Genomic DNA, 144,179 nt, shown 5'->3' with positions numbered 1-144,179 from the left:
TCACTGCACTAAATACCAGACTTAAGAAAACTAAAGCAAAAAAAAAACAAAACAAGTAGTTGTCTTTGTCAAAAATAAATCACTGCACTAAATACCAGACGCAAGAAAAATAAAGCAAAAAAACAAACAAAAAACAAGTAGTTGTCTTTGTCAAATATAAATCACTGCACTAAATACCAGACTTATGAAAACTAAAGCAAACAAAAAAACAAAAAAAACAAGCAGTTGTTGTTGTAAAAAAAAATAGTCCCTGCCCTATATTCCAGACTTAAGAAGATGAAAGAAAAAAAAAAACAAAACAAGTCGTCTTTGTCAAGAATAATTCACTGCACTAAATAAGAGACTTACAGAAATGTCCGTTCCTTTACGCCCCCTGTTGTGGGTCCATGAAACTACACTTTCCCAACAAGGAAGTTGTCATTGTCAAAAATAAGTCACTGCACTAAATACCAGACTTAAGAAAACTAAAGCAAAAAACAAACAGGAAGTTGTCTTTGTCAAAAATAAATCACTGCACTAAATACCAGACACAAGAAAAATAAAGCAAAAAAAACCAAACAAAAAAACAAGTAGTTGTCTTTGTCAAATATAAATCACTGCACTAAATACCAGACTTATGAAAACTAAAGCAAAAAAAACAAAAAAAACAAGCAGTTGTTGTTGTAAAAAAAATAATCCCTGCCCTATATTCCAGACTTAAGAAGATGAAAGAAAAAAAAAAAAAAACAAGTCGTCTTTGTCAAGAATAATTCACTGCACTAAATAAGAGACTTACAGAAATGTCCGTTCCTTTACGCCCCCTGTTGTGGGTCCATGAAACTACACTTTCCCAACAAGGAAGTTGTCATTGTCAAAAATAAGTCACTGCACTAAATACCAGACTTAAGAAAAGTAAAGCAAAAAAAAAAAAGTAGTTGCCTTTGTCAAAAATAAATCACTGCAAGGAATACCAGACTTAAGAAAAGTAAAGGAAAAAACAAGTAGTTTTCTTTCTCAAAAATAAATCACTGCACTAAATACCAGACATAAGAAAACTAAAGCAAAAAAAAAAAAGTAGTTGTCTTTGTCAAAAATAAATCACTGCACTTAATACCAGATGTAATAAAAAGAAAACAAAATAAATAAAGAAATAATAAATATATAAATAACAAGTAGTTGTCTGTCAAAAATAAATCACTGCACTAAACACCAGACAAGAAAACTAAAGCAAAAAAACAAGTAGTTGTCTTTGTCAAAAATAAATGACTGCACTAAATATCAGACTTAAGAAAACTAAAGCAAAAAACAAACAGGAAGTTGTCTTTGTCAAAAATAAGTCACTGCACTAAATACCAGACGCAAGAAAACTAAAGCAAAAAAAAAAAAACAAAACAAAAAAAACAACTAGTTGTCTTTGTCAAAAATAAATCACTGCAAGAAATAACATGCTTAAGAAAACGAATAAAAAAAAACAAGTAGTTGACTTTGTCAAAAATAAATCACTGCACAAAATACCAGACTTAAGAAAAGTAAAGGAAAAAACAAGTAGTTATCTTTGTCAAAAATAAATCAATGCACTAAACACCAGACTTAAGAAAACTAAAGCAAAAAAAAAAAACAAGTTGTCGTCTTTGTCAAAAATAAATTACTGCACTAAATAACCAGACTTAAGAAAATAAAAGCAAAACAAACAAACAAACAAAAAACAATTACTTGTCCAAAATAAATCACTGCACTAAATACCAGACTTAAGAAAATGAAAGCAAAAAAGAAGTTGTCGTCTTTGTCAAAAATAAATCACTGCACTCAATACCAGACTTAACAAAAAGGAAAGCAAAAAAAGTAGTTGTCGTTGTCAAAAATAAAACACTGCACTAAATAACAAATTTAAGAAAACTAAAGCAAAAAAGTTTTCGTCTTTGTCAAAAATAAATCACTGCACTAAATACCAGACTTAAGAAAACTACAACAAAAAAGTAGATGTTGTCAAAATAAATCACTGCACTAAATACCAGACTTAAGAAAACTAAAGCTAAAAAAAAAAAAAAACAAGTTGTTGTCTTTGTCAAAAATAAATCACTGCACTAAATACCACACTTAAGCAAAGTAAAGCAAAAAAAAAAAAAAAACACCAACAACAACAAACAAACAAGTAGTTGTCTTTGTCAACTACTAAATACCACTAAATACCAGACTTAAGAAAACTTAAGCATGAAAAAAAACAGAAACCAAACAAAAAAAAAAAAAAGCAGTTGTAAAAAAAAAAATCACTGCCCTATATACCAGACTTAAGAAAATGAAAGAAAAAAAAAAAAACAAGTTGTCTTTGTCAAGAAGCTTATAATTAGGGCTGGATCAGGTGACCCTGAACCATCCCTTAGTTATGCTGCTATAGACTTAGACTGCTGGGGGGTTTCCCATGATGCACCCAGTGTTTCTTTTTAATTCACCTCTTTTTGATCTATATCCACAACTCTGCTTTTAATCATTGGTGACTGATCTAGAAGGAGAGAGCATATCTCACCCATATTGGCCTCTCTTCATTGGCTTCCTGTTGATTCTAGAATAGAATTTAAAATTCTTCTTCTTACTTATAAGGTTTTGAATAATCAGGTCCCATCTTATCTTAGGGACCTCGTAGTACCATATCACTCCAATAGAGCGCTTCGCTCTCAGACTGCAGGCTTACTTGTAGTTCCTAGGGTTTGTAAGAGTAGAATGGGAGGCAGAGCCTTCAGCTTTCAGGCTCCTCTCCTGTGGAACCAGCTCCCAATTCAGATCAGGGAGACAGACACCCTCTCTACTTTTAAGATTAGGCTTAAAACTTTCCTTTTTGCTAAAGCTTATAGTTAGGGCTGGATCAGGTGACCCTGAACCATCCCTTAGTTATGCTGCTATAGACGTAGACTGCTGGGGGGTTCCCATGATGCACTGTTTCTTTCTCTTTTTGCTCTGTATGCACCACTCTGCATTTAATCATTAGTGATTGATCTCTGCTCTCTTCCACAGCATGTCTTTTTCCTGGTTCTCTCCCTCAGCCCCAACCAGTCCCAGCAGAAGACTGCCCCTCCCTGAGCCTGGTTCTGCTGGAGGTTTCTTCCTGTTAAAAGGGAGTTTTTCCTTCCCACTGTAGCCAAGTGCTTGCTCACAGGGGGTCGTTTTGACCGTTGGGGTTTTACATAATTATTATATGGCCTTGCCTTACAATATAAAGCGCCTTGGGGCAACTGTTTGTTGTGATTTGGCGCTATATAAAAAAATTGATTGATTGATTGATCTCTGGTCTCTTCCACAGCATGTCTTTTTCCTGATTCTCTCCCTCAGCACCAACCAGTCCCAGCAGAAGACTGCTCCTCCCTGAGCCTGGTTCTGTTGGAGGTTTCTTCCTGTTAAAAGAGAGTTTTCCTTCCCACTGTCGCCAAGTGCTTGCTCATAGGAGGTTGTTTTGACCGATGGGGTTTTTCTGTAATTATTGTATGAGTTTTGCATTATAAAATAAAGCACCTTGCGGTGAGTGTTGTGATTTGGCGCTATATAAATAAAACTGATTTGATTTGAAGAATAAGTCACTGCACTAAATAAAAGACTTACAGACATGAAAGAAAAAAACAAGTCGTCTTTGTCAAAAATAAATCACTGCACTAAATACCAGACTTAAGAAAACTAATGCAAAAAAAAAAAAAAAAAACAGGAAGTTGTCTTTGTCAAAAATAAGTCACTGCACTTAATACCAGACTTAAGAAAAGTAAAGCAAATAAATAAATAAATTAATTAATTTAAAAAACAAGTAGTTGTCATTGTCAAAAATAAATCACTGCACTAAACACCAGACTGAAGAAAACTAAAGCAAAAAAAAAAAAAAACCAAAACAAGTAGTTGTCTTTGTCAAAAATAAATCACTACACTTAATACCAGACATAAGAAAACTAAAGCAAAAAATAAATAAATAAATAAAAAACAAGTACTTGTCTTTGTCAAAAATAAATCACTGCACTAAACACCAGACTTAAGAAAACTAAAGCAAAAAACAAAACAAAACAAAAAAACAAGTTATACTCTTTGTCAAAAATAAATTACTGCACTAAATACTAGACTTAAGAAAATGAAAGTAAAAAACAAGTAGTTTTCTTTGTCAAAAATAAATCACTGCACTAAATACCAGACTTAATAAAACTACAGCAAAAAAGGTAGTTGTTGTCAAAATAAATCACTGCACTTAATACCAGACGTAAGAAAAAGAAAACAAAATAAATAAAGAAATAATAAATATATAAATAACAAGTAGTTGTCTGTCAAAAATAAATCACTGCACTAAACACCAGACAAGAAAACTAAAGCAAAAAAACAAGTAGTTGTCTTTGTCAAAAATAAATTACTGCACTAAATATCAGACTTAAGAAAACTAAAGCAAAAAACAAACAGGAAGTTGTCTTTGTCAAAAATAAGTCACTGCACTAAATACCAGACGCAAGAAAACTAAAGCAAAAAAAAACAACAACTAGTTGTCTTTGTCAAAAATAAATCACTGCACGAAATAACACGCTTAATAAAACGAAGAAAAAAAAAACACAAGTAGCTGACTTTGTCAAAAATAAATCACTGCACAAAATACCAGACTTACGAAAAGTAAAGGAAAAAACAAGTAGTTATCTTTGTCAAAAATAAATCAATGCACTAAACACCAGACTTAAGAAAACTAAAGCAAAAAAAAAAACAAGTTGTCGTCTTTGTCAAAAATAAATTACTGCACTAAATACCACACTTAAGAAAATGAAAGCAAAAAACAGTTGTCTTTGTCAAAAATAAATAATTGCACTAAATACCAGACTTACGAAAACAAAAGCAAAAAAAACAAGTACTTGTCATTGTCAAAAATAAATCACTGCACTAAATAACACATTTAAGAAAACTAAAGCAAAAAAAAAGTTATCGTCTTTGTCAAAAAAAAAAATCAATGCACTAAATACCAGACTTTAGAAAACTACAGCAAAAAAAGTTGTCTTTGTCAAAAATAAATCACTGCACAAAATACCACACTTAAGAAAAGTAAAGCAAAAAAAAAAACAAAAAACACCAACAACAAACACGTAGTTGTCTTTGTCAACTACTAAATACCACTAAATACGAGACTTAAGAAAAGTAAAGCAAAAAAAAAAAATGTAGTTGTCTTTGTCAAATATAAATCACTGTACTAAATATCAGACTTAAGAAAACTAAAGCAAGAAAAAAAATCAAACCAAAAAAAAAAAACAAGCAGTTGTTGTAAAAAAAAAAATAAAAAAAAAAATACCAGACTTAAGAAAATGAAAGAAAAAAAAACAAGTTGTCTTTGTCAAGAAGTGTATAATTAGGGCTGGATCAGGTGACCCTGAACCATTCCTTAGTTATGCTGCTATAGACCTAGACTGCTTATCTATCAGACAAGAAAACTAAAGCAAAAAAACAAGTAGTTGTCTTTGTCAAAAATAAATTACTGCACTAAATATCAGACTTAAGAAAACTAAAGCAAAAAACAAACAGGAAGTTGTCTTTGTCAAAAATAAGTCACTGCACTAAATACCAGATGCAAGAAAACTAAAGCAAAAAAACAAAAAACAAAAAAAAAACAACTAGTTGTCTTTGTCAAAAATAAATCACTGCACAAAATACCAGACTTATGAAAAGTAAAGGAAAAAACAAGTAGTTATCTTTGTCAAAAATAAATCAATGCACTAAACACCAGTCTTAAGAAAACTAAAGCAAAAAAAAAACAAGTTGTCGTCTTTGTCAAAAATAAATTACTGCACTAAATACCACACTTAAGAAAATGAAAGCAAAAAACAGTTCTTTGTCAAAAATAAATCATTGCACTAAATACCAGACTTACGAAAACAAAAGCAAAAAAAAAAAACAAGTACTTGTCGTTGTCAAAAATAAATCACTGCACTAAATACCAGACTTAACAAAAATGAAAGCAAAAAAAGCCGTCGTCATAAAAAAAAACACTGCACTAAACAACACATTTAAGAAAACTAAAGCAAAAAAAAAGTTATCGTCTTTGTCAAAAAAAAAATCAATGCACTAAATACCAGACTTTAGAAAACTACAGCAAAAAAAAAGTTGTCTTTGTCAAAAATAAATCACTGCACAAAATACCACACTTAAGAAAAGTAAAGCAAAAAACAAACAAACAAACAAACACGTAGTTGTCTTTGTCAACTACTAAATACCACTAAATACGAGACTTAAGAAAAGTAAAGCAAAAAAAAAAAAATGTAGTTGTCTTTGTCAAACATAAATCACTGTACTAAATATCAGACTTAAGAAAACTAAAGCAAGAAAAAAAATCAAACAAAAAAAAACAAGCAGTTGTAAAAAAAAAAAAAAAAAAAATCACTGCCCTAAATACCAGACTTAAGAAAATGAAAGAAAAAAAAACAAGTTGTCTTTGTCAAGAAGCGTATAATTAGGGCTGGATCAGGTGACCCTGAACCATTCCTTAGTTATGCTGCTATAGACCTAGACTGCTGGGGGGTTTCCCATGATGCACCCAGTGTTTCTTTTCAATTCACCTCTTTTTGCTCTGTATGCAATCAATCAATCAATCAATCAATTTTTTTATATAGCGCCAAATCACAACAAACAGTTGCCCCAAGGCGCTTTATATTGTAAGGCAAGGCCATACAATAATTATGTAAAACCCCAACGGTCAAAACGACCCCCTGTGAGCAAGCACTTGGCTACAGTGGGAAGGAAAAACTCCCTTTTAACAGGAAGAAACCTCCAGCACAACTCTGCTTTTAATCATTGGTGATTGATCTCTGCTCTCTTCCACAGCATGTCTTTTTCCTGATTCTCTCCCCTCAGCCCCAACCAGTCCCAGCAGAAGACTTCTCCTCCCTGAGCCTGGTTCTGTTGGAGGTTTCTTCCTGTTAAAAGTGAGTTTTCCTTCCCACTGTCACCAAGTGCTTGCTCATAGGGGGTTGTTTTGACTGTTGGGGTTTTTCTGTAATTATTGTATGGGTTTTGCATTACAATATAAAGAGCCTTGGGGTGACTGTTTGTTGTGATTTGGCGCTATATAAATAAAACTGATTTGATTTGGAGAATAATTCACTGCACTAAATTAAAGACTTACAGAAATGAAAGAAAAAAACAAGTCGTCTTTGTCAAAAATAAGTCACTGCACTAAATAACCAGACTTAAGAAAACAAAAGCAAAAAAAAAACAAAAAAAAACAATTACTTGTCATTGTCCAAAATAAATCACTGCACTAAATACCAGACTTAAGAAAATGAAAGCAAAAAAGAAGTTGTCGTCTTTGTCAAAAATAAATCACTGCACTCAATACCAGACTTAACAAAAAGGAAAGCAAAAAAAGTAGTTGTCGTTGTCAAAAATAAAACACTGCACTAAATAACAAACAAACAAACAAAGAAAACTAAAGCAAAAAAGTAGTAGTTGTCCAAATAAATCACTGCACTAAATACCAGACTTAAGAAAACTAAAGCAAAAAAAAACAAAAAAAAAAACAAAAACAAGTTGTTGTCTTTGTCAAAAATAAATCACTGCACAAAATACCAGACTTAAGAAAAGTAAAGCAAAAAAAAACAAACAAGTAGTTGTCTTTGTCAAAAATAAATCACTGCACTAAATACGAGACTTAACAAAAACAAAATCAAAAAAAGTAGTTGTCATTGTCAAAAATAAAACACTGCAATAAATAACACATTTAAGAAAACTAAAGCAAAAAAGTAGTAGTTGTCCATATAAATCACTGCACTAAATACCAGACTTAAGAAAACTAAAGCAAAAAAAAAAAAACAATCAATCAATCAATTTTTTTTTATATAGCGCCAAATCACAACAAACAGTTGCCCCAAGGCGCTTTATATTGTAAGGCAAGGCCATACAATAATTATGTAAAACCCCAACGGTCAAAATGACCCCCTGTGAGCAAGCACTTGGCTACAGTGGGAAGGAAAAACTCCCTTTTAACAGGAAGAAACCTCCAGCAGAACCAGGCTCAGGGAGGGGCAGTCTTCTGCTGGGACTGGTTGGGGCTGAGGGAGAGAACCAGGAAAAAGACATGCTGTGGAGGGGAGCAGAGATTGATCACTAATGATTAAATGCAGAGTGGTGCATACAGAGCAAAAAGAGAAAGAAACAGTGCATCATGGGAACCGCCCAGCAGTCTACGTCTATAGCAGCATAACTAAGGGATGGTTCAGGGTCACCTGATCCAGCCCTAACTATAAGCTTTAGCAAAAAGGAAAGTTTTAAGCCTAATCTTAAAAGTAGAGAGGGTGTCTGTCTCCCTGATCCAAATTGGGAGCTGGTTCCACAGGAGAGGAGCCTGAAAGCTGAAGGCTCTGCCTCCCATTCTACTCTTATAAACCCTAGAAACTACAAGTAAGCCTGCAGTCTGAGAGCGAAGCGCTCTATTGGGGTGATATGGTACTATGAGGTCCCTAAGATAAGATGGGACCTGATTATTCAAAACCTTATATGTAAGAAGAAGAATTTTAAATTCTATTCTAGAATTAACAGGAAGCCAATGAAGAGAGGCCAATATGGGTGAGATATGCTCTCTCCTTCTAGTCCCCGTTAGTACTCTAGCTGCAGCATTTTGAATTAACTGAAGGCTTTTTAGGGAACTTTTAGGACAACCTGATAATAATGAATTACAATAGTCCCGCCTAGAGGAAATAAATGCATGAATTAGTTTTTCAGCATCACTCTGAGACAAGACCTTTCTAATTTTAGAGATATTGCGTAAATGCAAAAAAGCAGTCCTACATATTTGTTTAATATGCGCTTTGAATGACATATCCTGATCAAAAATGACTCCAAGATTTCTCACAGTATTACTAGAGGCCAGGGTAATGCCATCCAGAGTAAGGATCTGGTTAGACACCATGTTTCTAAGATTTGTGGGGCCAAGTACAATAACTTCAGTTTTATCTGAGTTTAAAAGCAGGAAATTAGAGGTCATCCATGTCTTTATGTCTGTAAGACAATCCTGCAGCTTAGCTAATTGGTGTGTGTCCTCAGGCTTCATGGATAGATAAAGCTGGGTATCATCTGCGTAACAATGAAAATTTAAGCAATACCGTCTAATAATACTGCCTAAGGGAAGCATGTATAAAGTGAATAAAATTGGTCCTAGCACAGAATCTTGTGGAACTCCATAATTAACTTTAGTCTGTGAAGAAGATTCCCCATTTACATGAACAAATTGTAATCTATTAGACAAGTATGATTCAAACCACCGCAGCACAGTGCCTTTAATACCTATGGCATGCTCTAATCTCTGTAATAAAATTTTATGGTCAACAGTATCAAAAGCAGCACTGAGGTCTAACAGAACAAGCACAGAGATGAGTCCACTGTCCAAGGCCATAAGAAGATCATTTGTAACCTTCACTAATGCTGTTTCTGTACTATGATGAATTCTAAAACCTGACTGAAACTCTTCAAATAGACCATTCCTCTGCAGATGATCAGTTAGCTGTTTTACAACTACCCTTTCAAGAATTTTTGAGAGAAAAGGAAGGTTGGAGATTGGCCTATAATTAGGTAAGATAGCTGGGTCAAGTGATGGCTTTTTAAGTAATGGTTTAATTACTGCACAAAATACCAGACTTAAGAAAAGTAAAGCAAAAAAACAAACAAACAAAAAAAACAAGTAGTTGACTGTCAAAAATAGATCACTGCACTAAATATCAGACTTAAGAAAAGCAAAGCAAATAAATAAATAAATAAAAAGAGTAGTTGTCTTTGTCAAAAATAAATTACTCCACTAAATATCAGACTTAAGAAAACTAACCCTAAACCAGACTTAAGAAAGTGAAAAAAAAAGTTGTCTTTGTAAAGAATAATTCACTGCACTAAATAACAGATTTACAGAAATGAAAGAAAAAAAAAAACAAGTCGTCTTTGTCAAAAATGAATTACTGCACTAAATACCAGACTTAAGAAAACAAATGCAAAAAACAAACAGGAAGTTGTCTTTGTCAAAAATAAGTCACTGCAATAAATACCAGACTTAAGAAAAGTAAAGCAAAAAAAAAAAAAAAAGACAAGCAGTTGTCTTTGAAAAAAATAAATCACTGCACTAAATACCAGACTTAACAAAACTACAGCAAAAAAAGTAGTTGTTGTCAAAAATAAATCACTGCACTAAATACCAGACATAAGAAAACTAAAGCAAAAAACCAAACAAACAAACAAACAAGTAGTTGTCTTTGTCAAAAATAAATCACTGCAGTTAATACCAGACGGAAGAAAACTAAAGCAAAAAAATAAATAAATAAAGAACAAGTACTTGTCTTTGTCAAAAATAAATCACTGCACTAAATACCAGACTTATGAAAACTAAATAAAAAAAACAACAAAACAAAACAAGCAGTTGTTGTTGTAAAACAAAGTCCCTGCCCTATATACCAGACTTAAGAAAATGAAAGAAAAAAAAATCAAGTCATTGTCTTTGTCAAGAATAAATCACTGCACTAAATAACAGACTTACAGAAATGAAAGAAAAAAACAAAACAAGTCGTCTTTGTCAAAAATAAATCACTGCACTAAATACCAGACTTAAGAAAATGAATGCAAAAAACAAACAAGTAGTTGTCTTTGTCAAAAATAAATCACTGCACTAAAAACCAGACACAAGAAAACTAAAGCAAAAAAAAAAAGAACAAGTAGTTGTCTTTGTCAAAAATAAATCACTGCACTAAAATACCAGGCTTAAGAAAACGAATGCAAAAAACAAACAGGAAGTTGTCTTTGTCAAAAATAAGTCACTCCACTAAATATCAGACTTAAGAAAACTAAAGCAAAAAAAAAAGCAGTTGTAAAAAAAAATCACTGACCTATATACCAGACTTAAGAAAGTGAAAAAAAGTTGTTGTCTTTGTAAAGAATAATTCACTGCACTAAATAACAGACTTACAGAAATGAAAGAAAAAAAAAAAAAAACAAGTCGTCTTTGTTAAAAATGAATTACTGCACTAAATACCAGACTTAAGAAAACAAATGTAAAAAACAAACAGGAAGTTGTCTTTGGTAAAAATAAGTCACTGCACTAAATACCAGACTTAAGAAAAGTAAAGCAAAAAAAAAAAAAAACAAGTAGTTGTCATTGTCAAAAATAAATCACTGCACGAAATACCAGACTTAACAAAACTACAACAAAAAAGTAGATGTTGTCAAAAATAAATCACTGCACTAAATACCAGACTTAAGAAATGTAAAGGAAAAAACAAGTAGTTTTATTTCTCAAAAATAAATCACTGCACTAAATACCAGACATAAGAAAACTAAAGCAAAAAAAAAAAAGTATTTCTCTTTGTCAAAAATAAATCAATGCACTTAATACCAGACGTAAGAAAACTAAAGCAAAATAAAAAAATAAAAAAAACAAGTAGTTATCTTTGTCAAAAATAAGTCACTGCACTAAATACAATACTTAAGAAAAGTAAAGCAAAAAAAAAGTAGTTGTCTTTGTCAAAAATAAATCACTGCACGAAATACCAGACTTAAGAAAAGTAAAGGAAAAAACAAGTAGTTGTCTTTGTCAAAAATAAATCACTGCACTAAAAACCAGACACAAGAAAACTAAAGCAAAAAAAAAAAAATATTTGTCTTTGTCAAAAATAAATCAATGCACTTAATACCAGACGTAAGAAAACTAAAGCAAAATAAATAAATAAATAAATAAAAACAAGTAGTTGTCTTTGTCAAAAATAAGTCACTGGACTAAATACCAGACTTAAGAAAAGTAAAGCAAAAAAAAAACAAAAAAAAAACAAGTAGTTGTCTTTGTAAAAAATAATTCACTGCACGAAATACCAGACTTAAGAAAATGAAAGCAAAAAACAAGTTGTCGTCTTTGTCAAAAATAAATCACTGCACTAAATACGAGACTTAACAAAAACGAAATCAAAAAAGTAGTTGTCATTGTCAAAAATAAAACACTGCACTAAATAACACATTTAAGAAAACTAAAGCAAAAAAAGTAGTAGTTGTCCAAATAAATCACTGCACTAAATACCAGACTTAAGAAAACTAAAGCAAAAAACAAAAACAAGTTGTTGTCTTTGTCAAAAATAAATCACTGCACAAAATACCAGACATAAGAAAACTAAAGCAAAAAAAAAAAAAGTATTTCTCTTTGTCAAAAATAAATCAATGCACTTAATACCAGACGTAAGAAAACTAAAGCAAAATAAAAAAATAAAAAAAACAAGTAGTTATCTTTGTCAAAAATAAGTCACTGCACTAAATACAATACTTAAGAAAAGTAAAGCAAAAAAAAAGTAGTTGTCTTTGTCAAAAATAAATCACTGCACAAAATACCAGACTTAAGAAAAGTAAAGGAAAAAAAATACAAGTAGTTGTCTTTGTCAAAAATAAATCACTGCACAAAATACTAGACATAAGAAAAGTAAAGCAAAAAAAAAAACAAACAAACAAAAAAAAAACAAGTAGTTGACTTTGTGAAAAATAGATCACTCCACTAAATATCAGACTTAAGAAAACAAATGCAAAAAAAGGAAGTTGTCTTTGTCAAAAATAAATCGCTCCACTAAATATCAGACTTAAGAAAACTAAAGCAAAAAAAAAAAGCAGTTGTAAAAAAAAAAAATCACTGACCTATATACCAGACTTAAGAAAGTGAAAAAAAAGTTGGTGTCTTTGTAAAGAATAATTCACTGCACTAAATAACAGACTTACAGATATGAAAGAAAAAAAAAAACAAGTCGTCTTTGTCAAAAATAAATCACTGCACTAAATACCAGACTTAAGAAAATGAATGCAAAAAACAAACAGGAAGTTGTCTTTGTCAAAAATAAGTCACTGCACTAAATACCATACTTAGGAAAAGTAAGGCAAAAAAAAAAAAAGACAAGTAGTTGTCTTTGTCAAAAATAAATCACTGCACGAAATACCAGACTTAACAGAACTACAGCAAAAAAAGTAGATGTTGTCAAAAATAAATCACTGCACTAAATACCAGACTTAACAGAACTACAGCAAAAAAAGTAGATGTTGTCAAAAATAAATCACTGCACTAATTACCAGACTTAAGAAAAGTAAAGGAAAAAACAAGTAGTTTTCTTTCTCAAAAATAAATCACTGCACTAAATACCAGACATAAGAACACTAAAGCAAAAAACAAAAAACAAAAACAAGTAGTTGTCTTTGTCAAAAATAAATCACTGCACAAAATACTAGACATAAGAAAAGTAAAGCAAAAAAAAAAACAAAAAAACAAAAAAAAACAAGTAGTTGACTTTGTCAAAAATAGATCACTCCACTAAATATCAGACTTAAGAAAACAAATGCAAAAAAAGGAAGTTGTCTTTGTCAAAAATAAATCGCTCCACTAAATATCAGACTTAAGAAAACTAAAGGAAAAAAAAAAAAGCAGTTGTAAAAAAAAAAAATCACTGACCTATATACCAGACTTAAGAAAGTGAAAAAAAAGTTGGTGTCTTTGTAAAGAATAATTCACTGCACTAAATAACAGACTTACAGATATGAAAGAAAAAAAAACAAGTCGTCTTTGTCAAAAATAAATCACTGCACTAAATACCAGACTTAAGAAAATGAATGCAAAAAACAAACAGGAAGTTGTCTTTGTCAAAAATAAGTCACTGCACTAAATACCAGACTTAAGAAAAGTAAAGGAAAAAAAATACAATTAGTTGTCTTTGTCAAAATTAAGCCACTGCACTAAATACCACACTTAAGAAAAGCAAATAAATAAATAAATAAATAAATAAATAAATAAATAAAACAAGTAGTTGTCTTTGTCAAAAATAAATCACTCCACTAAATATCAGACTTAAGAAAACTAAAGCAAAAAAAAGCAGTTGTAAAAAAAAAAAAAATCACTGACCTATATACCAGACTTAAGAAAGTGAAAAAAAAGTCATTGTCTTTGTAAAGAATAATTCACTGCACTAAATAACAGACTTACAGAAATGAAAGAAAAAAAAGTCGTCTTTGTCAAAAATGAATTACTGCACTAAATACCAGACTGTCAAGGATTTTATATAGTTCATGCTCTTATTATCATTTATTTTCTTTAGTTTATGCTTATATTATTATTTATTTTCTTATAGTTTATGCTTATTATTTTTCCTCTTTGTGAGAAGAGGAGGTTTTAGAAAGAAAGACTTGTTGTCTGCATTCTTCATGATTGAGCAAACTATTTTTCATTTTGCCTTATCCTGCTTTGACGAGCCACAAGGCTCATGTTGCAGGAATGGAAGGTTTCAGCCGTTACCTATCTTTGCTATCACCCGCTTGCAGACATGACTCATGTGTAACCTCTCCCGACTGTCCTTGTTTGTTTTTTCTCATGTTGATGAACTAAATAAAAGGCTGGGCCAGAGGAGGAGATTTTAGGAGAGCTTTGTAGCTGAGCACATACAAGCTGCTTCATTGTTCTCCTCCTCTGCGCAGAGCAAAAAATATATATTTGTCTCTCTCTGACTGGTTTCTTTTCAGTGTTTGTGCCTCTCATTTCTTTAAAAACAGGGTGCAAACCCAACAGTTTTTTCTTGGCGCCCAACGTGGGGCGTCGACAGATCTTCTCGAGCGAATGGAGGAAGACACGCCGCAGACTGTGCACAGCCGATTCCACTAGAGGGATCGAAGGAAAGTCCTGAGGAGTGAATTCTCCGTCGGGCCGGTGACTATAGACGTCCACCTCCGCTCGCCGCAGTAGATTGACGACGCCTCCGAACCAAATGAGGGGCGCAACAAATTAACGTAAGTAATTACTGCCTGCCTGTGAGGAAAATATGTTGAGGAGGGGTTCGAGTCCCCATCCAGAATAAAGTGCGGGGGAGGGAGTTAGAGTCTCCGGTCCTGCCGGCACATTTGGCGGAGGGGTTCGAGTCCCCATCCAGAATAAAGTGCGGGGGAGGGAGTTAGAGTCTCCGGTCCTGCCGGCACAGGTGACGGAGGGGTTAGAGTCCCCATCCGGAATAAAGTGCGGGGGAGGGAGTTAGAGTCTCCGGTCCTGCCGGCACATTTGGCGGAGGGGTTCGAGTCCCCATCCAGAATAAAGTGCGGGGGAGGGAGTTAGAGTCTCCGGTCCTGCCGGCACAGGTGGCGGAGGGGTTCGAGTCCCCATCCAGAATAAAGTGCGGGGGAGGGAGTTAGAGTCTCCGGTCCTGCCGGCACAGGTGGCGGAGGGGTTCGAGTCCCCATCCAGAATAAAGTGCGGGGGAGGGAGTTAGAGTCTCCGGTCCTGCCGGCACATTTGGCGGAGGGGTTCGAGTCCCCATCCAGAATAAAGTGCGGGGGAGGGAGTTAGAGTCTCCGGTCCTGCCGGCACAGGTGGCAGAGGGGTTCGAGTCCCCATCCAGAATAAAGTGCGGGGGAGGGAGTTAGAGTCTCCGGTCCTGCCGGCACATTTGGCGGAGGGGTTCGAGTCCCCATCCAGAATAAAGTGCGGGGGAGGGAGTTCGAGTCTCCGGTCCTGCCGGCACAGGTGGTGGAGGGGTTCAAGTCCCCATCCGGCTGAGAAATACAGGAGGAGTAAGAATAAATTTCAGGAGAAGCAGTTAGAGAAACGGGAATTAATTGATTATTTCAAAAGTGAAATTAAGTGTGTTTGTGGTATGAATGAGAGAAAATTCTGTTTGTTGTTTTGTTGTAAGGATTTTGTTGTGTTATTTATGTATTATTATTATTATTTTTTTTTTTTTTAGATGAGGGCTTGTTTGTAATTGCAATCATTGATGTAATCTGTAATTTATTTTGTATGTGTGTGAGAGTTGGAGCGGTTGTGGGAGTGTGTGTGTGTGTGACAGTGTCGGACTGTATGTGTGGTATTGTTTGACTGAGTATTCCTTAGTAATGATAAAAGAATGAGACTGTGAGTGACTGAAGCACGGACAGCTTGATATCCCATTTTATCAGGGGATAAAAGTGGAGCCGTTGTCTGTAAAGTAGGTCATTTTAAGTCCATACGCACCACACTCACATATTCCCGACGAGTCTGCAAAGAGGGGGATTCCAAGGAAGGTCCGCCCCACGGGGTAGAAGCTTGACCTGAACTTTGCAGAGTGAAGGGGAATAGGTGACCAACATGGGAAACACATGCACAGAAAATAAGCCCCTATTTCAGGGCGATGAAAAATACATGCAGAAACGCAATCCGGAAAATCTGAAGTACATAACTAAATGAAAAAAGAAATATGGCTTTTCAGGTAAATTGGTCATGCCAGATTGTGAAGGTTTGGTGTTAAAACTAACAGCAGCAGCAGCAAATAAAAAGGGTAACAGGAAAGTAAGAAAAGAAGGAGAGAGAGAAAGTGCAAAAGTATGGCTCAGTGAAGCACGGATGAGAGTAGAGGCCATAAAGAGGAAGAAAGACGAGAAAGGAAAGTCAGAGGGGAAAGTAATGTTTGTAAAACCTGAAGATAATGAGACGGCCGTGAGAGGGACATTTACAGGACGTGCTGCAGACGGCACGGTCCTGCCATACGGGAATGAGGAAGATTCGGCAGCGGCGTTACAGGCTCAAATAACCGATCTAATGACCAGAGTTAAAAACAAGTTTAAACAGAAAGCGGACTATGGTAAAATAAATGCGTGTAAACAAAAGGCAGATGAGGATGTGGATGATTATAATCAGCGTTTAGGGACAGTTTTCCGTGCAAACAGCGGTATACCGCATAATGATGATCAAGCGGGAGCATATCAAAATCAGCTGAAACAAGCCCTCCTGAATGGTTTGAAGCCAGAAATTAGTGCATGGATTAGAAAGCACAATGTGACCACTGACTCAGATGATATGATTAAGATACTGGACGTAACAACAAACACACCAATAAGTGACAACATTGATGAGTTACCAGAAAAACAGATAACAATCACAGTGGATATTCATGGAGCATGGTCATTACCACTCCTGAAAGAAAGACCTGTGGTGACTCTAAAGGTAAATGGACAGGACATGGATTTTCTCTGTGACACAGGAGCATGTAGGACAGTGATAACAGACAGACCTCCTGGAACTAAATTTGCAAAAGAAGTCGTTTGGGTAAAATCTGCAAATGGACAGGTGAATTCAGAGAAAATATTGAAGTTTGTCAATTTTGAAGATCCTGAAATGAACCAAACTGCTTGTGTCTCTGTGGTTTATTCGCCCCATTGTCCAGTAAATTTACTGGGACGAGATTTGATGACTGCCTTATCTATAGGAGTCACACCAACAGTAGGTGGTATGAGAGCTGTGAGGCAGCCCGCTACTGTATATACAAATTTGGCCCAGGCCTGGCAGTACTCTTTGGATCTGTCGGAGTTGAGACAAACTGAACAATTATTAGAGGAAGGTCTGACGACCTGTGAAAACAGAGAACACGTAGTAATGATGTCACCAAAAGATCTACACATAACTATGCTATTCACTCCACAAAAGGATGAAAGGTATGGAGCAGGATTTCTGAAGATTCCATCAGAATTACAGACAGTAGCACACCTATACACAGACAGAAAAACCACCTCTGTGTGTAGTGTAGTGCTGACCCAAAGTGCAGACAAATGGTACAGAGGAAAACCTGAGGCTGTGCCGCATATTTCACTGACAAGGGCAGACACTCAGTCCTGGAAGGACCTTGGAAGAATTGTTAAAATAGCTGAGGAAGCAACTGATTGGCATGAAGCAGATGCAGTGTCGGTGTGGGATTTCAGTCCATCCACAGGCTTGTATCGGAAATACAAGTTTGTAAGTGCTTGAACGACACCGGTGATACATGAAGTAGATCTGGACGATTGAAATTTAACATCTGTGTTGTTGACACAGGAAGATGAGACTTTATTGGCCAAACTGCCTCCTCATCTCTGGGTGAATGCACCCACAGATGTAGGACTGTTGAAAAATATTCCGCCAGTCAAAATTAAGCCACGATCTGATTGGAGACCACGGATCAAACAATATCCGTTAAAACCTGAAGCAGAAAAAGGAAATGATGACTTTCTTAGGTATCTGTAATTAATGCAGAGCCTAGATTCCATGTTATGCAGAGAAGGTGCAGAAATTGCAGGATTTAATACACTCTATACCAATGGATATGACTGACAAAATACAGTGGAATAAAGAAGCTGAAGAACAGTTTACAGCTCTTAAACAAGAACTTGTGAGTTCCACAGTATTATCTCTGCCCAATTATGCCAAGCCATTCACTCTCATGGTGGACACAAAACGGGGATTCATGTGTGCAGTCTTGCTACAACAACATGGTAATAAAAATAAACCAGTTGGCTATTATTCCAAACGTTTGGATACATTCTTATCGCCTGCTAGACAGATAGCTTATACAGCAATGCTACTGTCTCAGCCACATATTACCATTGAAAGATGCAACACCTTGAATCCCGCCACGCTCCTACCTACTGAGACAGATGGTAAACCGCATGATTGTTTGGCAGACACACAGAAACAACAATTACCTCGACCAGACTTAACAGACGAACCATTTACAGATGGACTACATTACTTTGTGGATGGCTCATGTTTCAAAGATCAGAAAGGACAGACATTAACAGGCTATGCTGTTGTTCAATTACCAAATACTGTTATTGAAGCAAAACAGATCGATCATTTTAAATCAGCCCAAGCTGCAGAACTCATTGCATTAACCAGAGCTTGTATCTTGGCTAAAGGACAGAAACTGACAGTCTATACAGATAGTCAATATGCATTTTCAACAATTTGGTTCTTTGCAAAACAATGGCAACAAAGAGGTATGATAACCTCTACAGGGAAACCAGTGACACATGCAGGCTTACTCACAAATTTGCTAGAAGCAGTGACATTACCATCACACCTGGCATTATGTAAATGCGCAGCCCACACCAGAGGTACAGATTTTGTCTCCAGAGGAAACTGTCTCGCAGACAAAATAGCGAAAGAAGCAGCAGCTGGTCAATATGGCACTTCTTCTATTTACACAGCTCAGACAGACAATGAACCATTAATAGATTCTGACCTTTTACTGGATATGCAAAAACAGGCACCAACACAGGAACGAAATCTGTGGTTGAAAAATGGGGCAACCCCAAACCCCAAAGGACTTTATTGTGTACATAACAAACCCATCCTACCCAAAAGCTTATTCAAAGCAGCTGCAACTGCGACACATGGATTAACGCATGTGTCGACAGGGGGGATGGTATATATGTTAGACCAATACTTTACTACCTATGGATTTAATTTATACTCAAAAATGTTTTTGTAAAGCCTGTGTTACCTGATTGAAACACAACCCACAGGGAAATATAAGACCCTGGAGAGGGCAATTCCCAAAACCACAGTATCCTTTTCAAATTGTTCATATGGACTTTATTGAACTAAATCGATGTGGACTTATCAATACTGTCTAGTATTAATTGATGCTTTTTCAAAATGGGTAGAAATCGTTCCATCACAAAAAGCAGATGCTTTAACAGTAGCAAAAGCACTGTATAAGACAATTATTCCGTATTATGGAATACCAGAGACATTGTACAGTGATAATGGAACACATTTTGTAAATGAAGTTGTACAAAGAGTAGCAGAACACATGAAAATTAAGTTAAAACATCATTGTGCTTACCACCCACAAAGTGCAGGATTAGTGGAAAGGACAAATGGCACAATAAAAACAAGATTAAGGAAATGTATGGAAGAGACAAAACGAACCTGGATTGAATGTTTGGACCTAGTAAAATTGTATATGAGAATAACACCAACACCATCAGGTTTAACACCATTTGAGATACTTTATGGACGACCATATCGTCTACCAATTTTTGACATGGATACTAAAACAGCAGATGAAGAACAAACATTAGCAGATTTTATGAAAAAGACATTAACACAGAAAGAGATAACTCAAACACATTTACTGCCGAATAATTCTGATCTCCCACAGTAGTCCAGCCAGGAGACTGGGTGTTCATCAGAGTGATTAAGAGGAAGAACTGGTCCAGTCCTCATTGGGAAGGTCCATACCAAGTGCTGTTAACAAGACCAACTGACTGAACTACAGCAGACCCCGGAGCGGCGTGCTCAGCGCCGCCGCTGCCGGACTGTTGGTAGGGCAGCCGGTTGTGTTGTGATCTTAGTGTGTTTTGTGCTCCTCGGATTCCTGGCCTGGTGGTTGACCCAAGAATTGAAGCTCACTGTGGACCGAGCCAGAGAACAACAGAAGCAACGTCAGAAGAGGTTTATTCATAATGTGAATGAGACAGATGGACACCCTCATATATACCATACTAATATGTGGTACAGATATGTTTATTTATTGGCTATGGAATTACATGTTACTAATTGCTATGTTTGTTCACATATGCCTATATCCTCAACACACCCAGCTCTGACAGCTAAACCCTACCCTGCTAGGTTGACAGAATGTCTTATCATACGGATGCATAATCAAACTGTATTTCGGGGACAACAGTTCTCAGCTAATCTGATAAGACGTAATACCACTTGCCTCAGTACAACCACTTATATGATAGGGACTTCAACAGAAGATGTACAAGCATGCCCAAGTGCTGCTCCTTTGACTAGACTGAAGGGAAATGCAAAAATATCATCACATGTTAAATTGTCATCACAACGGCCATTCCTGATTTGCTTTTACGGGACAGGGAATAAAACTGTAGGTAAAATTAGGAAACGTCTGTGTACCCAAACTTATGTTCTATCAAATGATTTAAGCCTAACCAAAACATAATATGTGGATGGTACTTATCTTCATCACATTGGACGGGGATGTAATTATACAGGCTCCTGTCCATGGGGAACGGATGAATCATGTGCTTATGTTAGTAAGTTTTTGCTACCACCTATAAATGGTACTCCGGTGTATGATGACATCTATTGGCTTTGTGGTTCCAGACTGTACATGAGTCTCCCACCAAATTGGGGTGGTGTGTGTGCACCTACCCAGGTGACTGACCATACATATGTGGTAGTGCCAAGGACCTCCACAGAGAAGAATGGCAGCACCAGACGGAGGAGATCGATATACCCAGATGTGTTACCACATGATCACATGTGGGGCTCGGATGTACCAAAGGACCAAAAATTGTGGTCTGTAGGAGATAAAATAGCACATTCATTGTTCCCCTGGATAGGAGTGGGAAAAAATTCATTAATGATTGAAACTGAATTATCGATTGGGTCTGTTCATGAATGTAACTGAGAAAATAGTAGCAGCTCAAAACACTGAAATAGATGCTTTACGTACCATGGTGATGCAAAATCGCATGGTTTTAGACTTGCTTGCTGGTTCACAGGGAGGAGTTTGTGTTCTGCTGAACACAACATGCTGTACTTTCATCCCAGACTCCATTCATTCAGTGGATATGCAGGACGCATTGGAAGAGCTGAATAAACTTCGTGATGCAATGCATAAAGACACCCTAGCCGTGAACCGGTGGAATCCCTGGTCCTGGTTAACTTCAGGACCATGGTGGCAGTTACTATTGAAAATGGTGACACCAGTTATTATAGTCCTAATTCTGATTGGACTTTGCATGTGTTGTGTGATCCCTTATATCAAAACAATGGTTGGCAAAATGGTGTCAAATACATTTGTACAGTGTAATCTGGCCTTCCAACAAACTATGCCAAAATATCAAGCATTGAAACAGTCAGACCTTAGTGGAGAAAACTATAATGACTGTACTGAGAATTATGATGATATTGAAAAGCTCACAACTCCAGTTCAAGCTTGAACTGTTAACGTGATGAGTTAACACACTCTTAGCCTATGAAGCTTTAGCTGAAAATGTAATAAGACAAGTGGTTAAAGTGGACAAATTTTCTATTGAAGTGTCTTTTGGACATGACAAACTTATGTAAATAAACAAACAGGGAGGATTATGTCAAGGATTTTATATAGTTCATGCTTATATGATCATTTATTTCCTTTTTATGAGTATGTGTACTTTCCCTCTTTGTGAGAAGAGGTTTTAAAAAGAAAGACTTGTTGTCTGCATTCTTCATGATTGAGCAAACTATTTTTCATTTTGCATAAGTGCCTCATCCTGTTTTTGACGAGCCACAAGGCTCATGTTGCAGGAATGGAAGGTTTCAGCTGCCACCTTGCCTTGATATCTCCCTCATGCAGACATGACTCATGTGTAACCTCTCCCTGACTGTCCTTGTTTGTTTTTTCTCATGTTGGTGAAATAAATAAAAAGCCGAGCCAGAGGAGGGGATTTTAGGAGAGCTTTGGAGCTGAGCACTTACAAGCTGCTTCTTATTCTCCTCCTCTGCGCAGAGCATAAAATATATTTGTCTCTCTCTGACTGGTTTCTTTACAGTGTTTGTGCCTCTCATTTCTTTAAAACAGGATGCAAACCCAACAATGGGGGACCGGTTGATATAGCACTTCTGTCTTTCTCAGGCTGATGGTGAGGCCGAAGGCTCTTGCTGCTTCAGCAAAACAGTTGACAATGTGCTGCAAGGCTTGCTCCATATGGGCGACGAGGGCGCAGTCATCTGCGAAGAGCAGCTCCATGATTAGCTGTTCTGTGATCTTAGTGTGGGACAGGCGCCGCAAGTTAAACAGACTTCAGTTGGTTCTGAAGCGGATATAGATGCCGTCTGTCAAGTCTTCTTTGGCCTCACGAAGCATCATGCTGAAGAAGATGGAGAACAGAGTGGGCACGAGGATGCAACCTTGTTTGACGCCATTTGAGATGGGGAAGCTGCCAGACAGAGTCCCGTTGTACTTCACTTGTCCCATCTGGCCTTCATGCAGCTGGCGGATGATAGTGAGGAGCTTTGGAGGGCAGACAAGGCGTGCAAGAATCTTCCACAGACCCCCACGACTGACCATGTCAAAAGCCTTGGTTAGGTCTATGAAGGCTGCATAAAGGGCCATGTTCTGTTCTCTGCACTTCTCCTGGATCTGTCTCAGGACGAAGATCATGTCGGTGGTTCCCCTGTTGGCCCGAAATCCGCACTGACTCTCGGGAGTATTTTCATGCGCTATCGTAGGGGTAAGCCTGTTGAGCAGCACTCGAGCCAAAATCTTACCTGCTATTGAGAGGAGAGCGATGCCCCGGTAATTAGAACAGTCGGACTTGTCGCTCTTGTTCTTGTACAGGGAGACAATGACCGCATCCCGAAGGTCATGTGGAACCATTTCCTTTTCCCAGCAACTGGAGAAGAGAATCTGAAGCTTGTCGAGGACTGCCTCACCTCCATTTTGGTACACCTCTGCTGGGATGCCATCTATGCCAGGAGACTTCCCTGAATTCAGCTGCGCGGTGGCCGTTTGGATCTCTTCAAGTGTTGGGGGGGTCATCAAGTTCCCATTTCACCTCCACCTGGGGAATCTTCTCGATTGATGACTCTTGCACAGTGCGCTTGTCACTGAAGAGGTTTTCAAAGTGTTCTGACCAACGCTGCATAATGGTTTCCTTGTCCGTCAGAAGGGTGGAGCCGTCTGAGTAGCGCAGGGGTGCTTGCACTTGATGTGCTGGCCCATGGATGGTCTTAAGGGCTTCATAAAAGGAGCGCATGTCTCCGGCATCGGCATGTTTTTGTGTCTTCTCCGCAAAAGCTAGCCACCAGTCGTTCTGCAGTATGCGGAGCTTGCTTTGCAGTGTGGAGCAGGCATTTCTGTAAGCTGTCTTGACAGAGTGGTCATCAGGTTTAGCTAAAAGAGTCTTGTGGCATGCACGTTTCGTTTCTAGTAGTTCCTGGATCTGTGCATCAGACTCATCAAACCAGTCTTTATTTTTCCTGGCTGAGAAGCCCACTACTTCTGCTGCCATCTCCTGAAGGATGGTCTTTAATCTCATCCACTGTTGTTCAGGGTCGTCAGGCAGGCCTTCTTCCCCACCCAGTCTCTCCTCTAGTTTGGCCTGGAACTCCATTTTTGTGTCTATGTCTTGCAGCTTGTGGACATGTAGCTTCTTAAACTGTGGGCCTTTCTTCTTAGGAGGGGGCTTGAAAGTGAAACCAATCTTGGAACGGACCAAGCGATGATCCATATAGAAATCTGCACTAGGCATCACCCTGGTATGTAGTACGTCTCTTCTATCACGCTGTCGCGTCAGAATGTAGTCCAGAAGGTGCCAGTGTTTGGAGCGTGGGTGTCTCCAGGTTGCTTTGAATCTCTCTTTCTGTTGGAACAGGCTGTTGGTGATCGTCAAGTCATGTGCAGAGCAGAACTCCAGCAGCAGGCGGCCATTGTCGTTACAGTTGCCTATGCCATGTTTCCCTAGCACGTCCTTCCATACATCAGAGTCGCGGCCCACTCTGGCGTTGAAATCTCCCATGATGAGGAGCTTGTCCTGGGTGTCGACGCGCTGTAGAAGGTTGTGCAGATCGCTATAGAAAGCCTCCTTAACTCCGATGTCGGCTTGCATGGTTGGGGCATACACACTAACAATAGTGGCAAAATCCTTGTTGTTGATGGGGAGCCGGAGTGACATGAGTCGGTCAGAATGTCCAACTGGCAAACTGTGCAACCTATGTGCTATGGCGCTCTTAATCATGAACCCGACCCCTGAGAGTCGACGATCTTCTTTAGACTTCCCTGACCAGAACAGTGTGTAGCCTGTGCCTTCCTCGGTGAGTGACCCTTGGTCTGCAAAGCGCACCTCGCTGAGTGCAGCAATGTCTATGTCAAGCCTTGCTAGCTCTTTGGCGACTAAGGCTGAACGTCTTTGAGGACGATCGCTATTGTCTGAGTCCATCATTGTGCGTACATTCCAGCACGCAATTTTCAGGTTCTTTGTTTTTCTTTTCGCACCGCGTGTAGTGATGCCCATTGGCAGCGGTGAGCCAACCAGGTGTAGTGAGACAAGCCATGTTTAGACCACCTTTTCTAGGTCTGTCTCCATGTGGAGCAAGCAGGGGTATCCCTAAACAGGGCTGCTTGGTCACCCAGGGCCCTGCCGGATGATGCTGTTGTCTCGGGTCAGCAATCAAACGACCATAGCTCCTGAGCCGCCTGCATGCAGGATCGAGACTGCAGCTCCCAGTGCCATCATGCACCTGCTGTTTTCGCCTCTTCCCATCGCTGCAGGGCTTTCCTTCCCACCTGCGCTCGTTGCTTAAAGTGGGGATCAGCTCGCGCACACCAATTCCACTCTTTAAGCAAGGTGGCACTCCACAGTGGCACAGACAAGCTGAGACGGCTGTGGCAACCACCAGGCTGTAGGTTTTACATCAGAGTGACCTTCTCCTAGCTTCTGGCTAAAGAACCTTCCTCGGAGGCACGGGGCAGTAACCCAGGCTGGGGGTTTAACATCAGGGTTTTCCTTCCCCTAGGTGGACCGCCTTAACAGGGCTAATGAGTCCCATCTACCCACTGCTATAACCCAGTCAGCTGGGAGGCTCGTGATGGCAGGAGCGCCTAGATCCCATATAGGTCATAGACCTACCACTGCCATACTTGAATAAACAATATCTGTGTTGTAAAACAACAACAACAAAAACACAAAGCCAACCTAGTCAAAACCAAAGTGAGTGCAGCTCCAGGAAAACCTACCTGAAACAATCTAAAACTGACTGAAAATAAATCTGACTCAACCTAAACCGAAAACAATTCATCTAGCGAAACGTAACTATAGCTTGTAAGCTAACAAACGGAATAGCAAATCAAATCAAATTTATTTATTTATTTATATAGCGCCAAGTCACAATAAACAGTCGCCCCAAGGCACTTTATATTGTAAAGCAAGAGCCATACACAATTACAGAAAAAACCCCAACGGTCAAAATGATTCCCTGTGAGCAAGCACTTGGCGACAGTGGGAAGGAAAAACTCCCTTTTAAGAGGAAGAAACCTCCAGCTGAACCAGGCTCAGGGAGGGGCAATCTTCTGCTGGGACTGGTTGGGGCTGAGGGAATATAAAGCTAACCAAATCTAAATGCATTTAAAACAATCACAGTCGAAACCTTTATCACTATGAAAACAGATAAGTGTGTATAAAGCTAACTGAATCTGAAAGTAACTGAAAAACAGGTAACTGAACATAAATTAATGCAAAGATATGCAAATTGTTAAATGAATATAAAGCTAGCAATCTAAAATGTACTTAAAATCACACATCTGATTTTAAAAATGTATTTATCACTATGAACATAATTTCATGCAAAGCAACAGCTAAATGGATATAAAGCTAACAAAGTAAAATTGTAAAATTGAAGTAAAATAACACTATCTGAATCTAAAAATGTATTTATTACTATGAAAACAGTTAAGTGTATATAAAGCTAACTGAAAAACAGCTAACTGAACATAAATTCATGCAAAGCTATGGGACTAGCTAAATGAATATAAAGCTAGCAATCTAAAAATTTACTTAAAATAACACTATATGAATCTAAAAATGTATTTATCACTATGAAAACAGTTAAATGTATATAAAGCTAACTGAAAAACAGCTAACTGAACATATAAATTCAATCTAAAAATGTATTTATTACTATGAAAACAGTTAAGGGTATATAAAGCTAACTGAAAAACAGCTAACTGAACATAAATTCATGCACAGTTATGTGACTAGCTAAATGAATATAAAGCTAGCAATCTAAAAATTTACTTAAAATGACACTATATGAATCTAAAAATGTATTTATCGCTATGAAAACAGTTAAATGTATATAAAGCTAACTGAAAAACAGCTAACAGCTAACTGAACATATAAATTCTTAGAGACGATTTAATGAATAGTTACTCCTGTAACCACTGACCTACCTTTCCTACTTGACTGATAACTTTATGAATGTCAAAAATAAATCACTGCACTAAACAGCAGACTTAAGAAACATAAAGCAAAAAAAACAAACAAGTTATACTCTTTGTCAAAAATAAATTACTGCACTAAATACCAGACGTAATAAAATGAAAGCAAAAAAACAAATAGTTGTCTTTGTCAAGAATAAATCACTGCACTAAATAACAGACTTACAGAAATGAAAGAAAAAAAACAACTCGTCTTTGTCAAAAGATGCACTTCACTAAATACCAGACTTAAGAAAACAAATCCAAAAAACAAACAGGAAGTTGTCTTAGTAAAAAATAAATCACTGCACTAAATACCAGATGTAAGAAAACTAAAGCAAATAAATAAATAAATAAATAAACAAACAAACAAGTAGTTGTCTTTGTGAAAAATAAAACCCTGCACGAAATACCAGACTTAAGAAAAGTAAAGGAAAAAAAAAAGTAGTTGTCTTTGCCAAAAATAAATCACTGCACTAAATACCAGACACAAGCAATCTAAAGCAAAAAAAAGAAAAAAAAAGAACAAGTAGTTGTCTTTGTCAAAAACAAATCACTGCCCTATATACCAGACTTAAGAAAATGAAAGCAAAAAAATAAAACAAGTCATTGTCTTCATCAAGAATAATTCACTGCAATAAATAACAGACTTACAGAAATGAAAGAAAAAAAACAAGTCATCTTTGTTAAAAATAAATCACTGCACTAAATACCAGGCTTAAGAAAACGAATGCAAAAAACAAACAGGAAGTTGTCTTTGTCAAAAATAAATCACTGCACTAAACACCAGACTTAAGAAAACAAAAGCAAAAAAAAACCAAGTACTTGTCATTGTCAAAAATAAATCACTGCACTAAATACCAGACTTACAAAAACGAAAGCAAAAAAAGTAGTTGTCGTTGTAAAAAATAAAACACTGCACTAAATAACACATTTAAAGCACTAAAGCAAAAAAAAAGTTATTGTCTTTGTCAAAAATAAATCACTGCACTAAATACCAGACTTAAGAAAACTAAAGCAAAAAAAAAAGTTGTTGTCTTTGTCAAAAATAAATCACTGCACTAAATACCAGACGCAAGAAAACTAAAGCAAAAAAAAAAAAAAAAAAAAAAAAAAACAAGTAGTTGTCTTTGTCAAAAATAAATCACTGCACTAAATACCAGACTTAAGAAAACAAATGCAAAAAACAAACAGGAAGTTGTCTTTGTCAAAAATAAGTCACTGCACTAAATACCAGACTTTAGAAAAGTAAAGCAAAAAAACAAAAACAAAAAAAAAACAAGTTGTCGTCTTTGTCAAAAATAAATTACTGCACTAAATACCAGACTTCAATCAATCAATCAATCAATTTTTTTATATAGCGCCAAATCACAACAAACAGTTGCCCCAAGGCGCTTTATATTGTAAGGCAAGGCCATACAATAATTATGTAAAACCCCAATGGTCAAAACGACCCCCTGTGAGCAAGCACTTGGCTACAGTGGGAAGGAAAAACTCCCTTTTAACAGGAAGAAACCTCCAGCAGAACCAGGCTCAGGGAGGGGCAGTCTTCTGCTGGGACTGGTTGGGGCTGAGGGAGAGAACCAGGAAAAAGACATGCTGTGGAGGGGAGCAGAGATCGATCACTAATGATTAAATGCAGAGTGGTGCATACAGAGCAAAAAGAGAAAGAAACAGTGCATCATGGGAACCCCCCAGCAGTCTAAGTCTATAGCAGCATAACTAAGGGATGGTTCAGGCTCACCTGATCCAGCCCTATCTATAAGCTTTAGCAAAAAGGAAAGTTTTAAGCCTAATCTTAAAAGTAGAGAGGGTGTCTGTCTCCCTGATCTGAATTGGGAGCTGGTTCCACAGGAGAGGAGCCTGAAAGCTGAAGGCTCTGCCTCCCATTCTACTCTTACAAACCCTAGGAACTACAAGTAAGCCTGCAGTCTGAGAGCGAAGCGCTCTATTGGAGTGATATGGTACTATGAGGTCCCTAAGATAAGATGGGACCTGATTATTCAAAACCTTATAAGTAAGAAGAAGAATTTTAAATTCTATTCTAGAATTAACAGGAAGCCAATGAAGAGAGGCCAATATGGGTGAGATATGCTCTCTCCTTCTAGTCCCTGTCAGTACTCTAGCTGCAGCATTTTGAATTAACTGAAGGCTTTTTAGGGAACTTTTAGGACAACCTGATAATAATGAATTACAATAGTCCAGCCTAGAGGAAATAAATGCATGAATTAGTTTTTCAGCATCACTCTGAGACAAGACCTTTCTGATTTTAGAGATATTGCGTAAATGCAAAAAAGCAGTCCTACATATTTGTTTAATATGCGCTTTGAATGACATATCCTGATCAAAAATGACTCCAAGATTTCTCACAGTATTACTAGAGGTCAGGGTAATGCCATCCAGAGTAAGGATCTGGTTAGACACCATGTTTCTAAGATTTGTGGGGCCAAGTACAATAACTTCAGTTTTATCTGAGCGCAGTGCCTTTAATACCTATGGCATGCTCTAATCTCTGTAATAAAATTTTATGGTCAACAGTATCAAAAGCAGCACTGAGGTCTAACAGAACAAGCACAGAGATGAGTCCACTGTCCGAGGCCATAAGAAGATCATTTGTAACCTTCACTAATGCTGTTTCTGTACTATGATGAATTCTAAAACCTGACTGAAACTCTTCAAATAGACCATTCCTCTGCAGATGATCAGTTAGCTGTTTTACAACTACCCTTTCAAGAATTTTTGAGAGAAAAGGAAGGTTGGAGATTGGCCTATAATTAGCTAAGATAGCTGGGTCAAGTGATGGCTTTTTAAGTAATGGTTTAATTACTGCCACCTTAAAAGCCTGTGGTACATAGCCAACTAACAAAGATAAATTGATCATATTTAAGATCGAAGCATTAAATAATGGTAGGGCTTCCTTGAGCAGCCTGGTAGGAATGGGGTCTAATAAACATGTTGATGGTTTGGATGAAGTAACTAATGAAAATAACTCAGACAGAACAATCGGAGAGAAAGAGTCTAACCAAACACCAACATCACTGAAAGCAGCCAAAGATAACGATACGTCTTTGGGATGGTTATGAGTAATTTCTTCTCTAATAGTTAAAATTTTGTTAGCAAAGAAAGTCATGAAGTCATTACTAGTTAAAGTTAATGGAATACTCAGCTCAATAGAGCTCTGACTCTTTGTCAGCCTGGCTACAGTGCTGAAAAGAAACCTGGGGTTGTTCTTATTTTCTTCAATTAGTGATGAGTAGAAAGATGTCCTAGCTTTACGGAGGGCTTTTTTATAGAGCAACAGACTCTTTTTCCAGGCTAAGTGAAGATCTTCTAAATTAGTGAGACGCCATTTCCTCTCCAACTTATGGGTTATCTGCTTTAAGCTACGAGTTTGTGAGTTATACCATGGAGTCAGGCACTTCTGATTTAAAGCTCTCTTTTTTAGAGGAGCTACAGCATCCAAAGTTGTCTTCAATGAGGATGTAAAACTATTGACGAGATACTCTATCTCACTTACAGAGTTTAGGTAGCTACTCTGCTCTGTGTTGGTATATGGCATTAGAGAACATAAAGAAGGAATCATATCCTTAAACCTAGTTACAACGCTTTCTGAAAGACTTCTAGTGTAATGAAACTTATTCCCCACTGCTGGGTAGTCCATCAGAGTAAATGTAAATGTTATTAAGAAATGATCAGACAGAAGGGGGTTTTCAGGGAATACTGTTAAGTCTTCTATTTCCATACCATAAGTCAGAACAAGATCTAAGATATGATTAAAGTGGTGGGTGGACTCATTTACTTTTTGAGCAAAGCCAATAAAGTAAAGATAAGTAAAGCAAAAAAAGAACCAAGTAGTTGTCTTTGTCAAAAGTAAATCACTGCACTAAATACCAGACTTAAGAAAAGTAAAGGCAAAAACAAGTAGCTGTCTTTGTCAAAAATAATCACTGTACTAAATACCAGACATAAGAAAACTAAAGCAAAAAAAAAAAAAAAACAAGTAGTTGTCACTGTCAAAAATAAATCACTGCACTAAATACCAGCCTTAAGAAAACTAAAGCGAAAGAAACAAGTAGTTGTCTTTGTCAGCTACTAAATAACACTAAATACCAGACTTAAGAAAAGTAAAGGAAAAGAAACAAGTGGTTGTCTTTGTCAAAAATAAATCACTGCAGTAAATACCAGAATTAAGAAAAGTAAAGCAAAAAAAAAAAAACAAAAAAAAAAAACAAGCAGTTGTCTTTGTCAAAAATAAATCACTGCACTAAATACCAGACTTACGGAACCATATTGCATTCACTGGATAAATAAAATTTTGACCACTGATCTCATAATTACGAGATCCTGATGTCGTAATTACGAGAAAAGATCTCATAATTACAACATCAGGATCTCATAATTATGAGAAAATATCTCATAATTACGAGAAAAGGATCTCGTAATTATGAAAAAAGATCATGTGTCTAAATTGTTTTATGTATATACTTCCGTATAGACGCGAGCTGAGCTCAGCCGATGATAACACACTAAAATCAAATACAAAGTGTGGATTTTCCCCCTGAAGTGCTCCCGGATGAATGTCCATGGAGGAGCACGGGGCAACTTCCAGGTTTCACTCACACAGCCCCACCGACCACTGAGGGACACATTTGGGCTCACCCCCACCCGGGCACATGCCAGTCTGTGTGCCCGAGCTGTGCCCTGCTTCGCTGGAGGAGTTTCATTCATCCAGCAACAGTTTAGTGGGAAATCCACACTTTGTGTGCACCATGGTGTTGAACACAGTGCAGTGTCGGAGGTTACAAATTGGCCGATTTTCGATTATGAATCGGGCATTCTCACGCTTGTCTTTACCGAGGGACTGGAAGTACGGAAGCGATTACACACACACACACACACACACACACACACACACACACACACACACACACACACACACACACACACACACACACACACACACAGAAAATAAATAAAAAATTAGCTTGATCTCATAATTACGAGATCCTGATGTTGTAATTACGAGATCTTTTCTCGTAATTATGGGATATTTTCTCATAATTATGAGATCCTGATGTCATAATTATGAGATCTTTTCTTGTAATTACGACATCAGGATCTCGTAATTACGAGATCAGTGGTTACATTTTTTTTATCCAGTGAATGCAATACGCTTCCATACAGACATAAGAAAAATAAAGCAAAAAAATAAAAAACAAGTAGTTGTCTGTGTCAAAAATAAATCACTGCATTAATACCAGACTTAAGAAAAGTAAAGCAAAAAACAAACAAAAAAACACACAAACAAACAAAAATACACTCCCCCCTCCCCCCCTACAAAAAAAAAAATTGATATGGCTTGGTTAATCTCGATACATTGTCAACTTTAAAAGTAGATGTTGGTTCAAAAAAGGTTGGGCACCCCTGCTCTAATGGAAGTGTGTGTGTGTGTGTGTGTGTGTGTGTGTGTGTGTGTGTGTGTGTGTGTGTGTGTGTGTGTGTGTGTGTGTGTGTGTGTGTGTGTGTGTGTGTGTGTGTGTGTGTTTGGAATTAGTGCACTGAAGTGGTCTTGGTGGTGGTTTGTTTGCCTTCTTGCGATGGTGCTTGCTAGGGATGCACTGCTACTACTACTAATACTACTATTAATAATAATAATAGTAATAGTAAATTATTTATGAGACATTGTCAGGTAAATTGGCTAGTTACAGGGAAATAAAATAATTCTTTAACTGGTGTAAACATAAATTTCTGTTATTTTTTGGGTGAATGTTTGAGGGTAGAAATCTCAAATATTAAAGTAGTAATGTGTGTAAAATTAACACATGCTTCAATAGAAAGATGACTCATACTTGCAACAAAGCTGTTCAAAGTTCAGTTATTATTTATGTCCATCATTTGGGTTAACGTGGAGCCTGTAATTAGCTCTGTATTTTCATATCTGTAGGTAGTTTCAAAGACAAATATTTGCCATTTGCTGCAACTCTATACTGTGACAAAACATAGTTTAACCAGTCAGAACTAAAAGGCAGTAACCAAAGAGCTAATTGTTCCTCCCTGAAAGACAAATTAATAAAGCGTCTAATGACGGACATTTAGCATGTAAGGGCGTGTTTATTCAAATTTACAATTCATGGATGTTTTGTATAAGAGTTATAATGTAGCCTGCAGTCTTTTGATGTCAATTTCAATGGCAATTTCAGGGGCACTTCTAAATTCTAAAAACTCACACTAACACAATAAAAAATGGCTGTTTGTGCAAAATTTTGTGGGGGGTTTTTAGGGGGGTGAGGGGTGTCTCGCCTGGGGAGTAATTCAGTGTTGAACCGCCATTGCGGGACGTTTATGTTTTATAATGTAATGTGAATCTCTTTGTCCTGAGTGGTAAAACCAGTTAAATCCAGTTAGACATGCACATATCCAAAAGATAACAAAGTATATGAAACAAAATACTATATGTGATACACCTTAATAATGCCTATTAAAATTGTATGTTTCAAGTTAAAATCAGTTGTATGTAAATCATACAATCAGTTGTATGAAATCAGTTGTAACTGTAAATCAATGTAAATCTGAAATTTGAAATCTGTTTTTAACAGGTCTCTACTTTTCTGTAGAGAAAAATCTGTCTTAAAAATCTGCTGCTACGAATACTGAATGGTTTGTACAACTGCACTATCTCACTTTTGCTACAATCTCAGACCAACCTGGTCTCATGCAAGTCATGCTTCAGCAGCACGAAATATACATTAATCTATTGGTTCATGATATTGTGATGAAAAGCTCCTCATTTTCATCACGGCAGCACGAATTCATTCATTCTGTGATGGCTGCACGAAATTAAATGTGAAGCATGGGGGGTGGTGGTTATGGTTAGGATGGGGTGAAGGAGTAAGATTAGGTTATGGTTAAGGTTAGGGTTGGGGGTGGGAGTAGGGTTAGGAATAGTGAGTTAAAAAGTTCCATCATGAAAATTTTACTCATTTTGTCACAGGAGCACAAAAAAAAAAAAAAAAAGTGACACTGGGCTGCTCAGACACTACACTGCAAATACTTGTACACTTTACTGTTTCTTAATGTCAGAAATGTCTTGTCCTGTCATCACCGGGGGAACGTGAGAAACCCAATTTCGATTCCTTCTATGTCTTGTAGAACTGACAATAAAGCCGACTTTGACTTTGATATCCAAGAGTTTTTATGCTATTTACTTCAAATTTACAGAATTAACTGAGAACAAGTGAACCTACAAATAGTGTGAAAATTATGTTTCGACTTGAAAGCATAAAAACTGGCATACAGTTATATTAGTACAAAATTTTTGTGAATTACAGTAAGTCCGCCTACAAAAAAATGTGCATCTGTCACTATGTGTTTTAAACCCACTAAATGGGTTTAAAAAAAAATCATAGTGACAGATGAACAAAAAATCATTAAAAACAAACAAAGAAACACTAAGAGAGAAAACTAAGACACCTTATGTCACATCAAAGGCTTGGTTTGATTGATGACGTAAAGGTCAAAGGTCATGTTGTTTACAGTTTCTGGAAAAGTTTGATGTAGCAAAGCTCCAAATCGTTCAGACATTTATTCGCAATAAAAATCCGACGAGAGGGGTGGACCACTGCTCACACAAAGCCTGCTCACAGGCGAATGACACAACTGACAGGTGTGAAAAAACTCACGCATGCGCACGAAGGTTCAAGCTTGGCTGATGCAATCACAAGTGATTGAAATCCATATGGTTTTTGCAAAAAATAAAAAGGTCCGATACTTTTTGGACAGACCTCGTATATGCTGGAACAGGCCGTCATCCGCAGGCTGGAGAGCCCTGACAGCCCGCCTTCGGGCAATATGGAATGGGTCTTCGACGTTATCAGACGTCGTCTCAGGCCCAGAGTCTGGACAGAACATATCTACAGTACAGCTCACCATTCATCTGAAAAATCTCTGTACAATGTATTACTGAAAATCTCTGTTTTGACCACTGATGATTTTACACGGTATAATCCGCTGCACGTGTTTACGTTATATGCTCTGTTTGTGGATGTGATGGAGTGCCGGGTGAAACAGCTGGAGCTGTCGAGAAGCGAGATTTTTCCTACACTTTTACAGCTGAATACTGAGATAAACCGTAAATGCGGGGGAGATGTATTACTCAGAGTTTTCCAACTTTGTACGTGAACGTATACTTTTTTCCTTTATGTATCTGAGTTTAATAAACATGAACAATTGCTTTTTTTTCTCTGTGTTTGTGGATGTAATAAACCACATATTCTAAAACTTATACGGCCTGTGTTATTTCCTATAATATTGTTGAAAAGGGTAAATTGTTTTTCAAACGAGGTTTTTGTGGAAAAAAAGGTTCTCATTTGAATTATGCGGGGGGCTTTAAAACGCTCTTATTAAAAGCCCATCGCTGATCTGTGAGCGCTGTCCGCGGTGCTGAATCGGAGTTCAATTTAAAAGTATTACGTTTCCAAGAGCGGTTATTTAAAACAAAAGATGAATATTTATGCTCGCTAAAACATAGAAAAATGAACAAGGACTATCTGTTTCATCATTCTGAAGAGATCCACCTTAAAAGATGGGTGATGAGAATTTAATGAGGGAATTGTATTATAGCCCATCAAATCCGGGGAGTTTTGGAGGACCGGAGCATTTACGCAGTACTCTGCGTGATCAACTCGGATCTAAAATTCATATGAAACATATCAGAGATTTCCTGTCGGGGGAAGATGCATACACATTACACAAACCTGCCAGGACGCATTTTCCGAGAAATAGAGTATTTGTTACAAACCCGCTTAACCAATTTCAGGCGGATTTATACGACATGCAGGGGTTATCAGATTTTAACGACGGGTACAAGTACCTGCTGACCGTTATCGATATCTTCTCAAAAAAAGCGTATGCCAGAACCCTGAAGTCGAAGCAAGGGCGCGGAGTCTCACAGGCCTTTGACTCGCTCTTAAAGCACAGCGGGGTGCCTCTGAAGCTGCAGAATGATGCTGGGAAAGAGTTTTTTAACAAATCGTTCAAAGATTTAATGAAAAAACACAGGATTCTACATTTTGCCACGGCCACTAATCTGAAAGCCTCGGTTGTCGAGAGGTTTAATCGCACGCTAAAGACGATAATGTGGAGATATTTCACTGCTAAAAACACATGAAGATACATCGACATCCTGCCGTCTTTACTCACGGCTTATAACGAGAGTTATCATAAAAGCATTAAGATGAGACCGAATGAGGTTAACGCTCGCAATGTCGATCGAGTGTTTCAAAATTTGTACGGGGCATCCTCCCTACACACGAGGCCTATGAAGTTTAAATATAAAGTCGGATATATAGTCAGGGTCTCCAAGCTCAGGGGAGTTTTTGATAAAAAATATCAACAAAGTTTTACAGATGAAATGTTCACGGTGTCAGAATGTATACAACGCCCGCCACCCATTTATAAATTGAAAGATTATGACGGCGAGATCATTGAAAGTTCATTCTATGTACCAGAATTGCAGAAGGTTAAAATAGCAAAAGACAAAACATATCAGGTTCAAGAAATTATTCGTGAACGTTTTACCAAGGGGAAGAAATTTGTATTTGTCAGATGGAAAAATTGGCCCGAGAAATTTAACTCTTGGGTTCCCGCGGACCAGCTGATGGCCGTATAAATATGACAACATCTATCTTCAACTGACATATGAGAAATGGATCGGGATCTGATACACGGGTTTTATGTGATTCTGCCTTCAAACGCCAGCCTAAAAGTATTCCCGGACAACACAATTTCAAGTCTACCAGGTGGACTTGGCTCGACAGCTGGATCTAGAGGGAGAGTGGGATGTGGCGCTGACGGAAATTTCTTACCCTCACACCTGGTTAAATATTCCGGAAAAGCCTTGCTGTACGTTTCAGGTGAAGAAAATTACAGGTTTACCGCCCAAGAACAAACTCGCCGTTCACTCGACTTTTTTTGAGACGGCATATTATGATAACTTTGAGCTTATTGCAACGCAGATAAACTCTCGCTTGAAGAATATAGATCCAAAGTTGTCTTTAAAATATGATGATATTCAAAAAAAGTTTGTGTGGGAAGGAGACGGCACCTGCAACGTATATTTTGAAACCCCAACGACGTACATGCTGGGGTTACAACCTGATAAATGGCTGAGATGCGGGCCTGGGGTCACGAGCTCTCCCCACTTCCCTGATATAAAAGCGGGGATGTTTCACCTCTTCTGCTACACAGACGTTGTTCAGGCTCAGATGGTGGGTGACACTTTTGCTCCTCTCCTCTGAGCATTTGAAATTGGAGGTCGTTTCGGGGAAATAATTACAAAGAAATTCAACCCCGCTTATTATTTGGGATATATTTATGATTTTGGAGACATTCCTGTCTCCAAAAGACATATTGAGAAGATACGTATCGAAATCAAAAGCGATCAAGATCAACCGGTGAATTTCACATACGGTAAAGTGGTTGTGACATTACATTTTAAACCGGCGGGATAAAAAAAATGTCTGGAGCAACGCACAAAGCCAACATTTATAGATTTGTGCCTTACATGAAAATCAAGTGGGGAACGGCCTTCACGGCTTCCACGGCACTCCTGTTATGTACGGGCGCGGGCTCGGGAACATATTTTCGAAACTGTTCAAATTTGTGTCGCCGCTGATTAAACAAGGATACATGATCGCCAAACCTCACCTGAAAAACGCTGCTCGAAGCATCGCTTCCGACGTAGTGAGCCGAGTTGTTGAGAGGGCCGGACTGAGTCAGGAACCCGAGCAGCAGCGGGGGTCCGGAATCAATCAATCAATCAATCAATTTTTTTATATAGCGCCAAATCACAACAAACAGTTGCCCCAAGGCGCTTTATATTGTAAGGCAAGGCCATACAATAATTATGTAAAACCCCAACGGTCAAAACGACCCCCTGTGAGCAAGCACTTGGCTACAGTGGGAAGGAAAAACTCCCTTTTAACAGGAAGAAACCTCCAGCAGAACCAGGCTCAGGGAGGGGCAGTCTTCTGCTGGGACTGGTTGGGGTGTGGGGTGTGGAATCATGGTGCTCTCAAGAAGACCCCAGAAACACCCCCCGGGGAAACGGATCAAAACAGTTAAAAAGCGAAAGACCCCCGGAAAAAGCAGAACAGTTCAAAGGAAGGATAAGAGGAGGAGGTTGTCCGGAGATATTTTCTCTTAAAACAATGTCTCTTTCGCGATATAATTCTCCCAAGTGCACCATGAGCGATTTGGATTTATTCGCTGTCCCCGGGACCCAGCTGTCCATCGAGCAAAGCCAATACATCGAGGTCAGCCCATTATCAGCCCTGACGGACACGGGCCCTATCGAGTTTTTTATCCCAGGAGACGGTGAGAGGTATTTAGACCTCAATAATACGCTGCTTTATCTGCGATTGAAAATTACAAACGCTGACGGGACTGACCTGGCTAATGACGCCTGCGTGGGGGTAATAAATTACCCTCTCAATACGATTTTCTCGCAAGTCGACGTGACTCTGGGTGACCGGCTAATTTCCCAGTCCAGCGCAACGCACCCGTACAGTGCGATGATTGAGACGCTGCTGAACTTTTCACCTGCTTCATTGAAATCACAGTTCACGGCTGGATTGTTTTACAAAGACACCCCGGGTCAGCACAATTCGACTGCTGTGGATGACGCGGGCCCGAATAAAGGCCTTGTGAGCAGAGCACGCTTTAGCGCCGAAACGCGTGAATTTCAAGTTCAGGGCCCGCTGCACACGGACATATTTTTTGGGGCGAGGCTTCTTCTGAATAATGTTGATCTAAGAGTTAAATTAATTTGAGCCAGTGACGCTTTCTGCCTGATGGGGCCGGTGGCCTCCACTTTCAAGTTGAAAATTCTGGGTGCGTCCCTATTCGTTAAGAAAGTCACCGTATCCCCTGCAGTGAGATTGGGTCACTCCGCGGCTCTCATGAAAGGGAATGCCGTGTACCCGTTATCACAAATCAACGTTAAGACTTACGTGATCCCCAGCCATTCCAGGATATGCAACCAGGAGAACCTGTTTTTAGGAACCATGCCCAAATATGTGGTTCTGGGTATGGTGAATCATAACGCATTCAGCGGGAGAAGAGATCTGTCCCCATTTGAATTTGCACACTTTGACCTGGAGTACCTCGCACTCAGTCAAAACGGGAGACAGCTGCCGGCTAAAGCTTTCCAGCCTGAATTTAACAACGGACTCTCTGTCAGGGAGTTTTACAATCTCTACACGGCAACCGGGCGACACCTCAAGGACCTACCTCTCTGTATAGACCGGGAGGATTTTGCACAGGGTTACGTCCTGTACGTCTTCAATTTAAACCCGGAGGAGGACAGCAGCACTCTGAGCCCCGTCTCCACAGGGACCCTGCGACTTGAGATGAGATTCAGAGTCGCGACTCCACATACCACCACGCTGATAGTGTACGCGTGTTACGATTCTCTCCTGGAGATGAATTCCAAGCGACAGGTCCTTGTGGATTTTTACTGATGAACACCCTGGAATTGGACGCTGTTATGAGGGGCTTAACAGGAGACCTGTTCGCTGGTGTTTTCGCGTCTGACGAGTTATTCCGGATCAACCCGAACCCTCCCGTATATTTTATTGTAAACACCCACCCTAGACATTTACTGGGGGAACACTGGTTAGCGCTCACCGTTGAAAAAAAAGGTCGAGCCACATTTTTTGACTCGTTCGGCCTCAGCCCCGACTTTGAATATTACCCTACAAGCATCCTGCGATATCTGGAGAATAAAAATATTCTGTATCACAACCTAAGCTTCAACATGAACTATCGGATGTATGCGGACAACACTGCGTGTATTATCTGTATAACAGAGCTGCCGGGAAGTCCTACCAAGACGTGCTGTCTTTATACACCGAAAATACTATCGCAAACGATGATTTGGTTTCTGATTTTGTGAAAAGATATCATTATTGCCTTAAGAAAAGCTGCATTACCTCCTGTAACCAGCTAGCAGGGCTTTGCATGAGTTTAAATATTGTCACGGCCAGTGTTAAACTTCGATCCTAAAATTTTTTTTTTTTCGCCTGAAAATGAGTTGGATGTGTGAGAGCGGCCTCCCGATCATATCTTTAAAGTTTTCTTGCATTTGCATAATTTAAAACTCCGTTATTAAGTGCAGAAAGAAGCCTTGACCTTTGACCTTGAATTTTGTATGAGTGTTTTTTTTGTGAAAAAAATGCTCCGGATGTGTTGAGAACGCTCTCCCGAACATACCTTTAAAGTTTCATTGCGTTTGCATAATTTAAAACGCCGTTATTAAGCATTGAAAGAAGCGTTGACCTTTGATTTTTTTTTTATGCGTGTTTTTTCATGGAAAAATGCTCTGGATGTGTTGAGAACGCTCTCCCGATCATACCTTTAAAGTTTTATCGCGTTTGCATAATTTAAAATGCGTTATTAAGCGATGTAAGAAGCGTTGACCTTTGACCTTGGTTTTTTAATGCGTTTTTTTTGTGAAAAAATGTTCTGAATGTGTTGAGAGCGGTCTCCTGATCATGTGTATAAAGTTTTATCGTGTTTGCACACATTTAAAAATTGTCACGGCTCGTGTTAATCTTTGATCTTAAAATTTTTAAATGTTTTTTTTTTCACCTGAAAACGAGTTGGATGTGAGAGAGCGGCCTCCCGATCATATCTTTAAAGTTGTTTCGCGTCTGCGCTGTTATTAAGCGACCTTTGACCTTTGATTTTTTTTATGTGTGTTTTTTGTCTCCCGAACATACCTTTAAAGTTTCATCACGTTTGCATAATTTTAAAGGTTGTTATATACAGAAGTGTTGATGTTGAAAGTTGTCTTGTAATCTTGATCATAATAACCAGTCAGTTTTTTTTTATTTTACACACACACATCCTCCTTTTATGATGAGAAACCTTCCCAGAGTTGGAAGTCTTTTTTTTTCTTAAGTTTCTTCCTGGCCGGCGACTTGGTTGAAAGAAGGGTTTCATCCGGCGAGCTGCTCCGTCCTTTTTTAAGCTTCTGAAACTGCTTGCGGGCTTGTGGGTTTGATACGCACGCCACCGGAATGTTCCGCTCCTGTAAAATATTGAGGAACTTCAACCAGCCTGTAGGGGGGCTCGATTTCTTGAACGAGGATCCGAGATGTTTCATAAGATCTATGGCGTGAGACCCCCTCACGACTTTCCCCTTGTAAATAAATTCCCCCGACGGACTCCAGCGCGTATCACCCACCGACAATTTCCTCATAATATATTCAGCATTTCTACGCTCTCTGGAGGGGATATTCTTCAGGACCTCTCTGACAGTCTCATCCTCCTCCTCCTCCACCCCCTCCTCCTCAGGTTGCTTAGCGACACGAGTCTCTTGCGGAGGTGAAACGCGTGATTCGAGTTCCCCCTGTTTGATCAGGCTTAAATAGCGCTGCAGCAGAGCCTCATACTTTTTAATTTTTTCATAAGGGGAGTGAGTACATTCCTCCAGCACGGCCCACATTCGCGAGTCTAGATCATTTTCCGCCGTTTGTCTGATGTTATTTCTGCTCGGCGGAACGGAATGTCCGAGTTGAAGCATCTGTTGAGGAGTCAGTAAAAACATCTTTTGCGCCACTTTGAACGCCATTATCCTCTGCGTACTATTAGACTCATTATAACAGGCAGGGCCGCGGCGAGCAGAGGCAGGAGAAAGCCGCCCGTCTGAATCAGCTCTCCCCGCTTCCTTTGTAGCTGGTTTTTCTGTCGCCTAGAAGACGTAAAACTCTTTTGTTTTTTTAAGGTACGGAATTGAGAGTCGCTCAAGGCGATATTCCCCTTTAATATATTCAAAGCGATCTCGGATAAAGTTTTCAGAAGCTCCGGCCTGCAGGTCTTCAGGCTGTGGTGACGCTCCCTCGCCCCGGCTCTGATTAGCGCTTTAAGAGCGGGGGCGTTCCTTTTTAAAAGAGAGCTCATGTCCGTTTATCTTTCTGTAAATAAACTGTGGGCCACTCGTGCGGGAGTAATCCCGATCTCAGTCTGAACTGATCTGGACACTCCTGTGTGCAATCCAGTAATAAATACCCGTAAGGTACGCTCGTAGCATCATCAAGTGCCTCCAAAAAAAATTGTTTTCTGCCGGGAAAATTTGCTGAGCCAGAATGTTCATCTGTAACTTGTCTCTGGGGTTTTTAAACAGCACAATATAATTACAATTCAAACTGATGGTTCGACTGTATTTCCCTTTATGAAACATGTTCTGTGTGATCATGATGACGCTCATATTCCGGTGATGTCTGGTACTGGGTGAAAATTCTTACAACTTCAGGATGATCCGTTGCTTGAAAGATGAGATCGTCCAAAATAACCAGATGGCTCTGACCTTCAGGGAAAAGGCTTTCATTTTCAAAGGAATCAGGCAGACCTTGTACAAATTTAATATTTTTATTCTTCAGTTCAGAATACAGAGGTTGTTCAGACGTATACAGCCATACAATGTTGTCAGGCACATATCTCATAGCGTGGCTACAATTTTCCAGCAATGTTTTCACAAACACAGTCTTTCCTGAACCACTCGGTCCAACGATGAGACAGGAGAATGGGAGCTGAAGTCTGGGGTCAAACTCCACCATATTTCCAGAGTGAGACATGTTTCAAAATCCGAACGGTTCGGTTTCCCCGTCCTTTAAAAGACGCCGCTTGTCATACACCACCCTGAAGGATTTTTGAAATTACACGTTTGTCAAACTGAAACTGCTTTTATGACGTTTAATTCCTTGCTGCGGTGTTTTGATAGATGCAGCGAGGGCGGGGTCTTTTATATAACCCTCGACCAGATCTTTGACGCTGTCAAAGTTTATTTTCTGACAGCTCTCGTGGGTTTGAGTGATCCCCTTGGCACGCATGACCGTTTTACCTCGTACGGTTTTATATGCGTAACTTTTAGGTCCTGCTGCTGCAAACTCTGTGATGACGTCGCCGTTCAACTCGTCGGTGAGCTGCCCCAGATAATTACCGGTAGGCAGCGGGGTTTCATCCTGCCTACAAACATAAATCAGGCTATCGGTATCATAATACAGAATCCTGTCAGGATTTGCCACAGCCTCCATAAAACTGTACAAGGTCAAACGCGCGTACGCCGTTGTAAACGCTGCGATGAAAATATTGACGGTTTTACCCGGTCGGCTGACGTGCCGCGGGCCGTACCTCCATTGAACCATAGCCACCTGACTGCTGAGGAATGTTAGATATGTGACCTCGTACTCTTCAGAAAACAGATACCTGAACAGATCGTCAGCGTTTTTAACGAGCGCGGTCTGCGTCAAATTTGACCTCTGGGCGAATTTCCCCCAGAAGGAGTTGAGGCAGATCTTAGCCATCTGTCGTTTTGCAGGATTGTGACTGATTTTTTTCTGGGTCTAAACGAATCTTCTGATTCAGCCAGTAGTCTGCGATATATTTTACTCTGCTCTCGGGGTCTTTATCAAATTCGGGAGGGAAACCGGAGGCTTCCTGCTTGTGTTTTAAGAAGGTGTTTATGTACCCCTCAAAGATTTTATCACTTTTTTCCTCAAAATGCCAGACTTCAAAAATCTTAGCTACAACGTAGCCTGTATCCAGAGCTTTGTGGAATTCCGGGGTCGTCCAAGTCCCAGACAGAGCTCTCTGCTGCTGACTGTGTGTGCACGCTCCCGCTTGATTATTTTCATCAGCACAGTGCGACACAGAGTAAACACCAGTTTACCATGAGGAGTTCTGTGTGGGAGGACGGGGAATTTTAGCCCCCGGGGCAGATACACGACGGCTTTGATGAGCCCGAAATAAGTCCTGGGGTCTCTGAAATTTGTCGATAATTTCCGGATGCCCCGTGGGATATGTAAAATTTACGTTAACGTAAGGATACAGCGAGGTCACGTCGACGTAATAGACCCTCTCATCTTGCTCAGCTGTGTACCTCAGACAGGACGCGCAAGTCCGACCGCCGTATAAAGCGTTGCGAGGTTCGAGGGGCGGCGGTAACCCCCTGCGGGCGAGAAAACGGTGAACGCTCTCATCCCTCAGCCTCATTTCAAGCCACTGATGCTCCCAAATTACACTGAGGGTGACGCCCGGCATAGCCCGTAGAAAGGCTATTTTTTTCTGACACGCTGCGTGGAGCTCTCCATCAATTTCAATCAATCAATTTTATTTATATAGCGCCAAATCACAACAAACAGTTGCCCCAAGGCGCTTTATATTGTAAGGCAAGGCCATACAATAATTACGTAAAAACCCCAACGGTCAAAACGACCCCCTGTGAGCAAGCACTTGGCTACAGTGGGAAGGAAAAACTCCCTTTTAACAGGAAGAAACCTCCAGCAGAACCAGGCTCAGGGAGGGGCAGTCTTCTGCTGGGACTGGTTGGGGCTGAGGGAGAGAACCAGGAAAAAGACATGCTGTGGAGGGGAGCAGAGATCGATCACTAATGATTAAATGCAGAGTGATGCATACAGAGCAAAAAAAGAAAGAAACAGTGCATCATGGGAACCCCCCAGCAGTCTACGTCTATAGCAGCATAACTAAGGGATGGTTCAGGGTCACCTGATCCAGCCCTAACTATAAGCTTTAGCAAAAAGGAAAGTTTTAAGCCTAATCTTAAAAGTAGAGAGGGTGTCTGTCTCCCTGATCTGAATTGGGAGCTGGTTCCACAGGAGAGGAGCCTGAAAGCTGAAGGCTCTGCCTCCCATTCTACTCTTACAAACCCTAGGAGCTACAAGTAAGCCTGCAGTCTGAGAGTGAAGCGCTCTATTGGGGTGATATGGTACTATGAGGTCCCTAAGATAAGATGGGACCTGATTATTCAAAACCTTATAAGTAAGAAGAAGAATTTTAAATTCTATTCTAGAATTAACAGGAAGCCAATGAAGAGAGGCCAATATGGGTGAGATATGCTCTCTCCTTCTAGTCCCCGCTAGTACTCTAGCTGCAGCATTTTGAATTAACTGAAGGCTTTTCAGGGAACTTTTAGGACAACCTGATAATAATGAATTACAATAGTCCAAATGAGGTGTTTGTGAGAGGGTTTATTTCGTGCTGTGTAAAACACGTTGCACACCCGTGGTAAAAACACCCGAGAAACTCCCACACTTTTATCCGCCCGTCAATCTGAGCATACCCATCAACATAATAACCTCCTATTTTTTTCTCGCCCGTTTAGAGCGTGATCGACGGTAATGTTTTGCGTCTCAGCAACCCATTCTAACCACTGCACGGCAGCGTCCGAATATTTTTTATGCTTCGTTCTATAATTGTCGGCAGAGGGGATCGCCAGCGTTTTTGGCGCGAGAAAGTTAGTTTGGAAGACTTTCAGACACGCTGAGGCGATTGTGACGCAGGTGAACGGATCCACGCGTGTTTCTGCGATGAATTCTGACGTAAATTTGGAGCAGGCTGCAGCCAGGATTTTTGTGTCATTATCACCATACATTACAGCCTCGGCTTTAAAATCGAAAATTGCGGGTTTTTTTGGTCACGTACCATGCATTAAATTCCTCTCTCTCTCCCTCTGACATATTTGCGACCCCATAAGCTGCAGAGTCAGGGTATGGGCCGACATAGTTCAGATTTTTTTCTGAACTGAACAGGTGCGGAAAGTAACCTTTGCGGACGATTTCATCTTTTAGCCGGATTCCCAGGGCTTTTGACATTTGAGCCAAGCGCATTGTGAGGAATGATCACAAGTCTATATATTTCTGTTTAAAGGCGGCGTCTGTCATGAGTAATAGTTTACTCCCAGTCCTAATCACAGCGGGGGTTACGCCTTGCTTGACTAGATACTTTAGAAGCAGAAAGCCGTCAAAACCTTTTGACTTGTGAGCGAAGAACACATATTCTTTGAATTTTCTCGTTCTAAAATGTTTAAAGAAGCGGGCTACGCAGTCTGTCCCCCATGCGCTCCAAAAATCACCTGTCTTTGTTACAGCACTGACATAACACGGCACATGTTCCCCGTTATTATCGACATACGTTTCAAAGTCATAAAAACGTATTTGTCTGAATGCGTCTCTTCAGCTTTGACCGGCGTCATATAGCAGAGGTGACCCTCGCTCGGCTCCTGGATATGACACCTCTTCTGCTTACAGACGTGTGGAGCGCTGTTTTTAGAAAACGTTATGTAATACTCGCGTTTACATCGAGGGCATATTTTTCTGTTATCACACATATTAACGAACTTACCGACGGAAGGACGATACTTCGGTTGTTTATGCAGGCTGTAACAGGCGGGCGAGCGACACGACTTGTTACAATCAGCGCAAAATACCGGGTTATTTTTTTGGTAACATTGCGAGGATTCAAAAATTTTACAATAAGACAGACAATTATGGGAGGCGGGGTTATTGTACCCCTCAAAGCAAAACTCACATACATATTTCACTCCCAAAAATCTCTTTAAATCGGTGATTCCGTAAAAATGATTTTTAAACAGAAAAACAAAAAGAGTTTTCTGCTGCGCCGGTATTCCTGTCTGGAATTTTGTCAGCTTTCTCCCCCCTTCAGGTCTGAAAAACACCACAATTTTACACCCCAGAGCGTTTTCAAATTTTCCCACCTGCTCTAAAGATACCGGCATAGCAGCCGTTAACCTGACGCTAATTTGTAACGCCTGTCCTCGCTCCTCCGCCTCCTGCGTACTCAGATGAGGATTCAATAATTGAACAAGGTTTATCGCAAAACATAAACTGTTGTCAGGATTAAACACGATATTAAGGCATTTGGATTTTTTCTTTATAACCTCGTGATGGAGGAGGTTATCTATTCTGCGTTTCCCTGCACCGTTCTGGTTGCGGATGACTTGGACCACTAATTCCAGAGAGTCATCGGATAAAACATTGGAATTCGACTGTATCAATTGTTCTAGCAGATTTTGGAAGGCCATTACATCGGCTCCATCGTTATATCAAAGTGGCCTCGTTGTAGACTGAGTCCCCACGAACTTCCATTTGGATAAAGTCCCCGGCCTTGGCATGTGTTAAAGCATTTTCAACCCAGTTTTGAAGAGTCCCAACGACGTTATGATAAAATTCAGCGTAGTCGGGAATTTCATCGGCGTGCTGGAAATTTAGAGGCTGCCTGATTTCGATATTGTTAAAAGCCGGTCTCCTGATGACGTTAGCAGCCCCACCGCCCGTCATAGCAGAATGGCGGCTGGACCCTGCTCCTGCATCATCGACGCTTTCCATCAAAACAGAGATTGCAGCATTTATCTGAGTTAAACGTGTTCTGTTTAAAATATCTTCTCCGTGCGCATTGCGCGGGGAGGGACTTCTTAAAAGTGAAAAAACGCATGCGTCGTTAGGCATTTGGTTTAATTCATCCACCGCGGATTGGACGTGAGGATTAATTTCGCCCACGAGGAGGTTTACGGCATGATTTAAAGGAGTCAGGCGTACTCGGTTTAAAACTGTCTCCGGACTAGTGTGGAGGCGGGATGTGTGGTAAATCAGGGCAATCTTCACTCACAGACTGGAGCGGCGAATTTAACACATTAATCGCGGAAATGATATGAGGGTTAATTTCTTCCGATTCTCGTTCAGCGGCCAAATTGTTAAGAGCATCATTTAGCTTAAAAGTCTCTCTCCGGACTCGGTGTTATTTCGATACCCATCCGAAGTTATTCTCCCGGCCTGAATTCTCTCCTTCCATCTTTAAAAAAACTGTGCCAAGATGATTCTACCTCAAAAAAATCAATTAATATACCTCTTCAAAATTAATGATCCCATTCCATCGGGATAAGAAACAAAAAAAAAACAGCAACAACAACAACAAAAAAACAGAATACACATTTTCCAACAAGTTGCGAGATGAAATTAATTCCAGCTCAGAATATCTTCGAGCTTGGCGTGTCGGTGGAAAATAGATGCTGTCCCGCCAGCGCGAGCTGAAAAAAAGAGAAAAACGTTAGTTATTAAATATTTAAAATAAATAAATAAATAAACTCCAACTCCTTACTGTGTAAATCTGAGGATAGTTTTATGGTTCTCTGACGCTGACCCGCTTTTCCATAGGCTGTAACAGAAAAAACTTGGATTATTATTACAAAGTTTTAAACGTAAATTAACTTTCGGACGGTGTACTTACATCTGTGTGATGAAGTCGGGGCTTCCTGGCTTCGAACTTCTTCAGGGGGCTCTGACTTGATTTCTAGAATTAAAAATAATAAATAAATAAATAAAGCAGCAGTCTCCCAATCTAATATTCCAAATATATTACCGGGGCCGGGTCCAAACGCACTCTGGAGCGTCTGCGTGGCTTTGTCTAAAAAAAAAAAAGACATCGTTTCAGACTGCGAGCATCATTTAAAAAACATGCATTTCTATCAAAAAAGATGACTTAAATCACTTACCCTGAAAGCTGATCTGGTTTTCACACTCTGTTCGAAGACAAGAAAACTTAATTAAACAACGTGGTTTTTTCACGACCAGGGAAATTTTACCACGAATTAATTCTATATTATACCCATGGTGGACTCCTGACGTCTTCTCTCCTCAATTGTCGTGCTGAAAATGAGCGGAGACTCCGTGTCACGGGGGGCGTGATGGAGAAGAAAGTTTGTTTTTTGTCTTCAAAAAACAGTCCCCAGCAGCATCTACCCGATCAGCGAACGGACCCGCCACAGTCATCGATCAGGTAATTTAGCGACGCGGGGGGAGAGTTACGTGGTCAGCGGCCCAATACAGGTCAGCGAGGTCGCCGGACAGACGGTATTTTTTCCCTCATAAATATTTTTCCCCATTTTTCTTAAAAACAGAAAACAGCTGACAAGAAACACTTACTGCCGCCTTTTGCTCTAAAAAAAAAAACACCATCTGGCATGACACCCAGCCACCCTGCCAGGCCACACACACAGACGCACGCACACACACACACACACACACACACACACACACACACACACACACACACACACACGCACGCACGCACGCACGCACGCACGCACACACACACACACACACACACACACACACACACACAGACAGTTCTAGCCTCTGAAACAGGTATTACAGCCGCGGGGTCTTGTTTCGGTGAGGAGCTTCTGTCTGAGGGTATGTGCCTGGCGCTCTCCGTGCAAAGACTTAACCCTCCCACCATTACACTGAAGAGGCAGTTATTTTTTAATCCTTCTTTAATTTAAGAATGAAAAATTATTAAAAGGGGTATTAAAATATTAGAGTCTGTTTTAAATATTCACGTTTAATTATATCATAACTCAATATTTCTGTAATTAGTAAATTAAAGAAATCCTTAAGAATTAAAAATATTAAAGGGGAATTAAAATATTCACGTTTAATCAGTAAATTGAAGAAAACCTCCCATAATTGTGTAAAAGATACGGCTATTTTTTAATCATTCTTTAATTGAGGAATTAAAAAAACATAAAAGGACATGCTTTAATTTAAGAATTAAAAAAATATTAAAGTGGTATTAAATATTAGACACTGTTTTAGATATTTATGTTTAATTATTTCAGAATTAGTTAATTCTTTAATTAATACATTAAAAAAGATATAGGTATTTTTTTTAATCGTTCTTTAATTCAAGAAATAAAAGGATATTAAAATATTAGACCCAGGTGGGAGGTGGGTCTTGGAGGCGGGGCTAGGAGGCAGGGCTTGTGACCTTTGACCTTTAGGTCATCAATCAAACCAAGCCTTTGATGTGACATAAGGTGTCTTAGTTTTCTCTCTACTGTAAAACAACACACATTATGTTTTGGTGGCCAACAGTGTTTAGAAAATAATGACTTTTTTCATAATGAAGTTTATGCCTACATACGCAACAGAGTCCGCATGTATTTAACTGAACTTAAACTGAGATCCTGATTTCATTTCTTTAGGATACTCAAAAAAGTGACCTCTAAACACAGTTGAACCCTTGGGAAATAGTGTCACTGCATCATCCATTACCCCATGTGGTAAGAAAACAGAACTTGCACATGCGACTTTGAACAAGAAAGAGTCATAGATCGAGGGGGATGAACTGCTATTGTACTGTCCTCTGGGGACAGAATAGTTACCTTCTCTGTGCACTCTAACTCTCTCAGTGCTGTTACTCTGACTTTTGTGGTTACTTTACATTTGGCTGTAGCAGGTTTGGTTTTTGCTTTCACCGGATATTCTTTCTTATGCTTTTCATAAGCCAGTTTAGAGAGAAAACTGACCCACCTTTCGTCAAAAAAGTGACAGCTGCCAATCAAAATCGACCACGTCACTAAGCCCCGCCCCCTCTATGACGTCACAGCCAATCAAAATCGATGATGTCACTATGTCCCGCCCCTAAGCCCCTCCCCTAATCCCGCCTCCAAGCTCCGCCCCTTATGACGTCACAGCCAATCATAATCGATGACGTCATTATGCCCCGCCCCTAAGCCCCGCCCCTAGTCCCGCCTCCGGGCCCCCGCCCCTTATGACATCACATCCAATCAGAGTCGATGACGTCAGTATGTCCCGCCCCTAAGCCCCGCCCCGGCTCCTCCCCTAGTTCCGCCCCTGGCTCCTCCCCTAGCCCCACCCCCAAGCTCCTCCCCTAACCCCGGCCAAGCACCGCCTCCAAGCCATACCTCCCCTCCCACCCAGGGTCTAATATTTTAATGTCATTTTATTTCATGAATTAAAGAATGATTAAAAATACCTAGATCTTTTTAATGTATTAAAGAATTAACTAATTCTGAAATAATTAAACATAAATCACTGTCTATTATTTAATGCCCCTTTAATATTTTTAATTCTTAAATTATTACGTTTCCTTTTCTGTTTTTTAATTCGTAAATTAAAGAAGGGGAACAAATAGCCGTCTCTCGGCTGTAAGTCTTTGCAGCAAGACGGTCAAATACCCACGCATAGAGCCGCTTGCGGAAACATGACCCCACGGCTGTAAAACCTGTTGCAGACGCTGTGTCTGTGTGAGTGCGTGTGTGTGTGCGTGTGTGTGTGTGTGTGTGTGTGTGCGTGTGTGTGTGTGTGGCGGGACACCCGCTGAGCGGAGATGCTGCCCCGAGGTGATGAACCCGAAGAACAATAAACAATGCTCCTTATCACTCACGCCAGATGATGTTTTCTTTTAAGATATTAGCCGATCGATCATGGGGCGCGGGACACCCGCTGAGCGGAGATGCTGCCCCGAGCCCGAACAATCAACAATGCTCCTTATCACTTACGTCCCTGGGAACGAGTCAGCGAGCATTTCCACTACGACCGGTGAAGAGTGAAGATGCCTGGACCCCCAGCTATGGGTATAAAATAGAATAAATTTGCGGAAAAAATCCTGGAAAACCATGTTGTTTAATTAAGTTTTCTTGTCTTCGAGCAGAGTGCGAAAACCGCATCAGCTTTCAGGGTAAGTGATTTAAGTAATCTGTTTTGATAGAAATGAGTGTTTTTAAATGATGCACGCCATCTAAAACTGTCTTTTTTTTTTTTTTTTTTTTTTTTTTTTTTAGACAAAACCACGCAGACGGTCCAGAGCGCGTTCGGACCCGTCCTCGGTAATATATTTGAAATAGTACAGAATATCCACTTGCGAGGGTGATGCTTTGTATTCATTTATTTATGTTAATTCTAGAAATCAAGTCAGAGCCCCCTGAAGAAGTTCGAAGGCTGGAACCCCCGACTTCACCACGCAGATGTAAGTACAGCGATCGAGATTAAATCACGATTAAAACTCTGGAATAACCCGATTTTTTCTGTCACAGCCCATGGAGAAGCGGGTCAGCGGGAGAGACCCGTAAAACGATCCGCGGATGTACACGGTAAGGAGTCGGAGTTTATGTATTTATTTTAAATATTTAATAACTAACGATTTTCTCTTTTTTCAGCACGCGGTGGAGGGAGACCGTCTATTTTCCACCGACACGCAAGGCTTGAAGATATTCTGAGCTGGGATTAACCTCATCACGCAACTTTCTTGAAAATGTGTAGTCTGTTTTTATTTTTTTATTTTTTCTCTTATTCCGATGGAACGGGAGAATTCATTTGAAGAGGTATATTAACTGAATTTCTTGAGGTAGATTCTTCCTGCTACAGATTTTAAAAGATGGAAGGAGAGAATTCACATCGGGAAAATAACTTCGGACGTGTATTGGATTTAAACGCTTCAATAATCGACTCAGCAGGGAGCGCTCCTGGAGCAGATGGTCCATTACCCGAGGCGTTAAATTCACATATCATCGAGTCCGGAGAGAGACTTTTAAGCCGTGTTCGTTTAACACCGTTAAATGAGGCTCTTAACAATTTAGCGGCTGAACGAGAATCGGAAGAAATTAACCCCTACATCATTTCTGCGATTAACGCTATAAATTCGACGGTCCAGTCTGATACTGAAGAGCCCCCTGACCCCCCGCACACCTCACCTCCAGACGAGTCCGGTCCCGCGGCGTTGAACCAGGTACGCCTGACTCCGTTAAATAACGCCGTAAACCTCCTCGCGTGTGAAGTTAATCCTCACGTCCAATCCGCGGTGGATGATTTAAATCAAACGCCTAACGACGCTCGCGCTTTTTCACCTTTAAGAAGTCCCTCCCCGCGCAATGCGCGCGGAGAAGAGATTTTAAACAGAGCTCGTTTAACCCCGATAAACGCGGCGATCTCTGTTTTGATGGAAGGTGGGGATGATGCACGACCGGGACCCAGCCGACACTCTCCCATGACGGGCGGTGGGGCTGCTAACGTCATCAGGAGACCTGCTTTTAACAATATCGAAATCAGGCTGCCTCTCAATTTCCAGCGCGCCGACGAAATTCCCGACTACGCGGAATTTTACCGTAACGTCGTAGGGGCTCTTCATAACTCGGTCGAAAAGGCTTTAACACACGCCAGGGCCGGGGACTTTATCCAAATGGAGATTCGTGGGGACTCAGTCTACAACGAGGCCGCTTTGATCAGCTCATATAACGACGCTGGCGATGTGACGGGCTTCCTAAATCTGTTAGAACGATTGATACAATCGCATTCCAACGTTTTAGCCGACGAGTCTCTGGAATTAGTGGTTCAAGTCATCCGCAACCAGAACGGCGCGGGGAAGCGCAGAATAGATGACCTCCTCCATCACGAGGTTCTGAGGAAAAAATCCAAATGCCTTAATATCGTGTATAATCCTGACAACAGTTTATGTTTCGCGATAAACCTCGTTCAGTTATTGAATCCTCATCTGAGTACGCACTAGGCGGAGCAGCGCGGGCTGGCGTTACAAAATAGCGTCGGATTAACGGAAGCTACGCCGGTATCTTTAGAGCAGGTGGGAAAATTTGAAAACGCTCTGGGTTGTAAAATTGTGGTGTTTTTCAGAGCCGAAGGGGAGAGAAAGCTGACAAAATTCCAGACAGGAATACCGGCGCAGCAGAAAACTCTTTTCGTTTTTCTGTTTAATAATCATTTTTACGGAATCATCGATTTAAAGAGATTTTTGGGAGTGAAATATGTATGTAAGTTTTGCTTTGAGGGGTACAATAACCACGCCTCCCATAATTGTCCGTCATATTGTAAAATTTGTGAATCCACGCAGTGTTATGAGAAAAATAACCCTGTATTCTGCAGCGAATGTAACAAGGAGTGTCGCTCTCCCACCTGTTACAGCCTGCATAAACAGCCGAAGTATCGTCCTTCCGCCGGTAAGTTCGTTAATGTGTGTGATAACAGAAAAAAATGCTCTCGATGTAAACGCGAGTATTACATAGCGTTTTCTAAAAACAGCGCTCCGCACGTGTGTAAGCAGAAGAGGTGTCATATATGCGGCGAGGCTCTCCAGGAGCCGAGCGAGGGTCACCTCTGCTATATGATGCCGGTCAAAGCTGAAGAGACGCATTCAGAGAAATATGTTTTTTATGATTTTGAAACGTATGTCGATAATAACGGGGAACACGTACCGTTTTACGTCAGCGCTGTAACAAAGACGGGTGATTTTTGGAGCGCATGGGGGGCAGACTGCGTAGCCCGCTTCTTTAAACATTTTAGAACGAGAAAATTCAAAGAATACGTGTTCATCGCTCACAACTCAAAAGGTTTTGACGGCTATTTGCTTCTAAAGTATTTAGTCCAGCAGGGCGTAACCCCTGCTGTGATTATGACCGGGAGTAAACTATTACTCATGACAGACGCCGCCTTTAAACAGAAATATATAGATTCGTTATCTTTCCTTACAATGCGCTTATCTCAGATGCCTAAAGCCCTGGGGATCCGGCTGAAAGACGAAATCATCCGCAAAGGTTACTTTCCGCACCTGTTCAGTTCAGAAAAAAATCTGAACTATGTCGGTCCGTACCCGGACTCAGCGGCTTACGGGGTCGCAAATATGTCAGAGGGAGAAAGAGAGGAATTTAACGCGTGGTACGTGCGGAAAAAAACCCAATTTTCGATTTTAAAGCCGAGGCCGTTATGTATTGTGATAACGATACAAAAATCTTGGCTGCAGCCGGCTCCAAATTTATGTCTGAATTCATCGCTGAAACACTCGTGGATCCTTTTACCTGCGTTACAATCGCCTCGGCGTGTATGAAAGTCTTCCAAACTAACTTTCTTGCTCCAAAAACGCTGGCGATCCCCTCCGCCGACAATTATAGAACGAGGCATAAAAAATATTCGGACGTGGCCGTGCAATGGTTAGAATGGGTTGCTGAGACGCAAAACATTATCATCGATCATGCTCTAAACAGGGGCGAGAAAAAAATAGGAGGTTATTATGTTGATGGGTATGCTCAGATTGACGGCCGGATAAAAGTGTGGGAGTTTCTCGGATGTTTTTACCACGGGTGTGCAAGGTGTTTTACACAGCATGAAACAAAAACCCTCTCACAAACACCTCATTTGGAGAGCTCCACGCAGCGTGTCAGAAAAAAATAGCCTTTCTGCGGGCTATGCCGGGCGTCACCCTCAGCGTAATTTGGGAGCATCAATGGCTTGAAATGAGGCTGAGGGATGAGAGCGTTCGGTGTTTCCTCGCCCGCAGGGGGTTACCGGCCCCCCTCGAACCTCGCGACGCTTTATACGGCGGTCGAACTTGCGCGGCCCGTCTGAGGTACACGGCTGAGCAAGATGAGACGGTCTATTACGTCGACGTGACCTCGCTGTATCCTTACGTTAACGTAAATTTCACATATCCCACGGGGCATCCGGAAATTATCGAGAGAAATTTCCGAGACCCCAGGACTTATTTCGGGCTCATCAAAGCCATTGTGTACCCGCCCCAGGGGCTAAAATTCCCCGTCCTCCCACACAGAACTCCTCACGGTAAACTGGTGTTTACTCTGTGTCGCACCTGCGCTGATGAAAATAATCAAGCTGCAGCGTGCACACACAGTCAGCAGCAGAGAGCTCTGTCTGGGACTTGGACGACCCCGGAATTCCACAAAGCTCTGGATACAGGCTATGCTGTAGCTAAGATTTTTGAAGTCTGGCATTTTGAGGAAAAAAGTGATAAAATCTTTGAGGGGTACATAAACACCTTCTTAAAACACAAGCAGGAAGCCTCTGGTTTCCCTCCCGAATTTGATAAAGACTCCGAGAGCAGAGAAAAATACATCACGGACTACTGGCTGAATCAGAAGATTCGTTTAGACCCAGAAAAAATCAGTCACAATCCGGCAAAACGACAGATGGCTAAGATCTGCCTCAACTCCTTCTGGGGGAAATTCGCCCAGAGGGCAAATCTGACGCAGACCGCGCTCGTTAAAAATGCTGACGATCTGTTCAGGTATCTGTTTTCTGAAGAGTACGAGGTCACATATCTAACATTCCTCAGCAGTCAGGTGGCTATGGTTCAATGGAGGTACGGCCCGCGGCACGTCAGCCGACCGGGTAAAACCGTCAATATTTTCATCGCGGCATTTACAACGGCGTACGCGCGTTTGACCTTGTACGGTTTTATGGAGGCTGTGGCAAATCCTGACAGGATTCTGTATTATGATACCGATAGCCTGATTTACGTTTGTAGGCGGGGTGAAACCCCGCTGCCTACCGGTAATTATCTGGGGCAGCTCACCGACGAGTTGAACGGCGACGTCATCACAGAGTTTGCAGCGGCGGGACCTAAAAGTTACGCATATAAAACCGTACGAGGTAAAACGGTCATGCGTGTGAAGGGGATCACTCAAACCCACGAAAGCTGTCAGAAAATAAACTTTGACAGCGTCAAAGATCTGGTCGAGGGTTATATAAAAGATCCCGCCCTCGCTGCATCTATCATAACGCCGCAGCAGGGAATTAAACGTCATAAAAGCAGTTTCAGTTTGACAAACGTGTCATTTCAAAAATCCTTCAGGGTGGTGTATGACAAGCGGCGTCTTTTAAAGGACGGGGAAACCGAACCGTTCGGATTTTGAAACATGTCTCACTCTGGAAATACGGTGGAGATTGACCCCAGACTTCAGCTCCCATTCTCCTGTCTCATCGTTGGACCGAGTGGTTCGGGAAAGACTGTGTTTGTGAAAACATTGCTGGAAAATTGTACCCACGCTATGAGACATGTGCCTGACAACATTGTATGGCTGTATACGTCTGAACAACCTCTGTATTCTGAACTGAAGAATAAAAATATTCAATTTGTAAGAGGACTCCCTGACTCATTTCTGGACAACAGCCTTTTCCCTGAAGGTCAGAGCCATCTGGTTATTTTGGACGATCTCATCTTTCAAGCAACGGATCATCCTGAAGTTGTAAGAATTTTCACCCAGTACAGACATCACCGGAATATGAGCGTCATCATGATCACACAGAACGTGTTTCATAAAGGGAAATACAGTCGAACCATCAGTTTGAATTGTAATTATATGGTGCTGTTTAAAAATCCCAGAGACAAGTTACAGATGAACATTCTGGCTCAGCAAATGTTTCCCGGCAGAAAACAGTTTTTTTTGGAGGCACTTGATGATGCTACGAGCGTACCTTACGGGTATTTATTACTGGATTGCACGCAGGAGTGTCCAGATCAGTTCAGACTGAGATCGGGATTACTCCCGCACGAGTGGCCCACAGTTTATTTACAGAAAGATAAACGGATATGAGCTCTCTTTTAAAAAGGAACGCCCCCGCTCTTAAAGCGCTAATCAGAGCCGGCGCGAGGGAGCGTCACCACAGCCTGAAGACCTGCAGGCCGGAGCTTCTGAAAACTTTATCCGAGATCGCTTTGAATATATTAAAGGGGAATATCGCCTTGAGCGACTCTCAATTCCGGGCCTTGAAAAAACGAAAAAGAGTTTTACGTCTTCTGGCCGACAGAAAAACCAGTTATAAAAAGAAGCGGGGAGCGCTGATTCAGACGGGCGGCTTTCTCCTGCCTCTGCTCGCCGCGGCCCTGCCCGTTATAACGAGTCTAATAGTACCCAGAGGATAATGGCGTTCAAAGCGGCGCAAAAGATGTTTTTACTCACTCCACAGCAGATGCTTCAACTCGGTCATTCCGTTCCGCCGAGCGGAAATAACATCAGACAAACGGCGGAAAATGATTTAGACTCGCGAATGCGAGGTATACTGGAAGAACGTACTCACTCTCCTTATGAAAAAATTAAAAAGTATGAGGCTCTGCTGCAGTGCTATTTAACCCTGATCAAGCAGGGGGAACTCGAATCACGCGTTTCACCCCCGCAAGAGACTCGCGTCGCTAAGCAACCTGAGGAGGAGGGGGTGGAGGAGGAGGAGGAGGAGGAGGATGAGACTGTCACAGAGGTCCTGAAGAATATCCCCTCCAGAGAGCGTAGAAATGCTGAATATATTATGAGGAAATTATCGAAGGGTGATACGCGCTGGAGTCCGTCGGGGGAATTTATTTACAAGGGGAAAGTCGTGAGGGGGTCTCACGCCATAGATCTTATGAAACATCTCGGATCCTCGTTCAAGAAATCGAGCCCTCCTACAGGCTGGGTGAAGTTCCTCAATATTTTACAGGAGCGGAACATCCCGGTGGCGTGCGTATCAAACCCGCAAGCCCGCGTGCAGCTTCAGAAGCTTAAAAAAGGCCGGAGCAGCTCGCCGGATGAATCCCTTCTTTTAACCGATTCGCCGGCCAGGAAGAAACTTAAGAAAAAAAAAGACTTCCAACGCTGGGAAGGTTTCTCACCATAAAAGGAGGGTATCGAATTAAAAACTGACTGGATATTATGATCAAGATTCTTTAAAATACATCGCAGTCAGTCACGTTTTTGTATATTGTTACTAATAAAACACCGACTGAAACTCATCTCCGGCCTTCATCACTTTTATTCGGTATACGGTTTAAAAAACAACTTTCAACACTTCTCTACTTAATAACAACGATGCAAAAACATTAAAGGTATGATCGGGGGTGCATTTTCTACACATTCGGAACATTTTTCACAAAAAACACATAAAAAAAAATCAAAGGTCAAAGGTCAAAGCTTCTTTCTACGTTTAAAAACGGGGGTTTACATCATGCAAACGCGATAAAACTTTAAAGGTATGATCGGAAGGCCGCTCTTACACATCCACCCCGTTTTCAGGCGAAAAAAACACATAAAAAAAATTTAGGATCAAAGATTAACACTTCTTTCTGTACTTAATAACAATGTTTTAAAGCGTGCAAACGCGATAAAACTTTAAAGGTATGTTCGGAAGGCCGCTCTCACACATCCACCCCGTTTTCAGGCGAAAAAAAACACATAAAAAAAATCAAAGGTCAAAGGTCAAAGCTTCTTTCTACGTTTAAAAACGGGGGTTTACATTATGCAAACGCGTTAAAACTTTAAAGGTATGTTCGGAAGGCCGCTCTCACACATCCACCCCGTTTTCAGGCGAAAAAAAAACACATACAAAAAATCAAAGGTCAAAGGTCAAAGCTTCTTTCTACGTTTAAAAACGGAGGTTTACATTATGCAAACGCGTTAAAACTTTAAAGGTATGATTGGAAGGCCGCTCTCACACATCCACCCCGTTTTCAGGCGAAAAAAACACATAAAAAAAATCAAAGGTCAAAGGTCAAAGCTTCTTTCTACGTTTAAAAACGGGGGTTTACATCATGCAAACGCGATAAAACTTTAAAGTTATGATCGGAAGGCCGCTCTCACACATCCACCCCGTTTTCAGGCGAAAAAAACACATACAAAAATTAAAGGTCAAAGGTCAAAGCTTCTTTCTACGTTTAAAAAACGGGGGTTTAAATTTTCCAAATGCGATAAAACTTTAAAGGTATGATTGGGAGAGCGTTCTAAGACGGGGGTTACATTTTCACACGGAAAAACATAAAAAAATAGGAACGCCGGTTAACACAAGCCGTGACAATATTTAAACTCATGCAGAGGTCCTGCTAGCTGGTTACAGGAGGTATTGCAGCTTTTCTTAAGGCAATAACGATATCTTTTCACAAAATCAGAAACCAAATCATCGTTCGCGATAGTATTTTCGGAGTATAAAGACACCACGTCCCGGTACGACTTCCCACTGGCTCTGTTATACAGATAATACACGCAGTGTTGTCCGCATACGTCGGATAACTCGTGCTGAAGCTGCTTGTTGTGATACAGAATGTTTTTAACATCTGGGAGATTCTCCAGATATTGCAGGATGCTTTTAGGGTAGTAATCAAAGTCAGGGCTGAGGCCGAACGAGTCAAAAAATGTGGCTCGACCATTTTTTTCAACGGTGAGCGCTAACCAGTGTTCTCCCGGTAAATGTCTAGGGTGGGTGTTTACAATGAAATATACGGGAGGGTTCGGCTTGATCCGGAATAACTCGTCAGACGCAAAAACACCGGCAAACAGGTCTCCTATTAAGCCCCTCATAACAGCGTCCAATTCCAGGGTGTTCATCAGTAAAAATCCACAAGGACCTGTCGCTTGGAATTAATCTCCAGGAGAGAATCATAACACGCGTACGCTATCAGCGTGGTGGTATGCGGAGTCGCGACTCTGAATCTCATTTCAAGTCGCAGGGTGCCTGTGGAGACGGGGCTCAGAGCGCCGCTGTCCTCCTCCGGGTTTAAATTGAAGACGTACAGCGCGTAGCCGCGCGCAAAATCCTCCCGGTCTATACAGAGAGGCTGGTCTTTGAGGTGTCGTCCGGTCGCGGTGTAGAGATTGTAAAACTCCCTGACAGAGAGTTCGTTGTTAAATTCAGGCTGGAAAGCTTTAGCCGGCAGCTGTCTCCCGTTTTGACTGAGTGCGAGGTACTCCAGGTCATAGTGTGCAAATTCAAACGGGGACAGATCTCTTCTCCCACTGAATGCATTGTGATTCACCATACCCAGAACCACATATTTGGGCATGGTTCCTAAAAACAGGTTCTCCTGGTTGCATATCCTGGAATGGCTGGGGATCACATAAGTCTTAACGTTGATTCGTGATAACAGGTACACGGCGTTCCCTTTCATGAGAGCCGCGGAGTGGCCCAATCTCACTGCAGGGGATACGGTGACTTTCTTAACGAATAGGGACGCGCCCAGAATTTTCAGCTTGAAAGTGGAGGCCGCCAGCCCCATCAGGCAGAAAGCATCGCTGGCTCGAATTAATTTAACTCTTAGATCAATGTTATTCAGAAGAAGCCTCTCGCAGAAAAATATGTCCGCGTGCAGCGGACCCTGAACTTGAAATTCACGCGATTCGGCGCTAAAGCGCGCTCTGCTCACGAGGCCTTTATTCGGGCCCGCGTCATCCACAGCGGTCGAATTGTGCTGACCCGGGGTGTCCTTGTAAAACAAACCGCCCGTGAACTGCGATTTCAATGAAGCGGGGGAAAAGTTCAGCAGCGTCTCAATCATTGCCCTGTACGGGTGCGTCGCACTGGACTGGGAAATCAGCCGGTCATCCAGAGTCACGTCGACTTGTGAGAAAATCGTATTGAGAGGATAATTTATGACGCCCACGCGGGCGTCATTAGCCAGGTCAGTCCCGTCGGCGTTTGTAATTTTCATTCGCAGATAAAGCAGCGTATTATTGAGGTCTAAATACCTCTCACCGTCTCCTGGGATAAAAAACTCGATAGGGCCCATGTCCGTCAGGGCTGATAACGGGCTGACTTCAACGTATTGGCTTTGCTCGATGGACAGCTGGGTCCCGGGGACGGCGAATAAATCCAATTCGCTCATGGTGCATTCGGGGGAATTATTTCGCAAAAGAGACATTGTTTAAGAGAAAATATCCCCGGACAACCTCCTCTTCTTATGCTTCCTTCGAACTGTTCTGCTTTTTCCGGGGGTCTTTCGCTTTTTAACCGTTTTGACCTGTTTCCCCGGGGGGCGTTTCCGGGGCCTTCTTGAGAGCACCATGATCCCGGACCCCCGCTGCTGCTCGGGCTCCTGACTCCGTCCGGCCCTCTCAACAACGCGGCTCACTACGTCGGAAGCGATGCTTCGGGCTGCGTTTTTCAGGTGAGGTTTGGCGATCGTGTATCCTTGTTTAATCAGCGGCGACACAAATTTGAACAGTTTCGAAAATATGTTCCCGAGCCCGCGCCCGTACATAACAGGAGCGCCGTGGAAGCCGTGAAGGCCGTTCCCGACTTGATTTTCATAGTAAGGCACAAATCTATAAATGTCGGCTTTGTGCGCTGCCCCAGCCATTTTTTTTATCCCGCCGGTTTAAAATGTAATGTCACAACCACTTTACCGTATCTGAAATCCACCGTTTGATCTTGATCGCTTTTGATTTCGATGCGTATTGTCTCAATATGTCTTTTGGAGACCGGGATGTAATAAGCGGGGTTGAATTTCTTTGTAATTATTTCCCCGAAACGACCTCCAATTTCGAACGCTCGGAGGAGAGGAGCAAAAGCGTCACCCACCGCCTGAGGCTGTACAACATCTGTATAACAGAACAGGTGATACATCCCTGCTTTTATATCGGGGTAGCGGGGACAGCTCGTGACCCCGGGTCCGCATCTCAGCCATTGATTAGGGTGTATCCCCAGCATGTACGCCGTCGGGGCTTCAAAATATACCTGGCTGGTACCGTCTCCTTCCCACAGAAACTTTTTCTGGATATCGTCATATTTTAAAGTCAGATTCGGATCTATAGTCTTCAAACGAGGGTTTATCAGCCCTGCAATAACCTCAAAGTTATCATAATATCCCGTGTCAAAATATCGCGAGTGAACGGCGAGTTTGTTCTTGCCCGTAATTTTCATCACCTGGAACGTACAGGAAGGCTTTTCCGGGATATTTAACCAGGTGTGCGGATAACAAATTTCCGTCAGCGCCACATCCCAGTCACCCTCTAGATCCAGGTGTCGAGCCAAGTCCACCTGGTAGCATGAAATTGTGTTGTCCGGGAATACTTTTAGGCTGGCGTTTGAAGGCAGAGTCATATAAAATCCGTGTTTCAGATCCCGATCCATTTCTCATATGTCAGTTGAAGATGGAAGTTCTCATATTTATACGGCCATCAGCTGGTCCGCGGGAACCCAGGAGTTAAATTTCTCGGGCCAATTTTTCCATCTGACAAATACAAATTTCTTTCCCTTGGTAAAACGTTCACGAATAATTTCTTGAACCTGATATGGTCTGTCTTTTGCTATTTTAACCTTCTGCAATTCCGGTTCATAGAATGAACCTTCAATGATCTCGCCGTCATAATCTTTCAATTTATAAACGGGCGGCGTACGTTGTATACATTCTGACACCGTGAACATTTCATCCGTAAAACTTTGTTCATATTTTTTATCAAAAACTCCCCTGAGCTTGGAGACCCTGACTATATCTCCGACCTTATATTTACACTTCATAGGCCTCCTGCGTAGGGTGGATGCCCCATACAAATTTTGAAACACTTGATCGACATTTCGATCATTAACCTCATTCGGCCTCATCTTAATGCTTTTATGATAACTCTCGTTATAAGCCGTGAGTAAAGACGGTAGGACGTCGATGTATCTTCTCGTGTTTTTAGCAGTAAAATATCTCCACATTCTCGTCTTTAGCGTGCGATTAAACCTCTCGACAACCGAGGCTTTCAGATCACTTGCGGTGGCAAAATGTAGAATCCGGTGTTTTTTCATTAAATCCTTGAACGGTTTGTTAAAAAACTCTTTCCCGGCATCAGTCTGCATCTTCAGAGGCACCCCGCTCTGCTTTAAGAGTGAGGCAAAGGCCTGTGAGACTTCGCGCCCTTGCTTTGACTTCAGAGGTCTGGCATACGCTTTTTTTGAGAAGATATCGATAACGGTCAGCAGGTACTTGTACCCGTCGTTAAAATCTGATAACCCCTGCATGTCGCATAAATCCGCCTGAAATTGGTTAAGCGGGTTTGTGACAAATACTCTATTTCTTGGAAAATGCGTCCTGGCAGGTTTGTGTAATGTGTATGCATCTTCCCCCGACAGGAAATCTCTGATATGCTTCATACGAATTTTAGAGCCGTGTTGATCGGTCATAGCCCTGCGTAAACGCTCCGGCCCTCCAAAACTCCCCGGATTTACCGGACTATAATATACATCCTTCATTAAACCCTCATCACCCATCTTTTAAGACGGATCTCTTCAGAATGATGAACCGGATAGTCCTTTTGCATTTTTATATGTTTTAGCGACCATAAATATTAGTCTTTTGTTTTAAATTGAACTCTGATTCAGCACCGCGGAGAGCGCTCACAGAGCAGCCTCGAGCTTTTAATAAGACCGTGTTAAAACCCCTCATTAATTCATACGAGCACCTTTTTTCCACCAAAACCTCGTTTGTATGACTCTGTCTTGCAATATGAAGCGCCTTGAGGCAACTGTTTTGTTGTGGTTTTGGCACTATATAAATTTGATTTGTAAAACATTTCACCCTTTTTCAACAATATTATAGGAAAGAACACAGGCCGTATAAGGTTTAGAATATATGCTTTATTACATTCATTAAAGTCACACACAGAGAAAAAAGCAATTGTTCATGTTTATTAAACACAACATGCGTGAAGGAAAAAAGTATACGTTTTAAATAGGAGCTCTTGGAAACGTTAAATTGAACTCTGATTCAGCACCGCGGAGAGCACTCACAGAGCAGCCTCGAGCTTTTAATGAGACCGTGTTAAAACCCCTCATTAATTCATACGAGCACCTTTTTTCCACCAAAACCTCGTTTGTATGACTCTGTCTTGCAATATGAAAAACATTTCACCCTTTTTCAACAATATTATAGGAAAGAACACAGGCCGTATAAGGTTTAGAATATGTGCTTTATTACATTCATTAAAGTCACACACAGAGAAAAAAGCAATTGTTCATGTTTATTAAACACAGCATACGTGAAGGAAAAAAGCATACGTTCACGTACAAAACTGGAAAACTCTCAGTAATACATCTCCCCCGCATTTACGGTTTATTTCAGTATTCAGCTGTAAAAGTGTAGGAACAATCTCCCCTCTGGACACCCCCATCTGTTTCACCCGGCACGCTATCACATCCACAAACAGAGTGTATAATGTAAGCAGATGCATCGTATTACACCGTGTAAAATCGTCAGTGGTCAAAACAGAGATTTTCAGTAATACGTTGTACAGAGATTTTTCAGATGAATGGAGAGCCGCGCTGTAGATATGATCTGTCCAGACTCCGGGCCCGGGGCGACGTCTGATAACGTCGAAGACCCTCTCCAAAGCGCATGAAGGCGGGGCGTCTGGGATCTCCAGCCTGCGAATGACTACCCGCTCCAGCTTATACGAGAGTCCACGTATAATATAAACTTCCCGCAAGCTTTGAAAGAGAATCATCACACAATTACCCATGACTGTAAAACAATATAATGATATTTAAAAAAAAAAAAAAAAAAAAAAAAAAAAAAAAAGCAGGTTTTTCTTCAGTCGTCTGGGTTATAGACGGCTACCATCCCCTCCAGGTCGAGATCTGCGTCTTCACCGAAACGTGTACAGTTCGTTGATCTTTGCTTCAAAATTATCAGTGTATTTCAGCTCAGTGAGGATGTTTTCTACCGCCCCCTGAACCCTCGCAGCCGATGGGTTGAGGAAGCGCTGGGCTAGGAGCTTTACCACAGCCGGGATGAAGGTCGGTCTCCAGAGTCTCACCATTAATCTCTCAAAATGTCCGGTAAAGAAATATTCATTTAACGGGTCCAGGCACTCGTGCTGGCACTGGCTGGGGTGATCGATCTCACACCCGTAACAGAGTTTTTGTCTGTAACTTTTGATCACAGCCAAAAGTAAGTGTGCCACGCCGACTTTCACCGTTTTCAGGAATTCCTCTGACAGGAACCCGTCAGGCCGGTCAGATGCGAAAGATGTGGCGTATTTCTCAGCCGGCTCGAGGTCTTGTACCTCCCGCGGACTCGCGGCCTCCGTGACAGCGGGAAGAGACCCCACGCCTCCCGGGCTGGAAAGCGCGTGAGAAGGATGGATCTCGCCCCAGACCGCCTCGAGCTGAACTCCCCATGGGCTCTCGTACCCACCGCGGGTCCGTGAAGCCTGGCTCAGGGAGGGCTGGTCTCTTCCACAGTCGAGCGCGCAGTCACAAGTGATGTCGTCGGCCGCTGCAATGGGAGAGGTTGAGGAGCTCATGCTGGTTCGTCGTCCGATGCTTGAATGAGATGTGGTCCCCTGGTTTTTATAGAAATCCCCGTGCATGCGGGGAGGAGCTACGTCAGAGTTTTTTTATTTTTTTATTTTTTTTATTTATTTTTTTATTTATTTTTTTAAGTAAAAAGAGGGGCCAAGTTTTTTCGGACTTCGATAACGTCCCTCCAGGCCAGGCACCTTGTAAAGAGGCCCGTAATCCTGTCGTTGCAGGTGTTGAACATCTCATGCCAGCTCTCAGCCGCAGCTGTGACGCTTCTGACGTGGCCGCTGGCACTAACCCGCTCCAACTTAATTTCACCCTCAGAGACAGTGTCAGGAGGTCCACGCTGGAATATCACCCTATAGCGAGGCCCCTGGGCGCTGAGCCAGGTGAGTTGGAAGCGTGTTTTCTTCTTTTCCGGCGTCCGATCTCCTGGAGGTTCAGGGTTGACCGTGTCGCGAATCATCGAGCCCGCCGCCGCGGAGAAGACACCCCAATCGGCGGAAGTAAGCGCCACCCGTGGGGTTCCTCGAGTGGCAGTCTCACCCTCGGCCAGAGTGAAGAAACTTACTTGGGCATAATACGGGTCGAACGTGTAAGTTAAACGTTCGTGCCCCTCCAGGCTGTACGTCAGATCTTCCTCCGGTATCGGCTGGCTCAGACAGCTGACGTACATTCTCGCTTTTTTTGGAGCAAGCGAGCCTTCTGTTGTCATGGTGATGTTAACCGGGGTCTCGCAGATGTAGCGGAGGATCGGAGTTCGTCTCGCCATGGTGAATGCTGTATGTCACTCTATCGTCGGAAAGGGGATTTTTAAACCCTTCTTCGTCCGCGGGGCGTAATTCCTTACCTTTTGCTCTAAAAACACCGTTTGGCGTAAGTGATAAGGAGCATTGTTGATTGTTCGGGCTCGGGGCAGCATCTCCGCTCAGCGGGTGTCTCGCGCCCCATGATCGATCGGCTAATATCTTAAAAGAAAACATCATCTGGCGTGAGTGATAAGGAGCATTGTTTATTGTTCTTCGGGTTCATCACCTCGGGGCAGCATCTCCGCTCAGCGGGTGTCCCGCCACACACACACACACGCACACACACACACACACACACACACACACACGCACACACACACGCACTCACACAGACACAGCGTCTGCAACAGGTTTTACAGCCGTGGGGTCATGTTTCCGCGAGCGGCTCTATGCGTGGGTATTTGACCGTCTTGCTGCAAAGACTTACAGCCGAGAGATGGCTATTTGTTCCCCTTCTTTAATTTACGAATTAAAAAACAGAAAAGGAAACGTAATAATTTAAGAATTAAAAATATTAAAGGGGCATTAAATAATAGACAGTGATCAGAATTAGTTAATTCTTTAATACATTAAAAAGATCTAGGTATTTTTAATCATTCTTTAATTCATGAAATAAAATGACATTAAAATATTAGACCCTGGGTGGGAGGGGAGGTATGGCTTGGAGGCGGTGCTTGGCCGGGGTTAGGGGAGGAGCTTGGGGGTGGGGGTAGGGGAGGAGCCAGGGGCGGAACTAGGGGAGGAGCCGGGGCGGGGCTTAGGGGCGGGACATACTGACGTCATCGACCATGATTGGATGTGACGTCATAAGGGGCGGGGGCTCGGGGGCGGGGCTTAGGGGCGGGGCATAATGACGTCATCGATTATGATTGGCTGTGACGTCATAGAGGGGGCGGGGCTTAGTGACGTGGTCGATTTTGATTGGCAGCTGTCACTTTTTTGACGAAAGGTGGGTCAGTTTTCTCTCTCAGTTTGCTCTGTTCCCTCTTCTTTTTTGTAATCTGTCTCCACATGTCTATCCAAGTTTTCCTTTCACTCATTTTAAATAGACACCCAAAAGAATCACAATATAGATCATTGTAGTATAAAAATGAAGCTAGAACTACCATTTTAAAGAAAGTAAACCAGAAATTTTCAAAGATGGACTACCAGACCCGGCGCCAGAAAAAAAAATATTAAGGGGGCGATGAGTTTATCACAGGGGGCGGGGTCGCCCCCCCCCCCAAAAAAAGTGCGTACCGGAGGAGACGTGCGCTCCTGGAAAGCTCGTGTATTTAGGCTACACCGTTGTAAGAGACTGACTAAGAGTGAAGAGTGATGACAGTATTTTTTAAATTATTATTTGAACGTATAGACCCTCAGTCAAGTGATCTCCTGCATACCACACAGAGCCGGTGTTCTGTCGAGATGAGGTGCGCCAACTTTCGACACTCTGAGCTGTGAGGTACCTTTGTGTAGTCAAAAAGGAATGACGCGTCGGGCCAAAACACGGAAGACTCGTGGCAGAAACCACTGATCTGTACAAAATAGATTGGACCAATCCGATTGGTGCAGAAACCACTGATCTGTACAAAACATTAACATGTGACAGGACTGCTCATTTAGAGAGCAGTTTTCTGAAGAAAAATCATTGGAAATGTTTTTTGTTGTCGTTTGTTACCTCAGAATTTCTGATTACTGTTAAAACAAGTTTAGATCACTTGTAATTAAAATAGCTAAATAAATCAATAAATGGTTCTTTAGAAACCTTTCATCTGTAAATTAAAACCACCTGTTATTTCAGATTAGATAATTTCTTGTTTAACATAAGGAACCTTGGACATTTATTTTTAGACAAATAAAATAACATGGAAATTTGTATATTTTTTAAGTCTGGTAGATTATTTATATCTCATTTCAACCAGAAAAACAAACACTAAATAAATACAAATGTTTATTATAAATGCAAAAGGAAATAATTTAACAATGTCTGCAGTGTGATTGTAAAGTAGGATTTCTGTGACATAAACCTCATGATGAATTTTTTTAATGGACATTTCAACTTGTAATTTTGCCAAAATATGTAACTGCCTTTAATGTTGTTATCAGGACAGAGTCATTTCTAAAATATGAATTTGAGCACAATAAGTGGAGAGCTTCTACTTGTGCAAATGTCTTGATTCGTGGACATTTTTAATGATCCGTTCATTTATTGATAAAATATAAAATGAAACAGCTTTTTAAAAAATAATAAAATAGTTGCTGTTCAAAGAGCCTTTTATTTAGAAGCAGGTGATGTTCTGCTGGATTCTCTGGACCAGATGAAGGTCTCTTCTGCAGTTTTGACCTCTGGTGGTGTTGCTGAAAAGCAGAGATGTTTTCTTTCGACTGGACTTCGTGGTGTTCAGCTCATCAATGGAAGTTTGGTTGTCTGCACAGCAAATGTTCCTGACTGGGACAAATAAAAAGATTTCTTTAAATATAAAGAAACACTAAACAGTTTATATATATATATATATATATATAAAGGGGGGGGGGGGGAACAGCAAAAAACGATGGAAAAAACGCTAGAAAAAAAACCTTATTTAAAGTTGAGCTTTTGTGGTGTCTGAAAAAAGCTGTAGCGTTATTTGGTAAAAATAAAAAAGACAGCCATTTAGAAATTAAAGCCTTCACTCAGATCAACTGTGCTAAAAGGCTAAGCTAATGTTAGCCGATCAATAAACCTTCACAGTTCAGTAAACGTCACGTTTTATTTTTATTTTATTCTCACCTCAATAAAGCTGCAGAACTAAACTCCGTTGGTCAAACTGGGACTTTGCATATATCCAAAAAGTGGGAGATTTTGGACTGAGTGGGTTTGCTCCATCACCCCGGCTGCCTGCCTCGGTCTGTCCAGTGATGATGCCTGAAGGCCGGCTTCTCCGTGCAGGTCGGCCCGCTGTCGCGGTTCGATCGATATCCCACCAAGTTGTCGGTCCTCCCTCGGTCGGCGTCACTCTGAAAAGTAGCTGAAAAAAGCTTCTCCCAGCAGGGTGATGGAGAATCGTTTGACTCTTTTAAGAAATTCCTCTGTCAGGAACCCGTCTGGCTGGTCTGATATGTAAGATGTGGCGTATTTCTCACCCCGCTCAACGTCTTGTACCTCCTCTGGTCTCCCAGCCGCCGTGACAGTGGGAAGAGAGCGCACGTCTTCCGGCTCAGAAAGTGATGGAGAAGGACGGGTCTCACCCCAGACTGGTCCAAGCGGAACTGACCACGGGAGGTCAAACCCCGCGCGGCTCCGCGAAACCTTCTGCTGCCGCTGCTGCTCCTCCTTCAAGACCGGTTCTGTGATTGAATAACGAGGTGGACTCGCCCAGGGCTGCTCCAGGCCTGCGGGGTCTTTGCCACAGCCGTATGGACAGTCTCAGGTTAGGTCGCTGTCCAGCTCGATGGGAGAGCGTGAGGAGATCATGCTGGTTCAGCGTCCGATGCTTAAAATGAGTTCTGATCTGCTGCTTTTTATAGAAATGTCCGTAAGTGTGGAGGAGCTGCGGCTGAGTTTTTTTTAAGTAAAAATAGGTGACAATTTTTTTTCTGACTTCAATCACGTCTCTCCAGGCCAGACACCTTGTAAAAAGGGCATTAATCTTCTCGCTGCAGGTGCTGATCAACTCGCACCAGCTCTCAGCCGAAGCAATGATGGATCTGACATGTCCAGCAGTAATTCGCTCCAATTTAATTTCTCCCACAGATCCGTCGTCAGAAGCTCCCCGCTGGAATATCACCCTGTACGCTGAGCCATGTGATTTGGAAATGGCGTAGCTTCTTCTCTGGTGTTCGATCTCCTGGCGGCTCTGGCGGAAAACACGTCCCAGTCGGTGGAAGTAAGCGCCACCCGCGGGGTTCCTCAACTGGCAGTTTCTCCTTCACCCAGCCGAAAAAAAAATCCCACATTGTAATGGTATGGGTTGAACATGAATGATAAGCCTTTAGGCACCTCCAGGGTGTACGTCAGTTCTTCCTCCGGTAACGGCAGGCGCAAACGGCTGACATCTGTGTTTTTTTTGGAGTGCGGGCTCCGTTGGAGGTCGAAGGGACATTCACGGGCGTCTCACAGAGGTATCAAAGGATCGGAGTTCGTCCAGCCATGCTGAGTGCTTCATGTCAGCCGGTTATTGAAGAGGGATTTTCAAACCATGTCTTCAGACAGAGTCGTCACAGGGGAGTTTAACTTATTATATGCGGCTGGAGAATACTCATCGATCAGGTAATTTAGCGACACACCGGGAGAGTTATACGGTCAGCGGCCTAGACAGGTCCATAAGGTCAGTGGACAGCAATATTTTTCTCGAGGTAATTTCCCCTCATAAAATATTTTACCGTGTTTTTCTTAAACACAAAACACATTAGCAAAACAGTTACTGGCGCCGCGCAGCTGCATGCTTTTGCGAGACACACACACACACACACACACACACACAGGCCCACACACACCTCCCTGTTCTAAAAACACCCCCTCCCTCTCTCCCATTCCGTGTGATATGCACGCGCGCGCACACACACACACACACACACACACACACACACCCAGGGTCATGTTTCAGTGAGGAGCTTCTGTCTGAGGGTATTTCTTTAATTAATCCCAAAAAGATTTTTATTTTAACATTGATTAGGTATTAATGTTAGTGGGGTTCATGGGATGTGATGCAAAAGAATCATGTGACACCTCGGGCTCTCGGTGCAAAGAATTAACTCTCCTTAGTGTATAAAAAAACCTCCCACAATTACATTAAAGAGGCGGTTATTTTTAATCTTTCTTTAATTTAAGAATTAAAAATATTAAAGGGGTATTAAAATATTAGACATTGTTTTAGTTATTCAGGTTTAATTATTTCATAATTAGATCATTCTTTAATTAATACATTAAAAATCAGCCCATAATTACATTAAAAAGATACAGGTATTTTTTAATCGTTCTTTAATTCAAGAATTAAAAAAATATAAAAGGATATTAAAATATTAGACACAGGTGGGAGGGGGCGGGGAGGTGGGGCTTGGAGGCACGGCTTAGGGCGCAGCTTGGAGGTGGGGCTTAGGGTGGGGCGTTGACTTTTGACCTTTAGGTCGTAAATCATGGGGCCCAACCCTTTGATGTGACAGAAGGTACAGTAGTGTTCAGAATTAATCCAGGTTTTGAGTATATTTCTTATTGTTACATGGGAAACAAGGTACCAATAGATTCAGTAGATTCTCACAAATCCAACAAGACCAAGCATTCATGATATGCACACTCTTAAGGCTATGAAATTGGGCTATTAGTAAAAAAAAAAGTAGAAAAGGGGGTGTTCACAATAATAGTAGCATCCGCTGTTGACGCTACAAACTCAAAACTATTATGTTCAAACTGCTTTTTTATCAATCCTGTGAATCACTAAACTAGTACTTACTTGTATAACCACAGTTTTTCATGATTTCTTCACATCTGCGAGGCATTAATTTTGTTCATTTGGAACCAAGATTTTGCTGGTTTACTAGTGTGCTTGGGGTCATTGTCTTGTTGAAACACCCATTTCAAGGGCATGTCCTCTTCAGCATAAGGCAACATGACCTCTTCAAGTATTTTGACATATCCAAACTGATCCATGATACCTGGTATGCGATATATAGGCCCAACACCATAGTAGGAGGAACATGCCCATATCATGATGTTTGCACCACCATGCTTCACTGTCTACACTGTGAACTGTGGCTTGAATTCAGAGTTTGGGGGTCGTCTCACAAACTGTCTGCGGCCCTTGGACCCAAAAAGAACAATTTTACTCTCATCAGTCCACAAAATATTCCTCCATTTCTCTTTAGGCCAGTTGATGTGTTCTTTGGCAAATTGTAACCTCTTCTGCACGTCTTTTATTTAACAGAGGGACTTTGCGGGGGATTTTTGCAAATAAATTAGCTTCACATAGGCGTCTTCTAACTGTCACAGCACTTACAGGTAACGCCAGACTGTCTTTGATCATCCTGGAGCTGATCAATGGGTGAGCCTTTGCCATTCTGGTTATTCTTCTATCCATTTTGATGGTTGTTTTCTATCTTCTTCCACGCGTCTCTGGTTTTTTTGTCCATTTCAAATCATTGGAGATCATTGTAGATGAACAGCCTATAATTTTTTGCACCTGCGTATAAGTTTTCCCCTCTCCAATCAACTTTTTAATCAAACTACACTGTTCTTCTGAACAATGTCTTGAACGTCCCATTTTCCTCAGGCTTTCAAAGAGAAAAGCATGTTCAACAGGTGCTGGCTTCATCCTTAAATAGGGGACACCTGATTCACACCTGTTTGTTCCACAAAATTGACAAACTCACTGACTAAATGCCACACTACTATTATTGTGAACACCGCCTTTTCTACTTTTTTTTTTACTAATAGCCCAATTTCACAGCCTTAAGAGTGTGCATATCATGAATGCTTGGTCTTGTTGGATTTGTGAGAATCTACTGAATCTACTGGTACCTTGTTTCCCATGTAACAATAAGAAATACACTCAAAACCTGGATTAATCTTGTTAGTCACACAGCACAACTATTATTCTGAACATGACTGTATCTTTCTTTTCTCTCTTGGGTCCAACGATATTAACGCTAGGCTTGTGAACGTTATGATTTGTCTAACTGTGCAAATGCCTAATGTGATTAACTGCATTTTTCTTTTCTTCTCCATTGTTTGATTATTTTTGAACAGAAGTAAGTGGGCCACCCCGACTTTGACCATTTTCAGAAATTCCTCTGACAGGAACCCGTCTGGCTGGTCTGATATGTAAGATGTGGTGTATTTCTCACCCCGCTCAATGTCTTGTACCTCCTCCGGTCTCCCAGCTGCCGTGACAGCGGGAAGAGAGTGCACGTCTCCCGGCTCGGAAAGTGGTGGAGAAGGACAGGTCTCACCGTTGATCAAAAGCGGTGATCAAAAGTTACAGAGAAAGAGTCTGTTATGGTTACGAAGTTCAGCACCCGAGCCAGCGACACCACGAGTAACTGGAACCATTACATGAATATTTTTTTACCAGGCATTTTGACCGGCTCATGACAAGGTTGTGGACACCAAAGTTCATTCCTGCAGTGGAAAAACTCCTGACGCGCCGTTTCATCAATCCATCGGCGGCAAGGGTCCAGGGTGCGGTGGAAAACTTTCTCACTGAGCTGAAATACGAGGGCTGTCCATAAAGTATAGGTCCTTTTTATTTTTTTCAAAAACTATATGGATTTCATTCATATGTTTTTACGTCAGACATGCATGAACCCTCGTGCGCATGCGTGAGTTTTTCCACGCCTGTCGGTGACGTCATTCGCCTGTGAGCACTCCTTGTGGGAGGAGTCGTCCAGCCCCTCGTCGGAATTCCTTTGTCTGAGAAGTTGCTGAGAGACTGGCGCTTTGTTTGATCAAAATTTTTTCTAAACCTGTGAGACACATCGAAGTGGACACGGTTCAAAAAATTAAGCTGGTTTTCAGTGAAAATTTTAACGGCTGATGAGAGATTTTGAGGTGACACTGTCGCTTTAAGGACTTCCCACGGTGCGAGACGTCGCTCAGCGCTCTCAGGCGGCGTCATCAGCCTGTTCAAGCTGAAAACCTCCACATTTCAGGCTCTATTGATCCAGGACGTCGTGAGAGAACAGAGAAGTTTCAGAAGAAGTCGGTTTCAGCATTTTATCCGGATATTCCACTGTTAAATCGGACCGGGAGTGACATGTTTAGCCGCATGTTCTCCTTGAATTGCTGGCTGTCTGAGTGGTGTCCAAAAAATGAGGTGGGCTTCATAGATAATTGGCAAAGCTTCTGGGGAAAACCTGGTCTTCTTAGGAGAGACGGCATCCATCCCACTTTGGATGGAGCAGCTCTCATTTCTAGAAATCTGGCCAATTTTCTTAAATCCTCCAAACCGTGACTATCCAGGGTTGGGACCAGGAAGCAGAGTTGTAGTCTTACACACCTCTCTGCAGCTTCTCTCCCCCTGCCATCCCCTCATTACCCCATTGTTGGGTATTTTCGCCTCCAAACATTCTTAAAACCTTTATAAGACAAACAGAGTCAAGAAACACCAGTGAGACAGAATGTCAATTTTAGCTCGCGAGGAGTGCAGTCAGGCTGTACACCAAAGCTACACTAAAGTCTGGCCTGCGCTCCCGCTCTTTTTATTTAGGACTTCCCTACATACATGGGCGGTACAGCTCCTAAGGGGAAGAGTGATAGCGCGTGAGCTGTTGCCGCAGAACTGCTGATTGCACAATACATTCAGGACGTTCAGAACCTTTTTAATCTTGGGCTCGATTAAGATGTGTTTAAGACATCTAACGATTAATCACACTTCTTCTGACACAAGGACTAATGTATCATAATCACACTGTGGTTGGAACATTCAATTCTCTATTCTTTATCTCACTGCTCCGCTTACGGCTGCATCCTGCCTGGGTCATCTTCACATGTCCTGAAAAAGAGCTTAGCGTGCACACAGAGATACCACAACTTGCAGAAACACGTCATGTCACATATCTTAAGTAACCTTCACCCATCACATCAGTACAGTACACTTTATCAGAGCAGAGAGAACTACATTCTACCAGAGCAGAGAACACAAAACATGCATGATAAAATAAAACAGTGTATCTACAGAATAACTCCAACAGGAACCCGTCTGGCTGGTCTGATATGTAAGATGTGGTGTATTTCTCACCCCGCTCAATGTCTTGTACCTCCTCCGGTCTCCCAGCCGCCGTGACAGCGGGAAGAGAGTGCACGTCTCCCGGCTCAGAAAGTGGTGGAGAAGGACAGGTCTCACCGTTGATCAAAAGCGGTGATCAAAAGTTACAGAGAAAGAGTCTGTTATGGTTACGAAGTTCAGCACCCGAGCCAGCGACACCACGAGTAACTGGAACCATTAAATGAATATTTTTTTACCAGGCATTTTGACCGGCTCATGACAAGGTTGTGGACACCAAAGTTCATTCCTGCAGTGGAAAAACTCCTGACGCGCCGTTTCATCAATCCATCGGCGGCAAGGGTCCAGGGTGCGGTGGAAAACTTTCTCACTGAGCTGAAATACGAGGGCTGTCCATAAAGTATAGGTCCTTTTTATTTTTTTCAAAAACTATATGGATTTCATTCATATGTTTTTACGTCAGACATGCATGAACCCTCGTGAGCATGCGTGAGTTTTTCCACGCCTGTCGGTGACGTCATTCGCCTGTGAGCACTCCTTGTGGGAGGAGTCGTCCAGCCCCTCGTCGGAATTCCTTTGTCTGAGAAGTTGCTGAGAGACTGGCGCTTTGTTTGATCAAAATTTTTTCTAAACCTGTGAGACACATCGAAGTGGACACGGTTCAAAAAATTAAGCTGGTTTTCAGTGAAAATTTTAACGGCTGATGAGAGATTTTGAGGTGACACTGTCGCTTTAAGGACTTCCCACGGTGCGAGACGTCGCGCTGCGCTCTCAGGCGGCGTCATCAGCCTGTTTCAAGCTGAAAACCTCCACATTTCAGGCTCTATTGATCCAGGACGTCGTGAGAGAACAGAGAAGTTTCAGAAGAAGTTGGTTTCAGCATTTTATCCGGATATTCCACTGTTAAATCGGACCGGGAGTGACATGTTTAGCCGCATGTTCTCCTTGAATTGCTGGCTGTCTGAGTGGTGTCCAAAAAATGAGGTGGGCTTCATAGATAATTGGCAAAGCTTCTGGGGAAAACCTGGTCTTTTTAGGAGAGACGGCATCCATCCCACTTTGGATGGAGCAGCTCTCATTTCTAGAAATCTGGCCAATTTTCTTAAATCCTCCAAACTGTGACTATCCAGGGTTGGGACCAGGAAGCAGAGTTGTAGTCTTACACACCTCTCTGCAGCTTCTCTCCCCCTGCCATCCCCTCATTACCCCATCCCCGTAGAGACGGTGCCTGCTCCCAGACTACCAATAACCAGCAAAAATCTATTTAAGCATAACAATTCAAAAAGAAAAAATAATATAGCACCTTCAACTGCACCACAGACTAAAACAGTTAAATGTGGTCTATTAAACATTAGGTCTCTCTCTTCTAAGTTCCTGTTGGTAAATGATATAATAATTGATCAACATATTGATTTATTCTGCCTTACAGAAACCTGGTTACAGCAGGATGAATATGTTAGTTTAAATGAGTCAACACCCCTGAGTCACACTAACTGTCAGAATGCTCGTAGCACGGGCCGGGGCGGAGGATTAGCAGCAATCTTCCATTCCAGCTTATTAATTAATCAAAAACCCAGACAGAGCTTTAATTCATTTGAAAGCTTGACTCTTAGTCTTGTCCATCCAAATTGGAAGTCCCAAAAACCAGTTCTATTTGTTATTATCTATCGTCCACCTGGTCGTTACTGTGAGTTTCTCTGTGAATTTTCAGACCTTTTGTCTGACTTAGTGCTTAGCTCAGATAAGATAATTATAGTGGGCGATTTTAACATCCACACAGATGCTGAGAATGACAGCCTTAACACTGCATTTAATCTATTATTAGACTCTATTGGCTTTGCTCAAAAAGTAAATGAGTCCACCCACCACTTTAATCATATCTTAGATCTTGTTCTGACTTATGGTATGGAAATAGAAGACTTAACAGTATTCCCTGAAAACTCCCTTCTGTCTGATCATTTCTTAATAACATTTACATTTACTCTGATGGACTACCCAGCAGTGGGGAATAAGTTTCATTACACTAGAAGTCTTTCAGAAAGCACTGTAACTAGGTTTAAGGATATGATTCCTTCTTTATGTTCTCTAATGCCATATACCAACACAGTGCAGAGTAGCTACCTAAACTCTGTAAGTGAGATAGAGTATCTCGTCAATAGTTTTACATCCTCATTGAAGACAACTTTGGATGCTGTAGCTCCTCTAAAAAAGAGAGCTTTAAATCAGAAGTGCCTGACTCCGTGGTATAACTCACAAACTCGTAGCTTAAAGCAGATAACCCGTAAGTTGGAGAGGAAATGGCGTCTCACTAATTTAGAAGATCTTCACTTAGCCTGGAAAAAGAGTCTGTTGCTCTATAAAAAAGCCCTCCGTAAAGCTAGGACATCTTTCTACTCATCACTAATTGAAGAAAATAAGAACAACCCCAGGTTTCTTTTCAGCACTGTAGCCAGGCTGACAAAGAGTCAGAGCTCTATTGAGCTGAGTATTCCATTAACTTTAACTAGTAATGACTTCATGACTTTCTTTGCTAACAAAATTTTAACTATTAGAGAAAAAATTACTCATAACCATCCCAAAGACGTATCGTTATCTTTGGCTGCTTTCAGTGATGCCGGTATTTGGTTAGACTCTTTCTCTCCGATTGTTCTGTCTGAGTTATTTTCATTAGTTACTTCATCCAAACCATCAACATGTTTATTAGACCCCATTCCTACCAGGCTGCTCAAGGAAGCCCTACCATTATTTAATGCTTCGATCTTAAATATGATCAATCTATCTTTGTTAGTTGGCTATGTACCACAGGCTTTTAAGGTGGCAGTAATTAAACCATTACTTAAAAAGCCATCACTTGACCCAGCTATCTTAGCTAGTTATAGGCCAATCTCCAACCTTCCTTTTCTCTCAAAAATTCTTGAAAGGGTAGTTGTAAAACAGCTAACTGATCATCTGCAGAGGAATGGTCTATTTGAAGAGTTTCAGTCAGGTTTTAGAATTCATCATAGTACAGAAACAGCATTAGTGAAGGTTACAAATGATCTTCTTATGGCCTCGGACAGTGGACTCATCTCTGTGCTTGTTCTGTTAGACCTCAGTGCTGCTTTTGATACTGTTGACCATAAAATTTTATTACAGAGATTAGAGCATGCCATAGGTATTAAAGGCACTGCGCTGCCGTGGTTTGAATCATATTTGTCTAATAGATTACAATTTGTTCATGTAAATGGGGAATCTTCTTCACAGATTAAAGTTAATTATGGAGTTCCACAAGGTTCTGTGCTAGGACCAATTTTATTCACTTTATACATGCTTCCCTTAGGCAGTATTATTAGACGGTATTGCTTAAATTTTCATTGTTACGCAGATGATACCCAGCTTTATCTATCCATGAAGCCAGAGGACACACACCAATTAGCTAAACTGCAGGATTGTCTTACAGACATAAAGACATGGATGACCTCTAATTTCCTGCTTTTAAACTCAGATAAAACTGAAGTTATTGTACTTGGCCCCACAAATCTTAGAGACATGGTGTCTAACCAGATCCTTGCTCTGGATGGCATTACCCTGACCTCTAGTAATACTGTGAGAAATCTTGGAGTCATTTTTGATCAGGATATGTCATTCAAAGCGCATATTAAACAAATATGTAGGACTGCTTTTTTGCATTTACGCAATATCTCTAAAATCAGAAAGGTCTTGTCTCAGAGTGATGCTGAAAAACTAATTAATGCATTTATTTCCTCTAGGCTGGACTATTGTAATTCATTATTGTCAGGTTTTCCTAAAAGTTCCCTAAAAAGCCTTCAGTTAATTCAAAATGCTGCAGCTAGAGTACTGACGGGGACTAGAAGGAGAGAGCATATCTCACCCATATTGGCCTCTCTTCATTGGCTTCCTGTTAATTCTAGAATAGAATTTAAAATTCTTCTTCTTACTTATAAGGTTTTGAATAATCAGGACCCATCTTATCTTAGGGACCTCGTAGTACCATATCACTCCAATAGAGCGCTTTGCTCTCAGACTGCAGGCTTACTTGTAGTTCCTAGGGTTTGTAAGAGTAGAATGGGAGGCAGAGCCTTCAGCTTTCAGGCTCCTCTCCTGTGGAACCAGCTCCCAATTCAGATCAGGGAGACAGACACCCTCTCTACTTTTAAGATTAGGCTTAAAACTTTCCTTTTTGCTAAAGCTTATAGTTAGGGCTGGATCAGGTGACCCTGAACCATCCCTTAGTTATGCTGCTATAGACGTAGACTGCTGGGGGGTTCCCATGATGCACTGTTTCCTTCTCTTTTTGCTCTGTATGCACCACCCTGCATTTAATCATTAGTTATCGATCTCTGCTCCCCTCCACAGCATGTCTTTTTCCTGGTTCTCTCCCTCAGCCCCAACCAGTCTCAGCAGAAGACTGCCCCTCCCTGAGCCTGGTTCTGCTGGAGGTTTCTTCCTGTTAAAAGGGAGTTTTTCCTTCCCACTGTAGCCAAGTGCTTGCTCACAGGGGGTCGTTTTGACCGTTGGGGTTTTACATAATTATTGTATGGCCTTGCCTTACAATATAAAGCGCCTTGGGGCAACTGTTTGTTGTGATTTGGCGCTATATAAAAAAAAAAAAAATTGAAATTGAAAATTAATTGTTAAAGGAGATTTTTTTAATGAAAGACGTGCGGACGGGTCCGCGCGTCGGGACGCAGCCGGCGCGGTGCGGCGGCACAGGAAAAACACCTCCGTGTTGATAACCATTTGTAAAATCCAGGCGGCTTTTGATGGCTTTCAGTGGAGTGAGTATATGAGAAATTGTTTAACAGCTGGACATGTTCCAACTTGTCCTTAAGGCTTCCAACAGAGGTGTTTTTCCTGTGGCGGAGCGTCGCGGCGGCTGTGAGCCGACGCGCGGACCCGTCCGCACGTCTTTCATTAAAAAAATCTCCTTTAACAGTGGAATATCCGGATAAAATGCTGAAACCCACTTCTTCTGAAACTTCTCTGTTCTCTCACGACGTCCTGGATCAATAGAGCCTGAAATGTGGAGGTTTTCAGCTTGAAACAGGCTGATGACCCCGCCTGAGAGCGCTGCGCGACGTCTCGCACTGTGGGAAGTCCTTAAAGCGACAGTGTCACCTCAAAATCTCTCATCAGCCGTTAAAATTTTCACTGAAAACCAGCTTAATTTTTCGAACCGTGTCCACTTCGATGTGTCTCACAGGTTTAGAAAAAATTTTGATCAAACAAAGCGCCAGTCTCTCAGCAACTTCTCATACAAAGGAATTCAGACGAGGGGCTGGACGACTCCTCCCACAAGGAGTGCTCACAGGCGAATGACGTCACCGACAGGCGTGGAAAAACTCACGCATGCGCACGAGGGTTCAAGCATGTCTGACGTAAAAACATATGAATGAAATCCATATAGTTTTGAAAAAAATAAAAAGGACCTATACTTTATGGACAGACCTCGTACTGTGATAATTTTGAAGCAAAGATCAATGAATTGTACATGTGTTTCAGTGAAGACGCTACCCCTGGACCTGGAGAGATTGGAGGCTGTCTGGAATTCCGAGGACTGCAAAAAACCTGCATTTTTTTAAATATCATCATTATATTTTACATTTTACAGATGAAATGTTCACAGTGTCAGAATGTATACAACATGTGCCGCCCGTTTATAAATTGAGAGATTATGATGGCGAGATCATTGAAGGTTCATTTTATGAACCAGAATTGCAGAAGGTTAAAATATCAAAAGACAAACTGTATCAGGTTCAAGAAATTATTCATGAACATTTTACCAAGGGGAAGAAATTTATTTTTGTCAGGTGGAAAAACTGGCCTGAGAAATTTAACTCCTCGATTCCTGCGGACCAACTGATGGCCGTATAAATATGACAACATCTATCTTCAACTGACATATGAAAAATGGATCGGGATCTGATACACGGGTTTTATGTGACTCTGCCTTCAAACGCCAGCCTAAAAGTATTCCCGGATAACACAATTTCATGCTACCAGGTGGACTTGGCTCGACACCTGGATCTAGAGCATAGGTGTCAAACTGATACCAGAAAGGGCCAAGAGGGTGCAGGTTTTCTTTGTAACCACCCACTCCAGCAGGTGATTTCACTGATGAACATCACTTTGAGCAGATGGGATGAGTTCATCAGTGAAATCACCTGCTGGAGTTGGTGTTTACAAAGAAAACCTGTACCCTTTTGGCCCTTTCAGGAATCAGTTTGACACCTATGATCTAGAGGGAGAGTGGGATGTGGCGCAGACGGAGATTTCTTATCCTCACACCTGGTTAAATATTCTGGAAAAGTGCTGCTCTACGTTTCAGGTGAAGAAATTTACAGGTACTCCACTCAAGAACAAGATCACCGTTCACTTGACTTTTTTTGAGGGTTAGGGTTAGGGTTATATAATAACTTTGAGCTTATTGCAACGCAGATAAACTCTCGTTTGAAGAATATAGATCCAAAGATCTCTTTAAAATATGATATTCAAAAAAAGTTTGTGTGGGAAGGAGACGGCACCTGCCACGTATATTTTGAAACCCCAACGGCGTACAAGCTGGGGTTACAACCTGATAAATGGCTGAGATGCGGGCCTGGGGTCGTGACCTCACCCCACTTCCCTAATATAAAAGCAGGGATGTATGACCTCTTTTGTTCAGCCTCAGACGGTGGGTGACACTTTTGCTCCTGTCCTCTGAGCATTTGAAATTGAAGGTCATTTTGGGAAAATAATTACAAAGAAATTCAACCCCGCTTATTACATCCCGGTGTCTAAAAGACATATTGAGAAGATACACATTGAAATCAAAAGCGATCAAGATCAACCGGTTAATTTCACATAGGATGAAGTGGTTGTGACATTATATTTTAAACCGGCGGGATAAAAAAATGTCTAGAGCAACGCACAAAGCCGACATTTATAGATTTGTGCCTTATAATGAAAACCAAGTCGGAAACAGCCTACAGGAATTCCACGGCGCTCCTGTTATGTACCATGTGGCCTCGGGAACATATTTTCAAAACTGTTCAAATTTGTAACGCCGCTGTTTAAACAAGGATACACGATCGCCAAACCTCACCTGAAAACGCTGCTCAAAGCATCACTTCCAACATAGTGAGTCGCGTTGTTGAGAGGGCCAGATGGGGTCAGTAACCCAAGCAGCAGCGGGGGTCTGCGATCATGGTGCTCTCAAGAAGGCCCCAGAAATGCCCCTCAGGGAAACGGATGAAAACGGCTAAAAAAAAAAAACGTAAGAACCCAGGAAAAAGCAAAACAGTTCAAAGAAACCGTAAGAAGAGGAGGTTGTCCAGAGATATTTTCTCTTAAACAATGTCTCTTTTGCGATATAATTCTCCCGAATGCGCCATGAGCAAATTGGATTTATTCGCCGTCCCCGGGACCCAGCTGTCCATCAAACAAAGCCAATATGTCGAGGTCAGCCCATTATCTGCCCTGACGGACACGGGCCCTATTGAAGTTTTTATCACTGGAGATGGTGAGAGGTATTTAGACCTCAATAATACGCTGCTTTATCTGTATTTGAAAATTACAAATGCTGATGGGACTGACCTGGCTAATGACGCCCGCGTGGGGGTAATAAATTGCCCTCTCAACATGATTTTCTCGCAAGTCAACGTGACTCTGGAAGGCAGGTTAATTTCCCAGTCCAGCGCGACGCACCCGTACACGGCGATGATTGAGACGCTGCTGAACTTTTCGCCCGCTTTACTGAAATCACAGTTCATGGCTGGATTGTTGTACAAAGACACCCCGGGTCACCACAATTCCACCGTCGTGGATGATGCGGGCCCGAATAAAGGCTGTGTGACCAGAACATGCTTTAGCGCTAAATCGCAAGAATTTCAAGTTCAGGGCCCGCTGCACACGGACATATTTTTTTGCGAGAGGCTTCTTCTAAATAATGTTAATCTAAGAGTTAAATTAATTTGGGCCAGCGACACTTTCTGCCTGACGGGGCTGGTGGCCTCCATTTTCAAGTTGAAAATTCTGGGTGCTCCCAATTCATTAAGAAAGTCTCCGTATCCCCTGCAGTGAGATTGGGTCACTCCGCGGCTCTCATGAAAGGGAACGGCGTGTACCCGTTATCACGAATCAACGTCAAGACTTACATGATCCCCAGAACTCCAGGATATGCAACCAGGAGAACCTGTTTTTAGGAACCATGCCCAAATATGCGGTTCTGGGTATGGTGAATCACAATGCATTCAGCGGCAGAAGAGATCTGTCCCCATTTGAATTTGCACACTTTGACCTGGAGTACCTCGCACTCAGTCAAAACGGGAGACAGCTGCCGGCTAAAGCTTTCCAGCTTGAATTTAACAACGGACTCTCGGTGAGGGAGTTTTACAATCTGTACACGGCAACGGGGAGACACCTCAAGGACCTACCTCTCTGTATAGACCGGGAGGATTTTGCACAGGGTTACGTCCTGTACATCTTCAATTTAAACCAGAGGAGGACAGCAGCAATCTGAGCCCTGTCTCCACAGGGACCCTGCGACTTGAGATGAGATTCAGAGTCGCGACTCCACATACCACCACGCTGATAGTGTACGTGTGTTACGATTCTCTCCTGGAGATTAATTCCAAGCAGCAGGTCCTCATGCAAAGCTCTCGATTTACCGATCGGTCTACGTTCCGATCCTCACCTATGGTCATGAGATTTGGCTCATGACCGAAAGAACAAGATCACGAGTGCAAGCGGCCGAGATGAGTTTCCTCTGCAGGGTGGCTGGGCGCTCTCTTAGAGATAGGGTGAGGAGCTCGGTCACTCGGGAGGAGCTTGGAGTCGAGCCGCTGTTCCTCCACGTCGAAAGGAGTCAGTTGAGGTGGCTCGGGCATCTTTTCCGGATGCCCCCTGGACGCCTCGCTGGAGAGGTGTTCCGGGCACGTCCCACTGGGAGGAGGCCCCGGGGAAGACCTAGGACACGCTGGAGGGACTACATCTCTCGGCTGGCTGGGGAACGCCTTGGGGTTCCCCCGGAGGAGCTGGAGGAGGTGTGTGTGGATCGGGAGGTCTGGGCGGCTTTGCTTGAGCTGCTGCCCCCACGACCCGACTATGGATAAAGTGGAAGAAAATGGATGGATGGATGGAAGGTCCTCGTGGATTATTACTGATGAACACTCTGGAATTGGATGCTGTTTTGAGGGGCTTAATACCTGTTCGGTGGTGTTTTCACGTCTGACGAGTTATTTCGGATCAAGCCGGACCCTCACGTACATTTTATTGTAAACAACCACCCGAGACATTTACCAGGGGAACACTGGTTGGCGGTCACCGTTGTATCACAACAAACAGGTTCAACATGAACTATCAGACGTATGTGGACAACATTGCGTGTATTATCTGTACAACAGAGCTGCCGGTAAGTCGTACCAAGATGTGCTGTCTTTATACACCGAAAATACTATTGTGAACGATGATTTGGTTTCTGATTTTGTGAAAAGATATAGTTATTGCCTTAAGAAAAGGTGCAATACCTCCTGTAACCAGCGAGCAGGGCCTTTGCACGCGTTTAAATATTGTCACAGCTTGTATTAACCTTCGATCCTAATTTTTTTGTGTGTGAAAATGTAACCCCTGTCTTAGAATGCTCTCCTGATCATATCTTTAAAGTTTTATCGCGTTTGTACGCTTTAAAACGTTGTTATTAAGCGCAGAAAAAGCATTGACCTTTAACCTCGAAATTTTTTATGAGTGTTTTTGTGAAAAAATGTTCTGGATGTGTCGAGAGCGGTCTCCCGATCATACCTTTAAAGTTTTATTGTGTTTGCCCACGTTTAAAAATTGCCGCGGCTCGTGTTAATCTTTGATCCTAATTTTTTTAATGTTTTCTTTTGCCTGAAAATGGACTGGATGTGTTGAGAGCAGTCTCATGATCATGTTTATAAAGTTTTATCGCATTTGCACACATTTAAAAATTGCTGTGGCTCGTGTTAAACTTTGATACTAAATTTTTTAAATGTTTTTTTTTTCACCTGAAAAAAAAGTGGGAGAGCAACCTAAGACAGGGGTTATCCCTGTCTTAGGTTGCTACCCTGTCTTAGGTCGCTCTCCTGATCATATCTTTAAAGTTTTATCGTGTTTGCATAATTTAAACGTTGTTACTAGGTACAGAAAGAAGTGTTGACCACTGACCTCAAATTTTTTTATGTGTGTGTCTGGATGTGCTGAGAGTGGTCACCCGATCATATGTATAGAGTTTTATCGCGTTTGCATGCTTTAAAACGTTATTAAATAAATAATAAATAAAGTAGTGTTGATGCTAAACATCCGCTGATTAAAAGTGGTGAAGACCGGTGATTAGTTTCAATCGATGTTTTATTAGTAACAAGGTGAAAAAACACGTCTGACAGTAATTATGTATTAAAAATGTTGATCATAATATCCAGTCTGTTTGTTTTTTTTATTTGACACACACACGTCCTCCTTTTGTGGTGAGAAACTTTCCCAGCATTGGAAGTCTTTTTTTTTCTTAAGTTCCTTCCTGGCCAGCGACTTGGTTGAAACACGGTTTTCATCTGGCGAGCTGCTCTGTCCTTTTTTATTTAAGCTTCTGAAACTGCTCGTGGGCTTGCGGGGTTTGACACGCACATCACTGGTATGTTTTGCTCCTGTAAAGTATTGAGGAACTTTTCCCAGCCTGTAGGGGGGCTCGATTTCTTGAACGAAGATCTGAGATGTTTCATAAGATCAGTCAGGTTTCAGAATTCATCATAGTACAGAAACAGCATTAGTGAAGGTTACATATGATCTTCTTATGGCCTCAGACAGTGGACTCATCTCTGTGCTTGTTCTGTTGGACCTCAGTGCTGCTTTTGATACTGTTGACCATAAAATTTTATTACAGAGATTAGAGCATGCCATAGGTATTAAAGGCACTGCGCTGCAATGGTTTGAATCATATTTATCTAATAGATTACAATTTGTTCATGTAAATGGGGAATCTTCTTCACAGACTAAGGTTAATTATGGAGTTCCACAAGGTTCTGTGCTAGGACCAATTTTATTCACTTTATACATGCTTCCCTTAGGCAGTATTATTAGAAAGCATTGCTTAAGTTTTCATTGTTACGCAGATGATACCCAGCTTTATCTATCCATGAAGCCAGAGGACACACACCAATTAGTTAAACTGCAGGAATGTCTTTCAGACATAAAGACATGGATGACCTCTAATTTCCTGCTTTTAAATTCAGTTAAAACTGAAGTTATTGTACTTGGCCCCACAAATCTTGGGGCCAAACAAAATGCTGCAGCTAGAGTACTGACAGGGACTAGAAGGAGAGAGCATATCTCACCCATACTGGCTTCTCTTCATTGGCTTCCTGTTAATTCTAGAATAGAATTCAAAATTCTTCTTCTTACTTATAAGGTTTTGAATAATCAGGTCCCATCTTATCTTAGGGACCTCGTAGTACCATATCACCCCAATAGAGCGCTTCGCTCTCAGACTGCAGGCTTACTTGTAGTTCCTAGGGTTTTTAAGAGTAGAATGGGAGGCAGAGCCTTCAGCTTTCAGGCTCCTCTCCTGTGGAACCAGCTCCTAATTCAGATCAGGGAGACAGACACCCTCTCTACTTTTAAGATTAGGCTTAAAACTTTCCTTTTTGCTAAAGCTTATAGTTAGGGCTGGATCAGGTGACCCTGAACCATCCCTTAGTTATGCTGCTATAGACGTAGACTGCTGGGCGGTTCCCATGATGCACTGTTTCTTTCTCTTTTTGCTCTGTATGCACCACTCTGCATTTAATCATTAGTGATTGATCTCTGCTCCCCTCCACAGCATGTCTTTTTCCTGGTTCTCTCCCTCAGCCCCAACCAGTCCCAGCAGAAGACTGCCCCTCCCTGAGCCTGGTTCTGCTGGAGATTTCTTCCTGTTAAAAGGGAGTTTTTCCGTCCCACTGTCGCCAAGTACTTGCTCACAGGGGGTCGTTTTGACTGTTGGGGTTTTTCTGTAATTATTGTATGGCTTTTGCCTTACAATATAAAGCGCCTTGGGGCAACTGTTTGTTGTGATTTGGTGCTATATAAATAAAATTGATTTGATTTGATAAGATCTATGGCGTGAGACCCCCTCACGACTTTCCCTTTGTAAATAAATTCCCCTGACGGACTCCAGCGTGTATCACCCTTCGACAATTTTCTCATAATATATTCAGCATTTCTACGATCTCTTGAGGGGATATTCTTCAGGACCTCTGTGACAGTCTCTTCCCACACCTCCACCCCCTCCTCTTCCTCATCCTCAGGTTGTTTAGTGATGAGTGTCTTTTGCAGGGCTGAAACACGTGACTCGAGTTCCCCCTGTTTGATCAGGGTTAAATAGCGCTGCAGCAGAGCCTCATACTTTTTAATTTTTTCATAAGGGGAGTGAGTACGTTCCTCCAGCACGGCCCACATTTGCAAGTCTAGATCATTTTTAGCCGTCTGTCTGATGTTATTTCTGCTCGGCTGGATGGAATGGCTGAGTTGAAGCATCTGTTGAGGAGTCAGTAAAAACATCTTTTGCGCCGCTTTGAACGCCATTATCCTCTGCGTACTATTAGACTCGTTATAACAGGCAGGGCCGCGGTGAGCAGAGGCAGGAGAAAGCCGCCCGTCTGAATCAGCTCTCCCCGCTTCCTTTTGTAGCTGGTTTTTCTGTCTGCCAGAAGACGTAAAACTCTTTTGTTTTTTTAAGGTACGGACTTGAGAGTCGCTCAAGGCGATATTCCCCTTTAATATATTCAAAGCGATCTCGGATAAAGTTTTCAGAAGCTCCGGCCTGCAGGTCTTCAGGCTGTGGTGACGCTCCCTCGCCCCGGCTCTGATTAGCGCTTTAAGAGCGGGGGCGTTCCTTTTTAAAAGAGAGCTCATATCCGTTTATCTTTCTGTAAATAAACTGTGGGCCACTCGTGCGGGAGTAATCCCGATCTCAGTCTGAACTGATCTGGACACTCCTGCGTGCAATCCAGTAATAAATACCCGTAAGGTACGCTCGTAGCATCATCAAGTGCCTCCAAAAAAAATTGTTTTCTGCCGGGAAACATTTGCTGAGCCAGAATGTTCATCTGTAACTTGTCTCTGGGGTTTTTAAACAGCACCATATAATTACAATTCAAACTGATGGTTCGACTGTATTTCCCTTTATGAAACATGTTCTGTGTGATCATGATGACGCTCATATTCCGGTGATGTCTGTACTGGGTGAAAATTCTTACAACTTCAGGATGATCCGTTGCTTGAAAGATGAGATCATCCAAAATAATCAGATGGCTCTGACCTTCAGGGAAAAGGCTTTCATTTTCAAAGGAATCAGGCAGACCTTGTACAAATTTAATATTTTTATTCTTCAGTTCAGAATACAGAGGTTGTTCAGACGTATACAGCCATACAATGTTGTCAGGCACATATCTCATAGCGTGGCTACAATTTTCCAGCAATGTTTTCACAAACACAGTCTTTCCCGAACCACTCGGTCCAACGATGAGACAGGAGAATGGGGGCTGAAGTCTGGGGTCAAACTCCACCGTATTTCCCGAGTGAGACATGTTTCAAAATCCGAACGGCTCAGTTTCCCCGTCCTTTAAAAGACGCTGCTTGTCATACACCACCCTGAAGGATTTTTGAAATGACACGTTTGTCAAACTGAAACTGCTTTTATGACGTTTAATTCCCTGCTGCGGTGTTTTGATAGATGCAGCGAGGGCGGGGTCTTTTATATAACCCTCGACCAGATCTTTGACGCTGTCAAAGTTTATTTTCTGACAGCTCTCGTGGGTTTGAGTGATCCCCTTCACATGCATGACTGTTTTACCTCGTACAGTTTTATATGCGTAACTTTTAGGTCCTGCTGCTGCAAACTCTGTGATGACGTCGCCGTTCAACTCGTCGGTGAGCTGCCCCAGATAATTACCGGTAGGCAGCGGGGTTTCATCCTGCCTACAAACATAAATCAGGCTATCGGTATCATAATACAGAATCCTGTCAGGATTTGCCACAGCCTCCATAAAACTGTACAAGGTCAAACGCGCGTACGCCGTTGTAAACGTGGCAATAAAAATATTGTCGGTTTTACCCTGTCGGGCAACATACCGCGGGCCGTACCTCCATTGAACCATAGCCACCTGACTGCTGAGGAATGTTAGATAAGTGACCTCGTACTCTTCAGAAAACAGATACCTGAACAGATCGTCAGCGTTTTTAAGGAGCGCGGTCTGTGTCAGATTTGCCCTCTGGGCGAATTTACCCCAGAAGGAGTTGAGGCAGATCTTAGCCATCTGTCGTTTTGCCGGATTGTGACAGATTTTTTCTGGATCTAAATGAATGTTCTGATTCAGCCAGATTTTATCGCTTTTATCCTAAAATGCCATACAAAATGCCATGCCATAAAAATCTTAGCTACAATGTAGCCTGTATCCAGAGCTTTGTGGAATTCCGGGGTCGTCAACAGGGTCGCTGCTAAGGTTTTGGAGGCCCTAAGCATAACTGGTCAGGGAGGCCACCCACCCCCATACAAGAGAAAAACACACAACACTTCATTATATTATGTTATCTAGTATCCGATGTATTCCATAATGATAGGAAAACTACATGAAACCATTATATTAAATTAAATTATGGACACATAGAAAAATACCTAAATATTAAAATGCTCAATACTACACATCAAGCAAAATAGTGGTGGCATTGTGAAATCATACACAACCACAACAAATGCTAAAGTTTACCAGCAGGTGTCACCCTTTCCTTACCCTAAGGGGGAACTGAGCACTCAGTACCTACTACAGTACCTCAGCAACTAAACTGCGTGTCTTTCCAGCATTCTGCTGACTGCACGCAAGCATGCATGTCTATTTTAAGCAGTGGATAGGTAATTTACATACATATGCCTTAAATAAAAGTTCTGAAATTATTCTCACTATTCTTGGTATATTTATCAGCCTGTCAAATTTAGAGTTGCTATCTGATCATGTTGTCAGGCAGAATAGATCTGGACCTAAGTAGTGCACTGACGGCTAACTAGGACTTTGTTGACTTATAAGGCACTCAAAATCTTCAAACTACACTGCCCAACTATTTGCAAACGTGCCACATGCCTTGTAATATCCAGATTAGTTTAACGTTTAAAGCTACATCAAATCAGAAAAGGGATGCATAGGCATCATCTTTTTGTTTCTTTTTCCTCTGTTTTTCAGCTCCAGACTCCTGCTGTCGCTTCATTGTTTAATTGTGGCATAGTGGCAACTTGTAGTCTTGTGTCAGAATCGAATGTGGGCTAACAGTGCTACTTCAGTTAGGCGCAGGGTTGCCAGATTGGGTGTTTTCCCATCCAATTGGTTTGTTTAGGGTAAAAATATGGCACTGGTCCTGGACGAGTTTTTTGTATAGAATTGCCACACACATTTTAAAAATCAGTTCAAATTGCACAGGATTTAGTGCCTCCTTGCATTTGTGAGCATTTATTGGACTGGAAATCGTCACATCTGGCAACCCTGGGTAGGCGACGCAGCGAACAGAGAAAGACGCAAACAGGGCTGTACCATTACAGGGAATCGGGGCGGGGGTGGATGGGGGCTTTATATTAGGCAAAAAAACTGTTAATTTGCCCCAATTAAGTAATGGAGTTGGTGCCTACACAATGTTTAAAGACAAAAACGATGGGCCTATTCATAAATAATTCATATTGATTTTGAAATGTAATAATGTAATAATTTCAACATATTTTTCAGTCAATTGGAGGCCCTGCAAACTAGTGCAACATGGTTGGTGCCCCACGCAGGCTGCATAGTCTGCTTATGCCGAACGGCGGTGCTGGTCGTCCAAGTCCCAGACAGAGTTCTCTGCTGCTGACTGTGTGTGCATGGCCCCGCTTGATTATTTTCATCAGCGCAGGCGCAACACAGAGCAAACACCAGTTTACCATGAGCAGTTCTGTGTGGGAGGACAGGAAATTATAACCCCCGGGGCGGATACACGACGGTGTTGATGAGCCCGAAATAAGTCCTGGGGTCTCTGAAATTTCTGTCGATAATTTCCAGATGCCCCATGAGATATGTGAAATTTACGTTAACGTAAGGATACAGCGAGGTCACGTCGACGTAATAGACCCTCTCATCTTGCTTAGCTGTGTACCTCAGACGGGACGCGCAAGTTTGACCTCCGTATAAAGAGGCGCGAGGCTCGAGGGGAGTTGGTAACCCCAAAAAACGCCAAATGCTCTCATTATTCTGTTTTATTTCAACCTACTCGTGTTTCCAGATTACACTGAGGGTGACACCCGGCATAGCCCACAGAAAGGCTATTTTTTCCTGACAGAGGCATGGAGCTCTCCAAATGAGGTGTTTGTGAGAGGGTTTATTTCGTGCTGGGTAAAACATGAAGGACAGCCGTGGTAAAAAACACCCGAGAAACTCCCACACTTTTATCCGCCTGTCAATCTGAGCATACCCATCAACATAATAACCTCCTATTTTTTTCTCGCCCCTGTTTAGAGCGTGATCGATGGCTATGTTTTGCGTCTCAGCAACCCATTCTAACCACTGCACGGCAGCATCCGAATATTTTTTATGCATCATTCTATAATTGTCGGCGGAGGGGATCACCAGTGTTTTTGGTGCAAGAAAGTTAGTTTGGAAGACTTTCATACACGCTGAGGCGATTGTGACGCAGGTGAAAGGATCCACGCATGTTTCCGGGATGAATTCTGACATAAACTTGGAGCAGGCTGCAGCCAGGACTTTTGTGTCATTATCACCATACATTACGGCCTCGGCTTTAAAATCGAAAATTGCGGGTTTTTTTGGTCACGTACCATGCATTAAATTCCTCTCTCTCTCCCTCTGACATATTTGCGACCCCATAAGCTGCAGAGTCAGGGTATCAATCAATCAATCAATCAATTTTTTTATATAGCGCCAAATCACAACAAACAGTTGCCCCAAGGCGCTTTATATTGTAAGGCAAGGCCATACAATAATTATGTAAAACCCCAACGGTCAAAACGACCCCCTGTGAGCAAGCACTTGGCGACAGTGGGAAGGAAAAACTCCCTTTTAACAGGAAGAAACCTCCAGCAGAACCAGGTTCAGGGAGGGGCAGTCTTCTGCTGGGACTGGTTGGGGCTGAGGGGAGAGAACCAGGAAAAAGACATGCTGTGGAGGGGAGCAGAGATCGATCACTAATGATTAAATGCAGAGTGGTGCATACAGAGCAAAAAGAGAAAGAAACAGTGAATCATGGGAACCCCCCAGCAGTCTACGTCTATAGCAGCATAACTAAGGGATGGTTCAGGGTCACCTGATCCAGCCCTAACTATAAGCTTTAGCAAAAAGGAAAGTTTTAAGCCTAATCTTAAAAGTAGAGAGGGTGTCTGTCTCCCTGATCTGAATTGGGAGCTGGTTCCACAGGAGAGGAGCCTGAAAGCTGAAGGCTCTGCCTCCCATTCTACTCTTACAAACCCTAGGAACTACAAGTAAGCCTGCAGTCTGAGAGCGAAGCGCTCTATTGGGGTGATATGGTACTACGAGGTCCCTAAGATAAGATGGGACCTGATTATTCAAAACCTTATAAGTAAGAAGAAGAATTTTAAATTCTATTCTAGAATTAACAGGAAGCCAATGAAGAGAGGCCAATATGGGTGAGATATGCTCTCTCCTTCTAGTCCCCGTTAGTACTCTAGCTGCAGCATTTTGAATTAACTGAAGGCTTTTTAGGGAACTTTTAGGACAACCTGATAATAATGAATTACAATAGTCCAGCCTAGAGGAAATAAATGCATGAATTAGTTTTTCAGCATCACTCTGAGACAAGACCTTTCTAATTTTAGAGATATTGCGTAAATGCAAAAAAGCAGTCCTACATATTTGTTTAATATGCGCTTTGAATGACATATCCTGATCAAAAATGACTCCAAGATTTCTCACAGTATTACTAGAGGTCAGGGTAATGTCATCCAGAGTAAGGATCTGGTTAGACACCATGTTTCTAAGATTTGTGGGGCCAAGTCCAATAACTTCAGTTTTATCTGAGTTTAAAAGCAGGAAATTAGAGGTCATCCATGTCTTTATGTCTGTAAGACAATCCTGCAGTTTAACTAATTGGTGTGTGTCCTCTGGCTTCATGGATAGATAAAGCTGGGTATCATCTGTGTAACAATGAAAATTTAAGCAATACCGTCTAATAATAGTGCCTAAGGGAAGCATGTATAAAGTGAATAAAATTGGTCCTAGCACAGAACCTTGTGGAAAAGGTAAAAGGGTATGGGCCGACATAGTTCAGATTTTTTTTCTGAACTGAACAGGTGCCGAAAGTAACCTTTGCAGTGGGTTTTGTCTTTCAGCCGGATTCCCAGGGCTTTCAACATTTGAGCCAAGTGCATTGTGAGAAATGATAATGAATCTATATATTTCTGTTTAAAGGCGGCGTCTGTCATGAGTTAAGGGCCTTTCACACTGAACGCGTCAGACACGTCAGAAGCATCAAAAAGCTGTCTAAAAAGCATTATTTTCAATGAGACGCGTTGCTTTTTGGATGCGTCAGAAGCGCGCATTGCCGCTTGTCAGCAGGCTGACGCGGTCAAAGTTCAATCCAATCCAACTTTCAACACTGAGCTGTGACGTACCTTTGCATTGTCCAATAGGAACGGGGGGGAGAGCGTTATTTTTATGCAGCCAATAGAAATGAGACATCCAAACGAGAACTGGGAAAGCCGGGTCTGCGACTGAAAAAGACACTGAAATCATGGAGGAGAAGCTAATTTTTTGCGTCTCTGCACACCAGGGCTGTACTGGTTATCTGGCGTACCGGGCAAATCCTGCCGGGCCCTCACGCATTTTGGCCCCCCTCAGGTCTGTCATTAAAAATATATATGTATATAATTATAGTTTTTATTGATTGCGACGGTAAAAAATGGCACAGAGGCCCATTGGATGCTTCTCCTGAGGCACATTGGGCTAGTCCAATGAAATTCCTTGGTTCTCGAAGGCCCCCACCTGACCCAAGTTTTGGCTATTCGGTCTGAGCTCGAGTGGAGAACGGAGAGTTGTGTGCAAAATGGAGAAGCAAAAGAGTGGAGCTGAGAAGCGAAAGGAAAAAAGAAAACAGAAATTAAAAGACGACGCAGCAAAATGTGCCAAAATCACAGATATGTTTAAAACCACAATGTCGACCTCGGGTTCGGGTAGTGGGGCCGCCGGTCCGTCATTTCAAACTAGCCCGGGACCGGCATGAAGAGCACAGGTGGTGGAGAGTGAAGAGGAGGAGGAGATGGTTGTCAGAGTGAGAGGAGCAGAGTGAGCAGGAGGAGGAGGAGACGGAGATGGAGAGAGATGTGACCCAGCAGGGAGAGATTGAGGTTAGAATTCATCTCAACACTTGCTAGTAGCCGATGCAGTGTAGCTATTCAGCGCTTCAGCATTTCGTTTCCCATTTATTGCCTGAAACTAAGACTAAGTGGTCACCCTGACTTTCTCAAATCAGTCACAAACATGTACCCATTTGATTTATTTTCATACACTTTGACTTCTCTTGTATTGTTGCTCCAGCATATAGAACTCTTCCATTTGTCTTGAACTGTCACAAGGACGACCTGTGCTGTGTGTCTAAAGTCACTGCTAGTGCGTGTTAGTTATTACATCCCCCCCTTTCACTTTCTCAAATCCAACTCATATCTTATTTCTACTCTACTGCTTGTCGTGTGTTGTGCAACTCTGATGTGCAAACTGGAAGCCTTCATGCTGATGGCCAGTGAGAAGGATGTCCTTGTGTCACTTGATACTGATTCAGTGATTGACAGAGTTGCAGAGAAAAGTGAAATGATGAAGAAAATGCTATTATAAGGTAAGATTTATTATAAATAAATATATATTGTTAAAATAGTTGATCTCATAAATTCTTGATATAAAATAATCTGATAATTGTTTTACTCTCCTCTCAGAATGCCCTTGCTGCTTACAGTTGGTCCAGTTCATAATCTTCAGTTTCAGTTGCCTTGCTGTGTTTGTTCTTGAGGATCATCAGAGGGCCATTCAGCAGTGTCTTAAGCAGTATATACGCGTATATTAGACTGTTGTGAAACTATTTCTTTTGGTCATTATTCCTGTATCACTCACGTTTGTCTTTCCAAATATTTCTTCCCTTTTCCTAAGGGATGTTCCAGTTGGTGTGTTCCGAGTGGTGTGGATTTCACAAGCATCTGTAATGTTACACACTTCAATAACAAACAGTCCTCGACAGTGTGCTAAATAAAATCATTCATGCTTATTCACAGCCACAGCTCCAACATATATAAATGTTGTGATCACTATTCTATGTTTTTGTCAATAATAACTGTATACACTGTATGGGGTTATACTGCCATCTGCTGGTCAGAAAATGCAACAGCAAGTCAATGTCACAAATCAAAGAACACACACTCATGAATGGGCAACACAGAAACTGGAAATGAAGGGCCAAAAATAATGACAGAACAGAGGTACATTACACAAGTTAACTACATTGTATAGTGTTATGTTCCCGGGCCCTTTTCAGATGCCAGTCCAGCCCAGCTGCAGAGGGATTGTGCCACATGGCGCAAAGCAACACCGTGATGAAGCCTCACGGGACATGTTCTGGCATGTCCAGGCACATCCACAATTTCTCGGATAATCACTCGACTGAAAAACCACCGACAGCTGTCTGAACGCCATCTCAAAGCCGTCCTGTGAGACCAAAACGGAGGTGGTTTTGTTTCGCTCCAGTAGCGAATCGGTCGTGACGCGCGAAGCCTCCGCTCGGCTTTCCATGACAAAATCTCTTGTTAAAAGTGAAATCTGCCGGAAAATGGTTGATGTCCAGCTCTTGTGATAACCAGAGAAATGGCACACGATGGTCACAGATCCAGACAGCCATCCGTTTAGAAATGAAATGGTCGTTCAGCCTGTCGATGGCGGCTTCGGAGCGCGGCGCGCCCCACAGCCGCTGGGGGCCATCCTTAAAGCGACAGTAACACTCCTTATTCTCTACCAAGCCCGTAACATTTTCACCGAAAGCCAGATAAATTTTTCTAATGGTTTCCAGCTGCCAGTCTCTAACAGTTTCTGAAAAAATTCTGATGGAAAAAAAAGCCCAAATCATTCCGCCATTTCCTGGCAATGAAACAATGACGAGGGGGCTGGACCACTCCTCACTCAAAGCCTGCTCACAGGCGAATGATGCAACCGACAGGCGTGGAAAAACTCACGCATGCGCACGAGGGTTCAAGCTTGTCTGACGCAATCACACATGATTCAAATCCATATGGTTTTTGAAAAAAATAATAAGGTCGGATACTTTTCTAATAGACCTCGTATATATATATATATATATATATATATATATATATATATATATATATATATATATATATATATATATATATATATATATATATATATATATAGTGGTGGGCACAGATAACCAAAAAATTAACTTCGATAATCAGATAACTGAAAAGTTATCTTTGATAAAGATAAACCACCCAAAAATGTATTGGAAGTTACAGATAACCGATAAATTCCAGTATTGTTTCTAGTATATTTGCAACTACTAATAAACTGAATTTCAGTTTAAACACCACAATCGCTTCTGGAAACATCAAAACGACAGCAGACCCAAACAATGAGCCCACACTTCTATGTTTGAACATCCTGCCTCCTGTTGGAAGCTCTTATTTACTATACAGCTTACAGTGCAGAAAAAGCTAAGAACAGTCACCAAGCCCAACTTTACCAATCACAACACTCCGGTGAGGCGGAGATCTTGGAAAATAAAGTCATACTGACTTATGGTTTGGTGTATAAATTAAATGAATACCGATAGAATAACTCCATTAATGTCAATTCTGTAGTTTGTACAAAGTTAAAATATAACATATATCTTTTAATGTTGAATAATGCACTAATTCTGAGGTTTTCTAACAAACACAGACAGATCGCAAAGGATTCTGGGTAAAATCTCTCTGCTAAACACTGATTGGTTCAGTCATTCGTTATGTAAACCAACACGTTAATGTGACGTGTGTTGGTGTTTACAGATGTGCTTTTGTAAAATATTCCATTTTTTATTTGTAAAAACAGGCATTTTTACGGAGCCCTGGAAGTGTCATCGCAAGATGTTTTGCATGTGGAGAGAATGTGAGAATGTTCAGATGATTTTTTATTCATGTGAGAATTTTTTGGACTTGGTCTTTTTTGGTCTTTTTTTTTTTTTTTTTTTTTTTGTCATTTTGTTTTTAAACTTTGATGTCTCCCATCGAGAGTTTTTGTAAATTAAGTTTGAAAAAACTTAACTTGTGATTAAAAATATACAGCGTCTGCTCATCTTCAGGACGAATACTGCCATGAACTGCCATGAACACTACTGGCCAGTAGATGGCAGTAGAGGCCTTGAAATCTTTCCAAAACAAAATTCCAGATAATCCATATCTGCTGCGACATTTAAGATGTGTGGAATTTAACAAACGCAAATACAATAACATCTATAAACCCAGAGAATATATTCACGAGAGTTTTAGGCACTAGAGTTTAATGCTGTTGTCCGTGGAGCCTGAACAGAGTGTCTGAAATGCATTTGTCCTGTCGTGAATGTACTAATCCTACCCATAATGCACTGCTTGGCACAGCATGTCCACACTAAAACCTTAAAAATTAGCACATTACTTTAAAACTAAAACATATATCTGTTATTTTCACTTTATAAAACTTCAGACATGACAGTAATTTTAAATAACTTATCCAAAATTAGTTTGGTTAAAATTTGAACCATAAGTTAAAAATGTATGCCTCTGGATAACTTGGGTGATATTGCCAGTGTATCACTAGGGTGTTAAAGGAAATGATTTTTCTTTCTTTTTTTTTTCCCTTTCTTTCTTAAAAATCAATTTTTCTTTTGCCTGCAGAGGATAGTGTTCTTCATAGAAGCAGCTGTCTTGTTTGCAGAGGATGGAACCATACATCTGTTAAAAAAACTTTTATCAGGTAGGTGCTCAACTGATTTTCAATTTTAGAAATGTTTGCTGCTCTTCAGCGTTGTTTACTACGTTATCGGTCAGAGAAAAATTCATCGGAAGATAATTAGTCCGATAATGGTTTTTAAAGTGTCAGATCCCGCTTTATATAAGACCAGCTCTCCGTCTCTGGGGTCCGATCTTCGTGTCTCCGCGGGTATTACCCGGCGGGGCTGCACAAAGGCTGTTTAAGCTGGTGGCGAGGAGATTTGTCTAGCCGCTCACTGCCTCCATCCGGACGTCCACCCCGCTGACGCTGATCTCACACCCCGGTCGAATAGCCTCCTTCTGGAACCAGGATACGAGCCGGCCACGCCCGTTAACGGCAGCTCTCCTCTTATGGATCAGGGCTCTTGGAATGTTGCTAGATTTTAAATTTAGTGACTCGTACAGCGAGTCCCCAGGATGCGTTAATTTCGTTAAAAACCAGACTAACCTTTTAGAGCACTTTTTGATGTCATACACCCAAAAAAACTTTAACTTTTACACGTTAAGAAGAATCAATAAATCCAATGTCCAAGCCTTAACACTTTAACTGCATGCTTGGAAATTTATTGCAGGTTTTGCAAGTGCCGACAACATAATCAAAATCGGTTATATGATGATAATTTCACAACAGTAATTCAGATATAATCAGAATAATAATTGGCAGAGATTTTTGTTTCTGATTCAATAATGCTGTCTGATCTTACTCTGACTGGACTGGATTGACTTCTCAACAAATTTTCTAGGAGTGAGGGAAGGAGGTTTTTTGATGTTAAAATCCCCAGTTCGATGAACTTGGTCTCCTCTTCATCAGCTTTTAGTTGTTAGCTGACCACGATCCTTGTGATGTTGTGATCCTTCAGGAAATAAATCCACATAAGAGTTTATTCCTTCTTCAATCAACCAAAAGTTGATCTAATCCATTCTGGAAAGATGTGATGTTCCATGAGAGAGAAAGCGTTGAAACTTCCCCACTCAGACGTAAGGCCAGTGATTATTCTCCAATGCTCTGCTACTCCATGACTGGACGGCCTGAGTGGGAGTTGAAAACTCTCTCAAATAATCTCTTATGTCTCCAATCCTCTCGCTCCTCGATTCCAATTGCAGCTCACAAGATGGTCAAGTCTTGTGATCTCCTCGTAGCAGCGGAGAAGTGACAACAGCACCTCTCCCTGGAAGAATAACCCCGTTTTCTGTTGTTGTACAGTTTTTATACGAAAACTCTTGTTGTTGTTGAGTTGCTCTTGGTAACAATGGGGATGATGGTAATTCAAAACCTCCCCCCTTACCCTTTCTTTTACTGGCAGCCATCTGGAGAACTCATGTCCGGGCTGCCGGTAACTGATGTCCCGATTGTCAGTAAATCTATTGTGCAAGTTTCCTGTTTTCTGTTTAACACATCTTTTCTGAGAATTCATACTTTCTACATCATGTCACATCAATCACATTTAATCATATTCAATCATTTCATTTCAACTCTTTTTCACATAAAAACAATTTATATGATCATATACAACATTTTCATTCATTATTATTCATTTCATATCTTATTACATCTTAATGTTCTGAACAGTTGTTTTTATCATCAGCTCTTCTGGCCTCGCTTGCAACATCATTAACTTCCTTTTCTGTCTCTGCCTCTGCACAAAAACAACTTCTTTCAGTTCCTCTTTTCTCTGTAGCTGCACCCTTTATGAAAAACAACACTTTCCTCTTTCTTGTGACTGCATGAAAAACAACTCATATAATCATTCATTTTACTTATTTGTAACATACATTTTCTAATCAACTCTTACTTGTTTATGTTGGAATCATTCTTAGATATTACTTTTAACACATTAATACTTCATTTGATCATACTTTGTCATTTCAAAATCATCTTAGACATATTCCATCATCTTCACCACTGAGTTCATCCCGTGGGCCTCTCCATCTGCAATGGAAAAGTCCGGTATGACCTCACTCACTCCAGGAAAGTACCAAACACTGTTCAGTTTATTCCAGCAACATGTGTATTAATCCAATGGCACGTATTATATTCCAAGATGAAAACAAGCTGAAAGCAAGCTTAAAGTCATCTTTCTTGACAAAAGTTATCTAAATAATGAAAACGTTATCTTCGATAATTACCTATTATCGGAACTGTGCCCACCACTGTATATATATATATATATATATATATATATATATATATATATATATATATATATATATATATATATATATATATATAAAACCACCGAACACCCCCCAGGTGGATACGACAAACTGACTCTGTGAAGGACGGAAAAGGTGAGGTAAGTCAACAGAGCTACAACAAATATCCTTCAGAGGCACACACTTCAGCAACACATTCAGGTCTGAATTTAAACTTTATGTAAATGAGCAGCTTCTCACAACAGGTGGAGGATCATCAATCCGTATGCCATGACAGTGAGAAGCAAACTGCACAATTCTCATCAATGTTCAAATATACTGCGTAACAAAATACCAAATTACTGTTAACACTTATTCAGACAATCATCACCTCTGATGTGTGCTGACAGCATGTGTCCCTCACCCGTCCTCCTTCACAGGCACGATGTGTCAAACCCTGGTGCGGTCCTCAGCGTCTCACAAACGAACGTCACAAGGTCGAGTTCCCGGCAATTCTGCTCGAATCACTCATGGCTTAAATGCAGAACGCCATCTCATTATCTGCTTCAGCTGAAAGTCTTTAAGTTTGCACGTGAGCATCATCCACAGGTGCTGCAAGTCGTTAGGCCTGCACATGAACATCCTCCACAAGTGCAGCCAATAGTTCTGATGAGGGTGAAGGACTCTTCCGCCAGCACCTTCTCCACAGAAAAAATCAGTTTGCATACCACCTGGAGAGCAAAGAAAAGAAAACAACACCAAAATGTCCAGCCAAACCCCCAACACACAACATATACATAGACACTAAAACACAATAATTTAAAATAGTTACAATATCAAAAGTCACATGATTTTTTAAAATTTTGGTATCTAATTGCAGAAACCCGTTTTTTTTCCTCTTTTGCAGATTCTTCAAAATTGTAAAATTATTCATGTGACATTAGAAACCAAGGAGTATGTTTGTGTTCACCCTGTATATTCACAGAGATAAGTAAATTTACTTGTCAGCCCAGGCACATTATTTACACAAAATTTCTATTTTCTCTACTAATTTAGAAGAAGAATGTAGACATCGTTGGAAGAGTCTCAGGGACCAGTACATTAAGGAGCGGAAGGCCCTCAAAGAAAAAAGAAGTGGTGCTGCTGCAGACTCCAGGAAGCCATGGAAGTTCTTCCACATCGTGAGCTTCCTGAGATTCCTCAGAGGGCCACCTCTTCAAACATGTCCCAGTCCCTGAGCCAAACCACCTTCTCCTCCTCCTCCTCTTCACTGGCTGGCTCTGCTCCATGGCTGTCTTCTGCCTCCTCCACCTCCACCGCCGCTCCATCCACCTCTGCCTTCTCACCTCCCCATCACCAGAAACCTTCACCCTTTTCCTCACCCAAGTGTCTCCCCCCAGTTGTTCAACCCCCATCCCAGAAGAACATCTCCCTCTGCCCCCTAACCCAGGACACCCCATCAACACCCCACCCACCACCTGCCTCTTGCCCCCCAGAGGCACCCCAGCAACATCCCCGCAGGAGACGGCCAACAGAGGACAATTTTGAGAAGGAGATCCTGAGGATCCTGACCCAGCCCGTGATGAGGAGGAGGAGTTCTTCCACAGTTTGGCTCTGCGTTTGAGGAACATGTCACCTCAAATGCGGAGCTTAACAATAATGGACATATTAGCAGTAATTCATAAAAGAGAGTTTCAGTGAGAGAAAAAAATCAGTTCAGTTTATATTCATAGTTTTATTTTCCTGTTCCTTTTGATTGTATATAGTTATTTATTCATATTTGTGTGTACAGTAATTTATTGTTGTTAATGTTTCTGTTCAAAAATTGTTTAAAATTACATAAAACATTTGTTCTAAAAAGCTCTGTATTTCAACCAGGAGAGACGTGGTGAATTTAGTTAAATGCTTAAACAAGAAACTTCACGTTATGTGCAACAACATGAAATGACAACATTTCTGCACCTTGTCTAAGTCATATTTCAGTTAACAGTCATGAGTACTTTTCCAGTGCACAAATATCCATTGTTTTCAATACTTACCATCACCACTGGGTCTGATTTTGCTTAAAATGTAGTAATCACTAGAGAATAACTAATAACATGCAAAAACTTGTGTTGACATTTAATGGGAAAGAGCTCTTTCAAAAATGAGAGTGGCTCTTAAAAGAGCCTTTATTTCAAAGAAGACCGACCAGCAGCAGCAGGTGTGGGCTGCAGAGAAGACAGATGTTCAAGTGTACTGCCAGGGAACTTCAGCAGCGGGAGAGGAGAAGTCGATGCAGAAGGCCTCCCGTACAGCAGAGTTGTTTGCGCCCACTCTCCTCACATCTCTAAAAGCAGGGATGGTCTGGTCATCCACTGGGACAGGGGCTTCTGCTGTGGAGTTCCACCTCTGAAAATTGTGAAGGGCCACCGTGGCTTTCACAATGCATCCACATTTTCAGGGCACACCCCAATTAATAATAGATCCTCCACTGTGCAGCAAGGATACCAAAGGCATTCTCAACTACTCGCCTGGCTCGTGATAAGCGGTAGTTGAAGATGCTCTTTGGTTGGGAAAGGTGTCTTCCAGGTTAGGACCTTAACAGATTCCTCCTATTGAATTGGGGGGGGGGGGGGGGGGGGGGGGGGTATGCAGAAAATCATTACAACTGAAAACAAACATTTCAAATTAGTAAATGAGTAATGATGACATTGTACATGTACAGAGGCCTAAAACTGCACAGGAATGAACCCTCAAATTTAGTAATGATTACTATAAAATAGTAATAGTTTTCCATGAAAATCACTGTATACAATTAATGTTCTAATCTCTCACAAAACATACCTGAGGGGAAAAGCCTCATCTCCCACAAACACATGAGGCAAAGATCCCAGATCGTCAGCACCCGGAAGAGGAGCATTTTCTGGGAGACCCAGCTTCTCCAAAGGCAGAGGCGGCGAGGGTCCCTCCATCACTGCTCCTGCCAAAAGCCCCAACATCAACCACCCTGAAAACATATTTGACATCCACAACCGCCAGAAGTACGACGGAGTATGTTCCCTATTAATTAAAATACTGGGAACCAGAATTACGTGGTGCCTGGATCAGTACGTGTTTCCCATCCATGGCCCCCACACAGTTGGGGAAGTTCCACCTCTCCCTAAATCCTTGAGCAATCTCCTGCCAATCTTTAGCTTTTGATACAGCCAGGTAGTCATCCATGACGCTATCCCAAATGGCCTTGGACATATCTGGAATAATATTTGCCACAGTGAAGATGCCCACTGGAGGCAATGGTGGTGTAGGAGTCACCAGTGGCAAGGAACGTGTAATAAATGACATCATAAATGCAATCAAGAATAGATCAAAATGAGTCCAAACCAACACAACAGATCTAAACAGTAAAAACACAGGGACACCTGATGAGTCTCATCATGTCTGCATTTAATCATTAGTGATTGATCTCTGCTCCCCTCCACAGCATGTCTTTTTCTTGGTTCTCTCCCTCAGCCCCAACCAGTCCCAGCAGAAGACTGCCCCTCCCTGAGCCTGGTTCTGCTGGAGGTTTCTTCCTGTTAAAAGGGAGTTTTTCTTTCCCACTGTCACCAAGTGCTTGCTCACAGGGGGTCATTTTGACCGTTGGGGTTTTTCTGTAATTATTGTATGGCTTTGCCTTACAATATAAAGCGCCTTGGGGCAACTGTTTGTTGTGATTTGGCGCTATATAAATAAAATTGATGATGATGTTCCTGCCTGTACGCGTGGATACAGATGGGTTGTGATATTATTACATTGTTGTAATACCACCTAATATTTAATTAACCAAATCACCAAAATACCATAATTTTAGTCCCCCCAGACACAAGCTTTTTTTTTTTTTTTTTTTTAAACACACACACAAAGCAACTTTCCCATGTCACGTTTCAGGCATTTTTTTTTTCTAAATCACGGTTTACTGAATTTGAATGAAACTAGCCAGAAGAATGTTAGTACTGTTGCTACAGAAACAAAACGCAAACAAGTGTTTGCCAATATACTAATGAGCTTTTAAATTTTTCATACCCACCTCAGACAAATTGCCAGACGCTCCGCCGGAGTGATTGCAGCTCTGAAATTTGTCTGGATCCTGGTAATCCGAGGCCCGACTCTCCCCAGCAGTTGGTCAAACTGCTCCCTGCTCAGGCGAAAATACACCTGGAAGCGGTCGTCGTGAAATCGGAGCTCCTTCACAAGGCGAAATTCCCTGAGCTTTGCCCTCGACCTGAGGGTCTCATGAACCCACACTCTCCTAAATGAATGCCGTTGTCGTCGTCTTCTTCTCAGCAGAAGAAGTGCTAAAGCTTTCTCCTTCAGCAAATCCATGATGGTGACTGTCAGAGTTCTCGTCCGCACCCTCGAAAAGCCAGAGTGTGATGTAGCCGCAATCTCCGCCCCCTTGCCGCTTCCGAAGCGACGCATCTGATGTCATGACGTGTTGGAATGCATCGGCCTGGCGTTATGACACGCTAGGGTTCGTTAAAGCGTTGCGCTGAAGCTTGCAGTGTGAAAGGCCCTTAATAGTTTACTCCCGGTCATAATCACAGTGGGGGTTACGCCTTGCTTGACTAGATACCTTGGAAGCAGATATCCGTCAAAAACTTTTGAGTTGTGAGCGATGAACACGTATTCTTTGAATTTTCTCATTCTAAAATGTTTAAAGAACCGGGCTACGCAGTCTGTCCCCCATGTGTTCCAAAAATCCCCAGTCTTTGTTACAGTGCTGACTTAAAACGGTACATGTTCCCCATCATTATTGACTTATTGTGTCTCTTCAGCTTTGAGTGGTGTCATATAGCAGAGGTGACTCTCGCTCGCTTCATGGAGTGCATCGTTGCATATATGACACCTTTTCTGCTACGTCAGCCCTGTTTTTAGAAAATGCTATGTAATACTCGTGTTTACATTGAGGGCATATTTTCCTGTTATCACACACGCTAACGAATTTAGCGGCGAGAGGACAATGCTTCGGCTGTTTGTGCAGGCTGTAACAGATGGGCGAGTTATTTTGGGGGTATAACAGTGTGAGGTTTCACAAATTTTACAATAAGACAGACAATTATGAGAAGTAGGGTTGTTATAACCACCGTAGGAAAAATCACATACATATTTCACCCCCAAAAACTGTTTAAGATTTCTGACCCCGTAATAGTGATTTTTAAACAGAAAAACAAAAACTGTTTTCTGCTGCATCAGCATTCCTGTTTGGAATTTTACCAGCTTTCTCCCCCCTTCAGGTCTGAAAAACACCACAATTTTGCAACCCAGGGCGCTTTCAAATTTTCCCACCTGATCTAAAGATACTGACGTACCAGCCGTTAACCCCACGCTAATTTGTAACACGTGTCCTCGCTCCTCTGCTTCCTGCATGGTCAGATGAGGATTCAATAATTGCATGAGGTTTATTGCAAAACATAAACTGTTCTCGGGGTTGTACATGATAGTAAGGCATCCGGATTCTTTTCTTTATAACCTCGTGATGCAGGAGATCATCTATTTTACGCTTTCCTGCTCCGATCTGGTTGTGGATGACTTGGACCACTAACTCCAGAGAGCCATCGGATAAATCGTTGGAATTAGATTGGATCAATCGTTCTAGCAAATTTTGGAAGGCCGTCACATCGATTCCATCGTTGTATGAGGTGATCAAAGCAGCCTAGTTGTAGACGGAATCCCCGCGAATTTCCAGTTGGATAAAGTCCCCGGCCCTGGCATGTGTTAAAGCTTTTACCAGTGAGGTTTGGATGGTCCCCATTACATTACAATAAAATTCAGCGTAGTCGGGAATTTCATCGGCGTGCTGGAAATTTAGAGGCTGCCTGATTTCGATATTGTCGGGGGATCAGTGCTACACCCTCATCACTGCTTTCCATCAAAACAGACACCGCAGCATTTATCTGAGTTAAACACGTCCTGTTTAAAATATCTTCTCTGCACGCATTGCACGGGGAGGGACTTCTTATGAAAAAATGCAATCATCATTAGGCATGTGGTTTAATTCATCCACCACAGATTGGACGTGAGGATTAATTTCACCTGCGAGCCGTGTTAAGGCTTCATTTAAGGGGGTCAACCGTACTCGATTTAAAAGTCTGTCTCTGGACTCATCTCGAGGCGGGGTGCTAAAACAGGGGAATCTTCGCTCACAGAGTGGAGCGGGGAATTTAAGGCATTAATCGTGGGGGATATGGGGATTATGGGGATTAATTTTGTCTGATCCACCTTCATCGACCAAATCATTAAGAGCATCATTTAACGGTGTTAAGTGAACTTGACTTAAAAGTCTGCCTCTGGACTCTGTGTTATCTCGAGTCGGAAAATTTAAAGCCTCAGGTAATGGGCCATCTGTTCCAGCAGCGCTTCCTGCTGGGCCAATTATTGAGCCGTTTAAATCCCGTAATATCCCTCCGAGGGTACTTTGTCAGTCTGAATTCTCACATTCCATCTTTAAACCGCGACAAGTTGATTCTACCTCAGAAAGCAAGTAATATATTCCAAAATGAATTCTCCTGTTCCATCAAAAAAACAGAATACAAATTTTCCAACAAGTTGATGTTTCATCAGAAACAATTAATTCCAGTCCAACATATCTTTGAGCCTGGTATGTTGGTGGAAAATAGATGGTCTCCTGCCAGCGCAAGCTGAAAAAGAAAACATTAGTTATTAAATATTTATACCAAAAAAAAAAAAAAACAGACATTTTTCATCTCCTTACCGTGTAAAGCCGAATCACGTCTTATGGTTCTCTGACACCGAGCTGGCTGTCCCCCGGCTGTAACAGAAAAAACTTTGGATTATTAATCCCTATTTTTAAACGTAAATGAATTTTCGGAGGGTGTACTTACATCTCTGTGACAGACCCAGCTGTTGCGGAGCTTCCTCATGCGTTCTTCCTTCTGCAAGGTCCTCTAACTTGATTTCTTAAAATTAAAAAACAAAACAAAACACCGGCCTCCCAAACAAATATTCTGTAATATTTCAAATATATTACCAATGATGGCTCCAAACGCAGTCTGTATCGTCTGCGTGGTTGTGTCTAAAAAAGACATTGTTTCAGAAGTGATTACCACGAGCATCATTTTTTTTAAAAACAGAAGCATTTCTATCAAAAGATTACTTAAATCACTTACCATGAACGATGGTCTGATTTTCGCACTCTGCTCAAAGACAAGAAAACTTAATTAAACAACGTGTTTTTTTACGATCAGGGAATTTTTACCGTGAATTAATTCTATATTATACCCGTTGCGGACTCCAGACGTCTGCTGCCGTCAAATGTCACTGTGGAAATGGCGAGCGACTCTGACTCGGGGGGGCATGACCAGACAGGAAAGCTTGTTTTATCTTCAAAACAATCTACAGCCCCCACCGGTATCTGCCGATCAGGTAATTTAGCGACACACCGGGAGAGTTATACGGTCAGCGGCCTAGACAGGTCCTTAAGGTCAGTGGACAGCGATATTTTTTCTCGAGGTAATTTCCCCTCATAAAATATTTTACCGTGGTTTTCTTAAACACAAAACACATTAGCAAAACAGTTACTGTCGCCGCACAGCTGCGTAACATACACACACACACACACACACACACACATGCACACACCTCCCTGTTCTAAAAACACCCCCTCCCTCTCTCCCATTCTGTATGATACGCACGCACGCACGCACGCACGCACGCACGCACACACACACACACACACACACCCAGGGTCATGTTTCAGTGAGGAGCTTCTGTCTGAGGGTATTTCTTTAATTAATCCCAAAAAAGATTTTTATTTTAACATTGATTAGGTATTAACGTTAGTGGGGTTCATGGGATGTGATGCAAAAGAATCATGTGACACCTCGGGCTCTCAGTGCAAAGAATTAACCCTCCTTAGTGTATAAAAAAAACCTCCCACAATTATATTAAAGAGGCGGTTATTTTTTAATCTTTCTTTAATTTAAGAATTAAAAAATATTAAAGGAGTATTAAAATATTCATGTGTAATTATAGCATAATTCGATATTTCTGTAATTAGTAAATTAAAGAAATCCTCCCATAATTACGTAAAAGATACAGATATTTTTTAATCGTTCTTTAATTCAGGAATTTCAAAATATTAAAGGGGTATTAAAATATTAGAGTCTGTTTTAAATATTCACGTTTAATTATATCATAATTCAATATTTCTGTATTTACTAAATTAAAGAAATCCTCCCATAAATATGTTAAAGATATGGGTAAACTCAGTCGTTCTTTAATTCAGGAATTAAAAAATATAAAAGGATATGCTTTAATATAAGAATTAAAAATATTAAAGGGGTATTAAAATATTAGACACTGTTTTAGATATTCAGGTTTAATTATTTCTCAATTAGATAATTCTTTAATTAATACATTAAAAATCAGCCCATAATTACATTAAAAAGATACAGGTATTTTTTAATCATTCTTTAATTCAGGAATTAAAAAATATTAAAGGGGTATTAAAATATTAGAGTCTGTTTTAAATATTCACATTTAATTATATCATAATTCAATATTTCTGTAATTACTAAATTAAAGAAATCCTCCCACAAATATGTTAAAGATATGGGTAAATTCAATCGTTCTTTAATTCAGGAATTAAAAAATATAAAAGGATATGCTTTAATATAAGAATTAAAAATATTAAAGGGGTATTAAAATATTAGATACTGTTTTAGATATTCAGGTTTAATTATTTCACAATTAGATAATTCTTTAATTAATACTTTTAAAAAATCAGCCCATAATTACATTAAAAAGATACAGGTATTTTTTAATTGTTCTTTAATTCAAGATTTAAAAAATATTCAAGGATTCAAGGATTCAAAAGAAGTTTATTGTCATATGCACATAGGAACATGTTCCCTGCACAATGAAATGTGTTTACTGCATTTTACCCATCCTAATTGCCAGTTAGGAGCAGAGGTCACCTTTTTGGTGCCCGGGGACCAGCTCCAGATGTATATCCCTGCCCTAGGTCACGAGCAGGGCTGAGCAAACCTTGACCGGCCTCATGACACACTTAACAAACAACAATAAAAAGATATTAAAATATTAGACACAGGTGGGAGGGGCGGGAGATGGGGCTTGAGGCGGGGCTTGGAGGTGGGGCTTAGGGCGGTGCTTGGGGCGGGGGTTGACCTTTGGCCTTTAGGTCGTAAATCATGGGGCCTGTTTGTTCCTCATCTGCTGTTTTAGTATCCATGTCAAAAATTGGTAGACGATATGATCGTCCATAAAGTATCTGAAATGGTGTTAAACCTGATGGTGTTGGTGTTATTCTCATATACAATTTTACTAGGTCCAAACATTCAATCCAGGTTCGTTTTGTCTCTTCCATACATTTCCTTAATCTTGTTTTTATTGTGCCATTTGTCCTTTCCACTAATCCTGCACTTTGTGGGTGGTAAGCACAATGATGTTTTAACTTAATTTTCTCGATGTTAATGGTGTTGTCTGTGTGCAGCGGTTAAAGTGCAGCGTGATCAGAGTGTCTCAATGCAGTTCTCAATGTTACTGAGATCTCGCAGCACGGTGACCTCTCCGAGGCTTTGTGGGATTTGAAACATCAAAAGGGCGAATAGCCAATATTTATGTGTCAAGACAATATTGTACGCATGTTTTACAATATATTAAAACGTGCGCACATCATCATAAAACGTGCGCACATTCTCTCCACATGCAAAACATTTTGCAATGACACTTCCAGGGCTCTGTAAAAATGCCTGTTTTTACAAATAAAAAATGGAATATTTTACAAAAGCACATTTATCTGTAAACACCAACACACGTCACATTAACGTGTTGGTTTACATAATGAATGACTGAACCAATCAGTGTTTAGCAGAGAGATTTTACCCAGAATCCTTTGCGATCTGTCTGTGTTTGTTACAAAACTTCAGAATTAGTGCATTATTCAACATTAAAAGATATGTTATATTTTAACTTTGTACAAATGACAGAATTGACATTAATGGAGTTATTCTATCAGTATTCATTTTATTTATACACCAGCACTGCTTTATTTTCCAAGACCTCCACCTGACTGGAGCATTGTGATTGGGTAGAGAGCTGGGCTTTGTGGCTCCTCTCAGCTTGCCTCTGTGCTGCATGTAGTAAACAAGAGTTTCCAGCAGGGGGCAGATGTTCAAAGAGAAGTGTGGGCTCATTGTTTGGGTCTGGTGTCACTTTTGATGCTACCAGAAGTGATTGTGGTGTTAAAACTCAAATTCAGTTTGTTAGTAGTTGTAAATGTACCAGAGACAATACTGGAATTTATCGGTTATCTGTAACTTCCGATACATTTTTGGGTGGTTTATCGTTTTATCTTTATCAAAGATAACTTTTCACTTATCTGATTATCTGTTATCAAAGATCATTTTTTTGTTATCTGTGCCCACCACTGCACGACAGCATTGATTTATGGTCGGGTTCTGCCGTGCGATTTGGTTGGGCCACATTCAGTTTGTGTTAGCTGCTAAAATGCTAACTGATTTTGAAATAAAAGATGTGAATAAATTTGACCATACAAGACACTGATCAAGCGACTACAATTTAGCGGATAGGATTGTCACACCGTTTGTCAATTTTTAAATTCAAAACACTTTAAAAACTTAGTTAGCACAGTAACATTTGAGCTGACCTAATCTAGCCTAGCCTTCTCTAAAACCCATCTGAAACCGTGGGACAGCACAACTTGGTGTATCGTGGCTGCCGTGGTTGAGTGGCATTAGTCAGCACGGTCCAAAATGTTTAAAAGATGGTTCTTCCAAGTTTTATTGTTATTATGAGTAGTAGTAGTAGTAGTGAGCAGAGAGTGACAGCACTCAGTTCTAAGAGCTAACTGGGAGAGGGAGAGAAGAAGAACAAAAAAGTACCCTCTATGCCTTCTGGGATGTGCTACCATCTATTGGTGGCGGGCCTTACTGAATTTTATTTGGGTCAGAGAGAAAAGAAAGATACCTTCTGTCACATCAAAGGGTTGGGCCCTGTCAAGGATTTTATATAGTTCATGCTCTTATTATCATTTATTTTCTTATAGTTTATGCTTATATTATTATTATTTATTTTCTTATAGTTTATGCTTATTATTTTTCCTCTTTGTGAGAAGAGGAGGTTTTAGAAAGAAAGACTTGTTGTCTGCATTCTTCATGATTGAGCAAACTATTTTTCATTTTGCCTTATCCTGCTTTGACGAGCCACAAGGCTCATGTTGCAGGAATGGAAGGTTTCAGCCGTTACCTATCTTTGCTATCACCCGCTTGCAGACATGACTCATGTGTAACCTCTCCCGACTGTCCTTGTTTGTTTTTTCTCATGTTGATGAACTAAATAAAAGGCTGGGCCAGAGGAGGAGATTTTAGGAGAGCTTTGTAGCTGAGCACATACAAGCTGCTTCATTGTTCTCCTCCTCTGCGCAGAGCAAAAAATATATATTTGTCTCTCTCTGACTGGTTTCTTTTCAGTGTTTGTGCCTCTCATTTCTTTAAAAACAGGGTACAAACCCAACAGGGTTTATAGATGTTGTTATTGTGTTTATTTTATGTAAACGTGAGAATCACAGTCTGTCTCTCCGTTATTTTCAATAGGAGCTGCTGTGAGCTACAATCGCTTCCTGATCAGGTCGTTCTGGGGGAAAGTGAGGTTTGCTCTTTAACGTCTTGATTATTGTTCTTTACAACACTATTTGTCCTCTTTGTTCCAGACTAATATATATAATATGTCTGAAATTCGGTTTGCATTTATTAAATTCCACGCAGATTAAACGTAACAGCACAGATTGTTATAATTGTTTTAGCAAGTTTTCAGGGTATCATGCAGCAGTCTCTTATTAACGTGATGAAAAGCATAAAAAATTTAAATTTTTGTAGTATAATATTAATTTACAACTGTCATTGTGTTGATTCTCTATATGTTGTTTGACTGCAGCGACTCTCTGGCGTGCAAGGGATTATGGGATATGTAAATAGGGCGAATGAACACTACTGGCCAGTAGATAGCAGGAAAGACCTTGAAAATTTGCCAAAACATATCCATATCCAAATATATTGGATATGGATATGTTTATATATATCCATATAAAAATTATTGGACAAAAATTTATCGCAAGATAATTAGTCTGATAATGGTTTTTAAAGTTATCTAAAAAGATAAGCTGATAATGAAAACATTAGCTTCAATAATTATCGGTTATTGGATTATTGGAACTGTACCCACCACTGCTGTCGTGCCACCGAACAAAGACTAAACCACACACAGCAATGATCCATGTTAAATTAGACAAACATCCATCGTTGCAGGAATGTCTTACAGACATAAAGACATGGATGACCTCTAATTTCCTGCTTTTAAATTCAGATAAAACTGAAGTTATTGTACTTGGCCCCACAAATCTTAGAAACATGGTGTCTAACCAGATCCTTACTCTGGATGGCATTACCCTGACCTCTAGTAATACTGTGAGAAATCTTGGAGTCATTTTTGATCAGGATATGTCCTTCAATGCGCATATTACATACATCTCTAAAATTAGAAAGGTCTTGTCTCAGGTTGTCCTAAAAGTTCCCTGAAAAGCCTTCAGTTAATTCAAAATGCTGCAGCTAGAGTACTAACGGGGACTAGAAGGAGAGAGCATATCTCACCCATATTGGCCTCTCTTCACTGGCTTCCTGTTAATTCTAGAATAGAATTTAAAATTCTTCTTCTTACTTATAAGGTTTTGAATAATCAGGTCCCATCTCATCTATCTAGTTCCTAGGGTTTGTAAGAGTAGAATGGAAGGCAGAGCCTTCAGCTTTCAGGCTCCTCTCCTGTGGAACCAGCTCCCAATTCAGATCAGGGAGACAGACACCCTCTCTACTTTTAAGATTCGGCTTAAAACTTTCCTTTTTGCTAAAGCTTATAGTTAGGGCTGGATCAGGTGACCCTGAACCATCCCTTAGTTATGCTGCTATAGACTTAGACTGCTGGGGGGTTCCCATGATGCACTGAGTGTTTCTTTCTCTTTTTGCTCTGTATGCACCACTCTGCATTTAATCATTAGTGATTGATCTCTGCTCTCTTCCACAGCATGTCTTTTTCCTGGTTCTCTCCCTCAGCCCCAACCAGTCCCAGCAGAAGACTGCCCCTCCCTGAGCCTGGTTCTGCTGGAGGTTTCTTCCTGTTAAAACGGAGTTTTTCCTTCCCACTGTTGCCAAGTGCTTGCTCACAGGGGGTCGTTTTGACCGTTGGGGTTTTTCTGTAATTATCGTATGGCTTTTGCCTTACGATATAAAGCGCCTTGGGCCAACTGTTTGTTGTGATTTGGCGCTATATAAATAAAATTGATTTGATTTGATTTAATTTTGATGTGTGCCATTATTACGGTAAACAAGTAATAATTGTGGATTAATTGCTGTATCTTGTCTGAGGTAATTGGAGTGTAAACATAATTGCCCTTTTTTGGGATCAATAAAGTTGTCTGAAGTCTGAAGTTTTCCCCCAACACCCAAACAAATCCCACGGAGCTGAACAGAGGGATTCACACCATCAGGGGGACCCTCTGTAAACTCTAAACCAGCCCACATTATGAAAAATAACAGTCGGTACTTATTACCAAGGTGAATCACTCCTTGACAATTCGTCTGTCATCGAGGCACTCCACCCCTGACAAGGAGGACCTTCCACTCCTCCGCTTCGCGAGCACCCCACTTCTCGGCATCAGCCGGACAAACAAACCACAGCCGGCCTTTCCCCAACTAATAAAATTACAGGAAATATTAGAGAAAAAAGAAAGAGATTTTTTTCCCCCACCGTGACTTTCAACAACTCTCTAAAGTGGCCCACTTTACCTCAATTCAGATGACAGACTGCTTCAAGTGCAGTGCAGATAAACAATGCCAAATGTATATGTATTGTCTTTAATTCTGATGTGTTCCATTATTACGGTAAACAAGTAATAATTGTGGATTAACTGCAGTATCTTGTCTCAGGTAATTGGAGTGTAAATGTAATTTCCTTGTTGTTGCACTCATGTAATGACAATGGCAATAAATCTCATCTCTTTTCTCATCTCTCAAAGTTAACGACAGGAATTTTGGACACAGACCACCACTTTAAATACAACTAATGTCAATTTTACAGTAGTCAGTATTGCAGAAATTTGATTATAACAGGTTCAACGTACAGAGGCGCCTTTAGTTGGTTGTACAAAAACAAGTCCGTTGTCACACCAGACGGGTTTAAAAAACCTCGTCGGGAACAGATATACATCCGGGTCACGGACACCACTTATTGTTCTCCCAACTCTTTCTGTATTACTGCCCCTCACATTCCGAACTATTCCGCACTTTTAAGTTTATTCAAAGTCATAATGGGCCTGGTTTCTGAAGAACTTCTCTCACGCATGAGCTCCGCCCATTCAGAACCAAGAACAATGGGTACAAACAGTTTTATAAAACACTCCATGGGCGTAACAAAGGTGGGCCTTATTTTGTGAAATCCTTCCCTTATTGGTCCCTGACCTGCGCGATAACGGGACATTTATGATTCATAATGTCTGAATCATAATCTGAATCTGAATTCATAATCTGAATCTCTTTGGCGATTCAATCCAGCTAGACAGGCACATTCCAACAGATAACAGAGAAAAGTATATAAAACTAAGAATACAATCCTAAGTAAAATAACTAATAGCAAAACAAATAAAGAAAACAATAATTAAACACACAAATATATCTAAAAGAAGCGTTCGGTTAAAAAAACTGAGCCTGAGACAAGTTGCTGTGGAAAAATTCTTTGGCCGAGCTTTTGGCAGGGTCTATTTTCTCCTCTAATTATGGACCCTGCTCAGATCTGTCTTTACCTACCAGCACCTCTCTCAGCCTCTCTGTAAAAAACATCCAGACCCCCTGCAGGAAGGGAGAATGTTCCCAAACAAAGATTTAAATCTGCATGACAGAGAACAAGCTCAGCCAAGTAGTTAAAGAGAAAAACATCCTTGAGGGATCACTGGCCACCCTAGATTATATTCATTCAACTCCAAATCTATTTACTTAGATCCATTTTGATTTGTTCTGAATAAAAACTCCTTCATTTTAGTTTTACCTGTGCTGGGATATTGTGAGTTCCTCCACAGTTCCTTTTGTTAGTACTTGTTCCTGCTGTCTTAATTATCAGGTGCGTGTCGAGTCAGGAGCTGCGTGTCAGAGAGCGAGTTGCAAAAACTTTGTACCTGAGTTTTTGTGCCTCTGAGGTGGTGTTTGTAATTGCCATCTGCCACGCCGGTGTTTGCCAACCCGGACAGTGGGAATACCACCTCAACCGACAACTTAGCCCCGCGACTGAACAGCAACAACGTCCAAGGCCCACCCAACGTGGTGAATCCACCGAGGCTGCGCGCTGCGTCACTGAAGCCACGCGTCACGAGTGCCGCTTCCCCGAGGCCTCGTGCAGCCACCGCGGATCCATCGGCACAGAAACACCGAGGCCGCGCGGCACCAGCACAGCGCAGATCCATCCCGGTGACCAACAATGCAGGCTGTTAATATCGGCGATCGCCAAGCAGCTCACAAGCCGACCATGGGGTCTAAGAAGGTTCTGACGGCGGAGGAAGGTGACGATATTAAAAAATCTCTGGACTTTCTATCAGAGATTTCTGTTGTGAAGCAGCAACAGAAATCAATCATGGATCTGGTAGAGGAGGTGAAGGCACTACGGCTCCAGAACGCCAAGAAAGACCGGCATCTGGTGCAGCTGGAAAATAGAGTGGCTGAATTGGAGCAGTACACCAGAATCAATGACGTCATCATCACAGGTCTTCACATCAAACCACAGTCCTACGCAGGGCGGTAACAGATGAGAGCGGAGGGGAGCCCAGTGAACAGGAGGTCAGCTCTGTGGAAAAACAGGTTGCTGATTTCCTCCTATCTAAAGGTATAGAAATGGATTTAAATAACATTGAAGCGTGCCACCCTCTGCCCCGGAGAAATGACGGTGATAAACAAACCGTCATCATGAGATTCATCAACAGAAAACACAAAACCGCACTGTTAAAACAAGGAAGAAAACTGAAAGGGACAAACGTATTCATCAATGAACATTTCACCAAACGGAATGCCGACATCGCCAGGAAAGCATGCTTCTTAAAGAAACAGGGAAAAATCCAGCACACATGGACTTCAAACTGTAAAATATTCATCAAACTGAACGGATCACCAGAACAAGCAAAAGTCATGGCAATAAGGAACATCGAGGAGCTGGACAAATATGAACAATAGGTATGAGGACTCAAACACAACACAGCACCATGAAGAAGACTGGAGCAACCCACTCATCCACATCATCTACACCCGCAGACAAGAGAGACATAATGACTAAGGATAATGATCCATTTATTTCTGCCCAGGAGCTCTGTCTAGATACATTTAATTATAATAATTCTGCTAACTGCCCCTTCGAATCTGAAAATGATCCTGATACCTTTTTCAGTGAGAATATTGTGAGACAGTGCAAATATTTTACAGAAGAACAATTCAAAAATTATAAAATCAATGATGAAGATTTTTCAATTATACATTTCAACAGCAGAAGTCTTTCTCATAATCTGTCTACTATTAATGATTGTTTGAAAACATCCAAAAAACGTTTTTCAGTTATTGCAATTTCGGAAACATGGTTAAATGAGGATAATAAAGATCTGGTATATCTTGATGGTTATGAATTGTTCCTGGTTAATAGGCAGACGAGAAGGGGCGGAGGTGTTGCAAAATTATTGAACTGGAACAATATTGGACCGGCTGGACGCCGGAAGGATTCAGTTTGTTCCCAGACGAAATACGTCGGCAAGGACGGCTTGAGAAGACGGACCGAGAGCGGACCGTGCAGCAGGAGTGCACAAGCCAAAGCCGAAGGAAGCGGAAGAGTCTACGGACAGAGCGGAGGCAGCGAAGACGGTGTGGAAGATGCCAGAAACGAGGCAAGCGTGCCGGCAGCCGGGCTCGGCTAGCCGCCAACCCACACAAGCCGGCTGTTCCTAGTGTCTTTTTAGCAAACGTTCGCTCGTTGGTTAATAAAACGGATGAGATTAAACTACGCGACACCAACAACGTGATGGATAGCTGCCTCTTGGTGATGACGGAGACGTGGCTCCATGGAAATATTCCCTACCAGGCTGTGGAGTTAGCAGGTCGCACAATCTACCGGACAAACCGCACAACAAACTCCGGTAAGACCAGGGGAGGGGGCGTGTGTGTCTACATTCATAACAAGTGGTGCACGGACACTACGGTCATTGAGAAGCACTGCTGCCCCGACCTAGAGTTTTTATTATTAAAATGCAGACCCTATTACTTGCTGAGAGAAAGTGGCTGAGTGTTTGTAGCCGCTGTGTATGTACACCCGCGTGCAAATGCTAAAATTGCGATGTCCAAGCTGTATGACAGCATAACCAGACAGCAGAATAAACACCCAGATAGCTTTTTTTATTGTGGCTGGGGATTTTAACCACACAAATTTAAAGACTGTGCTCCCCAGGTTCTACAAAAATGTAGATATCAGGACGAGGAAAAGCAAAACATTAGACCAGGTTTACACTAGCTCTCCAGAGGCATACAAAGCCCGTCCCTCCCCCCACCTGGGCCACTCTGATCACCTTTCTTTGATACTGACACCAGCCTACAAACCACTCATCTGTAGGTCTAAACCGCTGAATAAAACAATTCAGTGTTGGACTGAAGAGACCAAACTGTCTCTTCAAGACTGCTTTGAGGACACAGAGTGGGACATTTTTGAGCACACAGACATTGAGCATTTTACTGACTCAGTCCTGTCATACATTTCTTTTTCTATGGACAATGCAACAACTAAAAAGGTGGTGAAGGTCTTCCCCAACCAAAAACCCTGGTTTAGTAAAAAGACCAGATTACTTCTCCAGGCTCGGGACATGGCACTGAGGTCAGGGAACAGAGACTCATACAGACAGGCCAGAGCAGACCTGACCTGAGGTATTAAGGCTGCCAAGGCAAACTACAGGAAGGGCATAGAGGCCAACTTCATAGAGGGCAACGCACGCTCCATGTGTAAGGGTATCCAAAACATCACGGATTATAAAAAATGCCACATCACTCCCCTTGACGCAGATGTGGCTTTCCTGGACCAGCTCAATGCCTTTTTCTCCCGCTTTGAGGAAGGAAGAGGACAGGCTGAAGACACGTTGTTGCTGCCACCAACATCACCTTACAGTCAGCCCCTTGTTATCCAGCAGCACCAGGTACTGCAGGTACTGAGGAAGATCGATATCAGCAAGGCACCTGGGCCCGACAACGTGCCAGGGAGGCTGCTGAAGTCGTGTGCTTACCAACTGGCGGACGTGTTTACAAAGATTTTTAATCAATCACTGCAGCAGACCACAGTCCCCGTCTGCCTGAAAACTGCCAGGATCATTCCTGTGCCCAAATGCTCTGCCATTTTGGGAGTGAATGACTACCGGCCGGTGGCTCTGACACCAGTGATAATGAAGTGTATGGAAAAGCTGGTGCTCAACTACATCAAGGACAAGATTCCACCCGGCCTCGACAAGCACCAGTTTGCATACAAGTCCAATAGGTGCACAGATGACGCAGTTTCCATTGCGCTTCATTCTGCTCTCAGCCACTTGGAAAATCCAAACACTTATGTCCGAATGCTGTTTGTTGATTTCAGCTCAGTGTTCAATTCCATCAGCCCTAGTAGGCTTGTCAACAAACTGCAGGCATTGAAGCTTGGAACCCCGCTATGCCTATGGATTAAGGACTTTCTGACAAACAGACGGCAGTATGTGAGAATAGGCAACTCCACATCCGCTTCCACTGTCATCAACACTGGCGTGCCACAAGGGTGTGTACTAAGCCCCATCTTGTACACACTATACACCCATGACTGCGTTGCTATTCACAGCGCCACCAACTCTGTCATCAAATTTGCTGATGACACGACAGTCGTGGGACTGATCAGTGACAACAATGAAACGCCCTACAGAGAGGAAGTGGATTCACTGGTGACATGGTGCAGTGAAAACCATCTCGACCTGAATACCAAGAAAATGAAAGAAATACTAATTGACTTTCGGAAGGCACGGGCTACACCTCACCATGCTCTGATGATCAAAGGGGAATGGGTGGAATGTGTCCAAGAATTCAAGTTCCTAGGACTACACATCTCTGAGGAAGTTGGCTGGACAGCCAATACAAATCATATGGTTAAAAAGCCCAGCAACGCCTATTTTCCTAAGAACATTGAAAAAGAACAAGCTGCCTCCGCCTCTGTTGAAGAATTTCTACAGCTGCACCACCGAGAGCGTACTCACATATGGATGTATGGTGTGGTACGCCAGCTGCACCACATCTGAGAAGAAACAGCTTCAGCGAGTGATTAAAACAGCTCAGCGGATCATCGGTTGCCTGCTCCCATCCCTGGCTGAGATTTACTCAAAACGCCTTCTCGGGCGGGCCACAAAGATCACGAATGATCCCTACCATCCGGGACACTCCCTCTTCTCCATCCTCCCGTCTGGCAGGCTCCGGGTTATCCGAGCCCACACAAACAGACTGAAGGACAGCTTTTTCCCAGTGGCTGTGAAAAGACTTTTAGCAGAATATTGACTACTTGTATCGCACTGGGGATTACACTGCACTGTTTTTATTATTGCACTGGATATTCCCTCCACTGTTTTATTCTTTAAAATATGTATTTAATATTCATCATCTTATTTATGCTGAGTTTTTAACAGACTATATATTTTATATGTGATAGTCTATTGTATATTGTAATTTATCTGTGAGGGAGCTGCTGCACAGGGGTGTTGCCGAATGACATTTCATTGTGTTTTTTATACAATGACAATAAAGCTTATTCAGCTTATTATATGTAAGGTCAGATTATAACTGTAAACTCATTAACAACATGTCATTTACAGTGGACAACAATCATGGAATGTGTTACCATAGAAATTACATCTATAAACTCCAAAAACATAGTTGTTAGTTGCATTTATAGAGCTCCTGGGACAAATATTGACACCTTTGAAGACATTATCTTAGGAATGTACAACAAAATCAACAGAAATAAGCATTTATTTGTCTGTGGAGATTTCAATATAGATTTTTTAAACCCTCACAATCATCTACAAATCACCTCATTTATAAACACCTTGTACTGTTTAGGACTGTTTCCAACCATCATTCATCCGAGCAGAATAACTATGGACTCAACAACTCTCATTGACAATATTTTAACTAACGTTATATCCGGTAATCTTAGTGGGGGACTACTGGTCAGTGATATCAGTGATCACTGGCCAGTTTTCTCAGTCTTTGCATTGGAGGGTTGTTGTATGTATCGAAGCAATATCAAATTCATGAGTAGAAAAGTAACACCTGAAACAATTGATAATTTAAGGGAGGATTTATCAAGTCAGAATTGGTCAGATGTTTTTGTTGATGATGTTGACAGGTCATATGATGCTTTCATCTCCATTTTTTCCAGTTTGTATAATAAACACTGTCCATTTGTTGACAAAATATATAGAAATCAATATAGCAACAAACCATGGATAACTAAGGGACTTCAGAGGGCATGTAAAAAGAAAAACGTACTATATAAACAATTCATAAAACTACGAACTAAGGAAGCTGAAAGTAAGTATAAAACATATAAGAATAAGTTAATCAATATCATGAGACTCAGTAAAAAAATATATTATAATGAGTTACTTGTCAAAAATAGAAATAACATCAAAAACACATGAAACATATTAAATGAAATAGTAAAAAAAGAATAGAGTAACTAGAGATTATCCTTCATGTTTTCAGAGTAACAACTACATCATGATTGATAACAACGAGTCTATTGCTGAACACTTTAATGAATACTTCATTAATGTGGGCAAAAAGCTTGCCAGTAAAATTGACTCATCAACTAATAACTTCTGGGTAAATAATTCAACATTTAACAGATCTATTTCAGTGTTCACTGGTGGTACTCATGAAAGGGAAATACTTGATCTGGTTCATGCTTCAAAAAATAAGAAATCGACTGATTTTAATAATTTGGATATGGCTTTATTAAAAAAAGTTATTGATTGTATAGTAAAACCATTCAATTACATTTGCAATATGTCACTAAGTACTGGTAAATTTCCTTCTCAAATGAAAATAGCCAAAGTAATTCCTCTGTTTAAAACTGGTGACAAACACACATTTTCTAATTATAGACCTATATCACTCCTGCCACAATTTTCCAAAATTTTGGAAAAAAATATTTGCTAAAAGATTAAATGATTATTTACTGAAGCATAACATCATTTGTGAAGAACAATATGGATTCAGGAGGTCTCGAACTACATCACAGGCTTTGATGGACTTTGTGGAAAGTATAGCAACTGCAATTGACAATAAACAATACACAGTAGGAGTTTTTTTTTATTTACAGAAAGCATTTGACACAATTAACCATGGAATACTATTAACTAAACTGCAGAAATACAGAATCAGAGGTCTGGCATATGAATGGATAACTAGTTATTTACAAGGCAGATTTCAGTATGTTCAATTCAATAATACAAATTTTGAACTCAGGGAGGTCACATGTGGGGTGCCGCAGGGCTCAGTGCTGGGTCCTTTGTTGTTTATACTCTATATAAATGATATAAGTTGGGTGTCGAGTTCACTGAGATGTGTCCTTTTTGCAGATGACACAACTGTGTTTTGTAGCGGTGAAAATCTTGAACAGCTTCTGGACATAGTGAAGAAAGAACTGGAAAAATTTAAGGTTTGGTTTGATGCTAATAAGTTGTCACTCAACCTTGGGAAAACCAAATGTATTATAGTTGGAAATAAACAGGCACCCAAATGTAAAAATTTAACTATAAACAATAAGGAAATTGAGTTAGTAACAGAGAATACATTTTTAGGTGTTATAATTGATAATAAACTTAGCTGGAAACCACATATAAATTATGTCAAATCAAAATTGTCAAAAACTATAGCCATTTTGTATAAAGCCAAAAACGTACTGCCACAAGAAGGGTTACTTACTTTATAGCATTCTCTGATGGTACCATATATGACATTGTGTTGAGTCATGGGGAAACACTTACAAATCAAACACCAATCCAATATTCCTTTTGCAAAAATGAGCCATACGAATCATCTGCAATAAACATTATCGTGAACCAACTCATTCTCTATTTGTGTCCTTAAATTTATTAAAATTCATAGATTTCAAATCAAATCAAATCAATTTTATTTATATAGCGCCAAATCACAACAAACAGTTGCCCCAAGGCGCTTTATATTGTAAGGCAAAAGCCATACAATAATTACGGAAAAACCCCAATGGTCAAAACGACCCCCTGTGAGCAAGCACTTGGCGACAGTGGGATGGAAAAACTCCCTTTTAACAGGAAGAAACCTCCAGCAGAACCAGGTTCAGGGAGAGCAGTCTTCTGCTGGGACTGGTTGGGGCTGAAGGAGAGAACCAGGAAAAAGACATGCTGTGGAGGGGAGCAGAGATCAATCACTAATTATTAAATGCAGAGTGGTGCATACAGAGCAAAAAGAGAAAGAAACACTCAGTGCATCATGGGAACCCCCCAGCAGTCTAAGTCTATAGCAGCATAACTAAGGGATGGTTCAGGGTCACCTGATCCAGCCCTAACTATAAGCTTTAGCAAAAAGGAAAGTTTTAAGCCTAATCTTAAAAGTAGAGAGGGTGTCTGTCTCCCTGATCTGAATTGGGAGCTGGTTCCACAGGAGAGGAGCCTGAAAGCTGAAGGCTCTGCCTCCCATTCTACTCTTAAAAACCCTAGGAACTACAAGTAAGCCTGCAGTCTGACAGCGAAGCGCTCTATTGGGGTGATATGGTACTATGAGGTCCCTAAGATAAGATGGGACCTGATTATTCAAAACCTTATAAGTAAGAAGAAGAATTTTAAATTCTATTCTAGAATTAACAGGAATCCAATGAAGAGAGGCCAATATGGGTGAAATATGCTCTCTCCTTCTAGTACCCATCAGTACTCTAGCTGCAGCATTTTGAATTAACTGAAGGCTTTTCAGGGAACTTTTGGGACAACCTGATAATAATGAATTACAATAGTCCAGCCTAGAAGAAATAAATGCATGAATTAGTTTTTCAGCATCACTCTGAGACAAGACCTTTCTAATTTTAGAGATATTACGCAAATGCAAAAAACCAGTCCTACATATTTGCTTAATATGCACATTGAATGACATATCCTGATGAAAAATGACTCCAAGATTTCTCACAGTATTACTAGAGGTCAGGGTAATGCCATCCAGAGTAAATATCTGGTTAGACACCATGTTTCTAAGATTTGTGGGGCCAAGTACAATAACTTCAGTTTTATCTGAGATTAAAAGCAGAAAATTAGAGGTCATCCATGTCTTTATGTCTGTAAGACAATCCTGCAGTTTAACTAATTGGTGTGTGTCCTCTGGCTTCATGGATAGATAAAGCTGGGTATCATCTGCGTAACAATGAAAATTTAAGCAATGCTTTCTAATAATACTGCCTAAGGAAAGCATGTATAAAGTGAATAAAATTGGTCCTAGCACAGAACCTTGTGGAACTCCATAATTAACCTTAGTGTGTGAAGAAGACTCCCCGTTTACATGAACAAATTGTAATCTATTAGATAAATATGATTCAAACCACCGCAGCGCAGTGCCTTTAATACCTATGGCATGCTCTAATCTCTGTAATAAAATTTTATGGTCAACAGTATCAAAAGCAGCACTGAGGTCTAACAGGACGAGCACAGAGATGAGTCCACTGTCTGAGGCCATAAGAAGATCATTTGTAACCTTCACTAATGCTGTTTCTGTACTATGATGAATTCTAAAACCTGACTGAAACTCTTCAAATAGACCATTCCTCTGCGGATGATCAGTTAGCTGTTTTACAACTACCCTTTCAAGAATTTTTGAGAGAAAAGGAAGGTTGGAGATTGGCCTATAATTAGCTAAGATAGCTGGGTCAAGTGATGGCTTTTTAAGTAATGGTTTAATTACTGCCACCTTAAAAGCCTGTGGTACATATGTTGTGAATGTGTAGGAACACGGACCCACAACAGGGGGCGCAAATGAACGGACAATGGAGGAGTCGAATAACACTGCTTTTACTGTTGTGAAACAGGCACAACAAATACAACCGATTACAATATTGAAATGGAGTCGTGTGGGCAGGCTCGACGATAGGAGACGTCTGTCCAAGTCGAACCGGAACCAACCCGATTTCCTCTGCCACCGAGCCCCGGGAATACTGGAGCCGCCAAGTCCCGAATTCCCAGGTGGCCACTGCCTCCGCTCGTCGGATCCGGTACTGCTGGCAAGAAACAGAAACAGTCAGGTGTGGATGCGGCTGCACCCAGCAACACGGAGGGTGGAGAGTCCACCTCCACCTCTCGTCAACAACAATGTAGGAAGGTGAGTACTTATCCGAATGTTGTCTAGTAGTCAGCTGTCCTACAGATAATCAAACGAGAATACAATTAAAGTCACACGTATGTGCAGGCTGAGATGGTTACCTCTTTGGTAAGGCGATATCTCGGCAAATGAGGTGGAGATGCCGTCCTGTTGATATACCTCCTTGTTAATTGGGATCAGCTGTCTCCAGTGATGGGTGACAGCTGTCATCCTGGCTGCTCCTGTAAGGCGGCAGCGCCCTCCAGTGCCTGGAGCCCGCACTCCAGGCAGGGCGCTTTCTAGTGGCGGTGGGCCAGCAGTACCTCCTCTTCAGCGGCCCACACAACAACATAGCCAACTAATAAAGATAGATTGATCATATTTAAGATTGAAGTATTAATTAATGGTAGGGCTTCCTTGAGCAGCCTTGTAGGAATGGGGTCTAATAGACATGTTGATGGTTTGGAGGAAGTAATTAATGAAAATAACTCAGACAGAACAATTGGAGAGAAAGAGTCTAACCAAATACCAGCATTACTGAAAGCAGCCAAAGATAACGATATGTGTTTGGGATGGTTATGAGTAATTTTTTCTCTAATAGTTAAAATTTTATTAGCAAAGAAAGTCATGAAGTCATTACTAGTTAAAGTTAAAGGAATACTCGGCTCAGTAGAGCTCTGAGTCTTTGTCAGCCTGGCTACAGTGCTGAAAAAAAACCTGGGGTTGTTCTTATTTTCTTCAATTAGTGATGAGTAGTAAGATGTCCTAGCTTTTCGGAGGGCTTTTTTATAGAGCAACAGACTCTTTTTCCAGGCTAAATGAAGATCTTCTAAATTAGTGAGATGCCATTTCCTCTCCAACTTACAGGTTATCTGCTTTAAGCTGCGAGTTTGTGAGTTATACCACGGAGTCAGGCACTTCTGATTTAAGGCTTTCTTTTTCAGAGGAGCTACAGCATCCAAAGTTGTGCTCAATGAAGATGTAAAACTATTGACGAGATAATCTATCTCACTCACAGAGTTTAGGTAGCTACTCTGCACTGTGTTGGTATATGGCATTGGAGAACATAACAAAGAAGGAATCGTATCCTTAAACCTAGTTACAGCACTTTCCGAAAGACTTCTACTGTAATTAAACTTATTCCCCACTGCTGGGTAGTCCATTAAAGTAAATGTAAATGTATTAAGAAATGATCAGACAGAAGGGGGTTTTCAGGGAATACTGTTAAGTCTTCAATTTCCATACCATAAGTCAGAACAAGATCTAAAGTATGGTTAAAGTGGTGGGTGGACTCATTTACATTTTAAGCGAAGCCAATTGAGTCTAACAATAGATTAAATGCAGTGTTGAGGCTGTCATTCTCAGCATCTATGTGGATGTTAAAATCGCCCACTATAATTATCTTATCTGAGCTAAGCACTAAGTCAGACAAAAGGTCTGAAAATTCACAGAGAAACTCACAGTAACGACCAGGTGGACGATAGATAACAACAAATAAAACTGGTTTTTGGGACTTCCAATTTGGATGGACAAGACTAAGAGTCAAGCTTTCAAATGAATTAAAGCTCTGTCTGGGTTTTTGATTAATTAATACGCTGGAGTGGAAGATTGCTGCTAATCCTCCTCCTCGACCCATGCTTCGAGCATTCTGACAGTTAGTGTGACTCGGGGGTGTTGACTCATTTAAACTAACATATTCATCCTGCTGTAACCAGGTTTCTGTAAGGCAGAATAAATCAATATGTTGATCAATTATTATATCATTTACTAACAGGGACTTAGAAGAGAGAGACCCTGGTTTGGAGGGTTTAATGAAATTGGCCAGATTTCTAGAAATGAGAGCTGCTCCATCCAAAGTGGGATGGATGCCGTCTCTCCTAACAAGACCAGGTTTTCCCCAGAAACTTTGCCAATCATCTATGAAGCCCACCTCATTTTTGGTTGGATTTGGTCGATTACATTACAATTCAAACTTTGTTTCAAGCGAAAAACCAAGCCTTACCAAGACATGTCCAGAGTCTGTTCAGATTGAGGGAATCCAGTTATAGTTTAAGAGGTTGTGCAATTTTTATGAAACCACCAGTAAGAACAAATGTAAAGGGTTTTTGTGTGTCTGTGGTTGGGGTGAAGAAATGGAACGAATGTTCAACAGAGGTTAGAATGAGTAGTACCTTAGTAAGATTTAATAAACTACTCAAAAAGATCATCATGTCTAAGTATCATAAAGAAGCAAATATAATTTGATTTATATGGAATGTTCAATTTATAAGTGGGACTTATTGTATATTTGAATGTGTGGGTATGTGTATGCGTATGTATGTATATGTGTGTATATGTATGTATGTATGTATGTATGTATGTATGTATGTATGTATGTATGTATGTATGTATGTAAGGTGTATATGTATATATGTATATAAGTGACTGTGTATATGTATGTATATATATGTATATATTTATGTATGTAAAGTATATATGTATGTATATAGGTATATATGGCACGGCCCAAGCAGAAGGTCACCCCCAAGAGCCTGGTCTGCTTGAGGTTTCTTCCTTATAGGGAGTTTTTCCTCACCACAGTTGCCTAGTGCTTGCTCTGGGGTTTGGTAAGGTTAGTCCTTACTTGCGTAAAGTGCCTTGAGTTGACTTTCTTGTGATCTGGTACTATATAAATATAATTATAAGTGAATAGTATATTGATGTGTATGTCTGTGTGTCGACATGTAGTAGTGAATTTATATTTATGTAAATATGACTGATTAGAATTGATGGACTTGTACTAGCAGGGGTGGGCGCTAATAAGCTTTGCTTCAGCCCACACCCTTTCGTACTCACTAGTTTTGTTTATGAGTTTGTGGAATTGTTCATTTTTTCTATTTGAATATTTTGTGTGCCAAATAAAAAAGTATCTATCTATCTATCTATCTATCTATCTATCTATCTATCTATCTATCTATCTATCTATCTATCTATCTATCTATCTATCTATCTATCTATCTATCTATCTATCTATCTATCTATCTATCTATCTATCTATCTATCTATCTATCTATCTATCTATCTATCTATCTATCTATCTATCTATCTATCTATCTATCTATCTATCTATCTATCAATAAATGCTGAATAAAAGCAGTATGTATTATTTATTTCAGAAATGTGGTTTTGACACAAAGGAAAATCTTTCAAAACAGGCAATGTACAGTTGTGAATAGAATTCCCTGCACTCTGACATTTTAAGTAATCATTTTTAAATATGTTCAGAAATAATTTCAATTTATTTCATTTATACAGCACCAAATCACGACAGAGCTACCTCAAGGCACTTCACACAAGTAGGGTCTAATCTTACCAACCCCGTAGAGCAAGAACACAGGCAACAGTGGTAAGTGGTCTGATAGAAAATGAGGAAGAAAGCTCAAGCAGACCAGACTGCTTAGGCCATTCTAACAATTACAAGGTTTTAGAGAGTTTTATGTTAGGAAAAATTACCTAAAACTTTGTGACACAGACAACAAATGAGACACCAGAGGAAACAGGTTTCAGTCTGTAAGATCTTTTGTTATTTAAAGCTTTAAAGGTAGATGTCATACAGAGTACAGGTTTGAAGACAAATACAAGTGCATTCAGTTTTTATGCCACTTATATACAGTCCCAAGGTGTGCCAAAGTTCATTGAATGAAATAATTTGATAGCATAAGACAATCAGTCTCAAAGTCTGTTCCTGATCGGTCATCAAGTACTGATGAAATAATGTCTCACCTCATCACATAGCATAAGACAGCAGTGTCAAACTTTTACTGAAAGGGCCGAGAGGGTGCAGGTTTTCTTTGCAACCACTGACTCCAGGAGGTGATTTCACTGACGAACTCATCCCACCTGTTCAAAGGGATGTTAATCAGTGAAATCACCTGCTGGAGTCAGTGGTTGCAAAGAAAACCTGCACCCTCTCGGCCCTTTCAGTAAAAGTTTGGACACCACTGGCATAAGCCAATCAGTCTCATAGTCCATTCCTTCTTGTTCATCATGCACTGATGAACAAATGTCTTGTGTCATCAAACTTATCTGTGCTCTTTGTACACTTCCATTTCCATGGCATTGTTCAATCAATTACTAAGACATTTATATTGGTAAATATATTTGACAGAGCATTAACATCATTAATGTTTATAACATTTTCCTTCTGTTTAACCATTATCATTTCCTACATCGGAATTGTACAATTTCATGGAGATTCACTATTCTGCCCTCATTGTTGTCTAATATTTTTCAGTCCAGTGTAGTTCCAATATGTTTTGTTAGTAAGATAGTGTTATTCTTGTTTGGCCACAAGAGGTCAGCCTTATTCTGGGTTTCTAGCTTCTTCTTCTTTGTACATTCTTTTAATGTTGCACTGCCCCCTCTGGTGACCAAATGTAAGCAGCAGGCAAAGGCCGTTTGAGTCCAGCTCCAGATGTGTTTGGATGTTACACACCTCTCCCTCTGTACACTCTTGGGAACACTTGATATATCACAATCTGTAAGTTTACAAGTGGTTTATTCTGTTTGTAATGTATTTTGGATGTCTTTGTTACTTTATTTCACAAAGAAAAAAAAACATTTTATGCTAATGTTACAAGCTAATGCTGTTAGCCTCTGCTCTGTTGCCTGGTCAACAAGCCAGTTTAAGGTGGTCTGTATTGCACTGTCTGCCAATTGTTATTTGTTTGAATTGTAATTTTAAGAACTGGAATGTTAAGCACTATTTTTTCTGTATGCTTCACAGTTTTACAAAAAAGAAATAAGATTGGAGAGAGTGCACAGTAAAGACAAGAAAAGAGAAACAGTGTCCTGTCGTTGCTGGAGCCGTCTTTTCATGTGTTTCGCTCGCTGTCTAGGTTGAGCAGCATCACACTTAACTGAGGGCAGAAGACTGACTTGTCACATTTTAATCACAATGATCAAACAGCAGAACCAGTATCGTACGCCTCAAACCCATCATCATAGTTAGCAACATCATCTCTTGGTTGCATCTGGACATTTTCTGCCTGCGTGGTTGTGTTCCTGACCTACTGCCCGTTTCATCCACCGCGCCTTAGCCTGATGATTTTTTACTGCTGTGTTTTTTGGACTGCATACTTGTGTACCAGCCTCTGCTATCCACTCCAGTAAATCCTTTTAGAAATCAGAGCTGTTTGTTTGAGCTGTACATTTGTGTCCAACCTGCCTGACAGTCTGATGAACACATTAGACACAGTTGTTTTCACACCATGATCACAGGTTGATATTCTTTTCTTCCCCGAAAGTATGCAGCTGTTCTTTGTCAGGATGGGTATCTGTCAGTCTCTGGCTTGCACAGTGTCAGGGTTGTGTTGGCTGCTTGTGAGCTGCTCAGTGCTGCCAGGCCCTTCTGCAGCTCTGTTCCACTTTGTGAACAGCGACATGCTGATTTTAACGTGCCAGATCCAACTCTAGCCAGCACACAAACACAAAAGACGGCTTCATTGGGATTCCAAGAAAATCACACAGTCCCTCTTAAAGGCGCATTTATCTGCACAATTGGGTGTGACTCTCAGCTGAACCCTTATGTTCCGTCTGGCACTTTTTCTTTTTTTGCCCCTCAGTGAATGTGAATGCAGCCCCTCTGTTCCAGATGAAGTATTTGCCTGTTTTCAAAGGATCTGCAGAAATAAACTTACTGTTTGTGGACTTGCTCTAAAACCTCCCAGTATTTTCCTGAGACAAAGGTGGGTGATAACCGCATGTGTTTACCAAAAGTCTGATAAACGAGGTTGTAGAATGTTTGACTTTGGGAGATTTGATCGCACCACAGGAATGTGAGGTTACTTTTTCAACCCCTTTGTTGGTGTCTGGGGTTTGTTGGTGGCTCTGCCACAGACATCCATCGTTCACTTCGTGTCTCACTCTCCACACCCCACCACCCACGTTATGTAACCTCACAAAAACAACTTTACCTTTATGGAGTTTCAGTTTCAATTTATTTTCATTTACACAGCACCAAATCACAACAAAGTTGCCTCAGTAAGGTCTAACCTTACCAACCCCCAGAGCAAGAACACAGGCAACAGTGGTAAGAAAAAAAACTCCCTCTGATGATCTGAGGAAGAAACTTCAAGCAGACCAGACTCAAAGGGGTGACCCTCTGCTTGGGCCATGATACAAACATAATTGACAAAACAATTTACAAAATGAATATACAGGAAATTTTGCCAGTGCACAGGGCAGGAGGGTTACAGAAACAGACACCACACCCATCTCTGGATGGAGCTGCACCTCAAACAGAGAGAAAAAACAGAATCAGGCATCAGAAAGACAAGAAATACAGTAAAATTTGTCAGCATTAAACAAGAAAAACAAGAAATACTAAGGTGATCGCCGGCCACTAGCCCTAAGCTTCACTAAAAGACCCAGAATTTAGATCAAGTTGAGGCCGCAGCCCGTTTCGTTTCCTAATAAAATTAATTAAAAGAGTAAAAAGCACAGTAACATACTATACCAGTATGCTGCCATACGAAAGGGAAAATAAGTGCATCTTAAGTCTGGACTTGAAAGTTTCCACAGAATCTGACTGTTTTATTGATGCAGGGAGATCATTCCACAGAACAGGGACACGATAAGAGAAAGCTCTGTGACCCGCAGACTTCTTGTTCACTCTAGAGACACAAAGTAGTCCTGCATCCTGAGAACATAAAGCCCGGGCCGGTACGTAAGGTTTAATTAGGTCAGCTAAGTAGGGAGGTGCCAGTCCATGAATAATTTTATAGGTTAGTAGCAGAACCTTAAAATCTGATCTCACTGGGACAGGAAGCCAGTGAAGAGATGCCAAAATGGGTGCAATGTGGTTGAACTTTCTGCTTTGTGTCAGAAGTCTGGCTGCAGCATTTTGAACCAATTTGAGACCCCAAATGCTGGACTGTGGAAAACCAGAAAATAGAACATTACAGTAGTCCAGTCTAGAAGAGACAAATGCAGAAATCGGTCTCAGCATCAGCCATAGACAGGATGGGACGAATCTTCGCTATATTCAGCAGGTGGAAGAAAGCAGTCTTCATATCTCTAATGTGGAGGTCAAAGGACAACATGGGATAAAAATTACTCCAAGGTTCCTCACTTTGTCAGTGTGATGTATGACATACGAGCCTAGGCTAAGCATCAACTGGTCAAATTGATGTCCATGTCTCCTTGGACCAAGAACCATCATTTCAGTCTTATCAGAGTTTAAAAGTATTAAGTTGTAGATGTCCAGCTTCTCACTGCTGCAAGGCAATCTTCTAAAGATTTTATGTGAATGAGATTACCAGCAGTTATCAGCATGTATAACTGAGTATCATCTGCATACCAGTGAAAGGTAATCCCAAAACGCTGCAATATGTGCCCAAGGGGTGCTATATAAAGGGAGAAAAACAGGGGACCTAAGATGGACCCCTGTGGAACCCCAAATTTCATGTCACTAAGGTTAGAGGTAGTGTTACTATACAAAACACAGTGAGAACGACTGGTCAAGTATGATGTCAGCCATGCAAGGGCACTCCCAGTAATCCCAAATTGGTTTTCCAGCCTATCAAGTAGAATATGATGATCCATGGTATCAAATGCAGCACTGAGATCTAACAGCAACAGAACCGTTTCTGTGGAATGATATTTTCTAAAAGCAGACTGCAGTGGCTCAAAGAGATTATTCTCAGTAAGATAGTCTACGAGCTGCCGTGATACCACTTTTTCCAGAATTTTAGAGCAAAATGATAGATTTGATATCGGCCGATAGTTTTTCAATACACTAGGGTCAAGATTAGGTTTCTTAAGTAATGGTTAATCACTGCAGATTTGAAACATTTAGGAACAGATCCAGAAGTTAAAGAAAGATTAATCATTTCCAGCACAGTCGGCCCAAGAGTGGGCCACAGGTCCTTAAACAGTTTTGTTGGTATAGGATCAAATAAACAGGTTGTGTGTGCTGTGCTACTGTGTGCTGTACTGTGCTACCTCCTCACTACTGCACTACTACATTTACTCCTCCGTCATATTCTCTGAGACTGGATGCTGCACTTGTACACAAATTTTATTTTTATTTAGTAGCTTTTATTGATTAGTCCATTTTTCTTTTATTTACTTAACCCTATTTTGTGTTTCTGGTGCAATGTGTGTGTCTTGTCTAATGTGTAAGCTGCTGGATGCCTTGAATTTCCCACTGGGATCAATAAAGTATCTATCTATCTATCTATCTATCTATCTATCTATCTATCTATCTATCTATCTATCTATCTATCTATCTATCTATCTATCTATCTATCTATCTATCTATCTATCTATCTATCTATCTATCTATCTATCTATCTATCTATCTATCTATCTATCTATCTATCTATCTATCTATCTATCTATCTATCTATCTATCTATCTATCTGTCTGTCTGTCTGTCTGTCTGTCTGTCTATCTATCTGTCTGTCTGTCTGTCTGTCTGTCTATCTGTCTATCTGTCTATCTATCTGTCTGTCTGTCTGTCTGTCTGTCTATCTGTCTGTCTGTCTATCTATCTGTCTGTCTATCTGTCTGTCTGTCTATCTATCTGTCTGTCTGTCTGTCTGTCTATCTGTCTATCTGTCTATCTATCTGTCTGTCTGTCTGTCTGTCTGTCTATCTGTCTATCTGTCTATCTATCTGTCTGTCTGTCTGTCTGTCTGTCTATCTGTCTATCTGTCTATCTATCTGTCTGTCTGTCTATCTGTCTATCTGTCTATCTGTCTATCTATCTGTCTGTCTGTCTGTCTGTCTGTCTATCTGTCTATCTGTCTATCTATCTGTCTGTCTGTCTGTCTGTCTGTCTATCTGTCTATCTGTCTATCTATCTGTCTGTCTGTCTGTCTGTCTGTCTATCTGTCTATCTGTCTATCTATCTGTCTGTCTGTCTGTCTGTCTGTCTATCTGTCTATCTGTCTATCTATCTGTCTATCTATCTATCTGTCTATCTGTCTATCTGTCTATCTGTCTATCTATCTGTCTATCTATCTATCTGTCTATCTATCTATCTATCTATCTATCTATCTATCTATCTATCTATCTATCTATCTATCTATCTATCTATCTATCTATCTATCTATCTATCTATCTATCTATCTATCTATCTATCTATCTATCTATCTATCTATCTATCTATCTATCTATCTATCTATCTATCTATCTATCTATCTATCTATCTATCTATCTATCTATCTATCTATCTAGGTTGTGCTTTTTGTTGACATTACAAGTTTTGTCAGCATGCCTAGTGAGATACTATCAAATTCTGTAAATCTAGGTAATACCTCAGTAGTGGCACCCACATCAATAGCAGGGTGTAGTGGTTGGATTAAGGCATGCTGGGATATGTTTAACCTGATGTCTTCTATTTTCTTCCCAAAGTAATCCAGGAAATCTTGTACAAGGAGAGCGAACTACAGGTGGTTGTCCATGAATAAGTGTTGCCACCATGTCGAACAAGAACTTTGAGTTATACTTATTTTTGTTGATCAAATCAGAGTAGTAAGTCCGCTTTGTAGCCAGTAATGCATGCTTATAGTCTAAGACAGCATCACGCCACGCAAGGTGGAATACTTCTAATTTTGAACAACGCCATTTCTGTTCTAGATCTCTAGCCTTATCAATCAATCAATCAATTTTTTTTTTTTATATAGCGCCAAATCACAACAAACAGTTGCCCCAAGGCGCTTTATATTGTAAGGCAAGGCCATACAATAATTACGGAAACAAAACAAAACAACCCCCTCTGAGCAAGCACTTGGCAACAGTGAGAAGGAAAAACTCCCTTTTAACAGGAAGAAACCTCCAGCAGAACCAGGCTTAGGGAGGGGCAGTCTTCTGCTGGGACTGGTTGGGGCTGAGGGAGAGAACCAGGAAAAAGACATGCTGTGGAGGGGAGCAGAGATCGATCACTAATGATTAAATGCAGAGTGGTGCATACAGAGCAAAAAGAGAAAGAAACAGTGCATCATGGGAACCCCCCAGCAGTCTACGTCTATAGCAGCATAACTAAGGGATGGTTCAGGCTCACCTGATCCAGCCCTAACTATAAGCTTTAGCAAAAAGGAAAGTTTTAAGCCTAATCTTAAAAGTAGAGAGGGTGTCTGTCTCCCTGATCTGAATTGGGAGCTGGTTCCACAGGAGAGGAGCCTGAAAGCTGAAGGCTCTGCCTCCCATTCTACTCTTACAAACCCTAGGAACTACAAGTAAGCCTGCAGTCTGAGAGCGAAACGCTCTATTGGGGTGATATGGTACTACGAGGTCCCTAAGATAAGATGGGACCTGATTATTCAAAACCTTATAAGTAAGAAGAAGAATTTTAAATTCTATTCTAGAATTAACAGGAAGCCAATGAAGAGAGGCCAGTATGGGTTAGATATGCTCTCTATGTGTCGAGTGTCTCTAATATGTCGAGTGTAGTTTTGAGCACTGAGTTTAAACTATCCACAAGTCTGTCTACTGACTGGGTATTTGTGTTGAAAGTCAGTTTCAATGCCTAAAAATGATTCAAAGTGACCCCAACATACAGAGAATTTTCAGTAGTTGCACAATGTGTCACTGATCCATCAAATGTCATTTATTTCTGTCACTTTGGTAAATTGGCTGGAGACCTTTAGTTAAAGTGATCATTGTTCCAGGGAAATTCATCCACCACCACTTTCTTTAACGTCACTGCTCACAGTCACGGACTTTGTCTCCCTCCCACAGCCCCTCCCTCCTCCATATAAACCAGTTAAATTCTGCCCAGGCTTCAGTTCTGCACCCTGCTTGTAAAACCTTTGAGGCAGTATTCAAACATCCTGCATTTAGCACACAAGTTCAAGCTGTTCTCTCTGCATTTGAGGTACGTTGAATTTTTTTACCACATCAAATTTGTTTTCTGCAAACTTTTCTGTCTGAGTCAAACTTATGAAAACACTGAGTTCTTATACACATCAGTGCTAAAAATATCCTGTTTGAGGCCGTTTGAATCACGGGCTGTTGATGGCTGTCATTTTCAGGTTTGTGACATGAAGCTCTTCATTACACTTGCCTTATGTACGGCAACTTTGAGTGCATCATGGGTGACCACTGCAGGTAAGGCTCACTAATGTAATCAGACACTCTCAGCACGTTTGCAGTTGTCATGATTCATATTTTAGAGCAGGGGTGCCCCAACCTTTTTTCAACTGAGATCTTCTTTTTGAAGTTGACACTGTATCGAGATCTAAATCAAAAGCCATAGTATAAATATAATAAATATAACAAATATAATAAGACAATTTTCTGGCACAAATATAAAGTTTTAACAGTAATAACACATTATTGCAGTAAATGTGCAATGTGCATGGTGCAAAGAATAAGCACAACTAGGCCTCGCACTGGCCTGTAACAGCACAACAACAAACAACTCAAATTGTACAATCTCTAATTCAAAGTGTAAAAGTTGTTCCCTACCTTAGTGGGACTTCTGGCACTGAGATTGTGCTGCTAGTCTCTCGTAGTTTGGACAGGAGGAGCTGAGTGCAGCTGTAAGCAGGCTGCAAGGTGGTCCTGCATCATGGTGCTTCTGTATTTTGACTTGATTTTCATGTGTGCAAAGGATTGGATTAACTTAACACAGATAAGTTAATCCAAAAAGTGCAGTCAAGTTCTGTGCAGTTTATCTGAGCTTGGGCTGCTTCTCTGGATGTTGGATGTTCTTGCCAGGTGTTGCTCTGGATTTCAGCTCGATGTCAGTTTTGAGTGTCAGGATCTCGTTCTCAATAGCACAGCTATCCAGGATTAAGAGTGATGATATTTTGGACGTTAAAATCATCTCCTGGCTTGAACAGAACACACAATCTTAGAAATAAACAAAATCTGTAGTTTGTGGCAAAAACATTTCCTTTCAAATACTGAGACAAATGTAACTCCACAGACTTGGAGCTGAGCTCTTGCAGCCGGCTGTGCTGCAAGTCAGCATCAATGTCATTCATAAAGAATGGAGGATGTCTTATTTTTGTCTGGAGAGTGTCATTTGATTTAAAACAGCGATTGTCTTTGAAGTTATTAATTCCGACCAGACTCTATCTTTCTAACTTCTCGGAAGAGAGCTGCACAGCGTTTGGAGCTGTGCGAACAGAACGGAGGACAATTCTCGATTCTCGCAACAAGACAACAGTCCCACTTAGTGACTTTAATCCGCACAAAAGGTGACTCACGATTGATATCTTTAAATGGCTTTGAGAGGGGTTAATGAAGAAACTATGGACCTGCCGCTTCTGAAAAGCAGTGGGTAGCAAAGCTTGCTTCTTTGCTTCAAGCTTCAAGCAGAGCCACTGCAGAAGCACTGGAAGTCAGCCAGTGATCGACCTGTTGCCCACAGTCGACTGGTTGGGCATGCCATTTCAACCATTGAAACCTTTTGAAGGTCAAATACGGTGTATCAGGAAAGTATTCACAGCATTTCACTTTTTCTACATAATATGTTACAGCCTTATTCCAAAATGGACTAACCCTAACCCTTTTCCCATAATGACAACATGAAACAGCTAAGAAATCACATATACATCAGTATTGGTACTGGTCTGAGAGTCCTTCAGGTGCCTTTTGGAAAACTTCACGCAGGCTGCCATGTGCCTTTTACTAAGGAGTGGATTCTTTCTGGCCATTCTACCACACAGGCCTGATTGGTGGATTCCTGCAGGTATGGTTGTCCTTTTGCAAGGTTCTTCTCTCTCCACAGAAGAATGCTGGAGCTCTGACACAATGACCATCAGGTTCTTGGTCACCTCCCTGACAAAGGACCTGCTCCCTTGATTGTTCAGTTTAGACAGGCGGCCAGCTCTAGGAAGAGTGCTGGTGGATCCAGAACTTCTTTCCTTTACAGATGATGGAGGTCACTGTGCTCAATAGGACCATCAAAGCAGCAGAAATGTTTCTGTTCCCTTCCCCAGATTTGTGCCTCCAGACAATCCTTTCTCAGAGGTCTACAGACAATTGTTGTGGCTTCATGCCTGGTTTGTGCTGGGACCTTATAAGTAGACAGGTGTGTGTCTTTCCAAATCATGTCCAGACAACTGAATTTACCCCAGGTGGACTTCAATTAAGCTGTAGAAACATCCCAAGGATGATCAGTGGAAACCTGTGCCCAGTTTTGAGCTTGATGGTAAAGGCTGTGAATACTTATGTACACGTGATTTCTTAGCTTTTTTATTTTTAATAAATTTGTCAAAATCTCAAGTGAACTTTTTCACTTTGTCATTATGGGGTATTGTGTGTAGAATTTTGAGCACAAAATTAATTTCATCCATTTTATAACATAAAACATATCATAAAAAATGTTTTAAATGTGCAGCACTGTGAATACTTTCTGGATGCACTGTACGATGATGTTCTTCTGCTCTTCATGCCATGCTGAGTATCATATTGTTTTCTGCAGAGTGACCATTTTCCAGGAATTACTGGATGCAGAATGACCTTCAATTTACACCAGACAGTGTTACTTGCCATATTTAACATGCCATATTTAACTTCTGACAGGCTGTATATAAAAAATTATTTCAGCTGTTAATGGTGGTGTGTGATCACTGGAGTCTTGATTTGTGGAAACAGGAAAAATGCTAACTGTAAGTAGTGCTAGCATATGCAGTTATCTACCCAAACAGCAACGTATATGAGACCCAACGGGATTTACCTGGGCCTTCTGGGGCCCATATGTCCCATTGCTCAAGGGCTCAAGGTTTCCAAGATGGCGCCATCTGTCTCTGCACAGTATTATGCTATTATTGTTATTGTTGCTGTTTTTTATTAAGAATGTTATGTGTCGACGCGGGTTGAGCGGACCTGCGTCAGACGGAACCCAGCGCTAAAAATAACCAGAAAGCGGTTCCAATAACAAAAACAATTTCTTTATTTCACCCGCTGGTGCATAATAAAGTGTAAAAATGAAAATAGCGTCCTTCTGGTGGAGTGAAGGCTGGCACGCTCTCCAGCGCCCAAAAGGATCGAAGCCCGGCGCTCCTGGACTCACCACTACCGCCAAACACCCCCCAGGTGGACACGACAAACCGACTCTCTGCGAAGGATAGAAGGGGTGAGGTAAGTCAGCAGTTACAACTAATATCCTTCAAAAGGCACACACTATCAGCAACACATTCAGGTCTGTATTTTAAGCTTTATGCAAATGAGCAGCTTCTCACAACAGGTGGAGGATTACTTGTCCGCATGCCACAGAAGTGAGAAGCAAGCTGCACCATTCTCATCACAATTCAAATATACTGCGTAACAAAATACCAAGTTACTATCAACAATTAGTCAAATACTTAATCACCTCTGATGTGTGCTGACAGCATGTGCCCCTCACCCTTCCTCCTTCACGGGCTCGATGTGTCAAACCCAGGCGCGGTCCTCAGCGTCTCACAAACGAACATCACAAGGTCGAGTTCCCGGCAGTTCTGTTTGAATCACACATGACTTAAATGCAGAACGCCATCCAATTATCTGCTTCAGCTGAAAGTCTTTAAGGCTGCACGTGAGCACCATTCACAGGTGCTGCACGTGATGTTGATGAGGGTGAAGGACTCTTCAGCCAGCACCTTCTCCACAGACAAATCAGTTTTCATGCCACCTGGAGAGCAAAGAAAAGAAAAGAACACCAAAATGTCTAGCCACACCCCCCAACACACAACAAAGAATGTGTCACCGCTACTGCAGTATGACCGCCAGTCTCTTCTGAATATCCGTGATTCAGAGATTAGGCCCACAATCGATGGGAAAACGAAGTCGCTCCCTCCGTTACTGAAGTCGGTGCCTTACTTCTTGCGGCGTATAGCTGCTCAATTGCCTCGCAGACGCCACCACAGAAAATGGGGGAAACGCAGCAGTGTACTCATAAGACTGAGAGCCTACCTGGCGCAGCCCTCGATGTGTGATTCCTGTCGTTCCTTTCGACTTCCTCTGGGGAATGACAACTTCATCGTGTGGCGTTTTGCGGACTTCTGTTGGCTCAGATCAGCTGTCCCAGGTGTCGACTACGAGCAATTCAGCTGCCACCGGCGTATCCGTGTCTGCAGGCGAGGGTCAGTAGAGGAAAATCTCCGTCCTGTCGCACATGGTTCAGGAAATGTGGACCACACGCTGCTGCACTTCGCTCTTATAAATGCGAGGTCTCTCACAAATAAAACTTTTATTCTGAATGACTTCTTTTCCTCACATGGGCTGGATATTCTCATGTTGACGTAAATGTGGACTAAACCAGGTGACTACAGCGCCTTCACGGAGCTTCTCCCCCCTCACTGCTCTTTCCTCTGTTCGCCTCGTGCGCCTGGTCGGGGAGGCGGAGTTGCCACCGTCTTCAAGGATAAATTTGCATGCAAGTCTTTACATGCAAATAATTATTCCTCTTTTGAAGTACAACTGTTCCTGATGGATTTTTCTTGTCCAGTATTATGTGCTGTGGTCTATCGTCCACCTAAATATAATAAGGACTTTATTGTTGTGTGGGCCGCTGAAGAGGAGGTACTGCTGGCCCACCACCACCAGATGGCGCCCTGCTTGAAGTGCGGGCTTCAAGCATGAGAGGGCGTCATAGCAACCGGGAGTGACAGCTGTTACTCGTCATCAGCACCAGCTGTCACTCATCCACATCACCACCACCATAAAGGCCGGACTGCAACTCCACCTCCCCGCCGAGAAATCAACTACCTTGGAGGTAATATTCTCTGCTGTATTTAACGCTGACTAATAGTCTGAACTTCTTTGCAGCCATTTTCCTGTGGTGTTGCCTTATCTGTGGGATTGGCGTTTGGTGTGATCAGCGACGACTTCGCTTCACACCCCAACCAGATAAGTGGTTAGACAGGAGCTGCACGAGTGTGTGACTGGAGGTGGAGGTGCTCCCTCCTTACTGAACACAGACTGTGGGATTACTGAGTGTGCGACCTCACGCTCACCTGTGCTGTTTCTGTTCTCTGCCAGCAGTACCAGGTCTGACAGCTGGAGACGGTGACCACCTGGGGACTCAGGACTTGGCGGCTCCGGTGTTCTTCAGATCCGTTGGCGGTGAGGGCCGTGTGGGATCCGGCTCGGTTCTGGACGGGCGTCTCCTATCCTCAAGCCTGCCCACACGTCACCCAACGTGTAATTGACTGTAGTTCCAAACTTGTTGTTGTCTGTATTCCGTTGTGCACAATTTACAACATTAAATTGTTACTGTTTGGCTTATCCATTGCCCGTTCTTTTACGCCCCCTGTTGTGGGTCCGTGTTCCTACACTTTCACAACATTTATTCAGGAGTTCTCTGAGTTCTTAGCTGAGTTGGCCCCCAAATATGATCACATTCTAATCTGTGGAGATTTTAATATCCACGTTTGTTGCCAGTCCGATCAGGTGGCCACTGACTTTAAACGTCTTCTGACATCTTTTGATTGAACTCAGATTGTGGATAAACCAACCCATAATGCTGGACACACTTTGGACTTGATTATCACTCATGGGCTCACAGTGTCTCTTACAGAAATATCAGACACTCCCATTTCAGATCATTTCCCAATTCTTTTTGACGTTCTTGCTCCTCCACCTGTCAGTAAGCCTCCTGCCCCACCTTCTCGCCGCAGGATTATTACTTCTTCAACCGCTGGGGAATTTGCAACTGCTTTTGTGAATATGGAGATTTCTACCTATTATGAAGAGTCTCTCCCTCAAGGCCTGGATAGCCTTTTATCGTTTTTTCATACCACCTGTACTGGGATCCTTGACAAAATCGCTCCTTTTAGGTGCAGGTCTTCTAAACCAAGGGCTGACCCCTGACTAAATGACACTACTCGTGCACTCAGGCAGCACTGCAGACAGGCAGAACGTTGCTGGAAGAAGGACAGACTACATGTGTCATTGGAGATTCTTAAGGACAATCTTGCTCGGTATCAGAGGGCAGTGAAGGAAGCTAAGTCCCAGTATCTGTCTGACATTATTTCCACAAATGGACATAGCCCTCACGTGTTGTTCAACACAGTTAATTTGGTTGTGAACCCCCGCACCCCTCATTTTGAAAATGCCACTGTTTCTACCTGTGAGGACTTCTTACACTTTTTTGTGGATAAAGTGATGTCAGTGAGAGCACTGAGAAGCTGCAGTATTAATCTGGAGGAGTCTTACTGCTGCGCACTCTGCAGTGTTTGATCATTTTGATCCCATCACTTTGACATCCCTCACTGACATTGTTAAATGCATGAGGGTCACTAACTGCCCTTTAGATTTTCTTCCTGCTAAATTACTGAAAGAACTGTTCACCACTGTTGGCTCGTCCCTCTTGATTTTAATTAATATGTCTTCCTGATGCTTTCAAACATGCTGTGGTGAGACCATTGCTTAAAAAACCACGCCTTGACACTTCTGTTCTAGCTAATTTTGACCTGTGTGAAATTTGTCTTTTATTTCAAAAATTATTGAAGAAGTTGTTTTTAAACAGTTACAAGTGTTCTTAGATAGAAATTTTATTCTTGAAAAATTTCAGTCAGGGTTCAGAACAAGGCACAGCACAGAATCTGCACTCCTCAAAGTCCACAATGATGTGGCTCTGTCGCTTGATGCTAAATGTCCAGTTCTTTTAGTGCTTCTTGACTTGACAGCAGCATTTGATACTGTTGATCACAGGATCCTCTTGTCTCGTTTAAAGCACCATGTTGGCATTTGTGGCACAGCATTAAAGTGGTTTAGTTCCTATTTAATGAACAGAACATTTTCTGTCATGATAGGTGACTTGTCCTCCTCTGCTGCAACCTTGTCTTGTGGAGTACCCCAGGGTTCCATTTTGGGCCCCATTTTGTTTTGTCTTTACATGTTCCCACTGGGCTCCATTATGGAGAGACATAACATGTCTTTTCACTGCTATGCAGATGACCTGCAGATTTATCTGCCAGTGTCTTCAAATACAAATGACGCTATCAGACTTTTGTCAGACTGCATGGCTGATATAAAGCTGTGGCTACATCAAAATTTTCTTCATTTGAACGAGGACAAAACTGATTACATTTTGTTTGGTGACCCTGCTCTTCTAGGTTCTGGTTTGTTGTCTGCGTCTTTGAAACCTATAGTAAGAAATCTTGGGGTGGTATTTGACAATTCTTTTAGATTTGACAAACAAATTGACAGCGTGGTAAGAACAAGTTTTTATCAGTTGCGTCTTTTATCTAAGGTTAAACCATTTTTAAACCACACTGACCTTGAAAAAACTATCCACGCTTTTATCAGCTCTAGAATTGACTATTGTAATGCCTTTATGTCGGAGTTCCTCAGACATCTGTGAGTCGTCTCCAGCTGGTGCAAAATTCTGCAGCCCAATTTTTAACAAACATATCAAGACGTCAGCACATCACCCCAGTTCTTTTTAATTTGCACTGGCTTCCAGTCTCTTTTAGAGTTGATTTTAAAATTTTGATGTTTGTATTTAAAGCCCTTAATGGCCTGGCCCCTCCTTATTTGACTAAGCTTTTGCATCCTCGTGTCTCAAACAGGTCTTTGAGGTCTGTAAATCAGCTTTTACTGGAAGTGCCCAGGTCCAGGTCTAAACGCTGGGGTGATCGGGCCTTCTCTGTTGCTGGGCTCAAACTTTGGAATAAATTGCCCCCTGAAATGAGAATCATCTCTGACTTAAAGCTTTTTAAGTCCAGGCTCAAGACGTATTTGTTCAGGCTGGCTTTTAACACTCAGTAGCATGATGGCACTTTATTTTATGCTATTAAATGTTTTTATGCATATTTTATTTAATTGTTTTTGTAATGGTTTTACTGTTGGATATTTGTTTTTACCATGTTTTGTTTTTAAATTTTGTTGTAAAGCACTTTGGTCACTTTGAGTGTTGTAAAGGGCTCTAGAAATAAACTTGATTGATTGATTGATTGATTGAACATCCACATGGGACCCAAATGGGTATACCCACTTAGAACCCACTTATGTGTTTTCATTAATGGATAGGTGAGTGGACCATTGAACAATTATGTAGTCACATTAAATCAAATCAAATCAATTTTATTTATATAGCGCCAAATCACAACAAACAGTTGCCCCAAGGCGCTTTATATTGTAAGGCAAGGCCATACAATAATTACGGAAACAAAACAAAACAACCCCCTCTGAGCAAGCACTTGGCAACAGTGAGAAGGAAAAACTCCCTTTTAACAGGAAGAAACCTCCAGCAGAACCAGGCTCAGGGAGGGGCAGTCTTCTGCTGGGACTGGTTGGGGCTGAGGGAGAGAACCAGGAAAAAGACATGCTGTGGAGGGGAGCAGAGATCAGTCACTAATGATTAAATGCAGAGTGGTGCATACAGAGCAAAAAGAGAAAGAAACACTAGTCTAAGTCTATAGCAGCATAACTAAGGGATGGTTCAGGGTCACCTGATCCAGCCCTAACTATAAGCTTTAGCAAAAAGGAAAGTTTTAAGCCTAATCTTAAAAGTAGAGAGGGTGTCTGTCTCCCTGATCTGAATTGGGAGCTGGTTCCACAGGAGAGGAGCCTGAAAGCTGAAGGCTCTGCCTCCCATTCTACTCTTACAAACCCTAGGAACTACAAGTAAGCCTGCAGTCTGAGAGCGAAGCGCTCTACTGGGGTGATATGGTACTATGAGGTCCCTAAGATAAGATGGGACCTGATTATTCAAAACCTTATAAGTAAGAAGGAGAATTTTAAATTCTATTCTAGAATTAACAGGAAGCCAATGAAGAGAGGCCAATATGGGTGAAATATGCTCTCTCCTTCTAGTCCCCGTCAGTACTCTAGCTGCAGCATTTTGAATTAACTGAAGGCTTTTCAGGGAACTTTTAGGACAACCTGATAATAATGAATTACAATAGTCCAGCCTAGAGGAAATAAATGCATGAATTAGCTTTTCAGCATCACTCTGAGACAAGACCTTTCTAATTTTAG

The 144,179-nt window shown here is 41.3% G+C and overlaps 1 protein-coding gene across 1 annotated transcript in view; it reads left to right on the top strand.

The window, feature by feature from the left end:
• Positions 1–135,015: 135,015 nt before the first annotated feature.
• LOC117511751 (probable glutamate receptor) overlaps positions 135,016–144,179 on the top strand; it is a 114,625-nt gene continuing 105,461 nt past the window's right edge. Inside the window, exons 1-2 of the mRNA XM_034171649.1 lie at positions 135,016–135,138; positions 135,296–135,371. Of these exons, the coding sequence (XP_034027540.1) occupies positions 135,305–135,371 (67 nt within the window). The 5' untranslated portion in view covers positions 135,016–135,138; positions 135,296–135,304. The remainder of the gene's footprint in view (positions 135,139–135,295; positions 135,372–144,179) is intronic.

This window comes from Thalassophryne amazonica, chromosome 6 (genome assembly GCF_902500255.1).
Source record: "Thalassophryne amazonica chromosome 6, fThaAma1.1, whole genome shotgun sequence".
Classification (NCBI taxonomy): domain Eukaryota; kingdom Metazoa; phylum Chordata; class Actinopteri; order Batrachoidiformes; family Batrachoididae; genus Thalassophryne; species Thalassophryne amazonica.
This window is presented reverse-complemented; position numbering and strand designations above follow the sequence as displayed.